This window comes from Puccinia triticina, chromosome 6A (genome assembly GCF_026914185.1).
Source record: "Puccinia triticina chromosome 6A, complete sequence".
Classification (NCBI taxonomy): Eukaryota; Fungi; Basidiomycota; class Pucciniomycetes; order Pucciniales; family Pucciniaceae; genus Puccinia; species Puccinia triticina.
The window spans coordinates 4999876-5143422 of NC_070563.1; the positions used below are offsets into that span (position 1 = coordinate 4999876).

General features: G+C 46.5%; 11 protein-coding genes across 11 annotated transcripts; 4 read left to right on the top strand and 7 right to left on the bottom strand.

Moving 5' to 3' along the window:
* Window positions 1–4619: 4619 nt before the first annotated feature.
* PtA15_6A593 (uncharacterized protein) lies at window positions 4620–5391 on the bottom strand (the record flags this gene model as incomplete). The annotated part of the gene is made up of 2 exons (XM_053170314.1): window positions 4620–4901; window positions 5350–5391. 2 exons carry the CDS (start codon window positions 5389–5391, stop codon window positions 4620–4622), a joined length of 324 nt encoding a protein of 107 aa, XP_053021518.1.
* A 4170-nt stretch (window positions 5392–9561) lies between these two features.
* On the bottom strand, window positions 9562–11524 carry PtA15_6A594 (uncharacterized protein; the record flags this gene model as incomplete). Its single annotated transcript, XM_053170315.1, has 7 exons — window positions 9562–9591; window positions 9684–9755; window positions 9820–10012; window positions 10070–10719; window positions 10787–11084; window positions 11194–11293; window positions 11437–11524. The coding sequence occupies 7 exons, from the start codon at window positions 11522–11524 to the stop codon at window positions 9562–9564; spliced, it is 1431 nt and encodes a 476-aa protein (XP_053021519.1).
* A 13483-nt stretch (window positions 11525–25007) lies between these two features.
* On the bottom strand, window positions 25008–42210 carry PtA15_6A595 (uncharacterized protein; the record flags this gene model as incomplete). Its single annotated transcript, XM_053170316.1, has 11 exons — window positions 25008–25116; window positions 25211–25551; window positions 25641–26060; window positions 26129–26254; window positions 26337–26533; window positions 26619–26629; window positions 26738–27203; window positions 27271–27367; window positions 27462–27524; window positions 41856–42025; window positions 42120–42210. 11 exons carry the CDS (start codon window positions 42208–42210, stop codon window positions 25008–25010), a joined length of 2091 nt encoding a protein of 696 aa, XP_053021520.1.
* Window positions 42211–46049: 3839 nt separating this feature from the next.
* On the top strand, window positions 46050–46547 carry PtA15_6A596 (uncharacterized protein; the record flags this gene model as incomplete). Its single annotated transcript, XM_053170317.1, has 1 exon — window positions 46050–46547. The coding sequence occupies one exon, from the start codon at window positions 46050–46052 to the stop codon at window positions 46545–46547; it is 498 nt and encodes a 165-aa protein (XP_053021521.1).
* A 6657-nt stretch (window positions 46548–53204) lies between these two features.
* Window positions 53205–63150, top strand: PtA15_6A597 (uncharacterized protein; the record flags this gene model as incomplete). Its single annotated transcript, XM_053170318.1, has 4 exons — window positions 53205–53580; window positions 62501–62596; window positions 62687–62788; window positions 62885–63150. 4 exons carry the CDS (start codon window positions 53205–53207, stop codon window positions 63148–63150), a joined length of 840 nt encoding a protein of 279 aa, XP_053021522.1.
* Window positions 63151–63545: 395 nt separating this feature from the next.
* PtA15_6A598 (uncharacterized protein) lies at window positions 63546–71770 on the bottom strand (the record flags this gene model as incomplete). The annotated part of the gene is made up of 14 exons (XM_053170319.1): window positions 63546–63554; window positions 63691–64007; window positions 64070–64597; window positions 65504–66154; window positions 66237–66406; window positions 66487–66557; window positions 66641–66691; window positions 67410–67526; window positions 67589–67670; window positions 67738–68216; window positions 68277–69063; window positions 69094–69217; window positions 69278–71164; window positions 71239–71770. 14 exons carry the CDS (start codon window positions 71768–71770, stop codon window positions 63546–63548), a joined length of 5805 nt encoding a protein of 1934 aa, XP_053021523.1.
* A 2545-nt stretch (window positions 71771–74315) lies between these two features.
* On the top strand, window positions 74316–89307 carry PtA15_6A599 (uncharacterized protein; the record flags this gene model as incomplete). The annotated part of the gene is made up of 12 exons (XM_053170320.1): window positions 74316–74466; window positions 74542–74754; window positions 74831–74884; window positions 74964–75032; window positions 75149–75253; window positions 75327–75434; window positions 75510–75608; window positions 75678–75791; window positions 75858–75971; window positions 87639–88220; window positions 88312–88707; window positions 88769–89307. 12 exons carry the CDS (start codon window positions 74316–74318, stop codon window positions 89305–89307), a joined length of 2544 nt encoding a protein of 847 aa, XP_053021524.1.
* Window positions 89308–106224: 16917 nt separating this feature from the next.
* On the bottom strand, window positions 106225–107583 carry PtA15_6A600 (uncharacterized protein; the record flags this gene model as incomplete). Its single annotated transcript, XM_053170323.1, has 7 exons — window positions 106225–106247; window positions 106328–106409; window positions 106517–106663; window positions 106721–106837; window positions 106898–107062; window positions 107128–107351; window positions 107409–107583. The coding sequence occupies 7 exons, from the start codon at window positions 107581–107583 to the stop codon at window positions 106225–106227; spliced, it is 933 nt and encodes a 310-aa protein (XP_053021525.1).
* A 6379-nt stretch (window positions 107584–113962) lies between these two features.
* Window positions 113963–114458, top strand: PtA15_6A601 (uncharacterized protein; the record flags this gene model as incomplete). Its single annotated transcript, XM_053170324.1, has 3 exons — window positions 113963–114053; window positions 114148–114317; window positions 114432–114458. 3 exons carry the CDS (start codon window positions 113963–113965, stop codon window positions 114456–114458), a joined length of 288 nt encoding a protein of 95 aa, XP_053021526.1.
* A 133-nt stretch (window positions 114459–114591) lies between these two features.
* Window positions 114592–117185, bottom strand: PtA15_6A602 (uncharacterized protein; the record flags this gene model as incomplete). Its single annotated transcript, XM_053170325.1, has 2 exons — window positions 114592–115170; window positions 117177–117185. The coding sequence occupies 2 exons, from the start codon at window positions 117183–117185 to the stop codon at window positions 114592–114594; spliced, it is 588 nt and encodes a 195-aa protein (XP_053021527.1).
* A 17859-nt stretch (window positions 117186–135044) lies between these two features.
* PtA15_6A603 (uncharacterized protein) lies at window positions 135045–135317 on the bottom strand (the record flags this gene model as incomplete). Its single annotated transcript, XM_053170326.1, has 1 exon — window positions 135045–135317. One exon carries the CDS (start codon window positions 135315–135317, stop codon window positions 135045–135047), a length of 273 nt encoding a protein of 90 aa, XP_053021528.1.
* Between the last annotated feature and the right edge of the window lie 8230 nt (window positions 135318–143547).

A 143547-nucleotide genomic window follows, 5' to 3' on the forward strand; every position in this document is an offset into this window, starting at 1 on the left:
TGCCAGAGGCACTATTCATAGTGCCAGAGGCACTATTCATAGTGCCAGAGGCACTATTCATAGTGCCAGAGGCACTATTCATAGTGCCAGAGGCACTATTCATAGTGCCAGAGGCACTATTCATAGTGCCAGAGGCACTATTCATAGTGCCAGAGGCACTATTCATAGTGCCAGAGTGCCAGGGAACTATTCACACCTGCCACTGTGAATAGTGCCTCGGCACTGTGAATTTTGAGTTTTGGCAAACCAATTCCTTGGTTCCAAACCAATGAAAAAAATGATCTCATCATTGGTTTGGGACCGTATAGCTCCCTGACCTGATCAGGGGGCCAGCCCCCCTTGTCAATGGTTTGGGACTGTATAGCTCCCAGAGCTGACTGTGCCAGCCTTCCCAGCCCCCTGAGCTAGACCACTACACCCAGCTCACCCAGCTCCCTGCACCCCACCACTCCAGCCAGCCCACCCAGCTCCCTGCACAAGACTTATACCCAGCTCACCCAGCTCCTTCCCCACATACCTAAGCCCAGCTCAACCAGCTCCCCAAAACCCACCAATATAGCCAGCTCCCAGCCCACCCAGCTCCTAGATTACAAAAAACCAGCTCACCCAGCTCCCCAAACCAGCCAATAAAGCCAGATTCCAGCTCTCCCAGCTCTCTGCACCACATACCTATCCAGCTCACCCAGCTCCCCAAAACACACCAATACAGCCAGCTACCAGCTTACCCAGCTCCTGCATTACACACAAAAACCCAGCTCACCCAGCTCCCCAAACACCAATACAGCCAGCTCCCAGCCCACCCAGCTCACCCAGCTCCTTCATTACACACAAACACCCAGCTCAACCAGCTCCCCAAAACACACCAATACAGCCAGCTCCCAGGTCACCCAGATCACCCAGCTCCCTGCACAAGACTCATACCCAGCTCACCCAGCTTCCCAAAAAACACCAATACAGCCAGCTCCCAGCTCACCCAGCTCCTGCATTACACACAAAAACCCAGATTACCCCACCCAGCTCCCCAAAAACCACCAATACAGCCAGATTCCAGCCCACCCAGCTCTCCGCACCAAATACCTACCCAGCTCACCCAGATCCTGCACTACACACCTAAAGCCAGCTCACCCAGCTCCCCAAACCCCACCACTACTGCCAGCTCACCCAGCTCCCTGCAACACACTCATACCCAGCTCATCCAGCTCCTTCACCCCACACATACCAAAATCTGCTCTGTGCAATTCAACATTTATGTACCTAAGCAACGTTTTCTGCCCTTGCTTCACAGACAAATCAGCAGATATAGATGTGGTTTTAGAAGATATCTGCTGGAACTGTTGTTGATAGCCACCAAAATGGCACTGCCTTCTGCTTCATGGCAAACATGGGCAAGCTACACTAACTGTAGGATTTGTGTGATGTAGTGTAGCACAATTCAGCTAACATGGAAGGTAGTGCTAGTGGAATTCTGCTGAATGAGCACTACAGCTACGCGCACAGCACACAGACAAGCACCCCCTAAGCTGAGCAACAGCCAATCTCAGAAGTTTTTAGGCACATTTTGCTGCTCAATTTGCTGTAACCTAGTGTGAAGCAGCTTATAGGTGTGCTATCACTACAGGAAAAAGGGTGGCTGTTCCCAGGGGTTAGCTAACAATTAGTATCCCTGTAGTGTAGTTTAGGGTTTGATGAGCAGCTTTCTTCCAAGAAAGATTTTGATTTTATTCTGAGCTCCCTACTGTGAGACATGCAGCTCCTGCCATTTTGCTTTCAGCCCTTCATATTTGCCCCTCCACCCAATCCTCAAGAGGTATAAACAAATCTAAGTTCACTAAAACCTGTAACTCATGGAACTTTGGTTCAAGGGTTTCCCCTCATCAAAACCAAAAAAACCATGAGTTTTAACTCAGTAGGGCTGGCGCGAATCCCGCTAACCAGTACCCTAAGCCCCCATTGCCTTTGACACTCCCCTGTGGCTTTAAAGTGCCTAGGTGGGGGAGCGTGGGGGAAAACCGTTGGTGAAAATGGAGGCCCTATTTATATTCTTTTCTACTGGAAGGTCTTCCTTCCAGTTGGTAGGGTTTACAGCCCTTTTGACAGGAAGGGATTCCCTTCCGGTCAAAGGGGCTCTACAGCCTCTTTGACTGGAAGGATTCCCTTCCGGTCAAAGGGGCTATACAGCCTCTTCGACTGGAAGGATTTCCTTCCGGTCGAAGGGGCTCTACAGCCTCTTTGACTGGAAGGACTCCCTACCAGTCAAAGAGTGTAGCCCCTTCGACCAGAAAGGAATCCTTCCAGTCAAAGAGGCTGTATAGCCCCTTTGACCGGAAGGTAATCCTTCCAGTCGAAGATGCTGCAGAGCTTCTTTGACTGGTAGGGAGTCCTTCCAGTCGAAGAGGCTGTAGAGCCCCTTCAACCGGAAGGGAATCCTTCCAGTCGAAGAGGCTGCAGAGCCCCTTGGACTGATAGGGAATCCTTCCAGTCAAAGAGGCTGTAGAGCCCCTTCGACCAGAAGGGAATCCTTCCAGTCGAAGAGGCTGTAGAGCCACTTTGACCGGAAGGGAATCCTTCCAGTCAAAGAGGCTGTAGAGCCCCTTCGACCGGAAAGGAATCCTTCCAGTCGAAGAGGCTGAAGAGCCCCTCCGACTGGTAGGGAATCCTTCCAGTCGAAGAGGCTGTAGAGCCCCTTTGACCGGAAGGGAATCCTTCCAGTCAAAGAGGCTGTAGAGCCCCTTTGACCGGAAGGGAATCCTTCCAGTCAAAGAGGCTGTAGAGCCCCTTTGACCGGAAGGGAATCCTTCCAGTCGAAGAGGCTGCAGAGCCCCTTGGACTGGTAGGGAATCCTTCCAGTCAAAGAGGCTGTAGAGCCCCTTCAACCGGAAGGGAATCCTTCCAGTTGAAGAGGCTGTAGAGCCCCTTTGACCGGAAGGGAATCCTTCCAGTCAAAGAAGCTGCAGAGCCCCTTCGACCGGAAGGGAATCCTTCCAGTCGAAGAGGCTGCAAAGCCCCTTCCACCGGAAGGGAATCCTTCCAGTCAAAGAGGCTGCAAAGCCCCTTCCACCGGAAGGGAATCCTTTCAGTCGAAGAGGTTGCAGAGCCCCTTCGACCAGAAGGGGATCCTTCCAGTCAAAGAGGCTGCAAAGCCCCTTCGACCGGAAGGGAATCCTTCCAGTCGAAGAGGCTGCAGAGCCCCTTTGACCGGAAGGGAATCCTTCCAGTCAAAGAGGCTGCAGACCCCCTTCAACCGGAAGGGATTCCTTCCAGTCAAAGAGGCTGCAGAGCCCCTTCGACTGGAAGGCAATCCTTCCAGTCGAAGGCTGCAGCAATGGTGAAAGGCTGCGCTGTGCTACAAAAAGCGCCCGTTTTAGCGCAGCGCAGCGGGCACCCACTACGTGCCCGACCCAAAAAGCTGTGGCGCAGCCATAAACCGCTGCGCTACGGCTAAATGTAGCTCACTTGCGCTATTCCCCAGGTGAAAAAGCGCAAGCGCAGCGGGAAAAGCTGCGCTTTTGAGCTAATATAGTGCAGCGCAGCTGAAAAAAGCTTTTTGGCGCTAAAGTTGCGCTGCATGCGCTTTTCTGCTGTGAAAGCGCAATAGCGCAGCAGCTCTGATTTGTTTTGAGGCGGCAGCATAGCCCACAGTCGAGGTCTTGGATATGATGGATCCCAAGACCTCTGCTGTGCGCTGCAAGAGTCTCCGGAGAGGGTGGCCGCTGGCTTTGCAAATACCCCTTGGCTCCTCCAATTCATACATCCCGCTGTGGTTTGATACCTCAAGCTCTACTTCCCTCCCCTTCCTCAGTCTGTCGCCCCCATCATTTGTTCTTTCAGAGTTTTTGCTTCTGAATTTTTTTAGTTATGGCTGCCAAAGACAAAGACCCCAGACAATCAACCCTCCAAACAATCCCGACCTCGCCAGTGATCAACATCAATCAAACCGCAGATAATCTTCCCGTATGCGCACCCCAATTACTTGCAACTGTCTTGCTTGTCCTGCGAGCTCTGCTTTGGTCAAAAAAACATTCTATGGCGCAGAAAAGGTGTGCTCATCAGGTCGGTCTATTCTTTTGGTCCAAACAATCAAGCACTGCATTAGCAGCCACATGGGGCTGTGAAACAATGTTATGTATACTTTTCCTCAACACTGATTCATTGTTTATTTCAAAATCATCTGATGTCCCCAAATGAAATGATTTCACTTATTGAATTATATTTCTTCAGTGGCTGTGAGGGAGACTTTGCAATAGTGTCTGAATTAAACCTGATCTTAATGCACAGTCTGAGGCAAGCAGCGGCGAAGCCGCCCTAAAAGTCTAGTATAAGGAATGTGGACTTGGTTAGTAGTGCAGATCCATCTGGTTCAGTCTGGGTAGATCCTGCCTACATTGCTGGCCTGCTGAGGCAAGCCTGGGACATGTATGTAACAGGTGTGTTACAACAAAACCCTGTGAATTGGTCAAGGTGCCACCGGCACCGGCACAGGCACCACCAATCACCCAACAATACCACCAAACCACAAATCACCCAACAATACCAAAAAACCTCACTCCACCAAAATTCAAACTCATACTCACTCCACAACATCCACAATGGTTTCAACTCGATCACATGAAGAAGAAGCACTAGCCACAGGAGATGGAATAAGTCAAAGAGGCAGAAGGTGCAGCGGACAAGGCAGCATACAAGGTACGGGACAAGGCAGCAGACAAGGCGGCAGCAGAGGCGGCGGAGGACGTGGTGGCGGACAAGGCGGTGGCAGAGGCGACGGAGGACGTGGCGGCGGATGAGGAGGTGGCAGAGGCGGCGGACAAGGCGGCAGTCAAGGCGGAGGACATTGCAGTGGACAAGTCACCGGCGATGAGGGTGGAGAACTGGGTAGGGGGAATGGAGGTGGCAGAGGAGCTCTGCAAAATGACCAACAATCCGAATCAGAGTAACCACAAAATCAAACTGGAAACCAAGAACAAGAATCTCACACTTTTGAATTGACGTTGGAAAATTACGAGAGCCAGTTAAGCAAGTGGAACAAGACTCAACTCCAAAAAGTTTTAGAAAAGCAGACCAGACCATCAAACCAAATCCCAACCAATGTACAAGAGGCGCTCCAGTTCCACAAAAGAAACTACATAAAGTTGAAGTTGATGCTTGCATGCATTGGCAACATCTCTGAAAAGACCATCAACTTGTTTTTGTAAGTTTAACTAGATTAATATCATTAACCAAATCCGCATCAACTGAAAAAGTTCATGTATGGCATTCCTAGGGGCGAAAATCAACCACCACAAAAGAAAAGCAACTGGAATCGATATGTTGCATTAAGCATGGACAGTGGGGAGATACCAGGTCCGTAACTCTTATGTGAAATTGTTTTACTATCAAATGATTGATGAACATTGGACTCCAGTGCCTCCCAGAGGATGCTCAGAATAGTTTGGATTTCTTGGGATAAAGAAATACAAACTGAGAGAGAGGAAGAGAAAGAGAAAGAAAGAGAAGATCAGGCCTAGACTTTAAGTCTTTATTAATTGATCTGGGCTATTCTCAACCTGGAAAAGTGGGATGCCAGCTGTGCAAGGCCAAGAAAGAGTGCAACAGCCTCCACTCACAACAAGGAAACGTTGGTGGGATTCAGAAGTAGGGTTAATACTCTGCTCTGGTTTTGTAGGTCTTAACCAGAGATAAACTTTTGATCTTTTAAGATTGGAAGAGTTGAAGAAAAGAAGAAACAATCAAGATCAACAGAGTTTCACTCTGGATAAGCAAGGTTCAGAGAAAGAGTTTACTTACTGTCAATATCCTAGGCGCCTGTGACGGTAGGTATACTGGGAGTGTGGTAATCTCTTTGGTGGTGATCCTGGGTTATCTGGGGTGTGGTTCTGGTGTGCTGAAATCTGTAGATCCTCCTCAGGCAAGGAGGATCCTGACTTCAAAAATTTTCACAGTTTGCTTATGTAATTACATATGTACATGTGGTTTGGCGCGCCTGGTAGCGCTGACACGTCACCACTGCGCATGCGCGCCACAACTCAAGAACTCAGGGAAGGAGTATAGTTACAAAGAATTGATAAGTTGTAACTAGGGTTAAAATTGCATGAGGAAACAGAAAATGAAGTCAAAACAATGATATCTCTTAAGATGAAAAAGATATGAAGTAATTTCATATGTAATAAGTAGAAAAGAGGCAGACTTTAGGTCAGCTGTGTTGACTCTAAGGCTGACAAGTATGAGGTGGACAACAATGGCATAGATGAAGTGGAAGACAACGACAACTATCAATTGGTTTCTGTTCTTACTCCGGATGAACAGTTGTTGTATAAACCTCTTTATGAGAATCTAGTCAACCATGAAAAGGTTGCAATGGTGTTGGATAAGCCTGCTGAAAACAGCACCAAAGTTGAAAGAAACGCGCTCAAACATGTTATGCGGATCAGTGCAGAGTTGATTAAAATTGTCTTCTTGGATTAATTGATCAAGATACTGACACAGGCTGTCAAAGCTGTTTACTCTTTCAAACCTTTACAACTTATTGTTCTATCTGTTGTCAGCCACCAGAAACCCAGGAATTGGCAGATTCTGCAAAGAGATATCAAACAATCAGTTTTGGCTTGGAGTTGCCAAAGACTATTGGGCTGCCAAGGAAACCTTTGAAGCATGTAGTCATGGAAGGGATATTCAAAGGATTGTACAAAGATGCTCGGTTCAACAATCTTCCAAATCCAATCCCTCAGCTAGGTCAGATCCTCCCCGCGCAAAAAAGGCAAAACATTCTGATGAATTACGATCACAACTTTGTGCCAAACTTAACAGTCTGCTTGGTGAGTAAACTTTCAAGTCTGCAGTTCCTCTCATTGAATAAATTTTCATGTTCTCTCTTTTATCCCACAGATGAAGCATTAGGCCAAAATAAAGTCAATTTCCCAAAGCAAAGAGACCCTATGGGGATTGTAACAAAGGATTGTCCAATCAGAAGATTCTACTCTGAGTGAGGAAATCTTGTTGGTGGGATTAGAATCCATGCACTCTGAATATAGAGAAAGATGGCTGAACGACATTGAGAGTGGAGCTTTCCAAATCATTCCTTGACTTGAGGAATAGTGGTCACTCTTGAAATATTATTTGATATACCACCAAAAATATTGTTGTTTTTTTTCTTCTAAAAGATCTATTTATTGTATCTTTCTTCACACAGAAGATCCAATTGCTCTATTTTTCTCATATTGGTTTCCTTGACTGGAAAGAAGTTACTCCAATTGTGAAGAGTAGATTGAAGATATGGACCAAAAATGTTGAACAAATTCTTAATTTTTCCACCCTATTGATTATATGGAGCTCAAATGTCAGATAACAAACAGTTGTTGCATTTTAGGAGATGAAAAGGTTTTATTGCAGAAAATTTTGGAATGCAGCTAACATAAAAATGTGACTACTTGTTGGATAATGAGTCGATTTCCCTTTGTTTTTTGTTGAGTTTAAACTCTTCTTTTAAAGAGTTGGAGACTTGCTCTGAAGAGTATTTTGGATAAACAGGAAGCCAGTACAAACTATCACTCAATATCTGTTGGTTGTAATGAGTTTCAGTTTGACTTCACTTAAATTGAATAAGTAATACCTGAAGTGACTTACATTATTACCTGCTTTATGTGCAGCACCACAAGCAATTGCCGATAATGAAGACAACCTACTCCACATGGCCAGAGAATATCACCTTGGTTCCTGGACATCTTTGGAAAAGTAAAATTGGGAAACCCCATGGAAAGGAATACAAAATGGACCATGGAACAAATAACCATGCAATCCTGAGTATGCCACCCCAAGGGATGGGAGAATAAATTCACCGCCTGGATGGTTTCCAAAAAAGAAGACGCTATCCATCAAGAGGGCATTGTTCACATCCCTATGGGTGTAAGGCTGCAAGTTTACTGAGATGGTTTGAGCTGGAGGAGGATATTCATGATCAAAAACAATACTTTTGATGGGCTTCTGAGAAACTTACAAGCTACAATTGGATTGTTTTCCTTTTCAATTGCTTCTTTGACTGCAGAAGAGCGATTTTTGGATAAAAATTCAATTGCACGCTCCGCAACTGAAGAAGATTCTCGGATGAAGGTTTTGTTGATCCAATATGAGACCTTTGAATAGAAGAATGTATTGTATCGGAGTTCAACAAGGCCTCAAAAAGCTGCACAGGTTTCAGACCTCATTGGTTCAGGAAGGTGTGGTTCTGGTTTGGATTTCCATGCTTCTCCATGACCCTGCAACATTTTGGTCTTGATTTGGTGAGTTGAACAGGGGATTTTCTTGTTGGCGGCTCCGGCAGAAAGTGGCTGGTGGGCGTAAGGGTGAGGTAAGTCCTTAGAAAGTATTTTTGTCTATGCAATTGACTCACACTACCCAATCCAAATCCATAGGCCTGAAACGAGCATGTTGAATCCTTGGCTTCTTTTGAAGAACGAACATCACCTTTTGGGTTCAATGATAGCGGAAAGGGTGATTGTGGCGCAGTGTTTCCATTTGGACCAACTCGGACAACAGCTTGTTCATTGATTTTGACCACATTGTCTGATACAAATTTATCCAAAGTTTTTCGGGCCCTGACCTGTAATAAGAAAACAAGCTTTAGATTCATCCTACTTATCTATTCAAAGTCATCAGTGTATTACATCAGGAGGCATGTGAGCGGTTTGTTGGGCAGAGGGGGGCTTTGGAGGAAGCCCAACTCCAACACAAATGCCACCTTTGTCAATCAGTACCACCATAGAATCTGTTGGCAATACCTCACACATTCCTTCCAGTTTGACTGAATACTCTAAGAAAGAATTGTATGTTGGAAATCGGAGGCAAAAGGGTTTTGGGGTGGCTGGGTCGGTTTTCAATTTTTCTTTGTATGCCTTGATACAAGCCTTGACCAATTTAGCTTCTTGAACAATTTGGCTCATCAGCATATTTTGAGGGGGGTTCAACTCAGTAAAAGCCCCCTCAATCATTTGGATGATCTTCCTGATGTGGTGTTTGGCATTGAATTCCTGCATCAGAAAGACTGCCAGTAGATCAAAATCGACATTCCTTTTGATGGCCCCAGCATGTTGTTTCTGCAGGAATTGAATTGCTTGCGAGTTAAGGCTGGCTGTGTTAGAATAATCGGAGCCACGTTCAAACAACACCAGGGTCTTGCTAGAATCTATCTGTATCCCATTCATATTGAAATCATTTTTAATTGTCAGCTGGGCCCCTCTAAAAGTGATGGAAATGTTTAAAAGTGTAGGGTTCAACACCGCCTTGCCTTTGCAGCAATTTGCCATTGAACCCACAATGTGCTGGTAGGTGAGGACTCGCACTTCATCCTAACAGCACACTGCACACTTGAAAACATCCACCAAATTACAACAAAGCCTTCTGTATAGCTGGAGAAATTCACTTACTGGAATTTAAATTCAATTTCTTGGCTGGCTTAGCCCACCAAAGACCAAAAAAAATAAACTATCAGAATTTGTGAATGGGAACTACAGTCAGTATATGCAATTATCAGGATAAGTACGCAGGGTTGGGTTTGGGTGAGGGCAAGATTCAGGGTGAGATGTTGATTGAAAAGCCGCCCTGAAGAACAGCCCACACCAAGATCAGCGGTTGGTTTTTTTGGTGAGAAAAAACTGCATAAGGGAACGGAAAAGGGACTGAAGTATACGTACTGGAGGGCTGGTGATCCATTGTAGCATGGGGTGCTGAGCGGTTTGGGGGGCGGTGTGGAGGAGAGCCTTGTGCTGACAATGGTGGAGTTGAAGATGAGGGTGGTCCAGGCCTATTGGGTGAGGATGGCAGGCCAACGAGCGTGTGCATGGGCAGGACAATGAGCGTGATGAGGTAGAGACGGATGATGATGAAGTCTTGGGCTTGCTTGGCCAAGTGCAGGCCAACGCGGAGGATGCCCAGGTAGGCCAAATGGGCATTCAAGAGTAGAGTGTCGTAGAACGAGAGCGCCTGGCTCAGCCCAACGATATGGTCTGTCTCGCCACCCCCTCTCTGGTCAGCTTCCCTTTTTCTGCGATCGTTGGTGGAAGGGGGCAAAAAAACAGACCTTGCAGTTTGCCCAGGTAGAGCCCAATCTCCATTGACCGGCCCTACGCCTCTCCCGCCCGAGCCCTCCCCCCCACCCGTTGGGCCAACAAAGCCATCGACACTCATGCGCTTCTGGAGGGCCTCAACGGTCTGGTGTTTCTGCGCAATGAGGTGGGCAAGGGAGACAACAAGTCTGTGGTTGGTCGTGATCCGATTCAGCATCCGAGCGCGCTCAATCATAGCTTCCGACTTCAGCTGCTCTGCTGCCCCCCCGCTCCCGCCGCCTGTCTCACTGCTGTTACTACCCCCACCTCCTCCCCCACCTTCCTTCACACGCCCTCGCTGCCCTCGCCGGTGTCTTTGCCTTTCCCCCACTCCTTGAGACTCCTGCATCTTCAGACCTAATGAGTCCGCCAGTAGGTACTCCTCCATCTTGTCTGTCTCCGCCTCGATCAACTCGAGCACCAGGAAAAAATCATCCACGATCGAGTCCATCAGTACGTACGTTATCCAATCTGTGTACATGTCCGTCTCTCTCAGAATCTCGGCAGTCATAAGAAGGGAGGGGGATTGCAACGTACACGGAGAGACGTGGCCGGTGTCGGTGCTGAAGCTATGTATTTGTTCCTTGACACGGTTGATGTGTTTGTGTAAGTTCTCAAAATGGAACTAGAAGAGGACAGGAATAGGATGAGACCCAATGGGCAAGAGGAGGAGTGTAGAAGAGAGACTCAACGGAGATGTCCCTGAAGACAACAAGATACATGTTGACCGCGCCGACGCCTACGCCGTCCAAGGTCTTATTGAGGCTGTGGTCCGCCGTTGTCTGGACGGTCCGGGCACGCGGGTTGGGGCGATGCTCTTGCAGGATGGGGTGAGGGGTGGGCGAGTTGAACTTGGGCCACTGGACGTTGAAGAGGGATGAGGGCAATGAACTGGATGTGGCTGATTCTTGAGTGCCGGGGGTGGAGAAGTGGAGGAGGGCGCCGGAGCAGAGGAGACCCTGGCCGCTCCAGACAAGCCACCAGATGGCGCTGATGTGTGGGAGCAGGAGGGATGCGGAAAGGGTGGTGGGGTTGTGGTGCTGGTGGTGGTGGTTGAGTTGGGGGGCGGCCTGGGCTTCCCGGTTGAGCAGTCGGAGACAATGACGACCCAGAGCCTGGCGAGGGCGCAGACAAGGAGATATCCAAGCAGGATGGCAAGGGGGGCCCATCAGAGCAGGCTGAAGTAGATGGAGCGGTAGCTGGAAAATAAGAACACACATAGCCGTATAAAAACAACATCAGAGGTATCCTATCCCAACCCATCGGATATGAGTGCGGCAGGCGGCTTACCAATAGACTGTTCCAGGAGTCAAGAAGCTGCTGAGCCGGAAGAAGATCTCACCATGTTTCCGCCGGCCAGAGTTTCTCCCAGCGCTTGCAACACCTGAGTGAAAATTGAAGACATTTTTTTCAAAGGGCATAGAGGGCATGCAGAATCCAGGCAAGGACACGACAGGAGATGTGGGATGAATGAAAAACTTACTGTTTGATTTACAATGGGTGGTTGCATTTGGAATTTGATACATATACCAATGGAATGTAGGATAACTTCGAACAACCTATGGAGTCTTGAGTCCGTGGTGTACTCAGGCACCCACCCTCACCCCAAATTTCACCCAAACTCTGGGAGCTGCTGGTGAAAAATTCCTCCAGCATCCATCTGGTTCCAAACTGGGCTGAGTGCAAATTGAACTCCATGTAACAGCAGTAATTCTGAGCAGAGGCTAAGGGTTTCTCTCAATAATCACTCATGATGTATTAAAATCCCTGAGAATGAATAGTAAGACTTAACTGAAGAAACCCATATTCTTACAGCAGATGGTTGGAAATATATAGGTTAAAATCCACCCCAGGCTAGATTATTGAGTTTTAATGGTCATTTGATATTTAATTGAGATAGACTGGGCCCAGCTGACCACATTTTCATAACTAGCTACCAATTGCCCTGTGGAGATCAGGGTTTCAAAAATAAAATTCAATAATATGCCATTGAAAAACTGTGGTGTCCTGGAGGTTCATTTTCCAGAAAACAAGAGTGCATTGAATTGAGAATGGAAAATTTATTGGTATGATAAACAAAATATAATCCAAGTTTATTGAATCCACACAATCGTGGAGCTCAAGATCATGGTTTTGGCCTATTTTTTTCTCAAAAAACTGTTGAATTTACTCCCCAAACACTTCCGAGAGCACCTTGGAATCACCCTCCAGCCCGTGCCGCAGCAACACGCAAAAAAGGGTGGGTCAAAATGAATTTCAAGGAGGGCCTAATCAAGTGATTAGGGCAGCTCCAGGGAGGGGGTAGGACGAAACCAGATCCCCTGGGGGGAAACACACCTCCTCCTCCCTCCTTAAATAGATGTTGGGTTGCCATAGCTGTTTGTCACCCGCGGCAACGCTGCAACAAATCCATTACAGGAATTTGTATTTTAGTGTATTGAACTCAAATGCATTCCCGATACCATGTATTGGTATTGTATTTGTCCTGCAATACAATACATTGTATTTTTGCAGATTTGTATTGGCTTTCCAATACATTTTTTTTTGGCTATCATGTATCAAGGGGGTCGATGCAATACAGATAAAATCCCAATACATTTGACATGTATACATGAGATCATCGGTTTTGGTAGTGGCTGGGCCGGGCCTGACAGTGAAAACCCCTGTCCAGCCCAGCCCATCCCCTCAACCACCTCATGCGGCATCTGGAAAGCAGTAGCCGGTAACCTCTCCACTCTCAATCACTGCGCTGGATGGCATTGCAACCTCCTCGACTCCAAATCACCCCACTGGCCGGCAGCCTCTCCAATTCCGAATCACTGCGCTGACCGGCAGCCTCTCCGACTTCAACTCACTCCACTTCGATATCCACGATGGCCTGTTCCTCATATTCTCCACCTTGCTCACAATCTTGTTCAAGCTGCAGTACTCTTCCCTCCCACTTCCCATCTTGTCAATCTTCCCGGGTTCCAACTTCTGTCAAGTCGCATGCAAGCTACATCTGTACAGGCAACAATAATCGCCAATCCCTCCGTCAAGATACCAAGAATACCAGCTCATTGACTCACCCTGTTTCAAAAAAAACTGCACCTCGAAAGAAGCAAAATGCATCAAAATCCAATCCCAGCAAGCGCCCACGGGTCGAAACTCCTCATTCGGAACGGAATGTCACCCCTGAACCAGATGAGGATGCTCGCTTGATGAACCTGCCTCAAGATTCAGACAAAGCAAATGCCAAGGTCATCACTCTCGCTCAAGCAAAAAAAACCCGAGGAGAAAATTCAAGTGATTTTGACAGTGTCAATTGGTACTTTCATCCTCCAGTGTATGATGACGGGCAAGTAAGTTATTTGGAAGCTATTTTATTCATAAACGGTATTAATCAAATTTTCCTTTGTTTATAGACCAAAGGCCCAAAGCTCCACTATAGATGCAAGTGGTGCTTGCGTACATACAAGAAGGGCGCTCATACTCAATCCAACCTTTACAAGCATTGGGACGGCGCTGTGGGACGCGCACCTTGCTTGAAGAGAAAGAATGCTATTGAGAACGGGGCCCGCTTACCGGTAACAACAAAACAAAAGGAAGCTAACCTCAAGAAGAAACAGGCATTAGACAACATTGTCAAGTCTTCAGCCTTTGAAAACCGAACTCTGAACCAGATTCTTGTAATTTGGCTCATGGACTCGGCACTTCCTTGGATACGTCTTGAGGATGCTCTTCTGGCGATATCCTTCAAATATGCTTGACCTGGTATCAGCCTTTTTTTGCGCACATGGGCAGCATTCAAAGCTCATAAGCTATACATGAACTTGCAGGATAAGGTCATCTCAAACCTTATTGTATGTTTTCTCTCATTCCAACTCACAAGTTCTAATTCTTATTAATTTTTGGCTAATTTTTGATTGGTATTTCTGCATTTTAGTCACTTAAATCAAAAATCACCTTAATCCACGACGTTTGGACTACAAAAGGTAACCATCACGCCTTTTTGGGGATCGCTGCTGCAAGATTGGGTGTTTCACATCTGCCACCTTAGCCTCAAGTACATATCTTGGACTCACAAGGGGAAGTACCTTGCTTTCCCTTTTGCAAATGTTATTACCAAGTCGTCACTCCACAAAAAGATAAGATAATTTCTTTAAACTGGTTTATTATTTGTAGTGATTCCTATCTAACCTACTTTGCACTTATTACATCCTAGCTCAGACAACAGACTTGGGTTCAAACAACCGCACATTAACTGCTGAAGTTGATTGCTTAATCACAAAGAAGACCGGGGTCAATCCGAACCTTAGCGCAAACCACATACAATGTGTGTGTCACAAGATTGCCCTAATTCTGAAAGCAGGTCTCAAGGCAATTGACACCAACCCTGAAGAACTAACAAAGTCCAAACGAAAAACACTTGGCTATGTTCCGATCCTTACCTCGATTGCTGAAGACTTGGGGGTTCAAGACACGTCAATTGCTGAAGACTTGGGGGTGCGAGACAATGACAATCGAACAAGCGACTTTGTTTCAGATGACAAGGACCTTGACGAGGAGGATGGAGAAAATTCTGAAGAAGAGGGGAATTCAAATCAACGTGGGAAAGACTCGGGTAGCCGCCAGACGATCTCAGATATCCTGATCAAGGTCGATTTTGTCATTCAGCGTATCACGTCCTCAGCTTCCAAACGTTTGGAGTTTGATGTATGGCACAGAAAGCTTGACGACACTGGGCCGAATCTCATTGCTGGTTATGGAATTCGTTAGAATGTCAAATGGCAGAGCAGAGATCGTGCTTACCGGGCTCGAAATGTTGTGAACAAGCTCATTGAGAATGAGAAGGACCAACAAGAACGGGACGGTGGGAAGAATTTCTTTCAAAATAATGTGATCGCACGCAAGGACTGGGATGTTGTGAAGCGTCTTAATGATATTCTGGGTTTCAGTATTTCACCTTTCTTTCCTTCTACTTCAATCTATTGTCTGACACATCCATTGTGCATTTCACATAGGAATTTTATTTCATCACCAAAAAAATGGAAGGCGACCATTCGTTGGCAGGCCTGTTACTAGTAGAATACTACTACATCAAGGAATTTCTCCAAAAACAAATCAAATCTAGTACGGGACAAGAATTCAAGGGTATGTTGGAGAAGATGATTGAAAAAACCAAAACTTATCTAGACAAGGCATTGTTCTGTGATGCAATACTGCTTGCCACAATCTTGAACCCATCCTATCAACATTCCATTTTCTGAATCTATTTCCCTTCTTGTCGTAGCTATGCCAAACGATTGATCTGACGGAAATTTGCTGAACAAAAGGCTGAACTTGCCATGGACAACCACTCAAGAGAAACCACTCCGCTACCCTCATCTCAACAACCAGCATCCAACAATTGCCGACCAATTGATGATATTGACTTATTCCCACAGCAATTCGAGTCTCTTATCACTGACGAATTAGCCATATACCTTGGCGGGAAGCATAAACTTCTTCCTTCGCAAGCTGGCCAGTCTCTTGAATGGTGGAAAGTAAGTGACATCCTCCCCATGATCTATATGTTTTGATTAGATTCTAATGTTGAAATTCCGATTTATTTTTATGCAGGAACACTGTGAGGACTTCCCCATTTTGGCTTCCTTGGCAAAGGATTACTTGGCTTGCTTGGCAACCTCAGCAAGTGTTGAACAATGCTTCTCAGCTGCCTCCAACATTTGCGGACGTGACCGAGGTAGCTTGGTACCCCAAACCATCGAGAGATCAGTGAGCTCTCATCAGTGGCTACAGCAAGGATTCCAGGCAGATGGCGACTTTGAAAATTCTCAGGAGGTCATCACACAAAGTTTTGCCAAATTGGAGGAGCACAAATCAAAAATTGTGGTTGCTTCAGGCTCCGCTTAGCTGGTGTTGCAGTTTTATCTTTCTTTTTATTTTCTTTGGTGTCCTGTACATTTGCTCATCCTTTCACAAACTCACCACCCATGTATGTATGCTAGAACACACGAATTAGCAAGAAATGCGCCTGAAGTCTGTTTTAAAAAAAATACAACCAATACTGTATTTGTATTGTATTGGATACCTGATACAATACAAATCTTTTTTGAATTTTGTATTGGGCAGACCAATACATTGTATCTGTATTGTATCTGTGCCCCAATACAATACAGATACATAAAAAATCATGTATCAAAGCCAGAATACACTGCACAATACGCGCCAACACAATAAATGTGACACTAAAGTACATGACACATTAGAAAACATGTAACAAAAAAAAATCCAATACACTGTATATGCAGATACAATACGTGTATTGGATTTGTTGCAGCATTGCCCGCGGCCACCGCCACCACCCACGCCTCACTGTTGATAACAATGGGCTCCCACGCAAACTATCTGGATCAAACTCGTCCGTCTTCGGACCCTTCCCCTCGCCTCGTTGGTTCACAACCAACGCCACGGCAATAGTACCACCAAGCGGTATTAGAGATGTCATCAGGTACCTCTTTGCGGGTACCTTGTGTTTGTGGGCGGGTAGCTGTTGGCGGCTAGCAGGTACCCACCGGCGGGTGCGGGTTTCTGGCCTGATGAGCTGCTACCCCAATACCCGTCTACCTTGCCAAGTGGAATCCCTCATGGCAAGCTGTATACAAACAACCCCTCGCCAAGAGGGATTCCACTCGGTGAGCTGGTATACATATACCAACTTGCCAAGATGGATCCTTCTTGGCGAGTGGGTATACTACACATACACCAGCTCGTTGCCAAGAGGGATTCCTCTTGACAGGCTGGTATGATACACCAGCTCGCCAAGATAGATTGCTCTTGGCAAGTGGGTACACGCACACCAGCTTGTTGCCAAGAGGGATTCCTCTCGACGGGCTGGTATGTATAATGTACACCAGGTTGCCAAGGTGACTTCCTCCCGGCAGGCTGGTGTGCGGACACCAGCTTGCCAAGGTGACTTCCTCCCGGCGGGCTGGTGTGCGGACACCAGCTTGCCAAGACTTCCTCTTGACTGGCTGGTATACATGCACCAGCTCGCTGTGAGGGCTTCCTCTTGGCTGGCTGGTATAAATACACCAGCTTGCCGAGAGGGCTTCCTCTCGGCTGGCTGGTATACATACACCAGCTTGCCGAGAGGGCTTCCTCTCGGCTGGCTGGTATACATACACCAGCTCGCCGAGAGGGCTTCCTCTCGGCTGGCTGGTATACATACATCAGCTCACCAAGAGGGCTTCCTCTTGGCTGGCTGGTATACATACACCAGCTTGCCGAGAGGGCTTCACTCCAGCTTGTCGAGAGGGCTTCACGCCAGCTCGTCGAGAGGGCTTCACGCCAGCTCGTCAAGAGGGCTTCCTCTTGGCTGGCTGGTATACATATACCAGTTCGCCAAGAGGGCTTCCTCTTGGCGGGCTGGAACACGTACACCAGCTTGCCAAGAGGGCTTCCTCTTGGCTGGCTGGTATACATACACCAGCTCGCCGAGAGGGCTTACTCTTGGCGGGCTGGAACACGTACACCAGCTCGCCAAGAGGGCTTTCTCTTGGCGGGCTGGAACACGTACACCAGCTTGCCAAGGGAGCTTCCTCTTGGCGGGGTGGTATACATACACTAACTGGCCAAGAAGGCTTCCTTGCTTACTTAGCCGCAAAAAATCTGCACACCCGCGGGTAGCCGGGTACCTGCTTCCTGCTCCTCAGAGGGGTGCCGGTGCGGGTGCAGGTGCTGAGGATTAGTGGTTTTTTTGGGAGTTACCCACACCTGTGGCGGGTACCCAGGTATCAAGTGACATCTTCATGCGGTATACCCAACGTAATGAGTTCATTCATGTGCAACTGAACTTGACAACACTTTTTTTTTTGATGTTTAGCTTGGTGCCAGCACTTATCCTTGCGATTAGGACTACAAATGCTTGGGGTATATTGCTGATCGCAAGAGTGTTTTCTTGATGATTGATTTCAGTCTAGCACGTTCCACCCCTTGATATGACAGCTTTTTTTTGTTAAATTTTGATGTTTGACAATCTAAATGGCCCATATCTCAGGACTGATAGGCAAACCAGTGGAAACCAACCCCATTGAGGAGTATGATGTGGTGATAAAGACAAACACAAAATGTCACAATGACCACGGTCAAGAATGATATGATTCTGAAAGGATAAAAATGAAACAATCAAGGATTGAATCTAGAAGGCGGTTTTTGCGGGCTGCCAGGGTAGGCCACACAATCACAAAATTGCGGCCATAGTGGTGGCTAAGCCAAGCTTTGTAGATTAAGCGCGCCTAGCTTTGTAGATTAAGCGCAAGCGGTGATCAAGAACTGCAAGCCTCTTCTGGCAGAATTGTTGAGCTTGGGCATAAATGGAAGCAAGGTCGAGAAGATCTGTGATCTATGTTGAGCCCACCCACTTGTTCAAAAAGGATCCTTCATTTTTTCCCCCAAAGAGACTCTCACTCTTGAGGTGATTCCTTTTTTTCCAGACTTGTTTACTATTAACAAAACAATTCCATTTCTGCTGACAACAAGCCCATGTACCAGGATAAGTCCAGCTATGAAGGCACCTCAGCAATCAACACATGTCTTAGGAGATGGGCAAGAAGGCCAACTTCATGCATTGTGTTGTCCAGAAGCTAGATTTTTGATGCTTTTGAGCAACCTTTTCTTGTCATCATCTCACTCCCCGAAGCCTTCAGGCCAAAAGCAGTCAAGTACTTCATCAACCATTCCAAGACAAGGCTGGTTTTCAACGCCTGCCACATCATTCATGAGCTGCACTACAAACATGTGACCTTGTCCATTAAGGTCATCATCTCCGCCAAAAGCACAGGAACTCCAGCCTGTTGAGCCCAAGACTGTCTTTGCTGGGGACCAGCCCCAGCGCCTGAAGTGATTGGACTAACAGCTTGGCATCAGCATCCAAGAAATTGAAGCAAGGATGTTGGACGCAGCACTTTCTTTGGGACAAAAAGTTACACATGTGTACTGAAATCAACACCCTTTCACCAAAGCTTGAAGTTGTTCCCATCCTACAGCTCACATTCTTTCAAGTCCAGCCTCACTGAATTCATTTGGCTGCACCTCTGGGACGCTTGGGATGCTCAAAGGGTTTGCATGAATCAATCAAACCATGGCTCTTGTGTGGTTGGGCAACTGACCTGGCTCAGGTTGGACAAAAGGGCACAACATTGTGTTCTTCTCTAAACTCAGTGGCTACTGTGTCTCAGCCAACCAAACTATATATTTTATTGCAGCTTAGCTATGTTTTGAACTGCACTGATCCTCTGGTTAGTGAATTCTTCCTTTCTTTTCCCCCTCCCCCCCACTTCCCCACATTATTTTATTTGTGACTACTTTGACCTGCCAATTTTAGTTTATTTTTTCTGATGCTGGAGATTAGTTTTTTTTTTTTGCTGCAATGTCATGCATCCTGAGGGAAGAAGAAAAATCAAAATGAGGCCTGTCCTGATTGGGTGTTGTTTTTCTTTTTGTGAGTTTTCTCAGATGTTTCAAACTGTGGTGAATTTTGAATGAGTCCCCTTGAATCTTTTGAACTGACTTATTTGTGATCCATACTTTAAATAAGAAGAAAGCAAAGTTTGATTTTCTTAAACTTATGGGTCTTTGTCAAGTTCCCCCAGGCTGTTCTGCAAAACATGCAATGGTTGTACAATGCCCTATCAAGTGTTTAGGGTGGTGCTAAAGATTTTCCACCAGACCTCTGGCTATAAAAAATTAATAGGAACCTGTAAATACCTGGTAAAATTTCTTTTTTGAAAGGTTTTCCTCCACTGAAAAGTGGGAGAACTCCTATGGAAAAATTTTCAAGTTTGAATTTGAGCTTGGTGGCCTCTTGCTGTGATGGGGTTTGCAGCGGCAAAGCCGCCTTGACCTCTAGTACTTCTATAATCCAAAGTTATTATTGTGTAAAAAGTGCAGTAATTTTCCAACTTCTGGTTATTGTTTCAAGTTCACTTGAGAGGAGGTAAAACCTCAAAAACCAAATGTGTCACTCCAACAGTTTGGATTCTGTTGGGTAAAAAGCTATATTTGACTATATCTGTTTTCCCTGATATCACTGTTACATCCACAAGGTTATTATCATCAATCTATGATTGGGGAAAAATCAAAAATCAAAAATGAATGGAGAAAATGAGGCATAGTTAAATTATATTTAAATGGCATCTGAAGTAATCAGATTCATATGCCAATCATGTTGTTGCTTCTTAAGTAAGACTGAGCACCTAAAAATTTAATATTATAATTATACAGAGATGTGTGATTTTATTATAAATGGAACTCCTATTATAACTTTTGAAAAAAATTGATTCAGAATGAATATCAGCAGAAGAGAAGAAAAACACCAATATCCAAAATTTAAAATTGTTGATGCAAGATACATGGAATCTTTTAGATAAATACAAAAAGCCAAGAGGCATGCTATTGAGAACAGCCTGTCTTTGCCAGTTGAATCTTATATTTACACAAAAGCCAGCTAGCCAGGGGGGCATACACCAGTTGACATAAATTTGTAAAATTTAATTTGATTTGGCTAGGTCTCACGATACAGTGTTGGTTTCAGATTTCAAAGTTTCTTGGTTACACCATTCAACGGTTTCAACTCAACCAATCAACTGTTTCAACTACAAGTCACTCCACTACCAATTTTCAGACAAAATCAAAATGAGGGGATTTGAAGGTGAGGGTGGAAAGAAGTCTTGGAGGCCAAAAAAACCAAGAACGGAGAAAGGGAATCAATACATTCAGGAATCGGAATGTGGCAGCCAGAGCTTCATACAATCTGCACCGCCACACATCAGACCATCAAACCCTTGTGGAGAAACTATAACTCCTCACAATACTGGTCCAGAGCCAGGCATTGATTTTGATCCCAATGGTGAAAATCTTGATTTACCCGGAACTGACCAAGTTGATCCGCAGGTGCGGGGGCTTCTGCAATACCTCACAAGCAAAAACTACAAACAACGGGAAATATTGGAAGAAAAAAACTGGGAGGAGGTATACACTCAAATGTTCACCTGGTTCTACCAGTGTTCTGCAAAAACAAACTCATGGGGGAATCTTGAAAACTGGGATTGCGACTGGAAGCCTGGATGCCAGTGTAGTGAAAATCAAAGTCGGCCAATAGTTTTGGTTGATGTTTTAAGTTCTGCTACCAGTCTATTTTAATCTTTTAAATAATTGCAAAACTGAGTGAAATTTTCCCTCTTTAGCTTGAAAGCAGTCTGAAGTCAACTTCTGTCAATGCCAGCCAGATCAAGTTTGACTCATCCAAATGAGCTATATAGGTGGATCCCCCAAGTTCCCAAGGACAGCCTTTTCAATAAGGTTGTTACAATTCCACCATATAATCTGGAAGCATAGTGCAGTTGCTATGTTACCCTTCTCTAAAGCACTGGACGAGTTTTTGGATGCAAACAATCCACTCATTTTGATTCCAAAAAGGAATGTAGATGATTCTGAATTCTCAGTTTGTGTAAGTTTGATTTTATCTCCTTTTAATTGAACTGTGATTGACCACCCAATTTCAACAGACTCGTCAATGGAGAAGAACACTTTATTCTGCTGTAGATGCCTTTTGCGAAATGCTAAGGAGGGAAAAACTGATATCCGAAAAGCTTTTGGTTATGAGATCAATGGACAAGATGGCCAATCGTTGTCCAGCGTGTTATGGGCCTCATGTCCCAAAGAAATGAAACAAGCCAGATTACATAGTATGTATGGATGGCAATTTCCAGCACAGACGTCATAAAGCAGCAAGTTTGGAAATACCTGGAACTATAAATACACCTAGCCTCTTTATAAACCCGGACAAAGTATCTGAAATGGAAAACTACATGAACATGACTAGTCGGAGAGTTACGGATACTGGAAAATCTGTAGGAAAAAACATTCTATGCTCTAAACATGGTATTGCTTGAAAACTCACATTTCCATTTTAGGATCCATGTACTCAGAGCCACACTGCTGCAGAGGACGTGAGGACCGGCGGAACCTGGAAGGAGTGTGACAAAACTGGTCTCTTTGGAATGGCCTGTCGACATGATCAAATGATCTGAATCATTAACATTGTTCAGAGTGGAGAAAAGTTTGTCTTTTGCTTGCTTTGAGACCTTAATCATTTCTGTTAAAGTCGCTCAGCCTGATTCTTCTTGAATCCGACCAATGTAAACTAAATTTAGGGCTTATTTCCCAATGACTATGATCAATAATCTCATAAAAAGTACCAAAGAAGAAGGGGTCAGTCGGAAGAAATTGGCTCTTCTATATGATATTGGATGTCATATTGAAAAGGGTATTGTCCAAGTAAGGAAGTTATATTCAGCCATTGGTAGCTCACTGGATGATTGAAATAATTTTATTTGTCTTTTCTAGGGGAACCAATTTCTGGAAGAACTCCATTCCAATCTCTTTAAGCTCGGAACAAGTGTATTCCATGCCTATGTACATGAGTGGTCTTGCCAGCTTCGATACAATCCAAGGCGAAACAAAAGTTGGGGAATGTCCGATGGTGAAGGGTTAGAAAGAAGATGGTCTTCTGCATCACCTTTGATCGGCCCCCTCCGCTACTCATCAAAATCTCACAGACTTGTGGCACTCAATATTCAATTCAAACATCACAATGAGATTGGAAAAACTTATTCATGTGAGAAATCCACAATATCTTGTTGAATTCAACATCTGTATGTTAATCAAGTAAATCAGTCCGCTTTCTGTTTGAGCGAGCCAAAAACATTTTCATCATTATGAAAAACTCGGAGGCTGCTTTGAAAAATATACAGGAAAAAACTGGTTATGAACTGACCTATTTCAAGGAACAGTGGGATCGGCAAAGGCAAATCCAGCTGTCAGCAATTGAGACTGATACCAAGAAGGAGATGAGAGAACAAGTAGAAGCTCTTGTCAAACTTGGGGACAAACTCTGGGAGACCCAGTCAGTTAAAATTATCATTTTTGATCTATTTGGTTGGTATCAGTCATTAAATCTGAATTGTTTTGATGTTCTAAAAACCCAGTCAAGATATGCTTCAACTTTGCCAGACCCGGAGAAGAACTCGAACAGAGGCACAGTTGCAGCAATTAGAGCAACTTCCTGATACATTGATACTTCTGGAAAGTGAGATAGAACGTATTATTGATCAACTTGGATCAGATAATTTTCGGAATTTAGCAGGCGGGTCCGGTTAGTAATTAAAAAACGTTGAACAAAATCAAACTAAGGTTACTCAAAATTATGCATCTGATCTAGAACCGCAAACCAAGGCGTTGATCAAGCTTAAAATAAGCAAGTCAAAGCTTTACAAAGCAAAATTTGGTGTCATTGAAATCCAAAGGAAGTGGGATCAAAGGGGATCTGGTAGGTTTTGAATTATAAAGCATTTCTATGTAGCTGATAATGATTAAATTTTCAAAATTTAGGAACTCGAGCCCAAGCAAGATTTAAGAAGTTGATGAGTGCCAAGATGTCTCTTCTCAGGAAGAAACTGCTTGCATATGATCACCGGGCTGATCATTACAACTCTATATTCTCCCCTGAAATCAAGTTAGAGACCCCAACATTTGACGAGGTCAAAGCTTTTGAGATCAAAAATCCTTTTTGGAATCTAGGTTCACTAAACCATCCTTCAGAGCCATGGGCGGTGAATTTGAATACTATAAATGGAATCCGTGCATACCTTCAGGTCACTCATTGTCAGGACGAGCTGCGTCAAATAGCAAGAGAGGCTAGACAAGGTCTGAAATGGTCTGTTGAAAAATCAAGGAAACTCAACAATATAGGTACAATGCTACAAAATAGTGGGTCATGTAATTAATAAGGTGACCTTTACCCCAATACTGAAATTTCATGGGATGTTTCTTTTGTTGAGGTGGCACAGACAATGAGGAGCTTTCAGAGGGCCCACTTCATTTGCAAGAAATATGTTCAGAATACAGATTCCCTGTTACTTTACTCCAATTGATTTTTGGCAACCTGGCCAAATCTCACTGTTGTCTTTGGATGTCTTGGAATTGTCACTGCTTAGCCCTGCTGAGATGAAGTTGCCCCTTTATTGAAGCTCCAGACGATTCTGAACAAACTCTCAAGGAGGAGTGGGATTTATTGATAATGAACTCTCAGGAAATATGGAGAAAACTCATTGGGGGCAAATTGATCATGATGGAATTAGAAAACCCGGAAGAACAAGAAGAAGAGGATGTTCTGGAGGATGAAGCATAACAATTCCATGAAAATTTATTCGAACTTGACCAATCAGAGAATTTGTAGTGACTTATGCCCATCTCTCAATGATTCAAAAATAAATACATATAGCATTAGTTCTTTTTAGTGAGTTTTCTGCGCAACATTGGGCAAAGCTTGCAGCGCGGCTGTTCTTCCAAAGCTCTTTGATCTCAAGAGTGAAAAGGCGTTTGGGAGTAGCTGCCAATGAGCCAAGGGTAATCTCGCTGATCTTGTCTGCGCCCACCACTAATTTTTTCTCCAAGTTTGGATGCGGGGCGTTTTGTGACAAAGGGATCTTGTTGTTGACAATGGTTACTTTGAATTCATCCAAAATTTCCAACATGAAGGCCAAAATTTGTTTCAAGAGGCGCTGAACTGAAGCTTCATTTCCAGTCTACAAAGAAAAAAAGAAAAAATTACATTGGTGTGGTGCTGACAATAAGCTTGTTCAAGTGTGAAAAACAATTACTTTGAGCAAGGTCTTGAGGGCAAAGGTGGCAGGAAACACCTCTATTATCATCATTTATCAATCTTTTTATATCAAGGTTGCAGGTTTGAACCGGTTGGGGATGAGTTAAGGCTAAATTGGCCAGCGTTCTGATAGCGCAAAACTTGAGCGCGCCTTTGGGAGAAGATAAGAACAACTGAAGGACGGCCACTGGCTGGTACAATTCTGCTTAAGTCATGTTTTGCATCTCGCAGAATGCCTGAGCAGCTTTGTAGTTGACCATATCAGATTTATGCCTCAAAAAACCTTCCAGAAATTCGTGCATCTGTTTGTGTAGACTGGTTTGATCACATGGAGGACAAAAAAAAACGCGGAGGGAGATGAGTAAGATCTACTGAAATAATTGGGGAATGGATAGAAATGAGTACAAACTTTGGGTCTTTGTCCATAATTTTACTAGCGAATCGAATCAACATGCAGAGGGCAAAAGGACTTCTCAGAGTGTTACTGTTTCCCCTGCCCACCTGTTGGATGAGCTTTGAGACTGCCATTTGATCCTGTTGTCTGATAGCATACAGAAGCCCCAAGGCGTGATACTGGGTGATGTAGCTCGAGCTAGCAACAGCTTGATAACCGGACTGAGTTTGGCTACCACCACCACCAAAGCTACTCAAATAGCTTGAAGCGCTTGCGGGGATAAAGCCAATACCACCACCAGATCCTTTGGCGTTGAGAGACTCCTGAGCCTTGTTTGCCCATTGTTTGATGACATCCTTGACGATTGGGAACAGGTGATATGAAGAAAGTGCTCAATGTTCTGCATGCAGAGAGCGCAGATCAAGCAGGGAAGGAGGGCCCAGACGCCAAGCCAGTTGAGGATGCGCTGGACGTTGACGTAGGCCTTGTTTAATTTGGTGTGCTTGTTGCCTTGGCACGTGAGTGCAAAGCGCAAGTCGCTGACGATCTTGGGGATGTTGCCCTGCTCTGAGGCCGGCAGACGTTTGGATAGCGCCGTCTCCAGCCGCAAGGTCCAGATCAAGCCCGCAAGACTCAATCCCACCGCCCCGCCAATCTGGGTGATTGTCAGGAAGACCGCCGTTGAGATGCCTACATCTTGGTGCGCAACCACCGCTTGCACTCCCAGCTGGGAGGCTAGCGTTGTGAAGCCGCCCCCAAAGCCCCCAATGACTTGCGAAATCACAATCTCTATCATCGGATTGTCCAGCTTGCAGCTTCGGACCATCAGCAGTGTCCCCACTGCATGCAATAATATCCCGAAAACCTTCAACAGTCACCTGGGTTAGAAAGCTGTGATCAGACATCAAGATCAGCTAGCTAAGATGGACTCACCAGCCAGATCTTGTATTGCCGCGTCCATTTGACAAGCAATCCGCAGATGATGGCCGAGACACAGGACATGAAAAGGTAGGACAGCTCGACGTACTGTGCGTCCCCAGCAGACAGGAACCTGGCCACCTAAGAAGAATCACAGCTCAGCGGCCAAACCCTTCTTCAGCGGTAAATGTTTCAAACATGTGAGCATAGGGGGGAATCGTACCTGCAGAAATCTGGTGAAGTAGCTCTCATACATAAATTGATAAATAAAGTGCCAGAAGCACACTGCCAAACCCAAGAGGACCGTGCAGTGTTCAACTAGTCGTGGAGGGATAACCGGGAACTTGGCAAACTTGTTCTTGTAGATTCCAAAACAAACCAAAACAATGACCCCAACAATGAAGAACAAACATCTTGTGACTGGAATTGGCAAGATTTGACGTCAAGTTAGTTGCTTCAGATCTAGGGTGAGCTACCACGTTAGGGGATGAGAAGACAGACGGACCAGTGAACCAGCTGACGCCGGGTTCTTTCATCAACCAAGTGAGCGGTAACAGGAGCAGGCCAAAGCCCAGAGTCAACAAGACGAGCCCGACAGAGCCAAGTTATTCCCAGGCCTCTGACCAGAGACTAGTAGATGAAGAGCGGGAGTTGTAGAGGATCGTGTTGGGGGAGTTAGGGGGACTCCAAAGGCCCCCGGGTTGGTCCTCCTGGTCAAGGTCGGAAGTGGGCAGGGCAATCCTTCGGGCAGGCGGGCGGGCTTCACTTTTGAGCTTGCGCCACTCCATCCACAAGACAAGCATGAGCCAGCTGGCGCAGAGCAGGACCGCAAGCCCAAAGACGAGGTAGATTGTCCGGTAGCCAAAGGCGCCCTTGGAAAGGAACCAGGAGCCAACGACGGGCCCAATCCAGGTCGTGAATATCCACGGCAAGGTGATTGTCCAGGTCAGCAATGCCCACGAGGTCAGCGAGGATGTGTTGGCTACAATTATCATATGTGATAGCTGCAGGCCTTGCGAGCCTAGGGCCGCTGCTGTTTGGCCAATCCCGTGCTGGATCACCCCCTTGGATGAGGCCGTGAGGATGGCGCCTGTGGAGTGAGCTCTGATCAGTGACCCATAAAAAAGTGGATCTGGAAGTCGCCAATATGCACTCGCCTATTAGGTAGATCATAATTGCCACTAGGAAGCCCTCAGCCCAACCAAAGACATCCATAATCTTGCTCATAGGCGGCTTCCCAACAGCAAAAGCTATCTGGAAAAGTGATAGATACCCAACAAAAAAAAACCACGGCAGTGGTATGTCAGACTCAATACTCCATCACATGTGTTGGGAGATGGAAGTGCACATGGGTCATGATTCCTACAGTTGCAAGCGAGCTGTGGTGGCCGAAAAGGCTCAGGAAGTACGGCTCAACATGAGCGGCAGCAAGTTGTTTTCAGTGGAGGTGATTGTTGAAAGAATATACATCCTGGATTGCGGCGGGAGAGGATCAGATAAAGTCAGTACACTAGCATCCACACGTTTGGTGAGGAGTTGGGCATCCCGGGATTTTTATCATGGCCCCTACAACAACAACCCATGGGGGTGTATGTGCATATATCCGGCGCAGAGTACATGTGTCTGCTGTGATGGTCAAGAGGGGATTTCTGGAGCTCAGAGCAAGGGCGGCTAATTATGGCCCCTGATGGCCGGGCCGCACATGAAGGGAAGCAGAGGAGGGATTGAGTGCGAGACGGCTTACGCAATGTAGATCAACCGGACGCCCCAGCAAATGGAGTGGGCGCGGCGCCGCTCAATGATGGCCTCCATCTTGAGGACGCCGAACTGCTTGGGACTCCTTTTATTGGCCGGGTCTGTGTGAGGATGGACATGGTCTAGTGGATGGCCGTTGTCGTCCAGGCCGGCGTACTCAAGCCGCTGCTGGCCCGCCCGGCGTCTCGAGCCGCCCTGCTTGCGGCCAGCCGTCTCCCGTCGCTTGTCATTGTCTTTGCCCTAGTACATGGTGCGACTTGCTGGGGCTGGCTTGGTGCTGGTTTTCATTGGGTTTGGGATCTTGGGTTTGTTTTGGGTGGTGGTTGGGGACGGCGGCTCAGGAGGGAAGATGCTTGGTGATGGCAAGGGATTGTTTCAAGGGTCGTGCAGATTAGATCAGGGGAAGGCTGGCGGGTCGTGACGGGTTTTTATTGGCAGACAGTCCCGGGAGTTGCTGGTTCTATGTGAATGCTGTGCAATCCCAAATATGGCTGAATATTACCTAGCCGGCCAAGATCACACTGGCTCCGGGACTCCAACAAACCCAGGCCCAGCTCCAAAACCTTGTTGATTTTGGGTTCCACTCCCTTTGTTTCACGGGACCGCCGCCCCGCCAAGCAAGCCTCTCCCAGGCTCCGGGAGTGTTTCATACGGTTCTTGCACTAGAGTCTAGACTGGACTGGACTGGACTGGAACAGAGCCCTAGTTTATAAAATTGAAAGAGGGTGTAATAATGTCTCTCTCATGATTCATATTTTGTTTTATAGTAGCTTCATATGTAAGAGTTTAGTAATAATATCTCTTTCATATGTACTATTTTTGTTATATTTTTTATCTTGTATGTTATGGTGGCTCTGCTATAGTAGCCAGCTTGCAAGCTGGGTGAGCTGAATATGTGTGAGGTGCTAGGTGCTGGGGGAGCTGGGTGTGTGTGGTTTGCATGGAGCTGGGGGAGCTGGGAGCTGGGTGAGCTGGGGGTGTGTGGGGGGGCTGGGAGCTGGGTGAGCTGGGTATGTAGAGAGCTGGGTGAGCTGGGTATTTGGGTGGTATGGAAGCTGGGGGAGCTGGGTATGTGTGGCGTGAGGGGAGCTGGGGGAGCTGGCTGGAGTGGTGGGGTTGGGTGAGCTTGTCAGCCTACGTGATGCCAAGGACAATATCCCTCTAGCTACACGTGGTGCAAAGCAAGAGATTAGAGTTGTAAAACTCTAAGACAAAGTTATAAGGGTTAATTCCAACATAATTGTTGGGAATTAAGGCGTAAGAATAAAGCAATTTGGGCCAATTTGGGCCAATTTGACGTAACAAAATGAATATAATTAATTTTAAGAGGGGCCAGATAAATCAGGGGTGTTTAATCCCTCTAGAATGAAGAACTGGGGCCTGTAAACAGGGGTGTTTCAAATCCCAGAAAGAAATAGCGGAGAATCTCAAGAGAAGGGGCTTAAACTTACTAGTATAAGACCCTAGGGGCACTTGAGGTTCTTCAGGCGTGAAGTTGGGCAGTTGAAGGCGCTCAGAAGAGGTAATCTTGAGGGCAGAGTGGTAACTGGACAGCTTCAGGGCGGAATTTGGGGCTAAAGATCACAAAAGTAGGTATTTTACCTGGCAAATCACAGGCTAATGAGGCTGTTGAAGGCGGGTAAAATTCTAGTAGATAATTTAAAGCTGGGAATCTCCTTTTGGGCGGAGAAAGGGCCCTTTTTATAGCCTAGGCAGGCCTCCAGGGGCGCTCAGGGGACAAGGGGACACTTGTGGGCGCATTCTGAGGCATTTTGGTTGCGCTAGAAGGCGCTGTGGGTTGTGGAACCTTGGGGCTTGGATACAAGGGTTGCCAAGAGTCTTTTACAGAGGTTCTGCGTGTTTTTACACAAGCCTTACACGTCATGGGGGCTGGTTTGGGGGTTCTGTGACGCTCATTTCCGTGGAAATGTGCCACAGAAGGTACTAGAACTGTCTTCTGTGCACTTGTACACGTGCAAGCAGTGCTTCATACGTGTTCTGGAGGCTCTTATTGAGTGCTGCAGTTCATTTGACCCCTTCTACATATTTACTACAGTTGTAATTTATACGTAGTGAGGCTTGGGAGAAACTGGGGCGCTTTCTAGTGTCTCCTGTGCACGTTGCAAGAGCCTCTTTCCATCTAGAATGTTTTTATATTGGATGACGTGGTAATTACATCTTGTTTGGTGATTAATTACATGTGTACAAGTCATATAACACATGTAATATTGCTATTGGGGCGTATTCTGGCCCATTCTTTGAGCGCTTTGGTTGCGGGCTATTTTATGCATTATGCATATGTGTACACTAGGAGCGCGGGCTTGAGCTCTAGGCAACAGAGCACGCGGGCTTGGGTGCGCCACGCAACAAATAAAGCCATCTTTTAAACTATACACAACACCTCAGTTACGTCAGTGAAAATGGGTGTAAATATATGTACTTATATATATATGTGCATACAAGTGCATCCACGCGGGGCGTGATGCACTTGCGCAAACTTTGAAGTTAGTTTACACAAGGAAGGGATAATAATTTAGGGTACTTCTAAGTGAGGTACCGTAGGTTATTTTACCCGTAGAATAAGAATCTTCTATAATATTTCACATATTAATTACATAAAGCTGAGTAATTAATTATTTATATATGTATTTTAGTGTTTCTGCGTAGTTTTACATATATAGAAGAGTAATAATGTCTCTTTCATATGTAACACTACTTTTTATGGTTTTATTTGTATTATTTCTATGTCACGGTGGCTCTGCAATAGTTGCCAGCTGACAGAGCTGGGGGTGTGTGGGGTGCGGGGAGCTGGGTGAGCTGGGGGTGTGTGGGGTGAGTGAGGGGAGCTGGCTGAGCTGGGTATTTCTGGGGTTTGGGAGCTGGGTGAGCTGCAGGAGGTGTGTGGGGTGAGGGGAGCTGGCAGAGCTGGGTATGTGGGTTGTGCAGGGAGCTGGGGGAGCTGGGTATGTGTGGGGTGAGGGGAGCTGGCAGAGCTGGGTATGTGTGGGGTGCGGGGAGCTGGGTGAGCTGGGTATGTGCGTTATGCAGGGAGCTGGGGGAGCTGGGGGTGTGGGGGTGAGTGAGGGGAGCTGGCTGAGCTGGGTATTTCCGGGGTTTGGGAGCTGGCTGAGCTGGGTATTTCCGGGGTTTGGGAGCTGGGTGAGCTGCAGGAGGTGTGTGGGGTGAGGAGAGCTGGGTGAGCTGGGTATTTGGGTGGCATGGGAGCTGGGGGAGCTGGGTAAGTGTGGGGTGAGGGGAGGTGGGGGAGCTGGGTATGTGTGGGGTGAGGGGAGCTGGCAGAGCTGGGTATGTGTGGGGTGCGGGGAGCTGGATGAGCTGGGTATGTGGGTTGCGCAGGGAGCTGGGTGAGCTGGGGTTGTGTGGGGTGAGGGGATCTGGATGAGCTGATGATTCTTTGGATTGATCTGCTGAACTCTCCTGAGACTGGGGAGAGGTGGCCCCTTCAGCTCAGGGACCTACACGGTCCCAAACCATGGACATGGGGAGCTGGCCCCCTCAGCTCAGGGAGCTATACAGTCCCAAACCAATGATGAGATCATTTATTATTTGGTTTGGGACCAAAGAATTGGAGTGTCACAGGTGTGAATTTCACACCTGGCACTATGAATAGTGCCTCTGGCACTGTGAATAGTGCCCTGGCACTGTGAATAGTGCCTCTGGCACTATGAATAGTGCCTCTGGCACTGTGAATAGTGCCTCTGGCACTATGAATAGTGCCTCTGGCACTGTGAATAGTGCCTCTGGCACTATGAATAGTGCCTCTGGCACTGTGAATAGTGCCTCTGGCACTATGAATAGTGCCTCTGGCACTGTGAATAGTGCCTCTGGCACTATGAATAGTGCCTCTGGCACTGTGAATAGTGCCTCTGGCACTATGAATAGTGCCTCTGGCACTATGAATAGTGCCTCTGGCACTATGAATAGTGCCTCTGGCACTGTGAATAGTGCCTCTGGCACTATGAATAGTGCCTCTGGCACTATGAATAGTGCCTCTGGCACTATGAATAGTGCCTCTGGCACTGTGAATAGTGCCTCTGGCACTATGAATAGTGCCTCTGGCACTGTGAATAGTGCCTCTGGCACTGTGAATAGTGCCTCTGGCACTGTGAATAGTGCCTCTGGCACTGTTAATAGTGCCCTGGCACTGTGAATAGTGCCTCTGGCACTGTTAATAGTGCCTTGGCACTGTGAATAGTCCCTCTGGCACTGTTAATAGTCACCTGGCAAGGTGAAAAGTGCCTTTGGCACTGTGAATAGTGCCCTGGCACGGTGAATAGTGCCTCTGGCACTGTGAATAGCACCCTGGCACGGTGAATAGTGCCTCTGGCACTGTGAATAGTGCCTCTGGAACTGTGAATAGTGCCCTGGCACGGTGAATAGTGCCTCTGGCACTGTGAATAGTGCCCTGGCACGGTGAATAGTGCCTCTGGCACTGTTAATCACCAGGGGAAAAAGAGTGGCACTCTCTAGAGAGCCACAGGCCGTAAATTTATCATTCAAATGGTTTGAAGTCAGTTCAATGTCAGTGCACAACTTTTGTTTGATTGTTTTTATAACTCATTGGAAACTATTGCATGTAAGTATGATGAATTGATGTGTTGAGTAGTTTGAACTCACAATTCACTCCTCATGAATTGTTGTTCAAATGACGTAGCCTATCTTACTCACAAGTCTAGATTTCATAATTCATCATCTTTCCTATTGTGATTTGGCAGAACATGACAATGACTGATTGATGTTCAATTCACTCTCCATAAACATTGAATTTTTTCTGCCAACTGAGAGCATCTGTGATAAATAAATTCAGAAGGGTACGTTGTGTGTGTAGGCTGTCTGGTGATCACTCATTCAAGCCATTTTGGGATGAAGTGTATATAAAGTTGTATGAAGGATTAAATTCATGATAGTCTCTTATCTTCTTTTTTCTGGTGTGGTTGGCTTTTTCCAACAATTTTGAGGCAAATTCTATATTTAGTTTGAGGCATAGGAACTAGCCTATTGGGAAGTACAGCTCCTGCCAACAATTTTCATGCACTGGTTTTTTGAGGAGAGTAAGAACTCCTCTTGAAGACCTGTCTGTACCGGCTGGAGTTGTGACTCCCCTTGATGACTGGTACAGGTGGTCATCAAGGGAAGTAACAACTCCTCCTGATGACTGGTCTGTACCAGTCTTTGGGATGAGTTGTTAACTCCCCTCCATGACCTGTACAGGTGGTCATTGAAGGGAGACTTGGAGTGACTCCTCCTCCTGATGCCTGGTTTGTACCGGTCATCAGGGGTAATGTAACTCCCCTTGATGACCAGTACTGACCGGCCATTGAGGGGAAGGTTACACCTCCCAATGACTGATCCAGCTGGTCATCAAGGAGTTTTGAATCCCTTCAATGGTCACCTGTACCGGTCATCAAGGTGGTTACACCTCCTCTTGATGACCGGTCTTGGCTGGTCATCGTCTACCCTTCCAGTTCCTCTCAATGAATGGTACAGACCGGTCATCAAGGCAAGGTGTAGCCCTTCTTGACAACCAGCCTGTGCTGGTCATTGGAGGGAGTAACAACTCCTCCAAAGGGCTGGTACACACCAGTCATCAGGAGGAGTTGTGAATCCTCTCAATGACCTCCTTTGCTAGTAATTGAGGGGAGTTACAACTCACCCTGACAAACGGTACAGTTGGTCATTGAGAGGAGTTGTTACTTCGCTCAATGGCCAGTGCAGGAGTTCATCAAGGGGAGCTACAACTTTTCCCAATGGCCACTCATCAAGATGAGTTGTAACTCCCTTTGATGAACTCCTGTGCTGGTCATTGGGGAGCTACACATCTTCTCAATGAGCATTGGGTGCCGGACATTGAGGGGAGTGATAGCTGTTCTCAATGAATGTTCTGCACCGGTCATTGAGGGGAGGAACACCTCCTCTCAATGACCAACTGTACCGCTTGTCAGGATGAGTTCTAACTCCCCTCAATGAACGGTACGGACCAGTCATTAAGAGGAGCTGTCACTTCCCTTGATTTCTGGAACCAAAACGTTCATTGAGGGGTGCTAGTCTCTTGATGACTAGCACCTGCACCGGCCATTTGATTACTGTTACAGCTGGTCACCAAGATTTTTCATTCCCCTCAATGACCGGCCGTGATTGATACAATGCCATGTCGACTCTGATTTTTGGCGGAGCATCAGGGTGTACACCAGTTTTCAGCGGACCATGTTTGTGTCCACCCTAACGTTCGGCCAAACATCACGGTGGACATGTCACACAAGTGAAAGGGAAGTGATTCCCCTTAGCAGCCCTTGAAAGCAAACTCACCAGGCTGTGTTACCCCAGCACTTGTTCCCAGTAACAAGCAGACTGAGCACAGTGCCCTCCAAGCCCCGGGCTAACCTGGAATATGTTTAAACAGTTGGTAGCAGATGTAGCACCTGTGTGAGCATGGGGCAGAGGGGCTGGTGAGAGAGCAAGGACTCAAGAGAGAATATTACTTGTTCTTGCCCCAGGGCCCACAGCCACAAGTTTCCACCACCATACTTCACCAATCAACCTGGCTCCAGGCAGAATTCACCATGGAGCCAGCCTCAACAACCTGGGAGGTCTTGAGATGCCATTAAAGAGAAATTATTAAATACATATTGGGATCTATGAAGTTCAATTCAACCTCCCTGGAATTCTAATGGATGCACTGGTCCAAATTGCAGTCTACTGCGGCACTTATCTGGCTATATTTTGGGATCTTACCTCATGGGATCCGGCAGAAGAATGAAGGTTGTCCCATCCGCAATTTGTGACAGTAGCCCATGACACAAGCCCAGAGCCTACTAATCCTTCAAATACAGTTCAAGTTGATTTGCACTGGAGTTGTGAATTGGCCAAGGTGAAAATCTGTTTTTTCACCATATTTAATTATAGATAAGATCAGCTTTAGTTGAACATCACATCAATGTTGATTTAAGCTTGAGTTACACATGCTTCAACAGTTGACATCAGTCTGGGTTACTCAAAAAACATACAGTCTGGCACTCTCTAGAGAGTTCCACACTTTCTCCCCTGGTGAATAGTGCCCTGGAACTGTGAATAGTGCCTCTGGCACTGTGAATAGTGCCTCTGGCACTGTGAATAGTGCGTCTGGCACTGTGAATAGTGCCTCTGGCACTGTTAATAGTGCCCTGGCAGTGCCTCTGGCACTGTTAATAGTGCCCTGGCAGTGCCTCTGGAACTGTTAATAGTGCCCTGGCACTGTGAGTAGTGCCTCTGGCACTGTTAATAGTGCCCTGGCACTGTGAATAGTGCCTCTGGCACTGTTAATAGTGCCCTGGCACTGTGAATAGTGCCTCTGGCACTGTTAATAGTGCCCTGGCACTGTGAATAGTGCCTCTGGCACTGTTAATAGTGCCCTGGCACTGTGAATAGTGCCTCTGGCACTGTTAATAGTGCCCTGGCACTGTGAATAGTGCCTCTGGCACTGTTAATAGTGCCCTGGCACTGTGAATAGTGCCTCTGGCACTGTTAATAGTGCCCTGGCACTGTGATTGAATTTCCTGACGAAGAACAGCTTGGTGTACCTCAGCGATTAACTGAACACTGCTCAAGCAACCAAATCAGACAAGTTTTTCAAGTTAAAATCAAGCAACATGAAGTTTTGGAGCAAGGAAGTTTTGTTGTGGCAAGTCCATTATTTTCTGCATTGAAATCCTTTTAATTCATCCTTCCAGATCCCAAAACACGGCTGAGAATTGATTGTTGGATCTGTTGAATCATTATGGGAATTTCACTCAAGCGCAAGGTCAAAGTTTGACATCCTTATTAATCACTTTGAACTCAAGGGAATCAATGAGCATTATTCAATGCGGGTTTTTCTTGGAAAAAGACTAAGCAGTACTGTAACGCAAGGGTGAGTTTTTGGAATTTTTAATTCAGATTTTTTATCGAAATAATAAATAAAATAAATAACTGTATGACTTGTTTTTCAGGATTTTCAAGCTTGCATCAACATTCAGCATAATTGCAACAGAGAAAACTGCCCAATCAAGAATATCCGACCGGCACAAATTGAGCGCCAAGAAACAGAAATCATGACCGCCCAAGTTGAACAAACCAACAACAGACACTTTGTGATCAACACTGCTTTGCTCCATGACCCGTTTTCACATCATCAAGTTTCTCAGACAAACCTACCACATATTTCTAACCAAGATACGGTTAAATGTTTGTTAGATGGCTTAAAGAATTGGGGTGTACATAAATTTGAATTTGATAAGAACAATTCAGGGGGAGAAGATGAAATTAATGTTGATGATGTTATTTAGCTTCAACAAATGTGATATTGTTCTTACTGTTTTTCCTCTGAGTTATCATTTTGGTCAGAAATTGTGTCAAAAATGGTCATATGGTGTACTGTGCATTTGTGGTAGAGGCTTGGCCAGTTTCTGGTTGCTTTCTCTGCAAAATCAAAAGATAAAATAAAACAGAATAATTAAGTTTAAAAAATTAATGAATGGGTGGGGGGACTGATGGCTGCTTTTTTCCAAATGGCAAGCCAGTTACGCCATGCTTTGTATCATCTTAAGTATTTCAAAAGAACTGCCTGAATCTATCCTTTCAAATGATCCAATTTGTACCAATTTTCATTGAAGATTGTGGTTTGTACAGCGCTTTCTGTCTAGCATTCTGTTCTAACGGCAGCGCGCGCACCCAATAAGTCACTTGAACAAATTTGAAACCCTGAGACGGACACCTTCCCCTCAGATTTATTGCATGATTATTAGCTCAAAATAGATACCTGGATTTCTTCTTTTGATTGGTCCTGGTTCCAGAGAGTTTGGGTGAGAATAGCAGCTTCTATATTTTTTTCTTTCTTGCTTCGTCTGCCGGACACCTTCTCATAAACTTTATTGCATCATTATTGGCTCAATTAAATCACCTGGATCTCTGCTTTTGATTGATCTTGGTTTCAAATGATTATATTTCTGAGCGTGGATTTTATAGCAGTTTCCATCGTGCCTTCTCCTATGGCGGGGCGCGCGCCCCCAATGGGAGCTTGACCAAACTTCAAACCCTGCAATCAACACCGTTCCCTCAGCTTCATCACAGTCTTGTGCACTCAAATGAAGCGCCTGCATAGAATCTTTCAATTGATCCAATTTGTAGCGAATTCTATTGATGGGTGCGGATTCTAGAGCCGCTTCCGTACAGCCTTCTTTTCCGGACACTCAACCTAGAGTATCCGGTGGGCAGCTTTGTTTGGCGTCCATCCTGGAGTGCCCAATTGTTGGTGCGCATATCTGCACAAAAAGCGTCCATCGGACACTCCTGATGGAGAGTGTCCAATAGATGCTATGTTTTTGGCGGCCAAGTGATGCTCCGGGGCAAAAGCAACACTTGGACGCTTTTTGGAAAGAGTCCAAGTGATGATGTTGCTGCGGAAGCGTCCATCAGATGCTCTGGGAGCATCCTCTGGACGCTTCGAGGGCAAAAGCGTCCATCAAATGGGGCCGTTTCCCAGAAACCCGCCCCGTGGTGTACCTTGATCTGTTCTGAACCGGTCACCTTGAAGAATGTATGCCCTTCGCGATAACCGGTTCAGAACTGGTCATCAAGAAAGTGTACCCTCCTGGACAACCAGTTCAGAACCGGTTGTCATACAGAGTGTACACTCCTCAAAACGACCGGGTCTGAGCCGTTCATCTAGGTACATACACTCTATGATGACCAGTTCTGAGCCGGTAGGCGCAAATGTTTTCCCCTCATTGATGAACGGTTCTGGACTGATGAGACAATTGCATCCACCAGGGATTGCATTGGTTACTGATTGCATCCACCGGGGATTGCATCGGTCTCCGCAGCCAAGGTTACCTCGCCAAACGGCAAGGTTGAGTCAAGCAAGGCCTATGAGGGATGACTACCGGCCAATTCAAAATTGACAAATCCGATATCAAGTCAGCCATTGCATGGCAGGCATCCAATGTAAAATCACCCAATGCCAATGCAAATTCGGGTGGGCTTTGCATTGGCCGGGGGAGTGGTTGACCCCACATCAACCAAGAATGTTATTGGTTGAGCCCTTGGCAATGTTACATTGCCAAGACCCACATTAAATAGGCCCAGTGCGATGCAACATTGGGCGCGCGCAATGTTGCATTGGCTGGATGTTGTATTGGATGTTTCAACTGATGTAACATCAGATGAAAATGTCCGATGCAAGCACGGATAGCGCTGTCTGACACAACTGCATTGGCAGTGAAAGATTAGTTTTTCACTAACCTATTGCTGTGCTTTTTTCTTACCACAGCTGGTCTGTCCTCAAACAAACGCGCTGTGAAATGCGGAGAACTGTGGCGCCAGCTGAGCCAGGCTGAGAAGGATCAATGGAAGGATCAAGATTACCTTGACTTGATTTCTGCTTGTGCTGACATGGGGGAGAATCAACCAGACGCCAAAATCGGTGATATACCTACTTCAGACAAACCTACTGCCGCCCACAGGTCAATGCCACAAGATTGCTTCAGTCTCAAAACTTGGCTCCGCAAAGTCAAACAAGAGGTGTGTACACATCTCTGAGGGTTGGCTCTACCCAGCATGCAATCACTGAACCTCTATTCTACTCATTCCCAGCTGCAAAGCCTGAGTACCGCGCGCCAGGTTGAGGGTTATGTTGTCCTTGCCTCGCATGATGCCTTACGGCCTGTCCTTTTGACCAGAGGTAGTCTTATGGCAGAGGAGTTTCTTGACATCCTAGCTCTCGACACCAATCAGTGCAACTCGTTCTTCAAGTTTGTTACCGGGAAGCAGGCAGTCAAGGAAGTCTGAGGAAGGTTCCCCGCACCGCTTAACAGAAGAAAGAGACCTCATGGAATTGATGGAGATTCGCCTGCATGCGCTTATGACCAAGGTAAATCTCTTTTGATCTTGTTGAGTCCTCAAATAGGTAGATTCTGATCTCTTGATCCCTTTCAGGAAGCAAGAAAGCCAATGGCAATAAGGTGCGCAATTTGCTGGGAGAAGCGTTGAGTAAGTTACCCCATGCTTGCTGAATAGCTTAATAAATATCCCTCCTGACCGCCTCCTGTTCATCACAGGCAAGGCTACCCATGGTACTTGGCAGAATGGTTGGCCCGGTACCAATACAGCCCCCAGGCTGTGCAAGCTCGGTGTAACACTCTCTATTTGTGAGAACAATCAGAACATCACTGCTGATGAGTTTTGCGCGCAACCCTCCAACATGTTAATCGGAACAACCCAGCGGATAATAATGGCTTTTGCTAAGGGTTGGTTCAAATTGACAGGCCCCCCCAAGCCCAACACTTCTTTGGGAGGTGTAAGTACCATTGGACACAACCCTGATGAAGAGACTCGGCTAACTAAGAGCCTCCCCAAGCAAGCTCAACTAAATAAGAATCTTCCTGTTGGCAAGGCCAATTACGTTGGACCGCCTGGCATAATCCAAAAACAAATCTGTACTCGCAAGAAACGGAAAGCAGCAAGTGTGACTTCTTCCAAAGAGGAAGCTGAGTTCAGCTCATCCGGTGAATCTCTGGCGTCTTCCAGAAGTACAGTCATCCCTTCTGCTAAGTTAAGTTCTTCCGCTTGTTGCAGAGTTTGCATCAGGGACTCTAGTGGTTCTGAGACTGATATCGCTGCCTTAGCATGAAATTTGTGCCTTGAATCTTACCTGCTTCGTAGCCTCCTTCTACATTTCTAGCACTACATACCCTGCGTACCCTACTCAATATCCTTTTTGATCTACACCCGCAGTACTTGACCACATTGCACCGCCAAAACTTAGTTCTACAACAGAAATTTGTCTGCTGTTACCACAAAGCATTCCATCTGATGTTACTGTTTATCCCTCTGGCTCTAGTCTGCTCTAACTACATTTGTTGTGCTTGATGATGAACTTGTTACCAAGGCTCTTCAATCATTTATACTGTGTTCCTCTTAGTTGATCCCTCTGCCTCAAAACAGAGAATTGAATAAATCTCACTGCCAGCATATTTGGCTGGGTTGAGTGCATCCCCGCTTAACTGGGTTGCCCTCAACCCTTTTAAAATTGGTTGCATTTCACCCGATGCATTATGCATCCAAGGCAAACTCGGCCAACACTTGCCCGATGAATTGCTCATCCAAGTTGAAGTTGCCCTGGGAAGGCCCAAGGTAGTCTCGGGAGGACTCCCCACCAATGAAAATGTTCAATCGGTGGTGGTCAGGGCCAGCTTTCCTCGCATGGTGTTCACCGAGGAAATAACACTTGGTTGAATCCCTAGCCAAGCATTTATATCCTCGGTCAAAGCCAACCGATCAAAATTTAGCTTGGCTAGTAGCCCACCGAGGAAAATAAAAATCGGCAGGCTGCACACCGATGAAATTGATATCATCGGTTGGCTCAGCCCGATGAAATGGAGAGTTGACTCCAGCCTTAGCAGGAACGAGCTCGAAATCCCAGTTTGAGCTCTCCGGCTCGGAAAAGCTGACCTCGCTCCGGCTCGGAAAAGCTGTCCTGGGAGCTGCCAGTTCTGCGCCAGTTCTGCGGCTAGAGAAGCTCTCCAAGTTTTGGAGTTCTTTGGCTTGGTGGCAGGTCTCAGGCTCAGAAAAGCTGCCAGTTGACGCTGGCAGATCTCCGGTTTGGAAAAGCTGCCAGTTCTCCGGAAAAACCTGCCAGCTCCCAGTTTCTGCTACACGCTGCTGCACATTGGAAAAGCTGACCTCGGAGCTGCCAGTTCTGCGGCTAGAGAAGCTCTCAAAGTTTTGGAGTTCTTCGGCTTGGAGAAGCTAGCAGGTCTCAGGCTCAGAAAAGCTGCCAGTTGACGCTGGCAGATCTCCGGTTTGGAAAAGCAGCCAGTTCTCCGGAAAAACCTGCCAGCTCCCAGTTTCTGCTACAGGCTGCTGCGCATTGGAAAAGCTGCCCTCGGAGCTGCCAGTTCTGCGGCTAGAGAAGCTCTCCAAGTTTTGGAGTTCTTCGGCTTGGTCTCAGGCTCAGAAAAGCTGCCAGTTGAAGCTGGCAGATCTCCGGCTCGGAAAAGCAACCAGTTCTCCGGAAAACCCTAAAACCTGCCCTCGGAGCTGCCAGTTCTGTGGCTAGAGAAGCTCTCCGAGTTTTGGAGTTCTTTGGCTTGGAGAAGCTAGCAGGTCTCAGGCTCAGAAAAGCTGCCAGTTGATCTCCGATTTTTGGAGTTCTTTGGCTTGGAGAAGCTAGCAGGTGAAAAGCTGCCAGATGAAGCTGGCAGATCTCCGGCTCGGAAAAGCAGCCAGTTCTCCGGCTTGGAGACTGCCAGCTCTCTGGCTCGGAAAAGCAGCCAGTTCTCCGGCTTGGAGACTGCCAGCTCTCTGGCTCGGAAAAGCAGCCAGTTCTGCGGCTTGGAGACTGCCAGCTCTCTGGCTCGGAAAAGCAGCCAGTTCTCCGGCTTGGAGCCCCCCGGCTCGGAAAAGCTGCAAGTTCTCCGGCTCGGAGAAGCTGCCAGGTCTCCGGCTGGGACAAGCTGCCAGGTCTCCGGCTTGGAAAAGCTACAAGGTCTCCGGCTGGGAAAAGCTGCCAGGTCTCCGCCTTGGAAAAGCTACAAGGTCTCCAGCTCGGAAAAGCTGCCAGGTGTCCGGCTCGGAAAAGCTACAAGGTCTCCGGCTTGGAAAAGCTGCCAGTTCTCCAGGTCGGAGAAACTGCCAGTTATCTGGCTTGGGAGCATGTGTTGTATTTCTTCTCACTTGTAAGGATAACTACGCAGTTAAGTGTGCGTGAGGAGCCATGGAGTACTCTGAGGTAAGTGTTATGAAGCTGGATCAGTCGGAAGAATGTGGTTTGAGGTAAGTCAGAGTAGATTGTTGGTTTGAGTGCTGACAGAACTTAAATTGTTACTTTTGTCAGGAAGATCTGATAGTTCCAGGATGAAGATGTCAACCAAGACGCACAAGCCATTTGCGTAAGAATATTCATGAGTACCCGGGGTTGTAGACAGCAGATAAAGAATTGCTTTCCAGCGCTGACGAAGCCCCGCATGTCAAGCAGCTCAATCTCTTGGAGGTCCTGTCCCAGCTGGACGATCTCGGGCTCGGCCTCGAAGACCAAGCTAGCCTTCTCGCTGATTAGGAGTTCCGCTGCGTCCTTGTTGGCCGAGAGGGCATTAGGGAGGTGCAAGAGGGACTCATTAAGGTCATCTGTTGAGTCACACAAAAAGAAGAATCAAGTTGTTTGTACCGTTTCATTTGAAAGACGTTTCCGGGCAGAAAAGAGTGTGTGTGTGATACTGACAGCTTGGAACAAATTGACGGATGGCTTTGTTGGGCTTGGAGTCGAGGATGGTGGCCAGTTGGCCCAGGAGACAGTTGAGATGGAGGGCCATGGACTTCTTGCTTGCCGCCTTGCTTGACAGTCGGTTCGCGAAATACTCCGAGCTCGGCAGGGCGCCAGCGAAGACGCATTAGAGCAGTCTGACGCGCAGGTCGAGTGCTAGTGTGGCATGCTGCCTGTGGAGTGGAGGGTTGGTTGTTGCCATATTCCTGATATTCCTGGAGTGGTGGTCTTTGTTGTGGGTTGCGGTGAGGAGTTCTGGGTGGGCCGGGCTGTTCTGACTGGCGGCGATTCGGAGCAGGACGAGATGAGATACCAACGGCGGATCCCCCCACTCAAGCAACTATCCTCCTTCCCCGGGGGAGGATGACTCAGGCTCTCCTCTGAGACAAGTCTTCATATCAATCAACTGCCTCCCTGTTCTCCCATTCCAAAGAGGGTTCACTCTCTCTTTGCCGGGTGGGGCCATACTATGTATCGGTGGCCCGGTGAGCCCACCCAAATTATGACCGAGGTGTTATCATGCAAGCTGCTTGATAGATTATTTACTTCCACTTCCTCAATCTCATCACACCATCCCAAACGACCGGGATCTCAGGAGAGGCTTCTCCAACTCAGAGGACTGTTAGGTAGCGTATTCCGAGCCCAAAATTGATAACTGGTACATATGCGGTACAGCCCCCAGTTCCCAAGAGAAGCCAAAAACCAGTTTGAGCGCTTGTCTTTTTTTCTTGTTTTCCTGAAAATGTTGCCGATGTGCAATTCCTTTGCTGGAACATCATAGGTATGGGGCTCCACTTTTTCCATGGGATTGACAATCAAGAGCTATCAAAAGAGAAAGAATGCACACAATCCGATCTGTATAGCTGTCAGACAGAAATCTTCGTGTGCTACCACTCGAAACAACTTCATCAGGATTGATTGGAAATGTACACATGCTAGCTGGCATATCATCTGGACCTCTTTGTCGGCGTAATTGAATGTCCACGAAAATTTCCTTTGGGACCAGGTTCCAATTAAAAAGATGTATGCAATGGCTTTGAGAGCAATTTTAACTCTGAACAAAAACCCTTTTTACATATAATTGGCACAAAACATTGATCAGCTTTTCTTGATCATTGGGACAATCAAAATTGATTGCTAACAGCCTATATCCGTCTCGTTCTTCTCAGGCAATTCATTTTTCATGACCACACCGAGATTGGAGCAGTTTTTGGGCGTTTTATTTGAGCAGAGGGGAATCGAGCTAGTACCATTTGGGATCGTATCAAGGTTGCATCTACCATTGTCAAAACGTCGGAATGCAAATTTATCGACTGATTCACCTGCAACAGGTATCTGGTCAGCCCAAAGTAAAGGTATCATTTCAAGTTTGGTACTTCTTACCATCAAGCTTGTGTGCAGGGCAATGCGGCTGGCAGTGCGCATGGATTTTTCTGTTCAGCGTATGGCTTTTGATTCGATGATAGCTAAGACGGCAGTGTTCGTCACATGGTTTCTTGTTGTACTTTGTATTGTTGCAAGTGGGTAGATGCGGACAAGCATAGAAGGTTGTCATCTTGAAGAGACGATGCGAAGAGGGGCTGGAAATAGTCTTGGAAAGTGAGCAGGGGCTGGAAAATTTCTTGCCGGGTGAGCTACAGAGGGATTGGAAGTAGTCTTGCCTAGTGAGCTATCAAACAGCTTGCAGCACCCGGATGCCTTTTGATACCTTTATACGCTTGTGCGCCTGATACATAGAGGACCCTGGAAACCCCCTATAAATGGGGGGTAATGTAAAATCCAGAATTTTGCCAAAATTCATACATTTTTTGACTTGATTCATACACGTTTCATGCCTACACTCAGGGGATTTTCCAGTTTTTCATACATTCTTAATGCCTACCATTGCTGCCGAGGTGGGGGGGGGGGGGGGGGGGGGGGGGTGGCGTAAAAGAATAAAATCTTGGGGGCACCAAGCTGAGGGACCAAAAGTAAGGGCCTGTGCTTCAATTTTGCAAAATTTCCACTTTTCTTGTCCTCTATGCAAAAAAAGAAAACAATAGGAGGGTTCAATTGTTGAAATTCTTCACTTTTGGGCTCAAGAATGCCTTCTGGTGATTTTCAGCTTGAGTTTTAAGAAGTATTGAGGGAAATAAAATTGGTAGAATTCAAGGGTGCTGCTGAGGGGGGGAAGGTCCTTTTCTGGTGAACTCTCAAGAATTTCATACATCTTAGTTACTACCCTCCTTTACCCAGGAAAAAATTCATACACTTGAAGTGCTTACCATTGAGGCCCAAAAAGCCCATTCATACTGTTTTTGTGCCTACCATTTTGGGTTTTTGCCAAAAAATTCATACATTTTCATTACCCCCATTTATAGGGGGTTTCCAGGGTCCTATACATAGTCAGTGACCATTGGACTCAGCACGTGTCAGCACTGCAGTGGCTCAGGCAACCGCCATAGCTATGTACATAGGCCACCTATTGTCAGTTATTTGTCTTATGTATGTAAGCTCCGGAAACCACTGATGTTCGACTTCTAATGCTCCGTTCTTCTTATAATCTCCATGACGCTTTTCATGCAGTCCCACTGCCAATTGGCCCAGGCGGCATGGGGCTACTAGCTCGGTGACAATGATGGGTTGCAATGGTCAGCCTTTTACGTTTAGCTTATGTATATCACCCACAGTCTATGATATGTATGCAGCTTTGTGGTCTATGATACGTATGCAATTTTGTGTTGAAGTAAAGGCCTTGTCTTGAAAAACCCTTAGTCTTGAAAAATATGAAATGAGGTGAGACAAAGCAGACACTACATGTTTAATTAGGAATTCTCCAAAAATTTCTTTATTTCTTCCGCAAGCTTCCACATGCTACATCTTTTTTTTCTTCATGCCCAAAGGCAACATCAGTGCCAATATTGATTTGGTGAGTACTGTTATGAGCTTCGCAGACTACTAGTAAAACAAATCTGAAGGGCTGTCTGAATGTAGCCTTCTCGACATGCGGATGCATCTTCAGCAAGCTTGGACTCTGAATTAGATCCTGCATCAAGGAGAAATATGCTACAATTGGGTGATCTCCCGGGACTCGTACGAAGGCTTTTGGCACCCAATGAAAGTCAACATCTCTATCAGCAAACACCAAAGGTGAGCCGCTGCATATTCAAACTCTAAATGGTCAAGATGAAAAGCTAACACAGCATCCACCAAAGTCCCGGACAAAGTCACAGAGGACCAGACCACTCAAACCAATCCTTCTCAAAGAGAAACGGACAGAGACGGTGAGAGTTAGCATTCCCCACCGGCAACAGAAACTACAGGCTTATGTGAAATGTATAATTGCTTTAGGCAACGTCGCATCACTCCTCCGCCGTTTTGCCAAGAGTTAGGGCCCAATTATAAACCAGTTTTGGGATAATTTTGGGATTGTTTTCAAATAAGTTTGAAAGATTGTTTTGCTTACTTTTTCGGAATTGAAAATCTCAAAACAACCCAAACCACCTCGGGGAGGTGGTTTGGGGAAATTTGGATTACCAATACTGTTTTGATAGCAATTACAGCTCAGCAGGCCCGCCATAACACATAAACTTGAGTAACATGTGTATGGCACATAATCATATGTAACGTCTGCCCAGCTGCCCAACCGACATTTTGGTCCCCCTTCCCCCCCGCCAAAGAAAAACCACCGCAATGAATCCTCACGAGGCTCCAATGACGACGCACCACGCATCCCTCCGGACTACTACCGACCCCAGCAGGTTTACCAGGAAAATGAAGATGGATCCTGGCCAGTCGCGTCGGATACCCTTCCCCCGCCTCCCCCCCCCAACATTACCCTTGGCCTCAGTATCATCAGCCAGGCCCTAAGCGCAGTTGATCCCAAGCCACCAACCTCAGTACCCGCCAATGCGACGACCTGCCCAGTCTCAAGCCAATCCCCTGGGAGCCATTGGCCCCGGTCAACTCGGACGCTCCTCGGACATCATCGCCTACGGCACACGCACAGGCACTGTATGTCTCGCAAGTATCCACTGGCAACAGGCCTCAGGCTCCTCGTGCTGCTCCACATCCTCATCGGAGACCGCCGAGGACAAAAGCCGCCCGGGTCTGGCCGTCACGCCCTTGGCCACTTGGAAACGGACCTCCGCAGCCATCTCTTTGCTCGCCTTCGTGGACAACTATCAGGCCCTGCTTGTCGCCACGCCAACGGCCTCCCCTATCTCGTCTCTGTCGCTGCCCAGCCTTGGCTCCTCTGCGAACTCGCTGGCTACAATTGCAAACCCCTCGCATCCATCCAATCCTCTTCTCTCCGCAGCTTGGAAGGATAGAAATGTCTTCATTTGGAATTGGCCCCCTCAATCTTCCTCTCTTCCCAATCCATTACCATCTAAAATCACGACATAACTGCTAAATCTACTCCTTCATGTACCTGTATACTACTACCTCCTGAACCATTATTGATACCAAAAAGAAGTGTCGGTATCTGAGCAGAAAAGGGGTTGTAGGCCTCTAGGCTACACGATTATCATTGGCCCCCTCCCGGTCCCCAGACCCGTTTGACCTTGCCTCTCAGCAGAACCGCACAGCGCACAGCTCTAGAGGCGCAATTGTAGGAGCAGTATTATGGGCCGGATCGACCACCCACAAAAAACTGTCCCCCAGTTGTCTCTTGTTATCTGATGGTGCCTGAAATCCAATTTGAAGACATTTAAGAAACTTTTAGTGCGCACAGGCTGTCCTCGAAATTTGCCCGACCATCAGATGGAAACTATCATCATCATGTTGCTTTTGGCAGAATAGATCATAAGGGTTCTTGTTTGAAAACCAGGAAAACACCGTCTTGAGTATATACCAAGCTTATCAAGTCTGGGATTACTCCAAGACAACAAAATTGTACACCCAGTATATAAAGATAGGGGAGAATGGCATATCTCTTGCATGGGTCCCTCTGGGAGGGTGGCCTGTTAACTCTTTTGTAAGCAAACTTGGTGCACCGGTGTGAGAACTCCTTTGGGACGGGTGGCAGTTCTGCGAGGGGGAAATATCAGTTATAATATTTCAAAGATGTAAGAAGCTATTACAACTGTTACGGGTGGTTTGAAAGACCTGCCCCTCTATGATACTACACAAGAGCTATCACAACAAATTTATTTATTGTTGTGGCAAAACTAATGATAGAGAAAACTATGTGCAGCAGTCTCTTATCAGACCTAGATCAAACTTGAATTCAGCGGAAAGTGGATTTTGTATGGGAAATGGAGTTAGAGTGGTTTTACAGCAGCCTTGAGTCAGATAATGGAAATGAGTCTTTAACATAAGATATGTTTTATATGGTTTTATATGTTTGTGATATGAAAGGTGGAGATAAACTGATACAAAACTTGTGAGAGAACTGATGTCATATGTGAACTATTCAAAGTGTCTTTGCCCTCTTCCTTAACCTTCAGTTAAGAGCACAATGGGTTAAGATCACTCTGACTTGTTAAGAGCACAAGTGGGTGATGCTTGCTACTTGACTACTTAGAACTACTCTGAGGCATGAAAGATGTTGATGGGCAACTTGATTGAGATCACACTACTGGATTTTATGTGGATGTGACTAGTAACTCTGAGTGAGATGTGTGTTCTGGTTAGGATTGCCTGAGTGGCATGCCGAAAACTGAGGAGGGAAAATCTCCTCCTTTTATAGTAAAATGTGAGGGATTTTTGCTGGTGGGGATCCTTGTGAGGGATTTTTGCTGGTGTGACCACCACACAGGTGTCCATGTGGTGATGGTATCCACGTGGTTGTGGTGGTGGTGTCCATATGGTACCCACGTGGTTGTGGTTGTGGTGTCCATGTGGTGTCCACGTGGTGGTGTCCATGGCGCCTACACAATTATGGAGGTGTCCACAGGTGGAGCCATGCTGTGGTACGTGGGTGGAGACAAACAACAACCCTGGAGGTGTCCACAGTTGGAACCATGCTGTGGTGCGTGGGTGGAGCCAAACAACAATCATTGAGTTGTCCACAGGTGAAACCATGCCATGGGAAGAGCCAAACCACGCCACTACATACACTACAAATATGTCCTTGAGTCTAATTCTATAATATGTACTATCAAAATATCTCTACAGTATGTAATTATGCTTATGAACACAGTATAATACTAGTAACTTTTGACTGAGTGCAGCTAGCCTAGTGGTTCCAGTGAGTGACTAGGGGTTATATGACCTGTAGAATCCAATTATGCAATAATACATCTAGAAATATGTCTCCTTCTCAATAGTAAACTGTGACTTTATGTGATTTGATACTTGAAACACATTTGGCACACCACACCGGTTCAGACAAAAATTGACCCCCCGGGATAGAGACCCTGCGGGTAGTAAGCCTTAATGAGGGGCTTGGTCAAGCTTGTTTGGAAAGCTCCCTCCGGGCCGCAGCCTCCTCGGGAGTTGAGTTGATAGAAGGAGGAATCATTCTGTGGTTGGAGGTAGGACGTTGTTGGTGGTAGGACGTTGGAGGTTGGTCAGGAAAACGGCGCAACCTTTGGTAGTGTGAGGCTCACGTTCAGTTGCGCCGGAAATTCATCCAGCATGGTGGTGGGTTTATAATTTACACTTGGTTTGAAACAGGTTGGAAACTGTTTTGACCCCTGTATCTGCACCACCAAGATAACTTTTTTTGATTTCAAACTTATTTGAAAACAATCCCAAAATTATCCCAAAACTGGTTTATAATTGGGCCCTTAAACTACTGGGTCTTAAAGATCAAAAGCGCATCAACAGTAAGGACTTCGTGCGCTGAGTAGCAGAGAATTAAGGACATACACACCCGGATGAATCGGGCAAAGCTGCGGCGCCATGAGGACGCCAGGGCCGTACAGGCGCCCAGTGGGTGTTACATGACACCATCTTGACCCGGAGTCCAGCTTGGCGTCACTGTGATAGGGGGTGGGGCGCCTAAGGCCAGGTGGCGTCAGGACCCACCCCAGTTTGCTGTATGCCAATCTGGGCGCCTGCCGGTCGTCCGTCCCGCAGGCCAACCTGTTGGGATGGTCGGGCAGGCGTTCATCACCTGCGCAGCCGTGGCGCCACCAGGGGGCGCCACCGGGTCGGCCGGGTCAGGTAGGCGGCACGCAAGGTCCACATCAGGGGGCCGCCCCCACACGGCCTGGGTGGCAACCCACTGAGGCGTCTGGCCCCACCGCGCGGGCGAGGCGGTCTCTTGGCGACCTGATGACACTGGCCATTGACCTGAGCATGCCCGCCGTTTCAGTCCGGCAACCGCTTACAGGCTATGAGACCGTATGAGACCGTACTTGGGACAAAACATCCCCTGCGGTGCAGCTCCCTTGGCAGGGACCTGGCCTCGACATATTGGGGTGTTGCAGTACACCTCAATTCCTTGGAGAGAACCGGAGCGCAGCAAGGTCACGTGGTCCATGGATGAGACGTGGAGCGACAGATCTTGCGTTGCGTCGCGGCCCCCTAGGCCCCAGAGGCACCAAGCCTCGGAGACGAGGACTAGGGGCCCAAGCCTCAGCCCATGTTTCTGACAACAGGCGAGACGGTGTTTGTAAGGGTTCTATGAACCCTCACTGGTGACAACGACAAAATGGCACGGGAGCAAGGCGAAAGAGCCTTTGGAGTTCTAGTTCCAAACGTGGGGCTATAATTTCAAAGACTAGTCGAGAGAGATTAGATCTCTCTTGGCTAGATACAATCATGAGAAGGGGAGAAAAGGGAAAAAGGAAACAGGGGCTCACCTAGTCGAGAGAGATTAGATCTCTGCTCAACTAGGGAAGCGTGGGCTCGAGTCCAAGTACTCGAGTCCGCGGGGGGTTTGGGGTTAGGTGATCCCATAGCCCCTCGTGTGAAGTCCCAGTGTCGAGGGGGGCTTCACAGTCTCCCCTCCTATAAAAAAAGGGGAGCGATCGGGGAGACGAGTGCGAATGGCAAGGGTGGAGTGAGCGGAAAAGAATCGGGGAAGAGCGCAGCTGTTACTCTTGTGTCCTCGGTAGAACGGAGGCTGTTGTTGATTTGATGGTGTGTCGTAGGTAACCGTGTTTTTGTAGGTGACCATCTCGAATTCGGATGGTGTGTTGATTCGTGGGGGGGGAGGCAGATTGGGGGTTGGGAAAATAGGACAAAGCAGGACGGTGGGGAAGGATGAATGTAATGGAATGGTGATCGGGGGATTCCCGTTGGTCGGTAGACAAAAGGTCGGAGATTGGGGACGACGGTATGAATGGGGTCGCTTACAACCTGTAACAGGGGGTCCGCGTAAGCGTCTTCCTGCGTGAAAGGAATGTAGAGAGCAAGGGGGGATTGATTTCTGGTAGGTTGCGGCGTACTTATTGTCTCCCTCTGTTGCGGCGGGATTGTCCAGAAAGTCCAGAAGGTCCTCCTGGTACGTTGATCGGGAGGCATCGCTCGATTGGATTCCAGCAAGGGAGATTGTTTCTTTCACTATCAGGGGTTCTTCGCTATCGGAGGGTACCGAGTCTTCATTATCTCGTTCAATAAAGACCAATGGGTCATCTCCATACTGTAGAGCTTCGGCTTCCATCTGGCCCTCAATCATTGCAATAGCGGATAAACCAGCTTCATCGAATGCTGGCGCCTTGTTGGATACTGCAGCTACACCTGCTGGATGGCCTGTTGCTTTGCCTGCGGTCGGGGCTGAAGGTCCTTGGGCTGTCTTCCAAGCTCGGGGTGCGATATAGTTACTAGGTTTTGGGGGGGTTACGAAGGAAGGGGGAATAAAGATTCGACGCTCTTGAGGGCCTGGGCAGGCTCCGGCTGGGTTTCCGCAGTGTCCTTTGCAGAAATGACATTTCCCGATCGAGTCGAGGTACAAGAAAAGGCGCCATAAGTAGGCTTCCGGTTCCAGGCGGGCCACTGTGTTGGGACCCGGGCTATTCGAGCTTCGGCTGGCGGTGGGTCTTGTACGGGGTAAGGTGGCATAGAATCCGTTAGTGCGGCTTTCAAAGTCGCTGTAGCTGAAGTTTGCGACCGAGAGTAGTTGAAAGTCCTTGACTTTGGTCTTGAGCGCGTGGGGTAATCCAAACATAACAAATTCAGCGAGATCGAAGTCAGAGATAGAGGCCTTCTCGAAGTTCACTAGGCTTTGGAGAGTGCGTGCGCGTCCCGAGAACTCCATGAATGATTCTGTGTTTGCCATTTCGAGGTGTTGAATTGCTTGACGAAGTTCTGTGCGCCAGTCCTCCGGTAGACAGAATTTGAATAGGCAGGCTTGAAATTCATCCCACGACTTGCCGTTGAATGTGGAAGATACGTTCGAATAATAGGACAATAGGTTCGTCTCTGAGATCAAGGCGCCGAGTATCAATCGTTTGTTGTCTGGGTGGGTGACATTGCGAGTAGAGTAGAAGATTGTAACTCCTTGCATCCAAGTGAGGAAAGGTTCAACTTCCTGGAAAGGGCCCTTGAACTGTGGCCCATCTGAGGTTCGAAAACGCGTGAGATCAATGCGACCATCTGTACGCATGCTTGAATGTTGTGTCGGCTCCTGTCTGTTGGCGCTGTTCACGGCTATCTCTTCCAAAAGGGCAAGCTTCTCGGCGTCTAGCCGGCGTTGTTCAACCATCCTTTCAATGTCCAGTCTGCGCTGCTCGTCCATGGCGGCAATCCGGTCTGCATCAAGGCGGCGGAGCTCCACAAACCGTTTGTTGTCCAATCGCCGTTGCTCCTTGATGGCGGCGATCCGTTCGGCATCACGGCGACGCTGCTCATCAGCTTGCGTTTGGGCTTGTTCGGCTTGGAGTTGGGCTGCTTGGAATTGCACTGCCGTGTTCTTCTGAATGGTCAAGAGTGTTTTGAAGCAGTCGGTGATGCTCATTTCACCCTTGGCCTCCTGGTTTGATGAGGTCGAGGGACCAGGTAGGTTTGATTCTTCCGAGTGTTTCATGGTGCTGGGATCGGTCAGGGCGGTCTGTCGAGGAAAGATGTCAGGTAACCTCGGGTCCGCCTGTGGGGCGACTATAGGTAGGCTAGCGTTGTGAGAAGGTGGCGGCGAGCACGGGAGGGGAACGGAGATTGGGTTTGCTGCAGTCAGCGCAGCGTCAAGGCGAGCCCTGCGGCGAGCTGCTTGGAGGATTTCCTTGGGGTCAGTAATGGGCAAGAGGGGTTCGTTGTTTGTGTTACGGGTTGTCATGGGCTTGTTTGGCCACCGAGATAGGAGCAAGAATTTGTTCCAGGGAAGTGCGATGAGTTGGAACGATTCGATGGTCACAATTGACCGGTTGCGAAAACAAGGGGTCACAATTGACCGGCGAGATTCGATGGTCACGATTGACCGGTTGCGAGAACAAGGGGTCACGATTGACCGGCGAGAAACGATTCTGAGGGGGATCCGACTGATCCTGGCTGTTTGCAACGAGAAAAAAAAAGTGTAAGGGTTCTATGAACCCTCACTGGTGACAACGACAAAATGGCACGGGAGCGAGGCAAAAGAGCCTTTGGAGTTCTAGTTCCAAACGTGGGGCTATAATTTCAAAGACTAGTTGAGAGAGATTAGATCTCTCTTGGCTAGATACAATCATGAGAAGGGGAGAAAAGGGAAAAAGGAAACAGGGGCTCACCTAGTCAAGAGAGATTAGATCTCTGCTCAACTAGGGAAGCGTGGGCTCGAGTCCAAGTACTCGAGTCCGCGGGGGGTTTGGGGTTAGGTGATCCCATAGCCCCTCGTGTGAAGTCCCAGTGTCGAGGGGGGCTTCACAGTGTTTTAGGTGGCTTCGGGGCTTCAGAACCAAGCCACCCCCCAACGCCTCAGTAGTTGTAGCTACAGACGGCTAGGACACCCAAGAGGCGTGGAGACACAGCGACGGACCAAGATCTGGGCCCGAATGGGCTAGCCAGCGCACCATAAAAGGCAGAAGCCTTTGGGCACCCGCTCAGCCCCCAGGCACTCTGGTCATTTGTCTACTACCCACTACGTTCTAGTCAGCTTCATAACCTCGACATCATCCTTTTTCCTTTTTCAACGTCCTTTTTCCGACCTTTTTCTTTTTGCACATCTAATTACTTCATTAGACAACAAAACCCCGGAACACGATGACAGACCGACTCTCCGCTTTATCAAACGCTGTGAAAGCCGCTAGCGGGATTCCAGTGGAACCCAACCCAGCAAGCAAAGACTCTACTGTCGAGGGCATGCTAACAACCCAAACGACCAAGGGGAAAGGCTCAGGCTCCCAGGAGCAAGCCAAAACTCAACGGCAAAGCCAAGAGAACCCCAATGTACCCCAGCCATCCAGCAAAGGGAAAACAACCAAAAAATCCGCCCCTCAGACCAGAAGCGCGACAAAGATTGTTGTCGCGAGAGGATCGGCGGAAGGCCTCTCGACCTCAGGGGACAAGGACAAAGGGCAACCCCCCACGGCCGCAGGCAAAGTGCCAAGCACCCTAGCGCTTCTGGGAGACAAAACCAGTAAGCACCTCAATACTAAATACAGCATTGGGGACTACATCACATCTGACATGCCCCCAAACCGCTAAAGTCCCGGAACCCCCAACAGGTCAAAGACAACAGTTCACCGGGAACTTGATCTCGGTGACTGACCGAGCCACCATCATGGCCAAAGCCATGGCAGCCACAAACACCGGCGAAGCGGCCAAGGCCAAGATGCTCTGGGACGTATACCTCTCAATGGCACGAGCGCTACCAGAAGCACCAAACAATCAACCGGCCACATCCGCCAAACGTCCTAGGGAAGACTCCCCCGAGATCCTAGACCTATCAATGGATGACGATGAGCCTCAGGTGATCGGAGGACAAGGCCACGTGGTTAGCAAGAATGATCTTGTCTTTGGTAAGCAACCAAAGAACACACCACGCATACCAAAACCAAAACTCACAACGGCTTTTTCACGATTTACAGCCAGCCAAGAAGTGAATACGCACCGCGATGTGGGCTTCACACCCTACTTTGACAAGAAAATCAAGGAGCTGAGGGGCCCGCTGCCCCTCACCATATTCAATAAGCAATGGCAAGACCGGGCAATCGCGCACTACGCTGAGAAGCGTCCCAAATCCAAAGACAACACGTCAGAAAGCCGACTTCGATACACAGGGTACCCGTACCCTAGTGAATGGACGCAGTCGTTCAGCCAATGGACGACCAACCACCAAGGCTTCCACCAAACACTTCGCGACTTGTAAAACTTCCACACGTTCGCTGGCTGAGTCCTAAAACACAAGAGCCATTGCGACCGCATCATGGCAAAGAACGGCTTCATGGCAGCACTCCGATATGACGTCAATGTCCAATCAACGGTTTTCTCTTACCGAGTCTTAGTGAATGGGAAGCCGGCCGTTGCCGACATCTCTGTTTTCCGGAAAAACATCTTTGAAGATGTCTACGGAGATGCCCAAAACTTCGGAGAGATAGGGATGACGGACAACCCCTATGCCGCCAATGGACAACGAGCGGACTGGGATCCTCTGACCGGCCAACCCAAACAGCTTTCGGGCGGCAGAGGTAACGCCAACAACAACCACAAGAACGGCTACAACCGTCCCTCTGAGGACAACGACCAACCGGGCCCAAGCGGTTTGAAGCCACAAAAGAAAGGAGGCTACCTGGGGAAGAACTTCAATCCAAAGTATAACGAGCAAAATAAGGGGAACGGGGGCAACGGAGAACCTAAGGCACCAGAGGCTACGCCGTAAGCCTCCCAAACTTGACTTGTCTTTCTTTCCCCCCTGTCAAACCCCAACCCAACCTTGACCATTCATGGTTTGCTCTTCACAAATAAACAGGAAATAACGTCAGCCTCTGGAATTTTTAAGCTCATGTTTTCACTGTTTCCTCTCCAAAAAATTTTTTGTTGTGGTCTGCAATTGTACATAGCCAAAGTTACAAGACAACACAGAAATCCAATTCTACATTCTCAAACGCAATAGCTACTGTCCAAGTTTCTGATGATTGGCCTGTGAGAATATCGTGCGAGATGGATATTCCCAAGTGGGAAGAAGCGCTGAACAAGGCGGGCCTGATACCGGAGTATCAAGATGTAATCGAAGGGTTCCGCAACGGCTTCCCGCAAGGCATTCCCCAACACATGTGCAAAAACCTACCGCACTTCACCCCCCCAAACCACGCCTCAGCGCTGCTAGCACGTGATAAGATCAAAGAATTGATCAGGAAGGAAGTGGCGGCAAAACGTATGTTCGGCCCTTTCACACACAATGAAGTCCACAAACATTTCCCCTTTTTCAGGTCAAACCCTCTGGGTGCCGTCATCAACGGCAATGGGTCTCTAAGACCAATAAACGACCTCTCTTTCCCCAGGGACAACCCAGAGATACCCTTGGTAAACTTGTTTGTCAACGCGGACAACTTCCCTACGACATGGGATGACTTCGCAGTGGTGGCGAAATTCTTTCGCGGGAGACAAGAACCCTGCCTACTCGCCCTGTTCGATTGGGAAAAGGCATATCGCCAGATACCAACAGCAGCAGATCAGTGGCCATACCTCCTAGTCCAAGACTTCGAAAACAAACTGTATGTGGACACCCGCATCACCTTTGGAGGAGTAGCGGGCTGCGGTTTGTTTGGCCAACCCGCCGACGCTTGGAAAGAACTAATGTCCAAGGAGTTTGAGCTCATCAAAGTCTTCTGATGGGTCAACAACAACCTTTTTGTCAAGGAAATCAATACCAACGTAGATATGACGCATATTGTCAAGAGATCCGAAGAACTCGGGGTCAAGACCAACATTGAGAAGAACACCAATTTCAAAGCTGAACAAAAATTCATCGGATTTGTCTGGAACGGCGTAGACAAAACCGTTCGCCTCCCCCCAGGGAAACTGCAAGAACGGATCACGCAGATCAGAGAATTCCAGATCGAGGGAAGGAAATACCACTATAACCAACTTGAAGTCCTTGCTGGAAGGCTCAACCACGTATCTTGCATACTCCCCCAACTCAGATGTTATCTTTGCGGACTGTAGGGTTGGCTGAAGGGTTGGCAAAACCACAAAGCCGCACGGAAAGTAACAAAAACCGTCAAAGCCGACCTCAAGCAATGGATGATAACGCTGTGTACATTCAAAGAGACAAGGCTAATCCCCAGCGTAGACCCCACCGACATTGGATGGATCGGAGATGCCTCAACTAGATTTGGGGTAGGAGTACTCATAGACAAACACTGGGCTCGGTTTCAGTTAACGCAAGGCTGGGAAGGAGAACAGAAACCCCGAAGAAACATTGCATGGGTAGAAACTGTTGCGATTCGGATCGGTTTGACTATGTTAGAGAAACTCGGTGTCCAAGCCGGGAATAACCTGATTGTCTGGACAGACAACACCACCGCTGAACTCGCCATTAAAAACCGCAAGTCAAATGATTTCTGGGTGAACGAGGAGTGGAAAAAGATCCAGGCCCTCCTTGTCAAGCTCCAAATAGACCTAACAGCAAAAAGGGTGACCTCTAAGGAGAACAAAGCAGACACATTGTCCAGAGGTGACAGCTCCGGACTCCAACAGTCCCACCTGCTGCCAATTTTACTACCACTAGATCTAGATCCCCTGTTTCTACAAATTTAAAAGATTTACAATTTTGAAACCACAACCTAACCAAACCAAGCTCACGAGACTCAGATCTCAGAGGGAAGAGGAATCTAGACAATTAACCCCAGTTTTTGTTTCTAAAACCAAGGGTCAAACAGCTTTCAAAGAGAATAACACAACGCTCGGCATGACCAGCAGCGGAGTGGGATTGTGTGCAAGGGCTCCTGCCCAGGCCAGAGAGATTTGGGTCTAGCACGGATCCCCCTCCACGCGTGCTCTTTTCTTTTCTTCTGCTCAGGGGGTTTTTTCCCTCCTCTTGAGCCCCCAAGACGCAAAGTAAACTCTTACGCACTCTTGGGGCTCGGGGGACACAAGGTGAAAACTCCCCCCCGACCCACACGCGGCCGTCTTGGGATACCGGTATTGGTATCCAGGACGGCCTAGGACAGTGGTTTAGAGAGTCATCTCGGCACACACATGTCTGAACACGTAAGAAGAAAGAAAAACTATGCATGTCCAAGGTCAAAGACACTTGGCAAGCAACCACCCGGTCCAAACGGGAACGCGCACACAGGCACGCCTATGTGCGCGCCCAAAGTGAGACGGAGGCTCCCGGAGCCTCCTGTCACTACCGTAACCCCTCACTCCCGACAGGTACCAGAAGGGACCCGTCGCGGCAGTGCAAGGAATGGATCGATTCTCTTTCATTGACCACTCCCGCCCTAAAGAACCTGCAACTGTATTTCACGGAATTCAAAACCAGAAACTACAAAACATGATGATGAGAAATAGGCAATAGAAGGAAGAAGTGACAACAAGATAAAGAATAACCAACCCTGATTTGATAAAGATATATATGGGAATAATGGACAACCTGAGAGTAGTGGACAATAAGAGGACAAGACTAAGATAGAAATGAGGTTAGTTGGGATTATGAGGAGAGGATCAATGAGGATGGGAACAAACCAAGTGAAGAGAGAATCTGATCGGGAAGACAAGAAGGGAAGCGAGGTGATACGCGTATGAGAAGGATAGCTAATTAATTGAAGAGATGATCAGTGAGAATCGAGGAGATGTTCTGAGTTGCTTCGGTGCCTTCTCACCAAGTTGGATACTTGAAGAGTTGAGCGCCGTCGAAAGATATTGGCGATTGAGCAGGAAGCGCCGTCTTGAGTTAAATTGGCGAGAACAGATTTCAAATCTTGCTGAAGCTGATTGAGTCTGAGAGATCGAAGAAAATTTGAGCTTCAATGATGAAAAGGTCCCGAATGAGTGAGAGAGATGGAAGAGGGGTTCAACCGGTTAGGTTTGTCTTGATGAGATCAAGTGTCTTGATGTTTTGGACTTTTTCCTCACACGATGCGCTACCGCGTGTGCAGCGCGAGTTTCAACACGCCCTCCATCCTTCACCTCCACAACCTTCCCCAAACACGCAACTGAATATGAACCCCGACAAAGACTTCACCTACCCTGACAACGTCTGCCGCTGCAAGCTCTGTCCCCTGGCAAGGGGGACGAAGCATTGGAGTTGCCATATCCGTGGATCTCAGGTCGAATCAAAGGCCGTCAATCAAAGTCACGTCCGCGGCCTTGGGTGGGGAAAATGGACTTGGTGCCCGCATCAGACACACCGATCTCATGGGCCGGGCCTCCTCGGGCCAGACGCCGCATTCACGGGCGGGGTCACCCGGCCCGACTCGGTTGGGGGGCGTGGCCCAAGTTCATTTGGCCCGCAGCCGCACCCGAATTAGGGCCACGTGCGCAGCTATTGACGCAGCCTCAACAGCCACTTAGGGTACCGCCCCTCGGGGCCCCAACCCTTAAGTAGAGACTATAGAGCCCCCAGCATGGCGAATAGTAGGAGACCAGTTCCCACGCCACCCCAACCATTGGAACCCACCGGACCTTGCCGTCACCTGCCGTCACCACCACCCCATCCCCTTGGCTCCCTCCTTCAGCCCCAGCCCTACTTGTTGTTTGCGCCCATGATTTCTACGCCAAACCCGACCGGGCGTTGGCCCGGGACCCCCAGCGACAACAGTAAGTTCCTCCGAGCTACCACAACCCCCCCCCCCCAGCACCCTTATTTTGCCAGCCCTGGACCATTGCTGACATAGTTGACGATGATCGCCCTGCCCAGCGCGCCCGCGGCGAGGCAACCCCCCCCCCCCCCTCCCACACGAGCCTGGTTTAACACTTTTGCCCACTTCAACCAAGCAAGGGCCAACCAGGGGGACAACCTGCCAGACTTAGCACCCCAGCCGGTAGTTCTGACTCCGACACAGTAGATGTACACCAATCTCGGTGTCACACCTATCCAAGCAGAGCTAGCGGCCAGAATTGAGATGGTGCGTCATCGTCTGTCCCCCTCATGCCCCCGCCCCCATCACCCAAAGGGCCGCCACTTACACCTGACCGCCAATGCCGTTAATGGCCTGAGCCCCCTGTTCCATTGGACCTTGTTCCCTACAACCCCCCCACTGCAAGTTGTTCTCCATGTTATCCTCCCTACCTACACAATCTTATCCAAGTTGTTCCCTATGTTATCCTCCCTACGTACCCCATCTTAGCCCAGAAATGAAATGTATGGCCCAATGCCCATACTCTCGGGCCCCCAGCGGGCCCGTTTCCACCTCGATATCCCTCTCTGCTGGCTCAGTATTGGATTAAGATCTGCCCCCCCCCCCTTCTCCTGCAATGTCTTATTGGACCCCAGGCAAGGAGGGACCCTCGGTGTTGTGATTGCGCCGCCTGAGAGATACATAGTTGCCCCAACCTCATGGCCCCATGGATTTGGTGGCCGCAGGCGTTGCTGTGCGCCCCACGCTACCCATGTTGACCACCATGAAGGCCTAGCGTTGGCCACCCGGCGTTGCTCCTTACGCCCTCAATGATGGCCTAGCCACGCCCGCGCGGCGTAGCGGCGCTCGATCAGAAAGATGCCACGATGGCGGCATCCGACCGGCCACCTGGGCTTCCCAGGGGACGGCTCAGGTAGTCATACCCTGACAACACGCCGAGGGACCGCATGCCGCCCATACGGGCGTCGTTAGGAGGGCCAAACCCCTCGCCTAGCGCCCGCCATCGCCCGCGCCAACCTGACCTGCTTCCCCGGTATGTCAAGTTGACGCCCCCCCCGGCCTAGGCGTCATGTGGTCGATTCAGGTTGGCGCCAACCAGAACGAACGTATGGCGTGGGGCCTGTATGTCAATTTAATATCCTGGGGAGCCATGCCCAGCTGGCGTTCCCCCCTTGCGGGGCGCAGGTGGCGCCCCTGGCTGCGTTAAGTGGGCGCCCCGATGGTCCGGGTGTGTACAACTAAAGAGCAAAACAATGTTTCTTTGACTGACGCAGGTCAATCATCTAGATTATTGTTTCGCTCCGTTGTTCATTTCTATTCTCATCATCTTCAGAGAGCGGCCCAAACTCCTGCTCTTAGGTAAATCACCCCAGCTCTTAATAGTTTTGTCTCTCCTTAAAAGTTGTTTCCCACAAGCTAGAGTCTAACATCAAGAAATACAAATCTTAGTCTCTTGAAATCTTTCAGAACCGCAGGACAGCAGCTTTTTGTGCAGACACGTTCAACAAAGCGGTTCAGGCTTATGACAAAATGTCTTTCTTTCGTTCCGATTACGACTTCAACAATATTGGCCTCAGAAGAGTTGATATTCTGATCAAAAAAAATCTTGACTACCGTTGTAGGACTCCAGAGATGGATGGGTAATTGAAGTTCCTTTGAGGGGGAAATAAATTGTATGAATAGTTTGAAAGGCTATTACAATCTACGGGTGGTTTGAAAGACCTGCCCCACTAATAGTACTATGCAAATAACCAAGAGTCTTGTAATCAATATTTAAAAAAATGTGGCAGATTCCAAGATAGCTCTTACTTTTATATAGTAATCTCTATCAGACCTAAATACCTAATTCAATGTGTTTTTAGACCGGTTATAACTAAGGATAACGTGGTTTGTTATGGTGAAGTTCCTCTACTGTTGTTGATGTTATAATTTGTACTACTACTTCTACTTCTACTACTACTACTAATATGCTAATAAGGAGAATGGGTTGTTGGTTGGTTGGTTGGTTGGTTGGTTGTTGGTTGTTTGTTGGTTTGTTGTTGGTTGGTTGGTTGGTTGTTGATTCAACTACTGTACTAACACTCTACTGACTGACTGACTCTACGGTACTCAAGACTACTACTGCTAAACTACCATATGTGACCAATCCTCTATAGGTTGATGGTGAAAAGAGAAATTATCACTTTTTTGGTGACCAGATATCCCAATAGGGATATCTTGTAAAAAATTTGGGACATTTGGGATATTTGGTAAATTTTGACTTTTTTTTTTTTTTTTTTTTTTGGGTGGGCATCAGCTTGAGAAGCTGTCATCTATATACATACACCATGAGGAGTGTAGGATAGCTAATAAAGATTTAAATATTTACATGTATTCATCTTATCAGTGGATCCTGCTTAAACCAAGAATTCCAAGCAATCAGGACTGTTGTTTGTCTTTTCATGATTGAAGGGTACAGATAATGGTTTATTGTACATGCTCTGCATGATTGATACAAGGAGAAAAATACTCGTGTAGAGCCATGGTTAATGCTCAGCATGATTGATACAAAGAGCTTGAAGGGTCGGACCGGTAGGAGGATAATGCGATGAGGGGCGGGCTCAATAGTGTGTATGGAGAGGATATGGGGCGTGTTGGGGGTTGTTCCGTAGTGCTGAGGATGAGAGTGTGCTGAACGAAGCGCAGCATTTTTAAGGAGGGGACGACAGGGGGATATGTTTCTTGTTGGTAAGGGGACAATCTACTTGAGCAAGGGCTGAGCTTTGGAGGTTGGTGTCTGATCTTCCTGGGGCACTGAAGGCTCTGATGTAAAAAAAATGGCCCCGACGGGTAATATTTAGTGGACACGCAAACTGATGGAGAGCCGAATGGCAGAAAGGTTGTACGGAGGAGACGCCAAAGGTGTCTATTAGAATACCTCCGCTGAAGGTGAATGCACGTATACAGACAATCGTCCACACGGTCGTAGAGACAGAACCTAAGAATTAACAATACCAAAGCCAAGGAGAGTTAGATGATCAGTCAAAGGAACCAGGAAAGAAAAAAGCAAAAGGGAGACGGAGGAGAGGTTACCATAAGGTGCGGAAGGAAAGCTGAGGCATAAGGTGCGGAAGGAAAGCTGAGGATCCAGACGATCGGCACCCGGAACCAGTCTTGAGGTAGGAAGAAGACCGGCGAGCGACGGTACCATGAGATGAGTACAAACTGGAACCGCTAGTGAATGTCCACAAGAGACTGGAGAAGAGCGCGGCGAATTGGATCTTGGCTGAAGAAACCTTTTTTATCTGCCGAGACCATCCGGATATCCAAGCAAGAGTCAACAAGTAAAAAAAAAAAAAACAGAAATTCTACATGATGGTTGGGCATCGGCGGAGGAGGCGCTTTCCGTCCGGAGTTTCCTGATCTGGCCGTCGTTGAGCAGAGACGTGGCGCCACCATACGGTCAAACACTAATGCAGAATATTGAAGAATTGTACAGTATGTAGAATGCCGCAATTAGCAACTCAGCTCACTTCATATTATGTATTTAAATATGTACATATCCACCTTATCGGTGTCCTGGTGGCCCCCAAGAGCCCCCAAGGCTCATCATCTTTCACCAAAAATTGCATTACATAACCTCATTTACGGATATGTCTATGATAATAAAATTCAAGGCGGATCGCGAAATCTACTTATTAGGCCCGTTGGCTCTGCTCAATCACGATATAATTAGCCGGCACTTAACTCGCAACGTTGTTGCTTCGATTATAGATCAGCTTCCGGAATTCTTCCACTCTGTAGCAACTGAGACCGAAATCTTGAGGAACAAAAGACAAATCTGCCATGCCCTTTGCATCTGCGACAATGGTATGTTTTCTTTCTCGGACTATCAAATATTCAAAACAACATACCCAAAGCCAACAATATAAACTTCCTTAATGTCATACCGCATGAAAGGCGCCGTGAACAACGCAAAACTTTGGTTAACCGAATTGGAAAAAAGTTATTTGATGGAATTGGTCGACCAAGCATTGAGCAATCTGGGTGTGAAGATAACAGGTGTGTGTTGTTTAGCCGATTTCTCTCTTGATCCTTGATTGGCGTACATGGGGCTGATTTTGTTGCATCTCACCACCTAATCTTTTCATGACACAGATCATGTCACAGGATCCAAGGGCAACAAAGGTGTCTTATTAAGTCAACGCGAGCATGACGGAATCATTCAAAAACTAAGAAATCCCAATATCCCTCTGTCGGTTGGTCAAGACCTGGTAGTGCGAGGGTGCATTGAATTGGTCTCCCTCCTGCATGGTGAATCCAGTCACAAGCTCGAGTTTGGTTTTTATCAAGGCCCAAGTGGGTTGTTTGTTGCCAAGGACCAAATTTCAAAAATTCACATAAGATCTTGGCTTGAGTTGTAATAAGAATAATCACCAGCTATTAATCTACAGCGCTTCTTATTTGTAACGGAGATTTGAGCCTTCCTTTTCTCCAATTAAGATTAAACATAAAAAAAGAAAAACACATTGATCAATCACAATTGCAATGCCAAAGAAAAAGAAAGACATACATCATCGGTCAAGACAAACTAGCGCAATGTATTCTTCAGTAGTTTTTTCTGGAAAATTTTTAGGCTTGTATTTAGTCCAGGCACAATGCGCCAAAATTTCATTTGAGTGGATTATGTGACTACGTGTCTTGTCTATTTTTTGCAATGTAAGGCCCATTTCATAGTTTTCGAATTGTGTATAAGCTTGTCCAACCGATGACGGGACAGGAATTAAAGGCTTTATAGCTAGCCAGGTGTTGGTGAAAGTTACTTTATCTGACCGAGAGATACGCCAGTGTTGGAAAATAAGCTTGATGATCCCAAATTTAGCACGGGTGTTTGACTTCAGAGCAACAACACAATTATTTTCACTCGTATTAACGGAGCAGAACACAATATTCTTGTCCCTTACAACGTTTGGAATCTTCAAAACCTTTAATGTCAAGGGATCAAGCTTCTGTCGTGATTTGGATTTGCTCAATTGGTCTGAGGCAAGCCACGTTTGATCGCCAAGGGGGAATAACTCATTGATCCGGGCTATAAGTTCCTCAAAGAGGCGCGTGTCCAGATTGATCCAATTTTTGGTAACTGTTTCAGGAGTGCAACGAATAGGGTTGTAGAGCGACTTAACTTTGCGAACCAACTCCGCAGGGAGACTGGGGCTGTCTAGGAGAGCTCTGAGGTTCCCAATCCGATAGAAATTTGTTAAGCAAGTGATCTTGATTTGTCCTGTAAAGATGGACAATATCAGTACAAATATGTATTTTAAGTGTGTGATCAGTTTGATTTACCAACTGAATTATTTGTGGTGGTCTTCAATACAGTACCCATCAGACGCTCCATAGAAAAAGACCACCATGCATGGGCAGGTCCGTATTTTTCGAGGCAATCGGAGAGATGGAAAGCCATGTGATGATTTGGAGCCACAGGCGATTCTGGAAAAAGAACCGAGCTGCTTTTCATGTATTCTTGAAGGTGGTTGCGGTATTTAGCAATCTTTTCCTTGTTCATTGTTTGTTTAAGCGCAAGATTGACGAGTGAAACCAGGTGTGCAAAATTATGGAGTAACAATTGGTTAGCCGGATCACCGTCTTCCCATAACACTGGCAGGACAAGTGGCAGTTGGATTGCAAACAGATTTCGCCATTCGTCTGCCTTCAGGCTTCCAAAAGAAGCCTTACCAAGGGCTGGAATCGCTCGACCAATCCAGCTTGGTATGTGAAGTTTCTTCAGCTGTCGATTAATGCTTGATAAGGCGTCTTTATCAAGAATAATTTTGCCGTTAGAGCGAGGGATCCAATTGCCATCCCAGCCTTTCCCTAGCACGAAGTCAGCGTCACTCGAGTCAGTGTTAGTCCCAAATAACATTTGACCAAAGGGTAATCTCTCTTCAGACTGGTCAGGAGAGGGGCTCGTTGGTCTAGGTTCAGGATTGCTTGAGTTCAATGAATCTTTAAGGAGCTCGTGAAGCTCGCAAGATGAGACTGGTGGTGGTTCTTCTTTGTCTTGAACATCGGACATCAGCCAGAACCTTTGACAATGCCACTTCAAGATTCCTAACAAGAGGTTGTGCATTGCATCCACAACGTGATATTCCAGAATTTTCCAATAAGAAAGCTCGAGTAGAACAGAATAGCGAACACCATGTTCTGAAAGAATTTTTTTTTTTACTCGGGCATTTTCCGCTAGACGAGATTGATTTGCCCAGTATCGATCATGGTCGGCAAGATTTTGTAATGGCCAAGATTTTGAGTCGAAATTCTTGATCTCCTTCTTGTCAATGAGGCAGTAAGAGCACATTAGTCGGGCATTGTGACCAGCAAACCCAAGGCCACGGCGAAGAGCAGGTAGATCGGCAAAAAAAGGCAGTAATGCTGCACGTATCAGTCGGCCTTCAGAGTGTTGATGGGTTTTTGATAGATAAGTGCCAGTATTCCAGAGGTGCTTAAGCTGTTCAACCAATGGTCTAAGAATCCAGTTGGTTTGTTCAAGCAAGGGTTCTTTGGGGCCAGGTGCGATCCCAACGAGGAAGATGTTTTTGGGTAGATAGCGGAGAGCGACAGGTAAACTCAGGCAAACCATTATGATAAAAGTGACCAAAACATGTTTCCCAGATTGACGACTACCAAAAGGATTGATGCCATCGAGGAACATCGCAAACGTTAAGTTACCCAAATGTGACGTGAATTGCTGGCCGTCAGGACCAAGGAGTTCCCGCCAGGCACGTGATTCTTGGATATCGGATATTTCCGCGGTGTTGTTGAACGGCGAGCAGGACTTTTTGGCAGTCTCTTCTAAGATATCTTCAATACCAGCCCGGGAAAACAATCGGGCCAACCAACTGTCAAGTTTGTGAAATGCAAAGCAACGGATTGGCTGGCAAACTCCTCGGCGTTCGTGAAATAGATCAGCACCGCAGACTTGACGATCATCTTCGTCCACGTTGGATGACGGTTGACTTTGTGTATCTTCATCGTCTTTGAACTGATCTTTAAATTTGTTAGTGTGTTGAGAGGGATGCCGGAATTCACTGTGAACACATTTTTCGGGGGCCGTTAGAATGGGATACATCGCAAAGCATCGGGGACAACAGACTAAGAAACTGAGATCTGGATCAATTGCTAGATGCCGAATCACTGTGGTGGGATCTTTGGGAAACGAGTCAAGTGTTCTTTGTTCAGAATAGTTGAGGCCGCGCGGTTGAGATGATTCGTCCAAGCCATGAGTGCTAACGATCTCTATCAGATGACGGTTGAGTTTTAATAGATAAGCCAATGCAACGAGAGAAATCTGCTGGGTCACATAAAAGAGACTTGTTTTCAAGTTTATAAGTAACGTCGCTGGATTCTTGTTGATGAAATCAATGTGAAATAGGGCTTCAAAGAAAACATAATAATTATTATAAAATTTCTAAGTATTGATTGGCTGCTAATGAGGGGCTAATCAGGGCCGGCTTACTGCAATCAAAATATCTGGGCAGATTTTCCATGTGGGTCACATTCGGTTTGCTGTCTGAGTCTTCACCGTTCAACTCCTGCGCGTTACGACTAAGGGCAAGGGTGGCGAACGGTTCCACTAGAACATCGTCATTGACAACCTCTGGTTGAGGAGTTTGGCTTTTTGCTGCACTAGGTTGATGAGGAGCGCCTAGACAAAACATGATAAGTCTAATCAAACTGAGGATCATAAAAGCAGCACAATTACTTACGAGTTGTTGTTGTTGATACCATACGCCTGTTTCGTTCCTCCCACAAGAGATGTGCTTTTCGAGTTGCGCAACTAACATGTTGACCAGGTTTGATGACACCATTATCGGAATGAGTTTGATCTGAGCATCCCTGACTGATACAGGTGCAAAGTACCTTCGAATGACTGGGCATGCTGGTGAGATGGAAGGCCGCCTGTGAGGATATCTACATAAATCAAATGAAAGAGTGCTGGGTTAGGAGAGGCGGTGCAGACATAGTTTCGCGGTTTTACCTTTGTAAAGAAACATGTAACACAACAATAATCAACATTTCAAAGGTGCGCGTCACCATCCTTGTTTAGCACGGGGCGGAAGTTTTCCAAAAAAATGTGACCGCAGTGACCCGTTGGTAAATTCAAATGAAAACAAATCACCATTCTATGTAAGTACATATCTGAGTCACCTGTGATTCATTTCAAACTGAGTACAATTTTTTATCATTTCTAAGAAATATTTAAATTCAAGCGTATTGGACAATGAAATGTATAGCCGAGGTATGTACTTAAAAACAGTTTAACTTGACAAGTAACAAGCCTTGTATCAGATTGTAATCAATGTAATATTTTCTCAATTAAATCAACATAGTAGCCAAGCGGAGGTCCGTCAATTTTGCTGTTAAGTTCTTGCAGTTTGTAGGTTGATAGTGTTAGTAGCCATGATTCATCGTAAAAGATGTTTGGGAGGCCTTCTTTGTGAGGCATGCTGCTGATCTTAGGGTTCTGGGGACGTTGTCGTACTCGTGGCGGCGGAGAATTGGATTTTTGGGTGGCATACTCAATCCGGCGGGCCCTCAATCAATCCAAGCCAACCATAATGCGTTTGACATGTTGGCTTCGCCAAGGTAGTTTGTGAAAGACAGCCTGCATTGGTAATCCCCGGCGCACAAGAGATGGATCTGCCTCATCGTCCGTCTCGTCATCGCTGCAACATTGTTCGATGATTGGAACCAATCCAATTAAAGATGGATGCAACAATACCTCCTCCAGACGCCATTGTTTTAACTGTCAAGCAAAAAGGTAAGCTTGAGATACAAATGACACGGTTTATTATCAAGAAAACTTACTGTTGCAAGGCGGGTGTTTTTTTGCTTTCTCTTTTGGCGTGCAGCCAATTCCTCGGGTGAAAATTCCTTCCTTTCACGGTACCTGCATCAATTTTGGTTGATGTTAAAGATCTGCAAGTTTGTTTCAAAGGATGGAAAAGGGTACTAACGTTCTCATGAGCTGGCACTGGATGTGTATTCTGAAGTATTCTTTGATTTTGGCTTCATCACAAAGCTCCTCAGTCAATGGGTCATATTCTCCACTTCTGACCACTTGCATAAAAGTGTTCCTAGCTAAATCCCAAAGAAACCGATTCACAGAACTACTTATTGCTTTTGAAAGATCTGGCCAGAAAGATTTCACGCCTGCTCTGCGCATTGCACGCCATATAATACTGAGGGCTTGCGGGCTTGCTCTAGAATGCCCGGGCCCATCACGGTAGGGGAAGCAGGGGTCAAAATCTTCGTCCGTATCCATGGCGGAAGAATCGGGAATGGGGTCGGGTTCCCCATCTGATTCTTCATCTGAAGAATCTGCAAGGCTTTGTCTAATCCACGCGCGGCGCTCTTCTGCAGTGGCAGGAGGGGGAAAATCACCTGTCTCGGCACAGCGTCCAAACATCGTGGCACAATGTTGCCGCACATATTCCTAGTGAGATAGCAGTCAGTTGGATGTTATGATTGAGCTTAAATTCTGGGCCAAACTTACTTGAATTTCACAATTTTGTGCCCCCCCTTGTGAACGGGTAGTTGGGGTATCAACGTCCATATTATCAGATATAGGTTGAGACCGAGAACGTCCAGAAACACGGGTTGCAGGGTTTCTTGATGAAGGTGGGGCCTGAGTGTTAGCACCACCTTCAAGAGGCAAGGCTGCAATAGTACTGTTAAGGCTGGTGAAGCCTTTGGCAATTGTTCTCATTGCATTCAGCGACGCGGTTCCTATTTGGATTGAAGTCTGCGCAAGCGAGTGGAGTGAAGAAACAATAGATTCAAGATTGGGCTGAGTGGGCTGAGAGCTAGCAACTTGTTTGTCATCCCTGTGCGACATCAAGACATCCGAGGCCCAGCTAGAAACTTGGTCGGGGAAGGGGTTGGGTCTGGAAGCCAAAACTGTCTCTCGGGCGGGCTCGGGTCCGGAAGCAGAAATTGGGTTTTGGGCGGGCTCGGGTCTGGAAGCAGAAACTGGGTGTCGGACGGGCTCGGGTCTGGGACAAGCAACTGGGGTTCCGATGGACTCGGCTCTGGATGTAGGAACTGGGTCTTTGATGGGCTTGGGTCTGGAAGCAGAGATGACAGAAGTTGATTGTGCTAGCTCGGTAGGTTGAGCTGCGGTAGGATTGAGTGGTTGTATGGGAATTGTGCCGCAATTATCCATGTCAATCAAAGGGATATCTTCGGTAGTTTCATTGAGTGGGAGACCAGCAGCCGTCGATTGCGCTTCTACAGATGGCTGGTTTCCAACGGCAGTAAGAGAAGCTTGGGCAGGTTGTCGCCTGAGGTGGTATCAAGGAGAATTGCACTGCTTTTCGGCGTAGAGGAGTTTGTACTTTGCAAGCAATACCGTCTTAGAGTCCACAGACTTGTATTCAACGCCATTCTCTTTCAGTTTGGGTCTAATCTGCGCTGCTGTTATCTTACCTTCCGGATCTAGCACAGGCAAGAGTTATCAGTCATATTATCAGATTCAGGGCAGTTTAGTGTGCTTACCAGGCCAATCAGAAATATCGTCCGTGTCGCTATCAGCTGTGTCTGGACGAGTGTCAGTTGCGGCGGCGCTATTGGAATTGCAGGCAGGAGCAGGTGGTAGAGAGGCTGGTATAGCTGCGGGGGGAGGTGCATTTGTGGTGGGATGTACAATTGCGGCGGGAGATACATCTACACCTCGAGATACAGGCCGTCTGTCATCATCATGATCCGAGTCTTCAATGATCAGGCGTTTCTTGGTTCTATTGCCAATTTTCACAGGTGGAGGTGTCATGTTTCGCGGGTTAGCCGTCGTGGAGAGTGTTGTGCCTTGGGGGAGCGCGACGGATGGCGTTTTCAAATGATTTGTTTCCAGTGATTGGTTTGGAGCGGGGGTGGAAGGCGCTGAGTCTCTCGAGGATGGTTCCATTAAGAGCTGGCTCGCTGATGATGGCTCAATAGAAACGTTGAGAGTTTTGTTGGATTCAGAAGACTGCGGTACAGGCTCAGCAGCTGTGGCGACTGGGATGACAGGGTTTTCTGGTGATGGTAAAGGTGCACCTACTCCCTGAGCAGCCACTTCAACCGTTAGCAATTGGTTGGGCAAAGCCGAGTCCAATAATTCAGACGTGCTACCGGGGGCGGAAAAAATGCTATCAGTCGAACTAGGTGGAAGGTATTCCAAAGAAGATTGAGGCAATTGGTCGAATCCAGGCGATGATGGATCAGTTAAAACTGGAACTGTATCGTGAGTAGGTATATTGTTTCTGGGATCTTGTGGCTGAACAAAGTATGAAGCAGCTTGTTTGGTCTCTACGACGGAATCTTCAGCAAACGAAGGAATATGCAAGATACCAGCGGGAGTGTCATTTTCGGGATCTACCGTATTGTGAATAGGTAAGTTATTTCTTGGATCTTGTGGTCCAACGGATATTAAAGCAGCTTGGGCGGTCTCTGCGAGGGAATCTTCGGCAAACAAAGGAGGCAAGATACCAGCCGGAGTGTCCGCGGGAGACAATGTATCGGGATCTGGTGGCTGAATGGTATCTGAAGCAAGTTGTACGGTCTCAACGGAATCTTTGTCTGGCGAAGGAGGCAAGATCCCAGATGAAGTGTTGTTTTCGGGACCTTGTGCGGATACTGAAGCAGCTTGGTTGGTCTCTGCGACGGAATCTTTGGCAGACGAAGGAAGCAAGATACCAGCGGGAGTGTCCGAGTCCAATAATTCAGACGTGCTATTGGGGGCGGAAAAAATGCTATCAGTCGAACTAGGTGGAAGGTATTCCAAAGAAGATTGAGACAATTGGTTGAATCCAGGCAATGATGGATCAGTTAAAACTGGAACTGTATCGTGAGTAGGTATATTGTTTCTGGGATCTTGTGGCCGAACAAAGTATGAAGCAGCTTGTTTGGTCTCTACGACGGAATCTTCAGCAGACAAAGGAATATGCAAGATACCAGCGGGAGTGTCGTTTTCGGGATCTACCGTATCGTGAATAGGTAAGTTGTTTCTTGGATCTTGTGGTCCAACGGATATTGAAGCAGCTTGGTTGGTCTCTGCGATGAAATCTTTGGCAAATGAAGTAGGCAAGATACCAGCCGGAGTGTTGTTTTCGGGATCTTGTGACCAAACGAAAACTGAATCAAGTTGTACGGTCTCTGAGACGGGAGGTTTGTCAGACAAAGGGTATTTCTCGGGGACCTCTTCAACTAACGCGGGAGACAATATACCGGTGGAGGTGTTGTTTGTGGGGGCTTGAGGGAGAAGAGATATTCGTGCGCGAGCAATGTCACCTTGATCAGTAGGTTTTGGGATGGTGATCGACTGGTCGAGAAACTCAATAGTGGAACTGAGGGGCTGTGTACTGGTGAGGGAAGCCAAGTCGGGGTTATTTAAATCTTGAGGACCATCTGATTGCAAAAGTAACAACACAAAGGATTAGACTAATGAAGCCAACCAACGTTTCAAATAGCTATTTACGTACACAGAATCAGTGCTGAGGATGTTGAAGAAGCTTCTTTTGTGCCTTGTTGGCCATGTTCAGATACGGGGTTGCTGAGCGGAGTCTTTTCTTTGTCCAAGGGAATGTTGAAGTTGGAATCTTTGCTAAGTAAAAATAGCGGCTCTTGTCCCAATAGGTCAAGTCCGAAATCAGATAAAGGAATCATTTCTAAAAGGGGGTTGAGTTGCGCGTGCGACTCAGCCTTTGAGATGTCGCCGTTTTTGTTGTAGTCTATCAAAGGAAAGCTGCCGATGGAGTCCGATAAGTCAATCAAAGGCACAGATACCAAAGTTTGCGGATTCCCAATGCTGGTTGGGTGATTTTCTTGAATTGCGGCAGGCTTAAGTTTTGATCGTCGCTTCCTGATCCACTTCGGTCGTTGTTGTACTGGAACGGCCTTTGCAACGCTAGGTCGTTTGATACTGTAATCTTTATCCTTCATTATCACACCAGTTGACATATTGAGAATCAGCGTCGGTTTGAGGTCGAGAGACGAAATACACAAAACATACATGGCAGATGGTGTGGGGGTTATTTCCGTCAATTGTGTGTTTTTCTGCTTTGGCCGGTGCCTCACTGCAAAGTACCGCACTCGCTTCCGCGTGAGCCCTTGCAATCCTGGTCGAGCGCCTGACTGGTGGCCCGGGCGTATTAACAGCTGGTTTCTTGGCTCGCTTCTTGGTGAACCTTTGAGCGCGCACAAACAGTGGTTTACTGTTATCCTTCTCAACACAACGTCGCTTCCGAGCAGTCCATTTTTCAATCACCGCGCCCCGCTCTTCAGAAAAGTTTGTAGTGTCAGGCGAATGCAAAAAAAAAACTTGATTGATTATGCTTACTTGACTTGTTTTTGCTAGTGCTTGGTTGTTTTGAATCCTGTTTGTGTCCTTGAACCCGTGTCTTCAGGCAGTTGTACAGTTGCTCCAGGACAGTGCGTCAAACGCTTGCTTTGTATTCAATACTGTTTTCCGCAAGGATGTGCTTGAGACCAGGTACGTTCAGATCCAATGCGGCTGTTTCAATCTATTTGTGAGCCCAGAATCCCCAAGAATTGCGAAATTTTTATAAATTATCTTACCTGGCCATTCAAATTGTTGTTCTGGCGGGCAAGTGCGGTCGGCCAAGTGTTGGTGGTAAAGGTTGACAAGACGCGGGCGAGTGCAGTTGACGGGAAATGGCACTTGGTTAAGTTTGAGATAATGTCTCAACTGTGTCACTGTGAAGATGGATGGATCTACACGCGTTGAATACATGTAGATACAGAAGTGTTTAATTCACACGGAAAGTTGGTAAATTCAATATTCATAACTTTTATGCAATGGGCGGGGCATTTGAAATTCGACGTTATCAACTGTTGATTCACACTTACCGCTTGGCCAGCTTTTGGTGTTCTGTCTGCGCGGGTCACAAATGGTGCTTGGGTCCATTGTTGGCTAGCTGAATTCACAAATCTGGAAATTTCAACTACCGGTGATTTGTGGAACCTGGGGAACAGCTGAAGAACGTAAATTATGTAGGCTTAGCTTTATTCGCGGTTATGCAGCAGCTCACATGTGCAAGTCAAGTGCAGGAGGATGACGGGAAGAATTTGGACGTGTTTGTGCAGCGGGCTTTCACCGCTACATGTACATATCCATATCATGTAGATTCAGATTAATATGTCACCGATGTGTACTATTTCATACAGTGTACTATTTCGTAAATATTTCCCTCCTCTTGGTGTTCCCAGCACCTTGCACCAAGATGGTGAGGTCCAACCCGGCCAGCCTGATGGAAGTGCTGGCAGCCGGAAGTATAGCAAAAGAGAGCAAATTATGTACCCCCGCCACAGGCGTTGGACGCCGATTAACAGATGTATTTAACATTGATGTATGCATGTACGACGCTTGTTCCGCTGCATACATGTATTTACATAAATATTTATGTATTGACATGCAGGAAGCATGTCGGCGGTCGCGGGCCAGCACGGGCCCTGGGTCACTATGCAAATGTATACATTGTATATGGATACGCAATGTTTTTCATTCAATGAATGTTTTTGTGATATCTACTGGAACTGTGATAAATCCTTGCCTAATGCCGGCATCAGAGTACAGTCTGACTTGAACTCATCCGGTCGGTGGTCGATTTGAAACGCTTCCAAAGGGCCCAATACGGATGGATCCCTTGACATGAAGAGTAAGCCTCGTTTCTTCTAGTCTATCTCATATGTACTTACATATGTATTATGTACTGACTTGTCTTGTTGCAATTCGCGTCAATATTCAAGATGGCAACCAGACCAGGATTGCAAGTGCGGGCCCCTATCTATACACAGACGTGCCGGCTGTAATCCAATCACCGAAGCGCTTCGAACGGAAAGGGCTCAATACAAATCGGGATCTGTATAACTGCTTGACAAGACAAGTAAGCCCACAATTCTTCTAGTCAATCTGATACACGTATACACCACACCGGATCCATCGACTTTGTTCTAATTTGCGTTGATCTTCAAGGTGGCAGCCAAACCAGATCAGCAAAAGCCAATATCCATACAGACGTGCATACACAAAGGGAATAGAATCATCGTTTGGAAACCGAAAGAAAAGAGATCTGAATTGCTAAAAGGTGAGTCCTCTTATCCTCCTTGACGTTTGCAGTGCATCAATGTAGCATCTTTATATGCCCATTTAATCACGTACACTTCTTTCTGGAATGTTCGCACGGATTTGGTCTGTAACCTGGCCTTTGAAGATGACAAGCTATGTACAACATACATAGCAGCCCGATGAATTGACCGAAGCAAAGATCGTGGGTTGACCTCACCAACACCGCGATATCTATACACTCATCACAAGTGGTATGTCCGTCTGGTCGACACTTTTGGTAACCAAACAAATCATTGCTTTGAAGTGCAGCTCCGAACCATCCATATAATGCGGCTACTCCCCTCCGTGCCGGCCAGAAAAACTAGCAAAAGCGTTGAATTCCTTAAGTACTTTGCATCCATCAACTCAAACTCTTCATCCACATCCCCACAGGTATCTGCACAACCCGCGCAATCCCTCCATCTTTTCGCTATGAATGCCCAAATCTTCAACCCAAACGCATCTCATGTCACCAAGGCGGATTTGATAGATTTTCTCTATAGATCTGACCCTCACGTGTTTCTCCCAACGTCAATCACGAAGGATGGACTTATTGCACTGGTGCAAGAGCGACTTAACTTAAGTTTGTGCCATCATGCGTCCATGTCCAGTATCTCCCCTCGCCAGATGTCTAATCAAGTTTTTGCTGTATCTGTAGCTCGTTTGACCCCACCCGCAGGTCGTGGTATGCGACACCGTGGCAACCCTCCTGACCCACCCGCGCCAGTTACTGTACGCGCGACTCGCCGCAGGTCAGTCCCCGGCAACCCCACTGTGGTTACCAGCTTGCCCAGAGCACCACGCAGATCAACTCCCGCGGTGGGTACTGTTGTGGTGAATCCCATAGAGAGAGATACGGCCAACCAGCGAGGTGATTTTCCGATAGATTTTTTTGTACACTTGGCTGTCCTTGTTGAACATTATTCCCGCTTTTTCGGATTTGCTAGCTCCTGCGGAAAGCCTGATGACTTCTGCGGCGGGTCCTACGGTCAATGATGAAGGTACTTAACTACTTTTTATATACGCGTTTGCCAGTCATTATCTGACATCATTAACTTTTTTTTTTTGGCACCTATGTAGGTGCCGTCAAAAACGTTGTCACCCCCGTGGCGGGTACTCCTGTTGAAGTACACACGGCTGATGATCAAGGTAATTGATTTCATGAACTATTTTCTTTGCGCGTTTGAATAACCTCCTCTAACGGTCTGGCCCTTGGTTGCCGTCCCTAGGACCCGTCTAAAACCCCATCGCGAGCACGGAATTAGCCAGTGCTACGTCGCCTGCCAGATGCCCCTCTGTGGAAAGCTCTATCCCCAGGCCCAGGACTCCAACATTTGCTGAAGTTGTCCAAAAACCCCGAAACGGTTTAGGTAGGTAAATCTACATTGCTACCAACTATCACCTACAAGCTCACCCGTAAGCTGACATTCTAAAAATCCGCAGGACCAATTGCGTCAAATTCTGACACTTTGCAGATTTCTAACGATGTTCAGCTTCAAGCAGGTAGTACTTTGAGCAAGCAAACTGATGTCAAAGGAAAGAATTCTGAACGTAGGTCAAAACTCCCAATTTATACTCTAAACCGTAAGCTCCCATCAGCTGACATGATGCGTAAATTTCTATAAGCCCTCCCTCCCAAGGCTGGTGCTTCAAAGATTGTTGCTGTCAAGTTCGCCCCGGATAGCACTCCGGCCGTGATTAATGCCAGAGGCAAGAAATCTAAACGTAAGCCAAACCTGCCCAACCGAGTGTTACTATTGCACGGATTGCTTGCTGACAAGATGCAATTCATAGAACTACCTCCCCCAAAGGCTGGTACTTCAAACGTTGTTCTGGTCAATGAGTTTAAGCTTGCCGTGGAAAGCACTCCGGCTGCGAGGCTCCATGTCAAAGTCAAGAAATCCAAACGTAAGTCCAACCTGCCGAACGGTACATTTCACATATTTCTCGCTGACATTATATTACAACTTGTAGAAGCACCTCCCCCTAAGGCCGGAACTCCAGTGGCTGTTCCTGCCGAGGATTTTGAGCTCACAGCGAATAGCACTCCGGTTGCAAGGGTTGATGTTGTAGGCAAGAAATCCAAACGTAAGTCAAACCTTCCAAACTGACTGTGACAGCCACAAAAATGTCTCATAACTATGGTTGATTATCTCGATAGGGGCTGCTGTACTCCAAAAAGCTCCCACGATCATGGACTTTAGTTGTAGAACCGCTGTAAGACTCAAAAGTGGTTGTGAAACCCTTTTGCTGAATGGAGAAGGGGATGAAGGAGTTGCAAGCTCTGCCCTTCTATACTACCAGCTACAAGACCCACCAAGCTCAGCTTGGCAAGCTTTAATTAGGTGATAGGAGTGAATGCTCAAGATGAGTTTATTCGATACACTTTATAAAGATTTGTTATTGATATATAAGGGTTGTTATGAGTATAGTTGTAAGTGTTGAGAGTACAAGGTGGTGAGTGAATCACTGATGAGTAATAAACTGAGGAGCTACAAATGAGGGGGAGAGAGCCCCTTATATAGACAAATGTGAGGGATTTTAGCTCCAGGGCAGCCCCAGTGAGGGATTTTAGCTGGCCTGCGCTGTGTACAATTTATGCGAGGGGTGCATGCATGATGCAGGGAACAATGGCATGTGATGCAATAAAACCAAACAAAAGTGGAGGTGAAAGTTCTAGAATGCGGAGAACAATGGCACAGACTGCAGTGGCAGTGCTGGATGATGTCATGCAGCTAGAAAACAAAGGCAAAATAATATATGCAGTGGAGATACCATGGAGTAGGGAAAGGTGGCTTGAGGTGCGTGACAGGGGTCAACAGGGTGCTACAGGTTGTCCGGAGGGTCTAACTTCCAGTGCAGTGGGGCTACAGTTACACTTTCAGTGGAGACTAGGGGGTAATTTGGCCGTAGATTCCATTTCTGGGGTCCATATGGTTGGACCATGAGGCATTCTATGACTAATTACGCAAATGAGAGAAAAACTTTTGATTTTTCCCATTTTGTATACCACATTCTCCCCCAACTTATTGTCTGTCCCCAGACAATTCGCCGTGAAAAAGTGCCCCGTTTAGATTTTTGAAAGCTTGAAAGTTGAGTTTGCACAGCTGTCATTCCAGAATTCTCAAATATTGGCTTTCTTTTGTCGCTGGAGTACCATGGAGTGAAGTTTGCACAAAAATTGGATTTTGTGATTTTTCAGGTGCTTCGTGAGCTGGAAAATTTTTCATGTCTGGGAGTCAAAGTGCTGCGCGCAGTCCGCAGCTGCGCAGTTGCGCAGCGCCGCAGCATGTGACTTCGTGTTGCCGTTGTACGTAGTTGCCGCGCTAGAGCTCCAGAGTGCGCGCGCTTGAAGCCGCGAGCCCGGATCAACGAGTATTGATTGGGGACCCGTACGCTGTTCCTGAGTAAACGGGCCATGGGCCCGGGTGCTCTGTGTTGATCGCGCCCGCCCGTTCTGTTGTCGAGTAGTGATCGGGGGCGCGCGCTACCCGTCCAGTCTGTCTGATCCCCCTGTCTGCGATGCCGGCCGATTGTGTTTGGCTCCAACCATACCTGAGGTCCGACTCGGATCATAGATAATCCTCCCGACACATAGTTCGTTGCCCACAATTCATCAAGCTGTCTTCGCCTCCACCACCGCTAGCCTCAGGAACAAATTCAAGCTCGCTTCTGCAGTCTCGAGCTGCATGGGACCAAACTTCGCGACCTTCCGGCGTCTTCTCAATCCAAACGACCTCCAAACAACTCACAAGCCAACTTCGCCGACCACCTCCTCCATCTCCCGGGGCGGATTCCTTTGAGGCGCACTCAGTGCCTCAGAGCCAATCCGTCGATTTCGCCGCCTCCTGCCGCCGTCACCAGCCTTCAGGATTGAACTCGAGCTTGCTTCTGCGGCCTTGAGCTGCAGGAATTCGATCCCCGCTTTGTTCTTCCGGACAGCCAAAGCTGAGCCCATAAGGTATGTAATGTTATTTGTTTATATTAAGTTTATATTGCTTCAGCTGCATTGTCTTCCAGCTGAAGCCCTTTCATCCTTTACTCAGTACGTTATGCTCCGGTTGGGATGTCCGGGTCATGACCGGCTTCATGACGGGTGCGTTTGGTTATATTACCTCGGCCATCGCCCGCCGAGCCGTGATCAAAGGATCCAAATAATGAGGCAGGGCCCTCAAGCCTTTGTTGTCGCCAGGCAGCCAGGTAAGTCGTCTACTCGCATCCTGATTCCTGGTGATGTCCGGCCATACGGGCAAGGCTGATAGGCTCTCTGAAGGGTATAAAACAAGCCTTCTCTCCGTTGATTCAAGTTTCCTCCCCATCATCTCCTCAGCGTCCAACCACCCTTTTGGATTAGTTCCTTCAATCCCCATTGACCCTGTTATGACTACCTCCTCTAGCCAACCTTCACACCCTTATTATTTACGTCCTCGTGTGAGTTCTGCTGCAAAACAGGTGCGTCCTCCCTTCTTCAGATTCAACTTTCATCCTTGCTAACGATGCTCTCTTCTGTAGATGAATTCCTCGGTCCTTGATACCATGGGTTTTGATCAAAACCTCTTAAACCACCACCCTCTTGGGCAGCCATTCCCCAAGGTAGGTTTTCTTTCCCTGTATCTCTGATGTTTTATTATTTCAAGGGAACCTGATCGTTGTGTTCGCCAGACGCCTTGTGCTGATGCGCCTGCTGAGCCGCCAACCCATTCTTCACTTGATCACATGAACTGGACCCAGGACCAGCGTGACTATCTCTCAAACTCGCTGATGATGTCTGACATCTGTCTTGAGTCCCCGGTGGCTCTTCGACCATTCATTGTTGGCGATGCAACCATGCAGACTTTAGAGACGGTAAGGTATTTTCTTTAGTCATCTTTGCCCATACTGCCATCTGACCCTATCTTGTGTAGTTCTTGGGTTCTAATAACAGTGATTGGGCCCCTCCGAACGTCCAAACTCTCCTTGGCTTGACTTCCTCTGCAGCTGAGGTCGCAGCCCCGGCAATCCCTCCCGGTTTGGTTGGGCTTTACCCCCGATTCAGAACTCCAACACCGTATCCAACTTCTAGCCCAACTGAGGGTATTAATCCTGTTGCCGGATCGCCGGTCTACTGCCCTCGAACCCCAGATCGCTTGCCTAACCCTGACTCGCCCATCTTCCATCCAAGAGCCCCTGACAGTTCCCCAGCGCCGGTAAGTTACTCTTTTGATTCTTTTCTCAGCGCAGAACTGTGCTGATGCCCATTGAGTTGTATATCTACATAGGTCTTATCGTCCAACCAAGTTGCTCTTGAAGACTCCTGGACACCGCCACCCGCTTGGACAGTTCGTCCTCGCGGCCTTCCATTGCAGCCCAAAACTCAGCAGGCTATCGAGGTGGATGAGTTGGCTTCTACTGAGAACGAGCCGGCCCATCCCAGATCCGAAATCGATGAACTTTCTGACCACAATAATGAACCCATTGAGGGCTTCCCGCGCATCCCTTCGCCGTCTGTTCGCGGTGATTATGGTATAACGGAATTTCCCTTCCTTCGCCCTCATCAAATCGAAGCGCTTCTTACCCGCCGACACGGTATTGTCCCAACGACTCCCGCCATGGTTGAACCAGCTATCCTTTTTCATTTCTATGTCGGAATGGTCGAGGACTTTGTTGCGTTCTCTAACCGCAACCCTTCTCCGAATGGATTCGACCACATGGAACGTATCGACCTTTTTCAGGCCTGGGCCCATCAATATCTGACCACTGACCATCTTGTTTGTCAAGCCAATTGACCAAAAGTGAGTTTCTATCTTTCTTTTTTTTTTTTATGCATTATTATTTTTATACTAATTATTTTTGCTTTGCTTTTTTTTTTTAGTCGCCTATGCTGCGTGTTTCCTGGGGTAAAATCGTCACAAAACCAAAAAAATCAATAGATAATAGAAAAAAATAAAGAAAACTTATATGAGGTAAAACTAAAAAATGTATTATTCTTTTCTTTTTATCTCTTGTACAGTAGGCTAGTCTCTTTTTATCTTTTGATTATTAGCCTGAAATATATATACCAACACCCCTCCCCCAACTTAAACAGGTTGTCCTCAACCTTGCTTGAGAAGTGAGTTTTTAATGTTCTGAATGACTTCAACATAGAGAAAATGTGTTGTTCAAGAATAACCCAAAGAGAAAAATTCCAATTTTAAATATAATACTTTTGCTAGGGAGAAAAACATTCTCAAATTGAATGTTGTTTTCTCCCCCAACTTGGAGATGGGCACCAATTCAGATTGTTGTCCAGTTCTTCATCAGAATCTTCATGCAAATTTTCACCAGTGTCGTCCTCATCCAACAAATCAGGTTGATCTGGATCCTCGTCTTGTTGGATCTCTTCAAGTTCACGTCCACGTGGGTAAAAGCGTTTGATATGAGAAGCTGCGTAAGCCCTTTTAAGTTCCACACCATCCAATTCCTCCAAGATATACGACCCCTTTGGTAGTTGTTTAGTGATTCTAAAAGGACCATTCCATCGGTTAAGAAAAAGCTTTCCCCATTGGTCCTCCAAGCTTTTATTGTAAATTAAAACTAGTTCGCCAGGATCAAGAGGGTTTCGGAGTCTTGCTGCCATTTTTCGGTCCCAGTACCGAACAGAGGATTCTCTAGCTTTCATTAGTTTCTCGTGAGCTATTTCCAGAATTTCGTCCCTCCTTTCTAATTGCTTTGTTCGAGCTTCTAACAGCTGTTCTGTAGTTTTGATTTCCGTCCAATCAATTCCTAGATAGGTGTCCATTTCTAGATCCACAGGTAGCACCGCTTTTTGTCCAAAAACAAGTTCAAATGGTGAGTAACCTGTTGTACGTTTTGTCGAAATCCTGTCTGAAAAAAGCACTAGAGGTAGATATTCTCTCCATTTTCCTCCAGACTCGCCGCACATCTTGATCAATGTGTCTTTAATTGGCCGGTGTCCTCTTTCTATCATGCCGTTGGCCTCCGGATAATAAGGTGTAGGCGGTTTGAAAGTTGCACCAATCTTTTCCACAGCTTTGATAAATTCATTTTTGAATTCGGGTCCATTGTCCGCCGTAACCGTCTTGATTACCCCATACCGATAAACCCATTCCTCCAAGAGAAATTTTCCAATTGTTGCCGCTGTGAGTTTGACCAAAGGAGCTGCCTCTACCCATCCTGATAAGTCATCTCGAGCCACAAGTAAATATTTATATCTTCCAGCCTTGATGTGGCAGACATCCAACGCTACTCGTCCGAATAAAGTGTTTTCACCAGTTGGGTTTCGAATTTCCCTAGGTACCAGTGGGTCCCTTTTTTGACATGGTTCACAGCTTTTTACCCATAAGCGAACCTTTTTCTTCAGACTTGGCCACCAAAATCGGCAGACTAGGCGTTGGTATGTTTCTTCAAGTCCTCGATGACCGAGTTCCTCGTGAACCTTCCGTAAGAGCTTACTTTGATACGAGATGTTAGAAATTACTAGTTGCGCCATTGGAGAGTGCCGGCGCATCAGTCGTCCATCCTGAATAAAATAATTTGCTGATTTTTGTTTGAGTTTCTGAAATTCTTCAGGATCCAATCCTTGTGGTTTACGCAGGGTTTGTAAATAGTCCTTGAGATCTTTCCAAAATCCAGATGATTCCCATTCTAGAATACTTGTGGACATTGAGCATGTTCTAAATCGGGAGCAGACTTTAATCAGTGGTTCCTCTTCATCAAAGTCGTCTGAATCGTTATAAAACTCGTCCTCGTCATCGCTTATAGGTCTTCTCGACAATGCATCTGGTAAAGTAAATGTCTTCCCTGGCTTATGTACCATATCAAATGAGAATAGCTGAATGAAAGCCACCCATCTGGTCATAGGTGCATTGGGAAGCGAAGGAGAGTTGATCATTTGGATTAGGGATTGAGCATCGACTTGTAACTCAAAGTGTTGACCCCAAAGAAGTGTCTGTAATTTCTTGAGGATCCTAGCTACGCCACAGAGCTCTAACTTTGGCTGGGAATATTTCGATTCCACCGGTGAGAAGACAACTGATTCGTAGAGAACTGGTCGAATAAGTCCTGTTTGTAGTTCTTGCTGAGAAAGTACTCCTCCTGCCGCGATGAAGCTGGAATCCACGGCTAAGATAATAAGTCCGGCATCTTCAGAATAGTCAAGGCTTTTCAAGGTGATGTCTTCTCCAATGATCTTTTTGAGAAGGTTGAAAGCTTGATCACAGTCCTTGTCCCAGGCCCATTCGACATCCTTTCGTGTGAGTTTCCTGAGAGGTGCAGCAATCTCTGACAGATTTTTAATAAAAATTCTGACATAGGTTACTATTCCCATGAAGCCTCGGAGTTCTGTGACATTATTTGGAGTAGGCCAGGTTGAGATTTTGTTTTTCTTCTGGGATGACACACGCCTTCCTTCTCTGCAAACCACATGTCCAACAATGTCCAAAGCCGGTACAAAACACGCAAACTTCTTTCCTGAGATGGTAAGTCCTGCTTCTTCAATCCGAAATAAAACTCTTTCAAGAGTTTGAGCGTAATCCCAAATAAACCGCCGAATTCCCGGATTTTCTTCTAGTGCCTCGTTGTTGTATGTTGAAACAGGTCCTTTTATACCGCCATTGTCAATAAATACGCCTACGTGTTCCAGTATCTCGTCCTGGAGGATCCACATCATTTGAGCTTGGTAAACCGCCACAGAATTTTTTGCTCCTTGGGGAAGTCTTGTAAGTTGGAATCTTCCTAGTGGTGTATCAAATGTGGTTAAGGGTCTTGATTCTGGGGCCAATTCTCTTTCGTCGTAGCCGCCCATGATGTCGCCTAGTCCGTAACAGGCGCGTCCTGCAAAGGATTCCACAAATTCTTCTGTTGCAGGAGGTAGCCCAGCATCCTTGATGGTAACCTTGTTCATTTCTTGTAAGTCATGAACTATTCTTAGTTTTCCATCATGCTTTAGGACACAGAAAACTGGACTAGAATAGCTGGATGTTGATTGTTCGTAAAGTTTGTTTCGTATACGTTCCCGTACTTGTTCCACATATTCGTCCTTAATTGCCGCAGGTATTGGAATTGGCTTCTTCTGCCAAGGTTGGTGATCCACTACTGGTATAATATAAGGCAAACCGTAGGAATGCTTCAAAAGCCCTCTTTCTTCTGGGGTGAATGCTATAGCCTTCTCTCGAATTATAATTAAGTGCTTGAAGAGCTTCAATTCTTCTTCCCAAAGCCATCCTTCCGGTCCAAAATTGACTACCTTTAGGCGTTCTTCTGTAATCCTGGCGGTGGGTTTGAATTCTGGAGGATTTGGTGTGAGTGGTGTCTTGTACGGATCTCGTGAGAGTGGTGGTCGTTGAAGAGGCGGGTTTAGCGTTTGCGGAATAGGTTCATTAATGGGCCAAATTTTCTTTGCTACTGGTTTGTATTTGGTCATACACCATAGACTTCCATCCTTCCAACTTTGACATAACTTTGCTTGAAATGCCAAGCCCAAACCCTTTTCGAATAGCTTCCCAACTCTATTGTTGGTAGGTTGGTGTGAAGCTAACAATTTTACACTATTGATAGACGGAATACATTTGAGAAACTTGGTTGATTCAGCTGTCCCATTAGTCCTTGTTAGTCCCGGTTTGATGGATAGAATCTTCAAGAAATATTTTATAGTTTGTTTTTGTAGTTTCTCCAATAAGTACAGAAAGGATGTTTCGAGCCAGTCTAAAAAACCCAGTGTTCGAGACATAGCCTGCTCAACCAGCTGTAGCAAGCTATTCCCTAAGTGAACACCGGTGATCATAAAAAAGATTGAGTAGGTTTCTTTGAAAACATCCGATGTTCTTCACCTCCTTCTCCTGTAGACCCGTGTTCAGTGGCTGGCATAAGTATGTTTGTGCTCAGATCCTTCCGATTATTCCAGCCTTTCCCTTGTCCAATTCTAGCCAAGGGTACAGAAACTCTTCTGCCTTTTGATCCTTGGAAAGAGAGTGTCTTGCTGGTTTCGTGGTATTCCAATGTACATTCGTAGTCAAAAAGAAATGGTCTTCCAAGAATGCATTCTTGTGCTTTAGGTGAAACAAATAGGTGAGCAGGTCCGGAGAATCGACCAATTGCTAACGAGCAGTTTTCCGCCACACCATTTATGTCACATCTAGCACCGCCAACTCCTTTCATGGGTATGTCTACTGAAACCAATTCCAAATCCAAGTCTTCTGCAACTGATCGGGGTATGACATTTACCATAGATCCGGAATCAACCATGAAGTCTACTTTTGCTCCCCCCACTTCGGCAGTTACATATCCCAGAGCACAACTATAATAACACGGGTCTGAGATATCTTCGTCTTTCTGGGGTGTAGTCATTGCAGCTGAAACTTTGGTGGATTCCGTAGCAATGTAGGTAGCACTGTTTTTACCCGGAAGGCGTCCTTGAAGTTTGGCAATGACTTGTTCCGTGTATGATGGTGAAATAGCCGTAAGCTGGGCAAAAGTTGTCGGAATTTTTACTTGGTCTAAATCTTGTAGTAGTGATTCCTCCGGAGAATTTTTCTTGATACTGATAGGTGCCCTTTCTCGACTCCATATTTTCTCTGGTGCCTTTCTAGGATTTTCCTGTTGAATTTCTGCTAATTCGTCCTCCGCATCAATGTCCATGCCGTCTTTTTCTGGTTCTTGGATCCTCACGCTACGCCGACCTTTCTGAGCTTCAGATCTTGTAATTGCATGAGTTCTCAGATAGTTTTCTGCACCAAGTTGAGGTGGTTCCCATTCGACAGTCTGAGCTGAGCTTTGCATCATGGGAGTGCTTCCGTTATTTTGTCTTGATTCAGCTAAGTTTCTAATCGCATCTTGCATGGCGGGATCTGCCGAAGCACTTGCCACTACTGAACGGATTGGCCGAGATGGGTTCCAAGGAATGTGTTGTCCATTCGGTAAGTACCACTCTTTCCCCTCTCTCTTCACCAATCCTTGACTCTTGTCTTCAATGAATTCTGGGCATTGTCCGGTAGAGTGCCCTTCCCGTTTACAATAGTAGCAGATTGTAGATTCATATAGTGGGGTGGATGGTCTTGGCGCTTCGCGAGAAAATTCTTGTCTCTCCACTGGTCCCTTTCAATAAACTGGTGCCGTGTTTTTAAGCTGCTGCTTAAGCGATGCCAACTCCTGTTGGACTTCATTTAACTTCTGTTCTACTGCTTTGTCATTTGGGGTTTCTTGTAACATTTGTTCTCGCCGTTTCCCGTCACCTTTCCTAGCCTCTAGATTTTTCTGCATAGCTTGATTTGACTCGGAAAAGCTTGAGAAATTGACATAGCCTTTGTTAATTCGGATTTCAGTTTCTGCCGCTGCCACAAGGTCATCCCATTTAGGTGCCTTATTGCTTCCATCCTTGGCTTTTGGAAGTTGTCCCTTGTTGACTAGAGTCCGTTTGATGCTTCTTTGACTTTCATTTGAAAAGGCACTTAGGAATAGCAGGGCCGTGTCCTCCTCCTTGCTAATGTGATCATTTTTAATAAGGTACTTGAGAATTGAGGTGAACTTCTCAAGATAGGTCTTGTAGTCTCGATAATTTGTGACTCCGTTCTTGGCTTGCTGTTTTGCCACTTTGATTAAATCATCGGTGGTGTACATAATAGTATTATCTAATTCGCCCCATGTTTTGACCATTTCTTTCCGTAATTTTTTCCAGTCGCAGTCATCGTATCCGTCCATCTCCTCGAGTTCGCTCTTGAGTTCCTCTGTCCGCACAAATCGTCCAATCTGAAGCGCCTTATCGTAATCCGTTGCTTGGAAAGCGTTGGCCGTTCTTTCGAAACGCTTTAAGAACTTCATGAATTGGTTGCCATCATAGAAGAGTCCAGGCTCTTTAATAATGACTGGTTTGACTTGGTGGAACTGTGGGGGTTGGTAGTACTGTGGATAAAAAGCTTGTGGATGCTGAATGGGTGGTTGTTGAACCGGTGGGGGTGGAATTGGCTGTTGTTGTTGTTGAAACTGAGGTTGATACATAGTTTCTCAAATATTTTCCGTGTTGTGAATTCCGTACCCCGATATAGGTTGATGTGGAGTATTGTTACGTTGCGGTAAGTTTGTGTTTTGAGGAGTTTCATCCGAATCTGATAATTCATCTCTGTATTGGTCTCTGAGTTGAAGGTCAATTCCCTTTCCTTTGTCTTTTCTGGGTGGTGCAGGTGGGTTTGTTGTATCCGGATTCCAATTCAAGGCTGAAGTTCCGGCCGCAGGTCTGTTCCTAAAAGGGGTTGATGGAGGAGCAAATCCATTCTCCAAATCTGGTGCGCTAAACGGTAAACTCATTTTGTTCTTGTTGAATCCTAGTTTTGTAATATCACAATCTTTTGCTAACGGTTACTGTGCTCTGAAAAAGAAACAATAATATCTGGTCTCTGGTCTCTTTACCAGGGCTAATTGGGGCTTTTTCTTTAATAATTGATATAAATAACTTTACCGTACTGGGAGTGTTCTTCAAACAGTATCCTAATTATCTGAATGCTTTGGTACAACAACCGTCTTTCAGTATATAATTGGCTATTTCCTTCGAGTGGACTCCAGAGTTTTCTTCTAGCAGTATCTGATTATCCAGATCCTTTGGTACGACACACCGTCTTCCAGTATATAATCAGCCGCTTTCTTCAAAATTCTCCTTTCAGGTCTGGTGGTTACACGTTCTCTTCAGAGGCTTGTAATCCGTTTTAGTATTCAACTGGTTTTCCAACAGAATAAGTGAATATGCCGTGGAGTTTGTAGATTTTGTTGAAGAATTTGATCCTTTCGCCGCTAGAAGTAGGTATCCTTCAACGTTATTCCAAGTTGTTGAAATCGGTAATCTGGTGTTGATCGAACAAATTTATCCTAATCACGTTGGGGACTCCCTTGTAAGACTCAAAAGTGGTTGTGAAACCCTTTTGCTGAATGGAGAAGGGGATGAAGGAGTTGCAAGCTCTGCCCTTCTATACTACCAGCTACAAGACCCACCAAGCTCAGCTTGGCAAGCTTTAATTAGGTGATAGGAGTGAATGCTCAAGATGAGTTTATTCGATACACTTTATAAAGATTTGTTATTGATATATAAGGGTTGTTATGAGTATAGTTGTAAGTGTTGAGAGTACAAGGTGGTGAGTGAATCACTGATGAGTAATAAACTGAGGAGCTACAAATGAGGGGGAGAGAGCCCCTTATATAGACAAATGTGAGGGATTTTAGCTCCAGGGCAGCCCCAGTGAGGGATTTTAGCTGGCCTGCGCTGTGTACAATTTATGCGAGGGGTGCATGCATGATGCAAGGAACAATGGCATGTGATGCAATAAAACCAAACAAAAGTGGAGGTGAAAGTTCTAGAATGCGGAGAACAATGGCACAGACTGCAGTGGCAGTGCTGGATGATGTCATGCAGCTAGAAAACAAAGGCAAAATAATATATGCAGTGGAGATACCATGGAGTAGGGAAAGGTGGCTTGAGGTGCGTGACAGGGGTCAACAGGGTGCTACAGGTTGTCCGGAGGGTCTAACTTCCAGTGCAGTGGGGCTACAGTTACACTTTCAGTGGAGACTAGGGGGTAATTTGGCCGTAGATTCCATTTCTGGGGTCCATATGGTTGTACCATGAGGCATTCTATGACTAATTACGCAAATGAGAGAAAAACTTTTGATTTTTCCCATTTTGTATACCACACTGCCCACTTCAGAAATCCTCAAGGTATGTATAAACATGTATTCATCATCCAAATACGCGAGTAATACTAAGAGAGAAATCAAATCGAAATCTGTTGAAAACAGATGAAACAGATGATGAGAGATGTGTTATCAGTTGCACTCCTCTCGCAACTAGCTCAAATCGACATGACGACAAGGTGACACGTGCTCCGGAAGCTGAACCAGGCATTTGCCCCATCCGAAAACTCAAAACTAAGCGCCCACCTGCTGTTGTCACGGAAAACAATGACAGTTCTGATGAAGAAATCAAGACAATCGCGGACGATTGTCCAACCATCAAAGTCCCTCGCTCCGCTACCGCTGACCCAGGCCCGGCTCCAAAGCTCAAGACTATGCGCCAATCTCCTGACAAAGACAACCAGAAAAGCGCACAGAAACCTTGCCCCATCCTAACCTCCCATCCCCTCGCCATTGACCCTCCTCGCGCTGGCATCAAGACTGTCAAATTCCAGGTGCTTCCCTCAGCTGTCAAGCGAACAGACGTCGATAGGGCAATTAGTCGCTTAAACGTGGGAAGAAAATGGTCCGTCTTGGACCCAGTTGATCCCACGGTCAAACCTACCATATCACGACTCAATGTGGGTGGCGAATGGCGTTATCTTGAACACGGTCAGGCGGGGATAGTTTCAGTGGCGAACATTCCCAGTGAGTCATTTAATTATGTACTTCTGTGAGAATACAGATGGTAGGCTTACTGGTGATGTGTATAACGCCGATATAATTTCTGCATATTCAGCAAACCCAAAATCCGCGGCTGCAATGGGCAGTCCTCATTACTGGGACCCAAAGGACGACACCAGGCACAATACTTTTCAGCCTCATCATCTACTCGACTCATCCCCCAATCTTGTTGCTGGATTGCCCGAGCCCATTTCAGCCAATCCTATTCCCAAAAGTACTACCCCCGACCTCCTATTAGATTTTACTGAAGGGCTGACTCAATGGAGTCTGATCGATGGTTCCGAAACCTTGACCAAATGCAACAAGCTATTCATTCCACTTACACCAGCCGCAGAGCAACACGACTCAGTAGAAACTCATACTGAGTGTGAGGTGCCCGGGTCGTTTCCATCTGATCCATCGATCTCTTCAAATGAAATCATAAGCTACCCCCCAACTAAATCATCATCAGGTAAGTTTGACTTAATTTCCTTGTACCTGTCAATTTTTGAACGTTCTGTCCTTTATAGCAGAAGTGATGACGGCCAGCAACCATTTCTCGGAGTTTGTGCAAGATGCACTGCTCAAGCTTCGACAAATCCCCAATTCGATTAAACCATCCTTTCTTCAACAACCCTTGGATACACCGGCCGAGCTCAAAGCCTCCATCACTAAGCCGGTGTGCAGCACTTCTGTAGTCAATAATCAATCCCAGCCCTCCTCGCCAAGAACATTAAGCAAATCTAGCCAACAGCTTCTGACCCCCAAATCCCCAATAAGTGTTTATTGCGAATTACCTGACGTCGCTAGCAAGTCTCCCAGTTTCAAAACCGAATCAATCATACCGGGCGAGACAATCACTCTTAAGAGCGAAGAAGTTGAATTGACTCTATCTAGCATGAAAGAACCGGAGATCTCAGACATCAAGATCGATTCCGATCACGCTCAGCTGGCCCCCCAAGTACTACCACGCCTCCAGCTTATCCCTAACCCTGAACCCCCCCTGACTTTCAACTCTGCCATTGACGTGTCTCTAACTGATGCCATCCATGAGGCTCTCGAGGAGAGTTAAGTGTACGTTAAATTTTATTGAAGCTTTTGAGATGTAGAAAAAGCGACTTATTCTTTTCAAACTTGCATTGTTGCCGCATATCGTCCTTTCGACCGGTAAGATAAATTATCATACTGTTCATTCATTAAATCTGGTCTCCAATAGCCTTTTTCTACTGCCTTGCTCAACAGGAATGTCCATTCTTTTTTTCTCAATCATGAAGAGTAGCGCTGTATGGCCCTTTTTAAAGCTCCCTGGCTTCAGTAGATCATGATAGCCACCGTTGATTTGAGCCAGTTTTTGATAGAACCATCAATCCTGCTTTTGCTGAGCATAGCCTAACTCATGTTGCTGATCATACTGATTGAAATGTCATGTACAGTTTGTCTTGACCCCACGCTCTTTGTTGATTTTCATAGGGTCAATTGCCATACTTACAATATTGTTCTTCATAACCATGTAAAAATCAAATCTGGTCAGTCTGCCCCAATGAGTTGGCAGGCAGGTGCCCCTTGTGGGATGTGCAATCTTTGAGACATAGAATGTGGGGCCCTCCTCCATAGCCAACTTGACACCAGCCCCTTCCTCCGAGGAGGCGCGGAGGAGAGTACCCCTTTGGGACGCGGGATTGGTCCCAAACCTCCACTTGAGAGCCTTAGTTAAGCTTGCATCCAAAGAGGCTTTGTCAAGTGTAGATTGCTTTCAATTCAAGACTACAGCTTTATTTACTATGTACAGTGGTATTATTTTGGGGCTACAGCTTTGCAAACTGATGCCCACCCAGAAAAAAAAAAAAAAAAAAAAAAATCAAAATTTACCAAATATCCCAAATGTCCCAAATTTTTTACAAGATATCCCTATTGGGATATCTGGTCACCAAAAAAGTGTATGGGGGGGAGAAGAGCTTCTTTTATATTGAAGAGTGAGGGATTTTAGCTCCAGGGGAATGTGTTTGAGGGAATTTAGCTGCAGGGGATCTCAGTTGCACAGCATATGTACACCTGTACTGCACAGCCACCCAAACAATGAGGGAATTATGCTGCAGTGACACTATTTGTACACCTTATCTGCCTGCATATATTGCGCTGCCTGATGTCATGCGTTGCTATGTACCCAAGCCACCTTCCATATCCTTCAGAATATGTTGCTATGTAACCAAGCCACCTTCCATGCACGCTGCACCCAACTAGAATACTCCTCCTTTCCACGATTTGGGGGTCAAAGCCTCTCTCTGGTCCTCCTTCCTTCCTCCTCCCTCGTCCTCGTATCCACGTTGTGTATTCTTCTGTCCAATCCGCCGCGGTGACCAAAGGGTGTATGTATGTAAATGTTGTAACTGTTGTGTAAGATTATCTCCTCCTCTTGCAATGGGTTCCACCTGTATGTAACTGTACTACCCCAATACCTTTGCAGATGTCCTTTTGGCATTGCAACAGGCACAGCACACCACATCCCCCCCCCAACTTAATGCTGTCCGCAGCATTCCTGTTGAAATGCCAAAAGACCTGCACCGCCACTTGAATCTGAATCCAATAATAACATCCATGTTTGTTGTGATCCAATCCTTACTGAGTCCGTATGTACACGCCAAATGGTTAATCGCTGTTCTATATTGCAACCCCAATCCAGAATCCACCCCATAAGATACCAACCACGTCCAAGTCCAAGGTTCCGCAATGCCCTCTGCATATCCACGCCGTATTATGCTTCCTCTATATCCGCATTCGTCCAAAGAAAAAGCTAGTTGATATACTCCTGCCAGGCTTGTTAAAAATCCCTATTGTAAATAAAGTTCTGGAAATCCTTTTATCCTTTACCCTTTGACAAAGTCCCCTTATTATTCTTCAAAAAAACCAATCCATTCACTTCTTGTTTATGAGTCCTGCCGGTCCTGGGAGATCCATGCTTCTTGCTGGTTGAATATAGTCCATTGATGACTGTTCCGCGTCTTCTACTTCTTCAGTTTGTATCTTCTCATTTGAATTATGTCTGTTGTACTGTAATTTCTGAAATTCTTCAATTAAGATATGCTACTTCTTCATCTCTTCTTGAGTTTTTTTTCATTGTTTAAATTGGCCCACCCTATTCCCCCAGCTAAACAAAGGAAACTGTTTGCCTACCATATGCTGTCCAATTGATGTATGTTAGAAAAAAAACTTTCTTTGATGATAATCTTGAGAATTTATGTAAGCCTTGATCTAGTTGTCCGCATGCCATAGTTCTTCTTGAATTCTTGTATGTGATTCTGCCACGCGCTGATTTTGATTGTCCTGTTCATTGAAATTTTGATTCTCATTCTGAGGAGTTAAAATTTGAGTATAATCATAGCAGTTTTATCTCTTGCTGAGGAGATATAAAGGCTGTTGATATCCGTGTTCTGCTTGTCTGAAACTGAATGTTTTGCGCGCGCTGCTGCGCGCCATTGCTGTGCGTCCTGATTTATCCGCCGCTATGTATTTGCGCCCTGTGCGGTGTTGAAGATTAAGATCCACTCGCTCCGATCGCGGAATACAGTAATTGTAGTCTCCAAACGCGGTGCAAGGCTAAGTCCGATGCCCCGCACTCCAAATCCCGTGCTTGTACTCCGTCCACCATGTACACAATATGTAAATATGTATGTTTGCCTGAAATACCTTGCCAATTGCAGTCCTTAAAAACTAATGTCCCTGCCAACATTAATGAAGCTTTCCAGTCGCGTAGTTTCAATTTTCGCGGGTGATCACCCCTTCATCCCTATTCAAGTGAGTTATTCCACTTCCCTCTTCTACTTTGCTGTTGAAGTTGGCCCCTTTTTGAATATTGCAAGCTCCCTGTTTTGAACCTCCTAGTCTTTATCGTCTGCCTGTCCTACCAATCAATCACAAAAATGAATAAATAAAACCACTGCTAATTCGTCGCCCTTGCTGTTGTTAATTTCCGTTGTCGTTGCCGTCTCCCTGTGGCGATGCCTGATTCCTTTCAACTTGCCCGCGCTGCCTTTGTTAGTTCCTCCCATTGCGACATCATTTGAAGAGAGAAATAGAAAAAAACCGGTAGCCGCTGCCGCCCTCGCCGATCCGCTGATCCAATGAGTTGATGCTTGTTGATTTTGATTACCCAAGTGAGCTTCAGTTTCTTTTCTTTTCGTTTACTATTGCTTGCTTTTTCGTTGTATTTTGTTTGAGGACTGATTCTTGCTTCTTCTCTTGTCATTTGAATTAGTCCTTGCCACCCTTCCTTTTGATGGGGTTGATAAACTCGAGGAGCCACTACCGCAGATTCACCTGAGCTAATGATGCCTGTGGTTATAGTCATTCCATCACCGACCTCCATTCGCTGCTATAGGCCTGTACAGAAGAATAGTGACCTCTATTTCCTCCTGATCTTCTCGCCTCCAACGCTGATAACTGAAGGAAAAAAGAACTGGATAACTCTGATGAAGCTGTTGTCCGACGGCGATCAATCCACTACCCATCCTAGTATTCCCAATCTGAAAATCAGACAAATCTTCTAGCGGCGGCTTCGCTTTGCTTCCTCATTCAAGGCTACCTCCCAAGCTGGGATATTATATCCTCCCTCCTGTGATTGCTTCTTCTGCTATACAAAAAAAACAACCGCCGGCTACCTCCACTATCTTTGACGATGATCCTCCCCCCATTTTTCCAAATCTCCTGTCCTACACCAAGCTTCCCTATTCTTGCTGACTCTTGGTGATACACTTCCACAACTGACTCCAGCTTTATTTATTTATTTATTTTTCTGTTTCTGTTTTTTTTCTTTTTGTTTTGTTTTAATTATTGACCCTTTCTTCCCACCTCTTTATTCTTGTTTTGTTTTCCTTGTTTTTTTTTTTTTTTAAATGCCTATCCTTTGAGATTCCACCTGAAATTGACTTGCCCACAAAAAAATGATGAAATATGAGTGAGAGTAAAAGAAAAACCTGGACCCTAAAAGAGCAAACATAAAAAAAATCCATCAGTAGAGCAAGGGTTCTTTTTTTTTTTCTTTTTTTTTTTTTCTATACCTACATAGCCACACATAGTGTGCCTCTTTTTTTCAAAGAAATGCTGAATACTCCCAGTCTTTCCAGAATGTCCGATATTCCCAGCCTAATTGATTTTGCTCGTCTTTCAGAGCCCATTGGAAGGTAGTCCAATCAAGCTTCCCAAAGGTGAGGACCATTTTTGACACCACACTAGCTAGGAATTCCTCCTCTTCTATATCTCTTTCTCCAACTTCCTCCCACCTTTTCTCCTCTTTGACCAAGTCTTTTCCTTTTTCAGTGCCTAAATATAAGCCCAACCGCTGATCCTTCTGAATCCACCAATCTTCCGGCCAGATCGTATCATTATTTATGTATCCGAGTGTACCACCCCAGTCCAAGAGCTTCATGAATCCTATCCGACCTGCCGTATACCCTGGAAGTTCCGCCCACAATTCTTCAGCCAGCAAGCCATAATTCTTGGGGTATTTAATCAGAAATTCCGCAACTGGCCATCCTTGGTCAACATAATCCGTGTTCACCGCCACACTCATACACCAGCTGTACCCAATTTCCGCTGGTCCTGAATTGTCCAACTTGGTCCATTCGTCATTCCAACCATCTATTGGTATCTGTCTTGCAGGTGTGTTCCAGCCATCTTTGTCCGGCCAAGGTGTGATTTTATCCTGGAAAGAAATGTCCGTATAAATTTCACATTTATCTGTTTTCTGAATCTCCTTGTCAGAGGTAACTAATGCTGAAACTGATCCAAATTCTAAATTTTGATTTCTTCCATTTTTAGCTAGATTCTTGTTTGCCAAATAGCCCCCCGCGTCCGTTCCGTTGTTACTGTCCAAAGTCGTGCCGTCGTCATCCGTCCACTCGCCACTGTCAGTTACGTCCTGGTTTAAAACCTCCTCCTTACCTGCTGAAGCGCCCAAGGTATCCCCGTAGTTTCCCGTATGTATGCTAAAACATCAATCCGCAATTCTCCGTGGTGGCGCCATTTCCCATCCTGGAACCTTTGGAGAGCAAATTGGTATACATAATTGTTTGCCGTCCCCAAGCTTGTAGCTCAGAATTTCTCCTCGTGATTTTGATAACTCCAAACGAACCTTATGATCGGCCAAAAATGGCCTACCCAAGACGGTGTAGACTTTTCCGCGAGCTATGAAGAAATTTGCTGCTTTCTTGTCCTCTTCATCAATGCAAAATTGAATACCTTCCGCTAATCCTATGATTGGAGTTTAATGTCCGCCTATTCCCGTGATGTTCATGCTGATTTCCCTGGTAGTTAACTGCAATTTGATTGACAAGGTTTCCGGCATAATGTTCATCTCCGCTCCCGTGTCAACTAACGCTTTAACCTTTTGTCCTCCAATCCAGATATCAACAAATCCTAATGGGCACGCATACGTTAATGAAGGCCTGACAGTATCCTTGAAGTTGAAATTTTGATGTTTGTTTATCACGAAATCTTCATGGTTGCACCTTCCCAAGTTCTGACTCCAGGCCGCCGGTTTACTCTCTTCGTCCGCCAGGTTCTGTAATTCCTGTAAAAACTTAGGCGCAATGAGGAGAAGCTCTTCCAAGGTGAGTGTGAAGCTCTGTTTCAGTATCTTCTTTTTCAATCCCCCCCCCAACTTTGGTTTTGTTGACCGTTTTAACTTCCATTTCCCTAGCTAACTCGTCTTCCTTGCTTTTCTCAGGTTCCTTGGATTTACTGCTTGTTGGCTGCGGTATTTCTCCAGTTTCGCTCTTGTTGTCCGATTCACCTTCTACCCAAGCTCCAGGATAACTTGATTGCCTTTTTCTTCCCTCCGCCGGCTTTTTATTGGCTTCCTGATTTGCTGGTGGTGCTTTGCTACTTTTCTCTGCCGGTTTCCCTGCTTCTGGGTTAGGTTGTGATTGCGGCGGTGATTTATCCTTTTCTTTGTTGCCAATACGCTGGGATCTTCTCAACCCAAAACCAATCAAGTTTTCCTCATCGTCTTCGCCGTAGTGTACCGTTGGTGGACTCCAAGCTTCCCATCGATTTGTCGATATCATGGTTGCCGTTGGTTCTTGTCGAGGTTCCATTTCGCCATCTCCAACCGCCATATTCACCTGCTTTTCTGCTTCCTTGACATTCAATTCAGCCCTCTCCGCATACCGCCTAACCAGTTCTTGAATCGAATCACCAGTATCTGATGGGATCATTTCTCTATTTGGATAATAATAATTTGGGCCAGACTTGAAAACCCTCCTATTAGTAATATCCTCATTAAGATGCTTACAGAACATTACTGTATGTTCCAGTTCCTTACAATAATAACATTGAATCTGCGGTCGTGGAAATGGTGGTCCTCCTGGTCCTGGCGGTCTATATCCTGAGCTTGGCGGTCTTGGTGGTGATAAGTGAGGTGGAAATGGTCTAGAATTTGGATTGATGTTCAGATTGGTATTCAAATTGGTACGTAATTTCTTTATTTCCTCTTCCAGTAATTTGACCTTGTCTGTGGAAGCATCATCCCTGGTTTTGACTTGAACTTCCTTCTTGATTTCTGGATCCTTGCTTATACTCTTTCCTTTTACAGCTCCTACATCCAGATCCAGTACCAATAATGAAGCCTCCACATATTCCTTCAACTGTTCCAGCTTAGGTACCAACGCCTTCCCGTCCTTGGTTTTCCGTAACTCCTTTTTATGCGCCAGATCCCGTGCCACGTCCCGTCGTATTTCCATTGAAATTGCTTTCCAAAGTGGTTCCCCACTCTCCGCGTTCAAATCCTCGTATCCCATCTTCTTCAAGTACGCCAGTATCTCTTCAAGTTCGCCAACAAATTTCCAATAATCCTCTTTTGTCTGAATTCCGCCCTTACTGACGTGTCGGTCAACCAATGTTGGTATTGAATCCTTGTTAAATCTTCTCCGCGGAGTAGCCCGTCCCCATTTACGAATAAGCTCCGTTTTCAGTAACTCCCAGTCCCAATTCTCATGGCTTTCCATGTTCTTGATGCATTCACTAATCTTCTGATCCCTGATAAGAAATGGTAGCTGTAATGCCACATCTTGCCCACCCGCCTTTTGTACTGATGCTATCTTCTCCACTTGTTGGATGAATAACTCCACTTCAGTACCATCAAAGTGTAAGTTCATTTTCTTTGTATCTAAGACCACACCTTTTTCTTCATCCTGTAACTTGATTTCGGCTCGTGATCTGAACTGACTTGAATTTGGTGTTGATCCAGGTGTTTCCCCCAAGCTATCCGTGATTCCTTGAATGGTTGTGTCCCAGCCAACTGTTCTTCCTGTGAATGGTGTTGATGTTGCAAATCAAGGCGATGGTCCTTGTTGAACTGGAGTTTCAGGTATTGGTACGTCTTGTGGTGATTTCTTCTGTCCTAATAGTGTGGCCATCATCTCCCTCATTTCCTTCATTGCATCCTTTATTTCTGAAATCTCCGCTTGCTGTTGTTGAATTATTGCTGACTGATCTTTGATTGGTGGATCCATGATGACTACTGAACTTGAGTTGTCTTGTGTTCCTTTATTCCAGATGTTTGGGAAATGCTTCTGAAAGACCTTGCTGATCAGTTCTCTTTCCCGCAGCCGTCGTTCCTCGAAAGTCCTCTCCTTGTCACTCAAAATCCTATCCTCGCCGTCCACAATCCTATCCTCGCCGTCCGCAATCCTATCCTCGCCGTCCGCAATCCTATCCTCGCCGTTCGTAATCCTATCCTCGCCGTTCGCACTTTGATTCACACCTGGTATGTTTTCCACGATTGGTTGAAGTTATAGTTGTTTGAAAAAAAAATTGATTGAGTTGATGATATTGATGAAGGTTTCGGCCACTGTTGGGACACCAGATGTAGGACTCCAGAGATGGATGGGTAATTGAAGTTCCTTTGAGGGGGAAATAAATTGTATGAATAGGTTGAAAGGCTATTACAATCTACGGGTGGTTTGAAAGACCTGCCCCTCTAATAGTACTATGCAAATAACCAAGAGTCTTGTAATCAATATTTAAAAAAATGTGGCAGATTCCAAGATAGCTCTTACTTTTATATAGTAATCTCTATCAGACCTAAATATCTAATTCAATGTGTTTTTAGACCGGTTATAACTAAGGATAACGTGGTTTGTTATGGTGAAGTTCCTCTACTGTTGTTGATGTTATAATTTGTACTACTACTTCTACTACTACTACTACTACTAATATGCTAATAAGGAGAATGGGTTGTTGGTTGGTTGGTTGGTTGGTTGGTTGTTGGTTGTTTGTTGGTTTGTTGTTGGTTGGTTGGTTGGTTGTTGATTCAACTACTGTACTAACACTCTACTGACTGACTGACTCTACTGTACTCAAGACTACTACTGCTAAACTACCATATGTGACCAGACCTCTATAGGTTGATGGTGAAAAGAGAAATTATGGGGGGGAGAAGAGCTTCTTTTATATTGAAGAGTGAGGGATTTTAGCTCCAGGGGAATGTGTTTGAGGGAATTTAGCTGCAGGGGATCTCAGTTGCACAGCATATGTACACCTGTACTGCACAGCCACCCAAACAATGAGGGAATTATGCTGCAGTGACACTATTCGTACACCTTATCTGCCTGCATATATTGCGCTGCCTGATGTCATGCGTTGCTATGTACCCAAGCCACCTTCCATATCCTTCAGAATATGTTGCTATGTAACCAAGCCACCTTCCATGCACGCTGCACCCAACTAGAATACTCCTCCTTTCCACGATTTGGGGGTCAAAGCCTCTCTCTGGTCCTCCTTCCTTCCTCCTCCCTTGTCTTCGTATCCACGTCGTGTATTCTTCTGTCCAATCCGCCGCGGTGACCAAAGGGTGTATGTATGTAAATGTTGTAACTGTTGTGTAAGATTATCTCCTCCTCTTGCAATGAGTTCCACCTGTATGTAACTGTACTACCCCAATACCTTTGCAGATGTCCTTTTGGCATTGCAACAGGCACAGCACACCACACCGTATCACGGAAATGACTAAAGAGTTCAAATGCGCATCAAAGGGGAAGGCACACTTGGCTGATAGTTCCGGAGATTCTTCGGAAGATGGAAAGCTAAGGGCAAAGAAGCTGCGAGAAGCTGATGAGCAGCAAGATCAAAGAACTGCAAGGCGTGTAGCTGTAAGAGTCTCAAACCTGCGTTTGTTTTGTTTTTTCAGATGATCATCATTAATCAGTTTTATTTTTCAGTTGAGGCAGATGCGACATTCGACGGACCTCGTGTCAGAAACCAAAATAGATGTGCACTATGGGAATTGAACCCATGACTCCAAACTTCATGAGTGTTGCTTTAACCACTAAGCTAAGTGCCACTGCGGGCATCTTGCTGTTGCTGCGGCCCGCAGGGACATCATGACGCTGCATATCAGAATGCAGCGTCAGCTGCAGCGACATCTGGCCGGCTGATTTGCCTTTGGACAGCCGGCCACCAATACATACAACCTCTCGATGACCGGTCCTTGTGCCGGCCATCGAGAGGATTACACACTCCTCTCACTCTCATGGACCAGTCATTGGAAGGAGTCCACACTCATCTTGATGCCAGCACACACCGGCGTCAAGAGGAGTACAGACACCTCTTGATGGCCGGCACAACGACTGGTCACCGAGAGGAGTACGCACTCCTCTCAATGGCTGGCCCAAGGCCCGGTCATCGGGAGGAGTACATACACACTTCCCTCGATGGACGGCACAGACCGGGCATCGAGGTGCATGTACTCCTCTCGACGCCGGCCTGTGTTGGCATTGAGAGGAGTGTGGACTCCTCCTCCCAATGACCAGTCGTTATGCTGGTCATCGAGAGGAGTGTGGACTCCTCCTCCCAATGACCAGTCGTTATGCTGGTCATCGAGAGGAGTGTGGACAACTCTCAACGGCCGGCACAAGGACTCCTCCTGATGGCCGGTCCTTGGGCCAGCCATTGAGAGGAGTGCATACTCCTCTCGGTGACTGGTCGTTGTGCCGGCCATCGAGAGGTGCGTTGTGTGTACATACCCCGGTGGCCAGCTGATGGACAGCCGGCCAAGTGTCGCTGCAATACTTGTTGCGCGGGGTTCAAATCCCCACTGAATCGTCAGATGTTGCTGCGGTCCGCAGCAACATCGAGATGCCGGCAGTGTGCGCTGATGCATGCTGGGCTCATTTAGTCTAGACATTATCCGCCGTTATGCTTGTATGTAATCCTGGGATGAAAAGTCTTATTGACATTGCTTATCACTATATCAGGACCATCAAGTCTAACTAAGAGTGGGTGTCAGAATGCTTAGAGCAGGAATGGAATATAACACCTTGCATTTCCTGAACTTGTGAAGTATTTGTCTCTCTTTGAGAACAAATGTCTCTGTTCTTCAGATGAATCTCCGGATGATATCAACGAACCCACCAGAGTCAGACACGCACCTGTTTGGCGAAGTAAGCGCGCCACCGCATCATGTGAAGAAATAGACAAGAAGACAGCACAGCTTCGCAATCAGATGCCAAAAAGAGTCGGCTAAAAGCCAGAAAAGCGCATCAGTTTAGGTGCTCGGGCCCCGCCAGGAGGATTGCTAGCATCGCCATGCCATCTTCCGGTAGATTGCTATGATGAGGTTTGGTTGGCCTCTCTATCTGCGGGCGCAAAAAAGGAACTGGAAATCAAACCAAGACCAATCTTTGATTGACATGCTCTGATTTCGAAAAAAGAGCAAAAGCCACTTCCTGACCAGAGCAAAAGCTGTTCCCTAATTTCTTTAAATACTTAGGTGGGTTTGGCTTCGAATTTTCCAAACAATAAATGAAAGAGTACACCACGGGCGCACCAGAACGTCTGGGGACGGGGAAACCACGCCGTCCCAGGACAGGGCCACCCCCGCAACAATATACGGCCCATACACAGGCCCTGTGCCAGGTCTCGCGGCGGCACCATGCAGCCGTCTCGAGACCCCACAAGAATTTGGACGGTCTTAATTCCACGTCACCAGACGGGAGCAGCCAACGTGAGCCCGTCCGCTTCAGCACGCCCACCAAACAGGGCACTCCCCACCGACGGCCATATCCCAGAAGTACATTGAGCCTACGTCGCGCAAGCCATTGCACGGCACAGGCACGGCATCCTGCTGCACAAACCGCAACGCGCCGTGTAGAGCAAGTACACATTTCCCACATCATGGGATTACTCAGTAATTATGTAATGACAGTTGTATTTGGTATTGCGTACGCATTGGGGGAAAAAAGAAATATACACATGCCCAACACACACTACGCCAAATGAAACATTCACAGTAAGGGAAACTACGTAGGAGAAACAAAGAAAAAAAAAACTATCTACAAATGTGTACAAATTTGGGGGAAATGGGCACCCATCAAGAACAACTTTTGAATGTCATGCTCGATGGGATCCGGTGCTGGACGTTGGCAAAGGTCGGGTTGCGTTTTCTTCTGCAATGATTGCCATCTTGGCCATCACCTCGAGCTTGGTGGGGGGCCGGATATTCTCCACGTCAAGCCAAGAGAAGAATTGGTCTCCGAATGAGCTTGAATCCAGCTCAAGTATGAGCTTGAATCCAGCTCAAGTATGAGCTTAAAAAAACTGTATGCAGATAGTCGTGGTTCAGTAGCAATACAAGCGCATGAGCCATTGCGTGCGCCAAAGGTCACTCACGCTTGCCTGTAAGAACTGCACCGTCCTTGGAGGTCCTGTAGTTGCTTGTCAATTAAAGCCCACTGCTAATTAATATCCCCCAGCACCCGACGGGCATAGTGAGAAATCGTCTGAATCCTCAGATAAGTATAAGATGCTGTATGGGTTTGGCAAATGGGAAACTGGACGAAACAGTCACGTCGCGTCAGCTATCGGCACTGGCGATCCCGTCTCCAATCTTGGTGTGATTGCATGAAGATAAAAAGGAAAAAACCGCTACTAACCTGGACAAAACAGTCCTGTCGCGTCAGCTATTGGCACTGGCGATCCCGTCTCCAATCTCGGTGAGGAAAAGAGATTGGAGGCGGGCGCGGGAACGTCCAGGCTAAATAGTAACTACCCAACCTAACCGGGTGAATCCCCCGGAGTATCACCCGTTAGGTTTAGACTAAGTACATGAAACTATGTTTTTGTAATCTTGTTTTCTTGAATCTTCCGCCTACACTCCAACACCCCCCCCCCCTCAAGATTGCAAAAACTACCCCAATATTCCCAGCTGTCCCAGTGCGCTAACCATTTTCGTCGGACCTAATCTTTTTGTCATAACATCCGCCCGCTGATTGAGAGTGCTGGTCCAAGTAACTTTGATTTTGTTTTCCCTAATGAGATCATTCACAAAATAAAACGCCCGTCTGAGGTACTTGGTCTTCTTTTTTGAGGTATTGTCAGTAGCTATCAAAATGGCCGCCTCATTGTCGCAGTGCATCAACAGTTGAGGTTTGGCATCCATTTCTTCAAAGATGTTCAGGAGGTGCGCCAATTGTTGTGCGCCTTCTGAAAGAGCCAGGTATTCCGCCGCGCAAGTAGACATCGCCACCACCGTCTGCCTCTTCGAGCCCCATGCGATGCTGTCTCCGTCATGGGTGAGCAGGTATCCTGTTGTCAACCGTTCATGCTCTCCCCCCCAGTTTGCATCCGTCCACAGATCCAATCCGCCTGATCCCGCCTTGAACACAAGTCCCGCTGTCGTTGTCCTTCCCAAGTAGCCAATCAACCAGTCCAACGCTTTCCAATGAGTCTCTGAAGGGGCCGAACAAAACCGCGCCAAAAGATTTACCGCGTAAGACAAATCAGGCCTTGTTCCACACGCCAGATACATTCGTGATCCTATCGTCGAGCGGAATTCAGTCTGATCTATAGGTTCACCCGCATATGTCTCAAGATCTCTCTCCAGCAGAGGGCAATTATGATTAAAGACGGAGTGGCGGTAAGTTTCAACTATCTGGTTCGCCATGATTGATTGATTCAGCTTGAGGTGTGGACCATCCCAAACAAAGTCTATGCCGACCAGACGCTGTACGTTTTCGGACCATTTGATTTCCAGCTGAGCTTCCATTCCACGTCTCAAATCCCCGAGGAGTGACTTGTCCGAAGATAACGCAAACCCATTGTCCACATGCAACTAAATGATGATGAAGTTGCCACAGCGGCAAAATAAATAGAGAGAAGGTTCTATCTCACTTGCTTCAAAACCAAGATCCAGAACAGTCTTTTGAAAGAATTTCCACCAGCAGCGCGCAGCTTGCTTGGTTCCATATAAAGCTTTCTTCAGACGCATTACTTTTCCTTTGAGCAATGGGTTGATTTCGATTGGCAGTTGAATGTAGACTTCCTCTTCAATGGGACTGTAAAGGTAAGCCAAACTCACATTGAAAGTTGCTGTCGAGAACCCATGGGATATTGCTATAGAGATGAGAAGGCGAAGGGTATTAAGGGACGCCGTTGGAGCATACGTTTCATTGTAATCTAGGCCTAGCTGTTGATTAAAGCCCTTTGCGACATACCGCGCTCTGTATTTGTTGACTGATCCATCCGGCTTCCTCTTGATGGAGAACACCCAACAAGCTCCCAGAGCTTTACAACCTTTCGGAGCCACCGTTGGGATCCAAACTTCCAGCTGACCAAATTTTGGCATCTTGTATTCAGCTGCTTCACGCCATAAGTGAGCATCCGGTCCAGCAAGCGCTTGTTTGATGGTCTTCGGAAGGTTGTGTTCTTCCGCAGTCAATAGAAGCCCCATTTGACAATGTTCTTCCTCAGCGATCTCCGATGTCTTCTCCTCACCAAGTTTCAACATTATTTGTTTCAGGATCATATCCACTTGGGAGTCGTTTGTTGTTTCCGGCGTTGCTAAGAGATCATCTGCTGTCTTGGTGGTGACTTTCTCTACTGGAAGCTTCTGAAAGTCTGGGAACTTCACCGAAGTGGAGTGAACCATACGATGTTCACCGTGTACCCAGAACAGCCAACCTGCGCCAGATGCCGGGTATCCAAGGAGTTGCCCCTCACGCGCCCGTTCATCTAGTTTCATCCGCTTCTCCTTTGGTATATGGATGATTCCTCTAGCTCCAAACGGGTAGAGTGTCTCCGGGATTGGTTTCACTTTGTAGAGAATTTCCAAGGGAGTCTTGTTGCCGGTGCGGGTGTTCGGAAGCCAGTTGTGGAGGTGAGCAGCTGTTGAGTATGCAAAGCTCCACCACTTGCTTGACAATTCACTCGAGTGCAGCATAGTGCGCGCCATGTCGCCAAGCGTCCGGTTCACCCGTTTGGCTTCTCCATTTTGGGAAGGAGAGTACGGAGTGACCGGCGCAAGAGTCGTCCCTATGGCTTCCAGACAAGGCTTCAGGCTCTTGGTATATTTGAGGGCATTGTCACAGCAAAGATACGTCGGCGCCTTTCCCAGAGCTGTCTTCAGATGCTTGATCCAGGTCATAATCTTGTCGGGCACATCACTCCTGTTTGCCATGGGAGCACAAAACGTATATGTACTTGCGTGATCTCGAAGCGTTACAAGATATCGACAACCATTGATGTTCAGGTTGAGAGGTCCGATAACATCTGAGACACAGAAGTCTAGCGGATTGTTGCGTGGAATTTGAGTTTCCATTCCTAGCGCTTTCTTGTCCATACTCTTAGATTTCGCGCATTGCTCGCAGAAGAAAGGCTTCCAGGTTATCTTCTTGTTGGGATATTTTACGCGCAGGAAGTTCTTAACCACAGGGTCGGACACATGGCCAAGGCGAACATGCCAGAGATAGGAGTCGAAAGAGGGAGCCTCGGAGACTTTCTTTGCTTGCAAAAAAGCACTCGTCTTGAGTGACCAACAGTAGTTATGGAAGACTGTATCATATCTACTATTACAAGGATCAATAAGAGTCGCCTGAGTACCATCATAGACTAGCTTCCACTCATAAGCGAGGAGGCGGCCCGTGGATAAGATGATACCGTCGACGCCCGGACAGTGGTAAACGTTCTCAATCTTCAGAGGACCCTTTGGTGTTGGGATCGTAACGCTGCCGATTTCAGAAACAGTTACGTTAGCGTTGGAGACGGCCAAGTAAAACGTACGCGGGCTGGTCAGCTTCCTGTCAACTTTGAAGAGGGAGGAGTCGCCACTCACGTGAGCTGACGCCCCCGAATCAAGCAAAACACCATCAGTGACCTCGGGAATGTTCACTTGTCGGAGACGATTACCAGAGCTTTCAGGACGGTTGCTAGAGCTTTCAGGACGAGGTGGGGGTTGATACTTCGAGTCCTTGCCGTTGAAATCAGCATCTGGGGGACTGATCTTTCCGGTAGCCACATCGCGCCAGAAGTGGATACAGTCGGGGTACCAGTGCCCGTCATCACCGCAGTAGATGCAGTGGACGCCGTGCTTTTGGAGAAGAGACTCTGACTGCCCTTTTCCTTTAAACTGGACAGCCTTGTCTATCAACAATTGGGTTTGTCCTCGGGCCTGCGGTTGATTATTGCAACGTTGAGGCGCCACATACCTCGGCTGGTTCTGCATGGCGTGGATGCGGTCCAAATCCATAGCCATTGGGTCGGGTGCTGACGATCCTAAGAGAGATTGAGGGCCATTCACTTTGTTGCGGAGTTTTTTGGCGGCGAATTGTAGGATAGTCAACACGTCATCAAATGGCGGAGCGTCCTTCTCATTCAGCTGTTGGCTGACGGTGAACTCGAAGGCCATTGGGTCTACACCTACCGGGGGCTTGAAGTACGCTTGAAGCAAGATGCCAAGCGCCTCATCCCACGTGAGCTTGAGTTGACCTAACTCTGACTTGAGCCGAGCCCACACAGAGAGGGTCGAGTCGGTGGCAGGCGCAGAATCATTTAGGAGAGAAACGACTTCTCCTAAGAGTTCCATCTTTCTTCGCCAATCGGATCGCGAGCACTTTGACTTTAGGAGTTCGAATACCTCCTTCGGATTCAAGAGTTTTGAGGAATCAACAATATCGCCAAGGGTATCAACAATCGTGTTGCGAATGAGGCTTGTCACAGTCAAGGCTTCATCGACCATGAGATCATTGAAGTTCTCCGGCTTATCCGTGAATGCCTCTTGCCAAACAAGGACATGTCGAATGGTTCTGTCGAGGGCTGCTTCCCAGACCGGGAAGTTGGTGCCTTTGTAGACAAGGATTGGTTTTCGGGGGTTGAGCTGGTTGTGAACTTTGATCGGGTCCTTGACAAAGTTTTCCATGATCATTTCTTGGCGAGTGCGAGGGCGATGGGGGGCAGCGGGTTGGAACAATTGAGCTTGACTCTGGTTGATCTTCAGAGTCGCTATCTCTTGACGGAGGTCATCAAAGAGTTTTTGGGCCTCGGCTGGTGTCAGATCTTGTTCCATTGCTGCTTCCATTAAATGGTTTGATGAAGTGGGTGAGGGTGGTGCGGAGGGAACGGTGAAGTATGTAGAAGTGGATGCTTGGGGTTGGTTTAGGATTTTCGATTTCTTCTTCTCTTTTCTTATTCTTTTGATCTTGATCAATCTTCTTCAATCTATCTTTCTTCTTCTCGATCCAATTCATCAAACAACCGGGTCTGGATTCGGGTTATCAACACAGTGCGCAGAGAGCAGGCTTTTAACCTATAAGATGCCGTATGGGTTTGGCAAATGGGAAACTGGACGAAACAGTCCCGTCGCGTCAGCTATCGGCACTGGCAATCCCGTCTCCAATCTCGGTGTGATTGCATGAAGATAAAAAGGAAAAAACCGCTACTAACCTGGACGAAACAGTCCCTTCGCGTCAGCTATCGGCACTGGCGATCCCGTCTCCAATCTCGGTGAGGAAAAGAGATTGGAGGCGGGCGCGGGAACATCCAGGCTAAATAGTAACTACCCAACCTAACCGGGTGAATCCCCCGGAGTATCACCCGTTAGGTTTAGACTAAGTACATGAAACTATGTTTTTGTAATCTTGTTTTCTTGAATCTTCCGCCTACACTCCAACAATAAGCAATGCGCGCCCTGACCCGAGTGTTGGTGTGAAGGTCTCCCTCGGAGTTAGGCAACATCCAAGATTGCATCTGTAGTATCAAAACAAGCAATCAGTTAGGACAGGTTAGGACATGCCCGCTTTTTTTGCCCGGTTGACAGTAGCCTCAACTTACATCAATAATCAAGTTGGTCAAGGTGGGAACTGGGTGTGTCAACGGTTGGCCCAAAGGGCTGTGAACCATGCTCAGCAACTGGAAAATGCCACAACAAGTGAGCCCCCAACAATTGCTACACACGCGACGCACGGAAACTACTTACCCGCATTGCACCGCGCTCGTGTTTCAACCTATCACGCAACTCGGAATTGACGCATTGCACCGCGCTCGTGTTTCAACCTATCACGCAACTCGGAATTGACGCTCGCTACTGCTGCCGGGTCTCTATCCATATACCCGGCGGGCAGGTAATCTTGTTTAAACTTGTTTGATTGCATTCTGACATGATCCTGAATAAGAGGATGTCAGTTCAGCGTCCATTGCGCAATTATCAGCCCGTTTCGCACCTGCACCTGCTCCAGTAGACTGCGTCCCGCTGGCGGTCCACCTTGAATTGGGTCACATGAGTACACCTCCAAAAAAGGATCCATAGGGATTTCCTTTGCACGGTTCTGGACAAAGGCCTACAGAAAGAAAGTCAACTGTTGACAGCACATCAAACTCGAAGAGGCAGGAAGACCCACCCAAAGGTGACGTGAATAGGAAAACAACCGCGCCTGTACAGACAATGAGGCCGCCGTCGGAGTTGCCAAAAGGGCCATGTCCCGGGAGTGAATGAGCGACTCAACTGACTGTCTCACAGATAGAATTGAATACAGCAAAATGGCATATTGTCGCGGTCTGGGGATCTAAAGGTACGCAAAAGGTCAGATGGGTTGTTTCTTGAATGCAGATAGGTTACTAGAGAATGAACCTGAATCAGTTCCTTGGCAAACTCAGTGTATGGTGCACGCAGGTCATATGTGCGGCCCATGTTATCGGTGAAATTCTCACTGAGGTGCTCCTCATCTACTTCAAATGGTACTATTGACGGAGGCCAAGGTCGGCTAACACCCCCGCGCAGGCCCCCATAGTTTGTGGTGGTTCCAACTGGTCGCCTTACAGGGCTGTCCTGTGCATGGCCTGGCGGCAAATGAGCTATACAATGGAGTTAATGACGAAAACTTGAGCAACTATTCTGGAATTTGGACTCACCAGGCCTTGCAGGCCCATCGGCCAATCCTTGAGTCCGATCAGGATTTGCTTGCAAACCTCGCAGAGGCGGCGCATAGGGGGCACCACGACTAGCCCGGTGTCTTCGCGCATTAGAATGATTCAATGCTGAGCGAGAAGACAAACGTGATTCCGCACGGCTGGCCTGTTGAGGCATTTGGCGTGAGTTTTCCCTTCATCGTTAGACTGGCTGGATGAGGACATCTTGCAGGTGGTGTTTGAATGAGGATGATTGAAGTATTTACGTTGAAAGGGAAGAAATGTGCTTGTTGCGCAGCGGTGAAATTGGAAGGGTCTGGTGGGCAGAACTCCCACACAAGCAGATGCCTTTATACACTGGCTGCGTGATGATCACCACCCCGCTGCAGTCACCAGATTAGTGGCTGGGGTGTGATAGCTGAGCACATCATCCACGCCGGCAATTGGAACCTCCGATCAGGCTGATGCACTGGGCAGAAGCCCAGCATTTAAGTTCACTGATTTCGAACTACCATCAAACTGGATGGGTTCATCCGTTTAGGATGCCTGCGAGCCTCGGTCTTTATGATTTACGCGACGCTGCCCCTCAGGTGCTGCCCCTAATGGGTCTTCCAATGGGTAATTCCATTCCACGAGTTTATTTCTCTGTTTCCATCCACCCCATGTACCGCGCCTCTACGCGACGCTGCCCCAAATGGGTCTCCCAATGGGTAACTCCATTCCACAAAGAAATTGGTGTGGTATGTTTGCTGGTTTGCAAAATCCACCGCGCCTCCACAGGAGGCCCATTTGACAATCAGTTTGTGGTTGATAGTGAGAACGCCACCTTTGGCAGCTTTGGGGAAGATCGGTCTGAGTCTCAGTGATTCACCCCAACCCAAGTCACAATTCCACTACGATTCCGGAAATGGTGCGACATTCAAGAGCCCGGATTGAACACAAAGTGGATGAGAGTTAGTCTGCAGCATCTGCTAGATGAGCCGGTGAAGTGAAAGTTGTTCTGTTTCTTTTGTTTGCGCTAGGCATATTTTACCAACGCCCTGGCGAGCAGGGTGATAAATGGTTCTGTCACCTATGCGGTGGAGGAGGGCGAGGGTCCAAGAAGGCTAACCTGCGTAAACACAAAAAGACCCCTGCTCACCTGGAAGCTTTGAGAAATCGCGACCAACCAAACCTGCAAAGCGGGCCATCAACCCCCCTTCCCCAAACAGACAATATGATATGGATACCCGCTCACAATCAATCTCCCAACGGTGCCGAGTCAGTCAGCACCAGTGCCAGTGATCACTTGCATAAGGATTTGGCATTCATAGATGAGGACAGTGCTTTTGGAGGTTATGTTTCAGATAAAGACTCCAATTACTCTTTGCCTTCTTCACATTCAGGTGAAAGTGTTGGTTGGGACAGGCTTATCCCTGGCAACCACCCCAAAATTCCCTGCGAACTGCCCGTGGCCAATAACCTCCAAGGTCAAGATAATGCTGGAAATTCTCAATCAAGTACCCAAAGCTGGGACTGGTGGCCCTTCAAGTCAAAGGAGGTGGGTCACATATTAAATTCAAGGAAGGCTAATCCTTAGTTTTCATTGCGTGTTGAACTTCTTGTATGTGTTGTTATCAGTACATGATTGGCTCTATGGTCATTGGCCACACAAGGACCATCATCTCGCGTCTCTTGTACAATCACATCCGAATGATGTTCAACCTGGCCGGAACGGAGCTCCCATATTGGTCAACAGTCAGAAGAGTCAAGAAAAATATTCAAAAATTAGTTGGCCTGGAGGTTTTAGGCCACCGATCAGTCTTTGGCACACCGGTGCACACATTGAGTCTCAGATGTCTACTTTCCCTGGAGCTTTCTAACCCAATTGTTGAACCCCACATACAATATTACCCAGAGTTCACCAACGGTTGCCACATCTTCAAGTTATCTCAATCAGCGAAGTGGCTGAAGGAGCTGGGCCCGGACACACGTGCCCAAATGGTCCGTCACATGGGCCATGATTATTACCTGCACGAGCTGGTCCAGCTTCAGTCGGACCTCATAGTTGTCCCCCAATTTTTTTATGAATTTGAAGGCGAACTATATGCCTGCTGTGTCACCCCAACAATCAATATCGATGAGGAACGTGGGGGACTGAAGTTCATCATTCCCAAAGACCTTTCATTCACTGCACCGCAGATGAAAAGTATCAAAGTGGCTGATTTCTATGTCGAATATCCTCTAATGGAGTCACCTGATGGCACCCTTATTTCCACACTCTGTGACAACAGGATTTATGGTGGGCGCATAGAACTTTCAGTGTTTCAAGCCCCTATCAGCCTATCGGGGAGCTTTACTCATATTTCTTCCGCATATATTCAGAGATCAAGGAGTGCAATGACACGCGGGTCAGGACAATGCCAAACCCTTGGCGCGCTAAAGCCGGCAATCGGGTGATACGACACCTTCCGATCTCGCTCTACTCCAACAACACCTCCGGCAATCTATCTAAGAGTGGAACAAACATATCTCGTATTATTTTAACCTCGCCCGGCTACCCCCAAAGCTGACCAATCAGCATTTTCACTGTCACTTCCTGTGCACATCCAACAGTGCAGGTACTTTGGAGCTTGCCGAGGGGATAGTAGATGACATAATGTGAGTCATGATTTTTGTTTGATTGTATGTTCCGACCAGAGGACTATGAATTGAGCCAACCCCTACACTTTCACAGGGAGCTCATTGAGCATGGATGCCCAGCGTATGATTCTGGGTTAGGCAAAGAGGTCCTCGTTACAACGAGTTTACTTTGTTTCCTTGCGGACACACCGATGCATGCCGAGATAACAAGCACAGTCATGCCCAACAACGCGCGCAACCCATGTCGTGCGCGTGATTTAGGGGTAAAAAGGGCGGCCCAGAAGAGATCAATGGCCTACTTGCAGTTTTTTCTGCAAGTTAGCGCCAATGGGGTATGGGTGTGTCCTACCCACTTGATGTGATGCGTCTGACTGGGAGGTATCTTTGCTGATGGGGGTCTTTTTTCAGATTAAGAATGGGATACAATCATGGGTATCAATCATAGCCAACTGCTATCAATTGTGGGAGGTATTGAAAGGGCTCAGGACCAAAACTCTGGTCACCAAGCTTGGAGGCGAGCTGGGCATCAAGGATTCTATAAACAAACAAATATATTTGCATGTGTATGACATCCGAGCCAAGGGAGCTAATGCCACCGCGGCAAACCGGTCGTTCACGGAGCGGATTGAAAATTTGGATGAGACCAATCAGCCGCGTCTTTTCAACTCATTCTTTCGAGTCCCGGGTGAGTTTTGGGAGTTGTAAATCATGGTTGTCTGATTGGCCACTGAAGTGACTCCCGATAATCCCTTGCCAGATTTCAATGGGTGCACTGACACCCCGGTGGAGGTATTACATGTGTTTCTTCTTGGTGTCGTGAAGTATTTGGTCCTCGATCTTATGGGACATATGAAGCCAACACAGTTAGCAATAATTGAGGGCCGGTATCGTGCGTTCAATACTGCTAGTTTGAACATTCCATCCCTCTCGCCGTACTACATGGCAAAACACTCTTCCAACTACGTCGGAAAGGAGTTCAAAGTAGTCCTCCAGAGTGCACCGTTTGTCTTGTTTGAGTTCATGGGGGAGGATGATTGACTGGCATGGATAGCTCTAGTTCAACTGGCCCCATTGGTTTTCCAAACCCACATAGAGGACATGGACGCCTACCTCACTCTCCTTCGATTTCATATTCAGAAGTTCCTGTTTTACCTGTTCAAGATTACTGGGCAATGGGTAAACAAGCCCAAGTTTCATATGCTTCTACACCTGCCTGACTCAATCAAACGGTTTGGGCCTGCCCCCTTGTTTGCAACTGAGATCTTCGAGAGTTTCAACGCGGTGTTGAGGAAGGCGTCAATTCACTCCAACCGCCAGAGTCCTGGCAAGGACATAGCGACCACGTTTGCAAATTCAAAAGCTCTGCGCCACCTGGTTTGTGGTGGGTGGTTTAATGATCCTCGGTCATGTAAGGGGTACATAACAGCTGCTCCCAGGGTCAGTCAGCTGTTTGAAAATGATGTCTTAATCCAAAGAACTATGGACTATAATCACGCCTGCCACATGGACAACAGCAATAATTTCCCCCAACCAGTCAATTCTAAAGTACTGGCGGCGGAGAACGCTTTGGTCCCAAGGGGATTACAGGACCACCTTGCGGGCTGGCAGCTGATTCAGCTGAGCGCAATCAGATGGAACTCTCATCGGATGCTCAACCAGGGTTCCTTTGTTTTGGTGAGTGAAATATAATTTCTTCATCTTTAGTGTGAGTTTCTGGATTTTGATTGGGTAACCCACAACTTCTGCAGGTGCGGTCAGCAGATGCAAAGGCCCAACACAATTTTGGGCGCATAGACCACGTGTGGGAGGCGAAGAAGAGGGCGCGATTTACATTTTGGATCTGCTACACCAATTTTGAAAGGGGGGGAATAAATTCTTATTACCAAATGCGCGGCATTGTGAGGAGCGGGCCACAAAAATTTGTGCGTGTGAGGGTGAGTCTTAGCAATTTATTTGTGGGAGGAAGTGAAACTGATGTGTCCATCTATGTCAAGGAGGTGGTGTCTACCCTCAATGTGCAGCACGACTGTCACACTGGAGGGTGTGAGGTGTCAGCCACCGGGCGTGTTTGTGTCGAGCGGCAGGAATCCGAAGAAAACCACACCACTGTGGTACACAAAGATGCAAATTTTTTTGTGGTCAATTCTGGCGAGTTGCCCAGGAATCAGGAACTCGTGAGCTGGGTGGATCTGCCGAGTGGGGAGGAAGACATCCAAGATGTCATGCCAGGGTTGGAGGATGGGCTTGCGACCTGGGTCCGGGCCGGAGGAGCGCTTGACGACGAGGACGAAGATTTTGATTCCAGTGTGGGTCCCACGGACTCGGAAAGTGGTTGATTACTTGGTTTTTGTACTTTTCAATATGCTTTTCAATAATACATTACAACGTATATAGTACTATAGAACTACACTGGTTGCGGGGGGACCCTAATACGCGTTGTGCCGGTCCTCTTGCCCGGTGCAGCACGGGGCTTGGCGTGGTGGATGGTGTGGGGGCGCTTTCTGGGAAAACCGTTGGGAGGTGGTGAAATTGCCGGCTTGGCAACGGCAAATTATTCTGGACGGGGCTTTGGGGTGTGTTGTGTGGAAGACTGGCATTGCCCCGTCGCAGGACGCCAATATTATTTCCGGGCTAATTGGGACCAATTATGGTGTTCAAAGTTCAATTTGCATAAATCATAAATTCATAAAAAAATTCTGCATAAATCATTTTGGCTGCAGTTTTCCGGTTTATGAATTTATGAAACAAGTTTAACTTTGAGATCCCCCCCATCCTGCATAAATCCCATAGATCCCATGCCCCGTAAGTCGGAACGGAAGAAAATGTCGGAGGGCATGGAGATGATGCTCATTGCATCACTCTGGAAGATGAAGATGGCTCCTCGACTATTCAAGACTACGCAAACCAACCCAACTCATCACCTCATCTTCAACCTTCTGATCGCCGTGGTCCTCCAGATGAAGAAACTGATACCGTAGCTGCGGCCCGTCGATGTCAACATTCGGCCTGGGGCCGTTTGACGGCAAACTTGGAAATTTATGCGCCCGTGGTGTAGAAAATACACGAAACACACACAGAAAAAATACAAAGCCAATTGCCACTGTCCTTCCTTAGCCCAGTTTCTTCATCTGATTCTTCACCATTTCTTTCAATGCTTTCCATTTGTGTTCATATAAAATGTGCAGTTGTGTCTGTTGAAACTGCAATATTCTCTGAGGTGAAGCTCAAAGAACTTGAGTTTGGCAGGTCAAAGCCAGTTCTCCAAGCTCAAAGTTGGAAAATTGGCAGCTTTTCCGAGCCTAGACCTGGCAACTTCTCCGAGCCGGAGAACGCGCAGCTTTTCCGAGTCGGAGACCTGACAACTTCTCTGAGCCAGAGAACTGATCATAGATTGTTCTGAGCCGGAGACCTGCCAGCTTCTCCAAGTCGGATAACTCTCAAAATCGGAGAGGTGGAAGCTTCTCCGAGCCGCAGAACTAGCAGTTTCTATGAGCTGGAAAACTTGCAGCTTTTCCGAGCCGGAGACCTGGCAGTTTCTCCGAGCCGGAGAACTGGCAGCTTCTGCAAGCCAAAGATCTGCCAGCTTCAACTGGCAGCTTTTCTGAGCCTGAGACCTGCTAGCTTCTCCAAGCCAAAGAACTCCAAAACTTGGAGAGCTTCTCTAGCCGCAGAAATGGCAGCTCCAAGGGCAGCTTTTCCAATGCGGAGCAGCCTGTAGCAGAAACTGGGAGCTGGCAGGTTTTTACGGAGAACTGGCAGCTTTTCCAAACCGGAGATTTGCCAGCGTCAACTGGCAGCTTTTCTGAGCCTGAGACCTGCCTCCAAGCCAAAGAACTCCAAAACTAGGAGAGCTTCTCTAGCCGCAGAACTGGCAGCTCCAAGGACAGCTTTTCCAAGCCGGAGCAAGGTCAGCTTTTCCGAGCCGGAGCGAGGTCATGGCCCTCCGTCTCGACTGTCTCCTGGGCCAACTGGCCACCATCCTTGACTCCAAGCCCAACAAAGCCATCCGTCAATTCGTTCCAAGCTGTCAGTATCACACACACACTCTTTTTTGCCCGGAAACGTCTTTCAAATGAAACGGTACAAACAACTTGATTCTTCTTTTTGTGTGACTCAACAGATGACCTTAATGAGCCCCTCTTGCACCTCCTCAATCCCCTCTCGGCCAACAAGGACGCAGCGGAACTCCTAATCAGCGAGAAGGCTAGCTTGGTCTTCGAGGCCGAGCCCGAGATTGTCCAGCTGGGACAGGACCTCCAAGAGATTGAGCTGCTTGACACGCGGGGCTTCGTCAGCGCTGGAAAGCAATTCTTTATCTGCTGTTTACAACCCCGGGTACTCATGAATATTTTTACACAAATGACTTGTGCGTCTTGGTTGACATCTTCATCCTGGAACTATCAGATCTTCCTGACAAAAGTAACAATTTAAGTTCTGTCAGCACTCAAACCAACAATCTACTCTAACTTACCTCAAACCACATTCTTCCGACTGATCCAGCTTCATAACACTTACCTCAGAGTACTCCATGGCTCCTCACGCACACTTATCTGCGTAGTTATCCTTACAAGTGAGAAGAAATACAACACATGCTCCCAAGCCAGATAACTGGCAGTTTCTCCAAGCTGGAGAACTGGCAGCTTTTCCAAGCCGGAGACCTTGTAGCTTTTCCGAGCCGGACACCTGGCAGCTTTTCCGAGCTGGAGACCTTGTAGCTTTTCCGAGCCGGAGACCTGGCAGCTTTTCCCAGCCGGAGACCTTGTAGCTTTTCCGAGCCGGAGACCTGGCAGCTTTTCCCAGCCGGAGACCTGGCAGCTTCTCCGAGCCGGAGAACTTGCAGCTTTTCCGAGCCGGGGGGCTCCAAGCCGGAGAACTGGCTGCTTCTCCGAGCCAGAGAGCTGGCAGTCTCCAAGCCGGAGAACTGGCTGCTTTTCCGAGCCAGAGAGCTGGCAGTCTCCAAGCCGGGGAACTGGCTGCTTTTCCGAGCCAGAGAGCTGGCAGTCTCCAAGCCGGAGAACTGGCTGCTTTTCCGAGCCAGAGAGCTGGCAGTCTCCAAGCCAGAGAACTGGCTGCTTTTCCGCGCCGGAGATCTGTCAGCTTCATCTGGCAGCTTTTCACCTGCTAGCTTCTCCAAGCCAAAGAACTCCAAAAATCGGAGATCAACTGGCAGCTTTTCTGAGCCTGAGACCTGCTAGCTTCTCCAAGCCAAAGAACTCCAAAACTTGGAGAGCTTCTCTAGCCGGAGAGCTTCTCTAGCCGGAGAACTGGCAGCTCCAAGGGCAGGTTTTAGGGTTTTCCGGAGAACTGGTTGCTTTTCCGAGCCGGAGATCTGCCAGCTTCAACTTGCAGCTTTTCTGAGCCTGAGACCAAGCCAAAGAACTCCAAAACTTGGAGAGCTTCTCTAGCCGCAGAACTGGCAGCTCCGAGGGCAGCTTTTCCAATGCGCAGCAGCCTGTAGCAGAAACTGGGAGCTGGCAGGTTTTTCCGGAGAACTGGCTGCTTTTCCAAACCGGAGATTTGCCAGCGTCAACTGGCAGCTTTTCTGAGCCTGAGACCTGCTAGCTTCTCCAAGCCAAAGAACTCCAAAACTTGGAGAGCTTCTCTAGCCGCAGAACTGGCAGCTCCGAGGTCAGCTTTTCCAATGCGCAGCAGTGTGTAGCAGAAACTGGGAGCTGGCAGGTTTTTCCGGAGAACTGGCAGCTTTTCCAAACCGGAGATCTGCCAGCGTCAACTGGCAGCTTTTCTGAGCCTGAGACCTGCCACCAAGCCAAAGAACTCCAAAACTCGGAGAGCTTCTCTAGCCGCAGAACTGTTGCAGAACTGGCAGCTCCTAGGACAGCTTTTCCGAGCCGGAGCGAGGTCAGCTTTTCCGAGCCGGAGCAAGGTCAGCTTTTCCGAGCCGGAGAGCTCAAACTGGGATTTCAAGCTCGTTCCTGCTGAGGCTGGAGTCAACTCTCTATTTCATCGGGCTGAGCCAACCGATGATATCAATTTCATCGGTGTGCAGCCTGCCAATTTTCATTTTCCTCGGTGGGCTACTAGCCGAGCTAAATTTTGATTGGTTGGCTTTGACCAAGGATATAAATGCTCGGCTAGGGATTCAACCAAGTGTTATTTCCTCGGTGAACACCATGCAAGGAAAGCTGGCCCTGACCACCACCAATTGAACATTTTCATTGGTGGGGAGTCCTCCGGAGACTACCTCGGGCCTTCCCAGGGCAACTTCAACTCGGATGAGCAATTCATTGGGCAAGTGTTGGCCTAGTTTGCCTCGGATGCATAATGCATCGGGTGAAATGCAACCAATTTTAAAAGGGTTGAGGGCAACCCAGTTAAGCGGGGATGCACTCAACCCAGCCAAATATGCTGGCAGTGTCTGCTCCATTGGTACTCTTTAACCAATCAAAATATCAGCTCAAATGTGTAAAATTCATTGGAATCATTGACAAATCCATTTCAAATTGGGTAGGAGGAGGTAGCTGATAAGCTACAAATGTGTGTGGTGTCAGGTTGGGTAATGATGAGAGGATAGGTGATGGTTTGGGTGAGACAGCAAGAGTAATGAAGATGATGCATTGGAAAACCACAATATTTGAAAGCTTGAATTGAGGAGGGGATGAGGGCAGAGGCAAGAATTGCATTGAATTGCAAACAACCTGAAGGTGATGACAAACAAGGAAGTGTTATCCTTTGGGTGTATCACCAATTCATGAGTTTGGGTGGGTAGGGGTTATGATCAGAGTTGCCAACTATCTGAGGGGTGATGACAATCAAATAAGTGTTACGTTGTGGGTGTATCATCAGTTTGGGTGGGCGGGTGTTATGATCGAAGTTGCCGACAATCTGGGGTGATGACAATCAAGGAAGTGTTACGTTGTGGGTGTATCATGAGTTTGGGTGGGCGGGTGTTATGACCAGAGGGCTGGGTGATGTGACTCCAATGGCCAAAGTGATGTCTGGTTATGTAGCGTGCCAGTGTTTAATGGGGGGAAGCCGGGCTAGTGTACTTGGGCGGGTTCCGGGGGGAAAAGTGAGTGAGGACTTCAAAATTTTTGGCCGCTTTGCGGCCCTAGAAATTGGAGATTTTCTGAGGTTCCTGGCCATTCCATGTTTTTTAATTTTGGCAGGAGAGGGTTGGTCTGGGGGTACTTGTGGCATTGTCTATGCATGTCTATAGTATGGGGTATAGAGGGTGACACAGGTGGTGAGACCAAACAAACTGACAACATGTGGAAATATGGATTTAGAAATAAAGACATATTTTGATATAACACTCCCCCCCTCAGCAACCAAAAACCAAAAAAGGAAAATAACAGAAACAATGACAAGAATTAATTAACTTAGAACAAGAAATTGGGGTAGAATAGAAAATGAGAAAGAAACAATGAGAAAAAGAAGAGACAAGGGAGAAAGTGAATGGGAATGGTGGGATTGAGTACTGAAAAATCACCACAGAGATGGGAAACTGTGTGAAATAAGGTGTTAATGGTTAGCGTCCGTAGAACCAATCATCCGGGATTATTGTGTGGGACTCATGGAGGGAGACAAACAGATGCGGGGGGCGCATGTTCATCACCGCAAGCGCATACTGTCCTCCCTGTACTTGCCATCATTGTGGATTGCCCACGCAATCCTACTCCTGCCAGAAACTCAGACACCTTTTGCCACCCGAGAGCCTTGGTGAAGATATTGGCTAGCTGATCATTTGTCGAGATCCATTCAAGGCGGACTTTCTTGGTGTAGAGGAGTTCGTTGATGATGTGGAATTCAGCGTTGATGTGCCAATGTTCCTTTCTGATGCGGCAATCTGAGCTGGTTTGGACGGCAGCTTTGTTGTCACAGAGTACGAGTGGGGGTGGCAGCGCAAAAAAAAATGAGATAGAGTGGCCGAGATAGTGCAAGCATCTTTAGAGGCAAAAGATAGCGCCATGTATTTGGCCTGACACGTAGAACGTGCCACACATGTCTGTCGTTTGGATGACCAGGAAACCGGCGTGCCCCAAACCGTAGAGATGAAACCATGTACGGACCGGGAAGCCTTGCCTCCCCAGTTTGCGTCAGCGTAGGTAACAACATTGTCAGAGAAAGGCTTGGAGGCCACTATTGGTAGCGCCAGCTTGGCACTGTAACAAATATAGGAGATCAGATGGTCAAGCGCTGCCCAGTGAGAAGAATTGGGGGCCATAGAAAACCGTGCTAAGAAATTTACGGCAAATACCAAGCTTAAGCAGCCTCTCTGCGGGTGTTGCAGGGGGAACACTCTTGTAGAGAGGCTTATGCGCAAAGTCGGGTTGCGGGGCTGGCAGCATTGCCAAATTAGTCAAATTACCTCTTTAAAATAGATCTCAAAAAATCAACGCCCTCAGTTGACAATTACAATACATAGAATGTTTCTTTGTCTTGATGCACATCTTTTGTGCTATGTAGCTTTTTTGTAGGTTGACAACCTGATTCTCTATTGAAAAAAGAAAACTGCCTCATAATCCTCTTTTTTTCCATTGCAATGTCCAATTGGAATTTGTGCCATCGGACCGTGGAAGTATGAAAGCCATACCTCTTTTCACATGAGGGCCCAGGACTTTCTGTAAGTCTCTCGGTAAGCTCTCCTTGGCGCGGTCTTGCAGAGTTGTTGGTCACAATCCATGAGGGGGAACTCAGAACATCAACAACAGACAGCCACTGCCAACATGCCGAGAGTACCAATCAAATTAATGAAGGGGGCATCATCAAGCTCTCCATTGAGTTCTTCATTGAGTTCTCCCTCAAGATCATCAAGTGCAACTCCAATGTCCCCTAAAAGTCTAGTCAAGAAACTGTTCAAAAATCAAGCTGTCCAATGTGGTGATTTATATAGGCAAGCACGTAGAATGTCCACGCAGGGATAGCGCGGGCGGGAATGCACAAAGCCGCTCAGGCAGAGTGCATTCTGGTGACATAAGCACTGAGGATGAGGTCAGGAAAGCACACTAAGAAAGCTTACGGAAATTCACGCGCGGAATGGAATGCATGGATTGCGGATTGCGGATTGCGGATTTTGGATCGGAGCGGAAAAGACAGGGCTGGACTGCGGCGGGACTACACACGTGGACTGGTAGCAGCGGCGCGTCAGCGGGTGATTCAGTTCTGGACATTATCCTATTATTGAATTCTTAGGAAATTACTCATCATTGTGCTTACAACTACGGGCGTACTAGAGGGATTTGGATCTTATCTTTACTTTGAGATTTACTTGCGGATTCTTGTGCTTACAAAGTGCAGAGCTTTAGTCACTTGCGGATTATTATGCTATAGATCAGGCTCAGTAGGGGAGCGCTGAAGGCTAGCAGAAAGTAGCACTGCGGAGCCAAGTTACCGACAATCACACAGCCCAGACATCAATATTCTTGAAGGAGGCGGTTAGCGGACATTCTTCACCAACCAATTACCAGCTTACATTCTCACACCGAGACAGCAGGATCAAGTTGATTGGCTGCGCACCACACGTGCAGAACTTTTGGGGTTGGGTAGGGCATGTGATGAGATGGACTTACCGGGCGGGAACCAGATCCCAATGAATTGAGCAATTTCCGTCGGACCGAGATCAATTGCTGTCGCCAATGAGGTGAGCGGGTCCTGTTGAGCGAACCAGATCCCAATGAATTGAGCAAGTTCTGTTCCGTCTGGCCAAGATTAGCCGTTGTTGCCAATGGAGCGGGTTCTGTCAGGCCGAGATTGATCACTTGATTCTTGGTATGTAGACCTTGCCTACAGGACTGTATTTTACTGATCAAGGGTGATCGGAAAAAAAGAGGAAAAGGTACAGGAAAATTAAGTTAAGATTTCATTACAGATCATGGGTTTGGAGAAGAGAGATCTCTGAGACCCGGAGTTTTCAAAAAAATATATAAGATACTTATAAGCTCAGAATTGAAAATCTGAACAGACTAGAATGACAGCAAGATCAAGGCCATCATCCAAGGCGAAAAAAAATTAAGGTTTTTGGAGTTTGCAAGGTGTAGTGCCAAAGGAGTGTGCTCTACACCAAACTGGATTTCTGCTGTCACACCACGAAACTGTGATTGCGCGCAAGTACCTCTACCGGGTTGCACACACCGCCTCGCGCCCCTCTGCCATGCTGGGTACAAGGGACTTGTGGCAAGTTTGGGCAAATATTATGTTGGGTTGGGAGCCCATTGCAAGATAAATGAGGCAGCCAATTGTGGACAGATAGTCAATGTCCATTGATTCGTTGGACGGGTTGGATTCCAGATCAGTTGAAGAAATAGGAGTGCGGGTGCATATGGTGGAAAGCTGAAAATTGGTGATTTTGTCGACCAGCATGGGCTGATCAATGGCGAAACCCCCGGAAACTTCTTGCACGCAAAGACCAACAATGCTTGAAAGAGATATGTCCCATTTGAGGTCGAGAACTGAAGATAATCGGGACTTGAGCGTCTCCAAAAGGGGTTTTGAGCTTGCCATGAAAAGGCCATCATCAATGTGAACCCACAGGAAAGCCATGTCACTCCCTGAGCGGTACACATAGGTTGACTGATCTTCCATGGTCAGAAAGAAACCGATTTTTACAAGTTGCGTCTTCAAGTGGAGCCACCAACAACGAGCGGCTTGGCATGTTCCGTATAGTGCCTTGCGGAGCTTGAGGACGCAGCCAGGTCTTGCCGAAACACCTGGTGGAGGTTGGATGAAAACATCATGGTCAATGTTGCTGTGTAAAAATGCGCTCTTGACATCAAAAGAAGCTTCCAGCCATCCCAAACGGGATGCCATTGCTAGGAGAATCCTGAGTGTTGGGAATGTTGGAGTAGGAGTGAATGTCTTGCCGAAGTTGTGGCCGTGAATTTGCTTGAAACCCTGAGCTACAATGCGCGCCTTGAATTTTGATATCTTGCCTTCCTGGGTCCGTTTTAATGCAAAAACCCATCTGCATGTGAGTATGTCCCTTGCCTCAGACTTGGAAACCTCCTCCCAGACTCGGAGATTGACCATCATACCAACTTCTGCGTCTATCACAGCTTTCCATTTGGCTCGAAGAGTTGAGTTGATTTCTTGATGATACGTGTAAGGCGTGCCAGAGAGAAAAGGGGACTCAGAGACCACTGATTCCAAACACGCATCCTGGAAATCGAGCTTGCTTAGCTGACTGGAATCTCCAAGACAGTTGACACGGATAGAGTTGAGGATGGCATTTACCAATCCAGAATTGGCATATTGCGAGGGTAAGTTGTCCTCATGAAAAATGACCGAGGCGCCACGCTCAAGCTTTTTGGAATTTGGGTTCCAGAGCAGCCAGCCGTGCAAGTCATCTAGTACGCCTACATGGATCAGAGCCGTCAACCTCGCGACAAACTGCTTTGGGTAATTGATATCGTGGAGATAAGCTTGACAACCAAAAACACAAACCTTGTCCAACAAGGGCTGCTTTCCCATAGAAAGCTTGTAGGGAGACTTCTCGGCTCCAGTGTGAACCACGCAATTGAAAATGTAAGCAGCCTGTTTCATTGCCAGGAACCATAGAGAATTTGGTAACTTAGTGTGAATGATGAAAGTTTGCGCCATGTCCAGGAGAGTGCGATTGGTCCGCTCAACACTGCCATTCTGGTGATGTTCATAGGGGACGCTCAATTTGTGGCCAAGTCATGCTCCTTGAGAAACTTGTTAAATTTGATCGAAGTCAATTCTCCCGCTGTGGTATGCTTTATGGTTACCCATCTAGCCCATTTCAAAATTTTCCATTTTCTCACATGTACACTCACAAATCAACCAATACGGCGACACCATTGGATTCTACGGCCAAAACCACACAGGACACCATGGACAACACACCTTATGCCCCTCTGGATCAGAAGATACAACCCCTTCAAGACACCATCAGCCAGTTTTCACGCACACAAGCACCATACTCAGGTCATGTAATCCGTTACATGAACCACCCTTACCCAGGACCATGTAATCCGTTACATGGTCCACTCTGACACTTGTCTACCCTTTACATATGCTTTACCTCATCAGCTGCACTCATTACATTGTCTTATGCACGTGTTATGCACGTGTTATGCACGTGTCATGCAGTGTCATGCAGTGTCATGCACACTAGATGCAGGCTTATGCAGGCTTATGCAGACTAGTGTAATAGGGGCTGCAGTTCATGCAGGTGTCAAGCTAGCAAAAACCCCTCATGCAGCTTGCACATGACATCAGTTGACAGCTCAGGCTAGCTAAATTCCCTTGTATGACATCATTTGACAGCAGGTGACAGACAGGGGCAGTACAGATGATCAGATGACCCAATGACATCATACGTCAATGACATCATAGGACAAACTCAAACCTCTCACCTCCCCTTTCTCACCAGCTAAATTCCCTCATCTTTACATCATGTGACCTGTCAATCGGGCTAAATTCCCTCATCTAGGCTGTACCACCAGCCAAAATCCCTCATTTGACAGCTCAGGGCAGCTAAAATCCCTCATTCCCTGGTTCCCCTGGAGCTAAAATCTCTCACCCTTCTCTATTTAAGGAGGCTCTTCTCCCCCCAGTTGTAATTTCTCTCAGCAAACTACTTGCACTCAGCTTACTCCATAACAGTACAACACTTGCTCACTCTACAGTATTAGCCCCCACTATATTGTGATTTAACCCTTATTACATAACAATTACATACATACAACAACACTATTACATTGCTCAATCATCATCAACCCCTCTGTCAGGGTGTTCCACAACCTCTTTGCGGCAACACACGGACCATATCAACTCACGACTCACTCACTGCAAAAAAAACTTGGTCAACTGCTTGCAGTTGACATGCAGGATACTCAAGCCAAGCTACCATTGTAACTCCACCTGAATGCACAAGTGCCTTTGTTGGCACAGTCACTGTGCAAGGTGCACAGTGACTGTGCATTGAAGCTTTGGTTGAGTCAAACCTTGGGTAAGGCTGGTGTAACACCACAAGCTTCCTCAGAGTTACCACATGTCAACTGCTCACAGTTGACACAGTTTTTTTTGCAGTGACTCAGCACCGGTTACATCACCCATATCCCTTAAGCCACTTGTTTGACATAGGCTATCTTTTGATACACCTCCACTATCACTACATAAACCTTCCAATCGTAGATTGGGGGGCTTGTTTTAGTGTCTAGTGACCCAGGAAAGGCAGAGGTAACCTCATTCATCCCTTTCCGCACTCAGCAAAAGGTTCTCAGGAACACTTTTGAGCTTTACACCGCATTGTTGGATTAGATAGTCTTCACACAATGAGGGGTTAGCCGGTTGAAATCAAGGACCCAATCAGATGCCGCCTTGCCTGCCGCAGCCTTGCTTTTCAGGCCAACAACTGAAGTCATCCGGGAAAAAATGTGGTGTAATACCAAACTGTATGTGCTCCCATCAAGGGCCTCAGGAAATGGACCAACAAGATCAATGGCAATAATACTGCTGGGGGCATCAGCAACCTCACGCAAAGGGGACTGGACAGGGGTATGAGTGCTTTTTGCGAGAGAACAGGAATGACATTTTGACTTTGGGAGAGACAATTTTTTCAAAGGGATCCCATGTACACATTGCTGATTTATTGTTTGGTTGAAAAAACGGACGGCGATATGGCCTAGCCGATCATGCCAAAGGTTGGATGCAGACAGAGAAGATAGCTGAGGAGAGAAATAACAGGACCTCAGGGAAGCCAAGGAGGTTGAGGAAGGAAGAAAACATTGGTAGTGACTCATGTATGTATAGAAAGGAGTATCTTGTTGATTTAGAATGAAAAAACCGCTGTCGAAGTTGATATGGCCGTCCCATTTGTCGAAATACCCAATTGATATTACTGTCCCACAAATTTTTGGCACAAGCAACACGTCCTTTAAGTGCAGGTCCCCAAAACAAGTCGGGGCAACGGCGTCGCCAATACCGTCTACAGAAATGCGGTCTTGAGAGGCGACGCGCAACCGCAGATTGGTAAAAAAGGATGCATGGGATGTTACATGATGGGTGGCCACAGTGTTGCAAAGAGGATCGTCAGGGTTCTTGGGAGGAGCTGAGATAGACGCCAGTTCCGCAGACTTAGACACAAGCCAACCCAATAGAACGCTTGACTTGTTCAGCCGCCATGACGGGTTCTTCTTTCTTGGATCCTCCAGCGGCAGAAGACGTTTCTTGACTCGAGGGCAGTCGGGAGTCCAGTGTCCCCATTCCCAGCAGAAATGGCATGGAAACTTGCCCCGTGAGATATTGCGTTGCCCAATTGTCTGGGGGCGGAGTGGTTGAGTTGTAGGGGTCATGACTTTGTTGAGACTGTTGTTGAGACAAGCCGCGAGATCCACAAAAACCTCCTTGACCGCGGCCACCACAATGTGGCCCGGAGTGAGAACCGCAAACATGATTTGACAAGGTGGCCATTGCCGATGCTGTCCCCAAAACCAAAGCCGACTGATGCTGCCAAGTCGCCATGTGCAAGATTTCCTCCGAGGTGACAATGTGATCCGGTTTGATTGCAATCTGGGAATTGACGGAATCAGCCATGGTCTGCTGGTATTGATGCGCGACAGAATGGAAGGAGACAGCTAGACACTTATCTACTGTCAAACCCCCCAGTCTCTCATCCAGATCAATCCAGCTCCGCTTCAGAGCCTCATATCTGGACAATAGTGAATCCGATGCATCTGGGGCCTGTGAGATGTCGGACCATTGACTCAGGATGAGAGACCAGGAAGTACCTGCAAAACGCCCTTTCAAAGATTGGTAGGCCCCATATGCAGTCAACCTGTTGAGGGAGGAGTGCAGTGCCTGGTTGATTGAATGTTGAAGAAGGGCCAGGACTTTATTGGACGTTGCTGGATCGGTTGCCGATGAGTCGGTGTCAAAAAACTTGACGTTCTGAGTGATGCCTCTGACAGTGTTGATAACCGCTGCCGGCCATAACGGGAAATTTGTCCCGTCCAAAGTGAGCTGAGGAGAGATTTGTTGCCCAAGTTGGTGCCATCGAAGCTGATTGGAGACCAAAGAGTTTGAGGCGGTGGCCATTGTCTGATTGTTGTTGGAAAGATTTTGGATGAGAAGCACCTTCAGAAGATTGTCATTGATCCCAGATAGACCCGTCTTCTCCAATTCTCAAGCAATGATCGTATCTAAAGATTCTGGAGGCTGGGGATCACCGGCAATCTGGTTTGAGTTCTTGGCAGGGAACTGGTTGGAGATTGTGTGGTCGGCAGAAGATGAGGGGAAAGGAACATTGGACTGTTTGCCTGACATGGTATTGTACAATGCGGAAGAGAGCAAGGAGTCGGCTGATACAAAAGGCGTTGAGTCAAAAGACTCTTCAGGAATGGAATTGAGAGTTTGATGGGGTGGGGTAACTCTAGCGGAGAAATCCGGATGAATAAGGTCAGGCAAGTCGGATCGTGTGTTAACCATAAATATCCTCTTTGATGAGCCACAGAAGGGTGGATGATTTGACAGAGGGGGAAAGATGGGAGTGTTGAAAATATATATATATATATATATATATATATACGTTCCATGGAAGGGTGGAAGTAGATGAGGGATAAGGGATGTTTCACGGAAGGGTGAAAGAAAGATCCACAAGCTTGTCCACAGAAGGGTGGAACTTCTAAAACTGAAGGATATCCCGCTGGTCACAGCGCGGGCTCATAACCTGTAGAGCTGTGAATCCTAATATCTGAGGAGGATGAAGAAAACTCCCCCAAGGGAAATATATTTCAAAGAAAGAGTAGACTATATATATGATTTGTAAATACATGATGAGAAACCAAACACATAATAAGCTATGGATATAGAAAATATGTGAGACCAAACAAACTGACAACATGTGAAAATATGGATTTAGAAATAAAGACATATTTTGATATAACACAACGGACCAGGGCAGTCAAACCAGGGCCCCGGACAAAGGTGGGCCAGCTACGCTAACCGTAGCGTTAGCGTGGCGTAGCGTAGCGGAATTCTGCTAAATTTTAGCGTAGCGTTAGCAGAATTGCGCCTTCTCTGCGCTAATGCTACAGGCAAAGGTTGCGCAGCTGATTTAGCTGTTAGCGTAGGGTTAGCGCAGATGCGCGCAATTGCGCTAATGCTACACACACAGGGCGCGAAAAAGCACGTGCTATGGTGCGCCACAGTGCTTTTAGCTGAAAAAAAGGCCTTTTTTTCCGCTAAAAGCGCTGTAGCGCAGCGTAGCGTAGCGTAGTGACTGTAGCCGCGCGCTAACACTAACAAACAATTGGCGCGCTGTTAGCGCCACTGAAACGTAGTGCAGCGTAGCGGCGCTAACAGCGCGCTAACGCTACTCAAAATGGGCAGGCGCTTTTTGCCGCTACGCTAAAGCTAAGTGGCCCTGTAGCGTAGCGGTCCACCCTTCCCCCGGAGAGCCCCTACCAAGCCGCCTCATGTAACACATATTTGGGGGACATTTTTTTTCAGAATGCTCCTCATGTAAATCACTGGATAGGTATCTAATTGGTTTATTCTTCCAAGATGTTCCTCATGTAGTTGGTATATTTTGGGCTTGCCTGGAAAGAAAAACCAACCATGTAGGTCTTGGGTTCAATTCCCAGCCAAAAAAAGGCTTTTGCTTATCTAATTTTGCCCCGTTGGGGCTTTCTCCCAAAAAATCCTCCTCATGTACTACGTATCCAAACTGGGTTCAATTGGGAAAAACCCAATTTCCCCGTGTATCCAAAACCTAAAATCAGCAAAAATTACATGAGGCGGCTTGGTGGGGGCTTTCCAGGGTCCTGTCAAACCCAGGATCATACGGTGGACTTGACCTGCCAAAATCGAGCCACCACGTGCAAAAACAAAAAACCAAAATCTCAACCTGTATTACAGGCAAGCTGCCTGTAAGCCTCCCCAATCAAGAATTCTGAAACATGTCACTGGATTGGGAGTACATACACAACAGCCAATTGAGTTAGTGCGCAATATTGTGTTGCACCTACCAGCAACAATTGAGGGCCAATATCTGTAATAATTTTTTTCTGACTAAAACCGTGCCTCCAATGCCCCACCCCGGATGACTGAAACAAACCCCCAAGTCCCACCGGGCGAGTTGACACAACCTTGCGCCGGCAGTTCTGTACCTCAACATACCTCAAGATTCAGCGGCCCTGTTGCCGGAGGGAGAAGCATGACAATTTTTTCCGGCAGGAAATGCCCCCAACAGCCTGGACCATACCTCAAGCTTCACCGGTGTTGTTCATCTGGCATTTGTACCTTGCTGACTTGCCAGGAGGCTCCTTGGCAAAGTTGGTACTCTACTGGTTGGTACCAAGTGTACCCACTTGGCTTGGATGATTCTTGCTTATCAAGTATATGCAACCTCCACTCACATGTGGATTTTCTAGGGAGGATGCCCACAAATTAGCAAAACTCCGCCTGCCAACAGGTGACTGATCCAATGAAGCTTGGAGCCTGCGCGCCCAGCCAAATCCAAAAAATACTATCCACCAATGGCTGGGCACACACTTGGCGCCAAGTACTTTGGCACTGACATCCCACACAGGCAGGTACAAGTGTTGCGCTTTTCAGCCTGGCAACAGGACCGGTGAAGATTGAGGCACACTCCAGCCCGCTCGGAGAATTCCCTGCCCAGTGAGCCAGTACAAATCTTTGTCAGGAATTTGGTTTGCTTCACCATTCCCATTTCCTGAGTGAGTGCAAAGAACTCCCTCCTGAAAGCTTGCTTAGCAGGAAACTTCCCCGTTGAGGGGGTGTAGCTCAAGCTCCATCGGACCCATCACCTGTTTGAGGGAAAACTTCAATAATTAGTCCCTCCTCCGCTCAGTGGGAAGTGTTCAGGAGTGTAGTTAGCTTAGAAATTATTGCAAAGCACCACCTCTCATTCAGAGCACCAAAATGCTGCAGGATACTTGGGTGGCTGGCAGACAGTTGGTCCAACTTTACTCTATCCCTTGACTGGAATGACAACTAGTCCTCAACCAGGGATCCTCCTAGTCATTTACTGTGATGGCACCTAGCTTTTATGGTTCTCTTTGCTCCATGGATGACTCCAACTGGACAACAAGATATTTCACCCTAATCAGGACATACTACAACAACAGGAAACTGTCTATGGGCCTTAGACAGTTTCCTGTGGCTGTAGCTGATTTACGAGGTGGTGACTGCCTTGATCACCCTCATCTAAGCAACTGCAAGGATGTGACAGGTTTTCATATTCAAATTTCAAGCAGAATCTGCCACCTTTCTTTTTTGCTTAAGTAGACATATTTGTTCCTGTAACCGTTTCAAAAATAAATTGCACCGGTTCAGTTGACAGGAAGTGCGCTGAGAATCACATCTACCAATACCAAGTTTCTATTCACTTGATTTAGAAAAGAAATTAAACCAGCATTGCTAAGCCAAACTGCCTTGTCAACTGGGTAAGCCAAGGAACCTTGCATCACAATGAAAACGTAACTTCTCAGGATGTAAGTACACTTATAATGATGACTCTTGCTTTAAAAATGAGATAGATTTGTGTCACACAAACCACTTTCATCTTCCCAGTTGCATTTCACTTTTGGACCAACCATCAGCAAGTATCTTAACATCTTCCCAATTGCATTTTCATTCACACCGACTGTCACCAAAGAAATTTTTCCCTTTCCAGTTGCATTTCCCATTCATACCAAATATCACCAAACCTCTTTGCAGTTGCATTTTCCATTCATACCAAATATTGCCAAACCTCTTCTCAGTTCCATTTTACATTCATACCAACTACCACTTCCCAGTTAAATTTTCCATTCATACCAACTATCACCAATCCTCTTTTTACCATGCCTGTCTGCCAAAAGTGCAAATTATGGACTGAAGCTGAACTTTTGCTTGACACTTGCACATCATGTGTCAGTTCATTTATGCAAAATGCTCAGAAGAATATGAATCAAAATCCAACAGGACATCAAAATTGGCATAGCAGTATTTCCCCACCTCCTGCAAGAACCAATCACAGGTCCACGGTGATTCCATCTGTTGTGGTGTTCCATATGTGTGACAATGCCAAAAGCCCATTGCAGGTGTATTATAGTAGAGGGAGTGTGTAATACGGTGCGGGGGAAGAAGGGAAGAAGGAGCAAGATGGGAGGAGAGGCCTTGACCCCCAACATTGGGGATGGGACAGGTTAGACAGTGGATGCAGAGTGTGTGGAAGAGGATGGAAGGTGGCTTGGTTGCATAGCAACACATGACATCATGCAGCACAGTACATGCATGAAAGTGCTGTGTAGCTCAAGCGCCTCATGCAGCATATATCCCTCATTGTTTGTACGGATAGTATAGCATATGCAGGTAGATAAGCTGTACAGGAAGTGTCTCCCGTAGCATAAATCCCTCATTGTTTGTACATGTAGCACAGCATATGCAGGCAGATAAGCTGTACAGGAAGTGTCTACTGCAGCATAAATCCCTCATTGTTTGTACATGGAGCACATCATATGCAGGTAGATAAGATGTACAGGAGGTGTCTCCTGCAGCATAAGTCACTCATTGTTTGTAAGGCAGTGCAGCACACCCATGCAGATGCTGTGTAGCTGAGTGTCTCCTGCAGCATAAACCCCTTGTTGTTTGTACATGCAGCGCAGTACATGCATGAGAGGCTGTGTAGTTGAGATCCCCTGAAGCAATAATCCCTCATGAGGAGCTTCCCTGGAGCAAAAATCCCTCACCCTTCAATATATAAGGAGGCCCTTTCCCCCCTTATCAGACTTTTCCCCATCAGCCTACAGAGGTTTGGTCACAAGTGGTTAGTTAGTTTAGTTAGCATCAGCCTACAGAGGTTTGGTCACATATGGTAGTTTATTCAGCAGTGCTGTTATTAGCGGTATTAGTGGTTAGTACAAGTAGCGTAGAAGTTTAGTAGCAGTATTAGTGTTTTGGCAGTAGTAGAACCAAGCATAACACAACAACAAGTTTGCGTTGAACAGCATATTAGTAATGTGTAGTACAAGTATAACAAAGTAAGTATATTGCCTGCAAGCAAAGAAGTTATAACAGATTTGCTAGCCTGTTGAATCAAGTGATCTAGGTCTGATAGAGATTACTATATGAAAGTAAGATCTATCTTGGAATCAGCCATATCTTTATAACTATTGATTACAAGACTCTTAGATATTTGCATAGTATTATTAGAGGGGCAGGTCTTTCAAACCACCCGTAAGTTGTAATAGCCTTTCAACCTATTAAGAAATTTATTTCCCCCTCAGCGGATATTTCACCAAATTATATTTAGTGTCCCACACGAGTCCTACACCGTACCAACCAATCAACTCTTGTTGGCACAAAGAAGTGCCTCAATATTGTTGATTTTGGATCATGCTGGTGCAAAAGCATACAGCCAACAACTGGTTGAGAATCCCAGCTAGGAAAAGGAAAGGATCCCCCAAAGTCAACCAAATTAGATAGCAAGGTTATTGAGTGTGCATGAATGCTATATGAAGATGGGTTCTTGCACAACAAAAAAGGTCTCTTCTGATGAAAGCAACTAGTCAACCTGCAAGATCCCAATCTCTATGAAAAACTTTCATCTCAGCTCTGGCATGTTTTTTCATCAGAAATTTTGGAAAAAACTGAAATTCAAACACTCCCAACTTCACCAGGGAATTATATATCCCTCAGCCAGGGAAAAGCAAGAATACCAAACCCAGAAACCCTTGCAGCAATCATCAATCAGACTGTTCCAAGAAAGAAAATGAACTTAGACCTCATGTATCACCACCCACAAGAAACCAACACCCCCATGGTCAATCCCACCAGAATTTCAACCCAGGTTGTCACAATAGCAAGCAAATCCAAAGGGAGCTCAAAGATTGCAAGCATGTGGGCTCTTGGTGGCAAGGCAGCTACTCAACCAGCCCGGGGTAGTAGAGGTTTATCAACACACGTGGCTTGTCTCAGCAAACCAGTACATAGTTCAACAAGCGTACTTGACGGCTGATGGATTGAGGGGAATGGTTTATTCTTCTATGCTGGACTTCCACTGGCTCTAGTTCCAAACAGTGAATACCTTTCATTATCAAACAGCATCAAGGCTATTACTTATCCAATCATCTACCAAGTCAATTTGAATCATACCGTTGGAAAGGGACATAGTATGCGGATTGCCTATGTTGCCCAAGTTAAGACACCAATGGACAATGGAATGGAGGTTATCAACCATTGGGTGGCAAAAGTTCGATTTAATGATGCATCCCCATCTATACCAAAACATGCCACCGATACTCCCATGTATGAAGGGTTTCAGCACATCTTGGATGCTTTCAAACGTGCCATCAATGTTTGTGAGCACTTAAGTCTGGTGTTCCTTGAAATGGCTTAGAGAATAAAGGTATGTGGTATCCACTTTGACCTTTTCTTTATTTTTCCGCACTCTTACCTGTTATTTCAGCTTGTCTGGTATGCTGTGATTGCTACAGGGGAAATTCACAAACCAACAGATGTTTAATTTTTGGAAGCTGTGCTCAAAGGACCTTATGTCAAGTATTCAAGCAATATAAATTTTTTGATAAATCCAGACCAAGAAGGCATGGATCCTCATTTATGGTATTTGATGAATGCTTTCACTCACTGGTCATACAATAACTCCGGTGGAAAGCAAATAGTTCTGTGATTTGCAAGGTGCTGGTCCCACAGTAACTGATCCCCAAATTGTTGACCTAGATTCTGAGTGAGTTTCTCTCTTGTAATTTTTTTACTTCCAAATACTTATGTTACATTAACTTAACAGGTGTTGACAGCTCTGTTTATGAAGCTTAGGGCAAAAACCTGTCAAAATTAAAGGTTTTGGGCCCTAGCACTATAACTGTGCTGATATAAACACTGGTAATTTAAATTACCAAGCTTGTTACGTGGCAAATATGGCCACTACAAGGGTTTAAACTCTCTGTAACAGAGGAAGGATTAATTATGTAATTATTAATTACAGGGAATTAATTTGGCGTAAAAGTAGGTGGTAAGCGCTTAAACTGATTGGCTGCTTGACAGAGGCGGAGGTCTTACGGCAACTACTTATAAGGATAAATCTTTAAATATGCTAATAAGGGATTTTTGATGATTTAAAGGGTTAAATCCAGTGGATTTTACGTGCTGGGGATGGTTTATAAGGAAAAGGGGCTACAATAGTAGCAGGGGAGAATATTCACGGCAAACTTACAGTTTATGGGCGGTGAATGGTCTGGGGGATCTTTTCCTGAGGGCCAAATAGGCCTCTATTTATAGAGGGGACTTCAGTGGGCGTAAACACTGAGTCCTTTTCTCCCTATGGGAGTATCCAGGGGTGTAGCTGTGAAAAGGGCTTGGCTGTGGGTAATTTAATTGTATTGTAATAGACTAATTACCCTGACTCTGTCACATGACATGTTTATAACCAATTGTCATGTGAAAGAGCTTCAGTAGAAGTCTACATAATACTTTCACGGGGTATTTTTACACAAGTAATATTACTCATTAATGTACAACAGCTTAATTTTATGTACATTGTTTGTTTTACTAAATTTATGTATGTAATACTATTTTTGGGCGCTTTCTGGGGCCAATTCTTATTTATACAATTAGTACATGAAGGAATAGGAATAAGGGGGTACTTCAAGTGGGTGACCCCCCTTAACTTATGATGAGGAATCTGATTCTGCAATAATAATTTAATAATTATTATTATTTACTAAATTATTGCAGTCTTTTGGATACTTGATGTATCTCTAAGGCTGACAGGTGTTGGGCAGATGGAAACAATAGCCACAAAGGCAGGTTGCCACACAGGAAATCCAGTGTGTGAAGCTCTTGGACTCAATTGTCAGCCTGCGTGATGCCAGGGACAATAATCCTTTTAGCTACACGAGCTGCAAAGTGAAATAATAGAATTTTAAGGACTCTAGGGATGATATCCAAGGCTTTTGGAGAGGTTGTGTGGCGTAAAAAATAGAGAAAAGTAGTTTAATTATATTAATAAAATTAAAATAATTAAAATAAGAGGGGCCTGCAAGCAGGGGTGGTTTAGATCCCTCTTAGGTATTGTGCAAAGGCAGAAGATTTAGGTACCTGTTAGTACTGGGGCCTGCAAGCAGAGGTGGTTTAGATCCCAGCAAGAATAAAGCGGAGAATCTCAACAGAAAGGGGTTAAACTTACTAGAATTAAGCCCTTAGAGTCTTGAGGTTCTTCAGGGGAGAATCTGAGCAGATTCAGACAAAGGAATGAAGCTAAAGTCAGCAACTATGGATCTTACCAGGCAGAGAACAAGTGTTGAGCACGTGTTGGAAGCGGGTAATAATCAAAGTAGGTGTAATAGCATGAGGAAGGGTCTTTGGAGCGCACAAAGGGCCCTTTAAATAGCCATGAAAGCCCTCTGGGGGCGCTCAGAGAGCCATATAGCTGCTGGCCAACTTGTGGGCGTAATTCTGGCTCAATTTGGTGGTTGGCCAACTTGTGGGCGTGCTTCTAGACCAATTTGGCAACGCTACAGGAGGACTATTCCCTTTTGGGGCGTGCAAATGGCTGCAAAAGTAATGTTTGGCCATATCAGGATTAGTCTAAAACACTTCTAACTAGTAGGGGCTGTCACGTGTGTCCTATCTTCTAGATTGGGCCACTTATGATGCTTCTGTATCATAATTAGTCTGAAACACATAGTAATTGTTTCAGATTAATTTACAGGTTACATAATGGTAATTACTGTTTGGGACATGTAGGCTGTCACGTGTGGCCAATTGTTCTGCTTTGGTCTACATAATGACATAACATGTACCAATTGGTTGGTACTTCTTATCTTTGTGCATCAAGGATGTTTTCATTACATCATTACATATGTAATGGAACATTCTAGGTGCTCATGGGACTCAGAAGGTGTCATATCTTCATAGTATGGCGTGATTACAGCCTTTTGGGTGTCTGTGACGCTTACAAGCATATGTCCATGAGCATATAAGCATAAGCGCTACCTTATCCGTGATAACTGGGTACATTTTTCATGTGTAATTTACACAGGGAAGGAGTAAGAGTTTAGGGTATGTTTCAGTGGGATACCCTAGTTTATTTTAGGTGTAGATTAGGAATCTAAAGTAATATTCTACAATTTACATATGTAAGAGTGCGTAATAATGTCTCTTTCATAGGTAATATTTATACTTTTTTATAGTGTTACATATGTAGGAGATTAGTAATAATGTCTCTAAAATATGTAACATTTGTTATTATTTTTCTGTGATATTATTTCACGGTGGCTCTGACATAGTAGCCAGCTGACATCAATGAAGTTGTTGACCTGAAGTGGAAGAAACCAGTGCAAGCTCCACCTGGTCCAAAGTCACTTGCAAATCTTCTATCCACCCAGAATTGGCTTCCGTCTCCAGGCTTTAACCACTTCCCTACAAACCAAAACAATCATGTCCTCCATCAGAGCACAAGCAAACATTGATCCATTTGCACAAGGCTTTATTTGATTCCCTTTCTATCACTTCTTCATGTAAATCCTTTTTTTCTACAATTGCACATAGTTTTTTCTTCATCACTCCAAGAATGAAATTTATGTAATTGCTCTGTATATATAAAGCAGAAATAATCATGCATAAGAGATGATTTTGAAAAGCAGAGAGAAAGATTTGGATGACAAAAGAGACACAGTACAAAATCTACTGTTTAGATGATTTGCTATCCAGAGCCTTAGCAAGATACTTTTGATGATCACCTATGGAGCTGCCTGTGTGCGTACCTCATTGGTATTTATGACAAGCATTCAGAAGATTAAGGTTGATTTGTAATGACAGTGCCAAGCGAGTAAACTCCGGATCTTCTTCATGTGGAGGCGTGCAATGTTTGTAATGCTTTGCCCTCCAGATCATTCTGAAAATCCCCGTAGTCCTGTAAAAATCAATCCCACTTTGTTGATTGGGGAAAACACAAGGGCCAGACTTGATCTTGTAGCCATTGGAAGGACTTGCCAACTCACCAGTGTTTTTGAAGATGGGAACAAATAGGGCAAAGGAAAAGTCAGACATGTCTTTCGTGTCTTCATGAGGTTAATTGTAAAAACTGTCCATGTATAAGATGTGAGGAGAACCGGCCAATTTTGTGGTACTGTCCGTGAAACCCAGATCGGCAAAATTGGGAATGCCGTTCTTCTGCATGATTTTGACATTGTTCTTGAATGGGATGCTCCCCATTTTCTTGAACATGTTGCCCAAGATTGTCGCAACCCAAGTAGACGCAGAGAAAACCTTATTGTAAATTTCAGGATCTGCATTAACGGCAGCCTGCTTGATGTATTGTCCATGTATTTTGGCTTTTACCATTGCCTTACGCCAGCCCAGAGCCCACATCCAACCACCCCAACACCAATATTTGATGTTGTTGACAAACTAGGTAGAGCTTTGGAGGTATTATAGGTTATGAGCCCAGCCCATTGAGCAGAGGTCAGATACAAAGACTTTGACAAAGCACAAGTGACAAATTTGCTTTTACCCTGGCGGAACAAACCAAACTCCCTGGCAACTTTGGTCTTTACTCTCCCAAAGCCACACCTGTTCCCCCAGAAGAATTAACAACCAGTGCATCTACCAAACAAGACATAAAACCCATAGTTGAATCTCAAACATCATCACTGTCCTCCGAAGATTCCAACTCAACTTTTCTTCCCAAAGATCTCGTACCTACCATCATGGCTAAAAAGTCTTCTCTATCAGGCAGTTCTGCTCCCTCAAGCATCAAACTCTGCACTGAGAAACTCAATCATCTTGACTTCATGACGTGGTGTTACAACATTTGATGCTCTCCAGGATTCATGGGCTTGGATAAATTTCTAAAGACCCACACTTCTGCTCTCATTGCTTGTTCCGACTATCAAAATAAGTTAGAAAAAGTCACCAATTACATTCAACTTCATCTTTCTCAATCAGAAGCTGTGCGCTTTGTTCCCAATCTGGATGTTTATGATCCAGTTGCTCTTTGGGATGCTATTTGAGAACATTATGCTGAAAGTTCAATCAAAAATTCTGCCAATCTCATGGATAAACTACACAACTTTTCTTTTCCTGAAGACTCCATGGCCAAAAATATTGACGAATTTCAAACCACCTTTCAACTTATGATTGAAGTTAGTGCCAAGGACTTTGACATAAAAGTCTTGAATTAGTTTGGATTTTCTTTGTTCACAAACGACTTCCTCAATCTTACAACACCTTTTGAGCTTTCCAATTCTCAAGCATGAAGAAGTTCAATGGTGTTTGACCAGTCATCATGATGTCTCAATTCTTGACCAACTTGGAAACAGAACTCCACTGTCAATGTGGCTCTTCCGTTCAAGCCTCTGCAGCTGCAACAGCTTTGGCTGTATTGTTGCAAAATTGTGGTTCATTCAAAAGCAACAACTCTGCCTATCCTGGATCCACTCAAAAAGGAAAAAATCTTTTTGGCCTACTTGTTGTTCAGGAGTTCATAATCCGGATACTTCTCATATGGAAGAAGATTGTCACCAATTGCATCCGGATAAAGCCGTAGCCTACCATCAGGCCGCTATTGATTGAGTCCATTCAAGCACAAATCAAATAGAGCTCTTCTTAGCGTCAACTCAGGTGTATCCAATGCTATCTTCCTTGACAGTGGTGAATCAGGTCATTATCTTAAATATCAAGAATATTTCACTTCTTTCACTTTGATCTTGTCTTTGGTCTCCAGCGCCAATGGCTCTGCCATTCCAATAATTGGCATTGGATCCGCCACCATACATACATCAACGGGATTAATACACATCTCCAAAGTGTTCTTTCACCAGGGGAGATTTTGATGCACTCTCCAGAGAGTGCCATACTGTACCCTTTTTCCGTAACTGTGCTGGATGCCTTTGATGAAAGTAGTGTAAGAATTAATGAAAAATTCTGGAACTAATCCACATATGATCTGAAACTGATTCTGGATTCATGCATAAACCATCCAGAAGTCATGCAGAAGTCAACTGGAAAACAACTGGAATGCGGTTGAAACCACCAAGACACAATGGCCACAATCAATGCATAATTCAATTTGAACTGTTTGTCAATTGAGATGAATTATTGGCGTTAAATTCACTTTATTTATATGTGCATGAAGTTGGTCATTGTTTTCACTTTGCTAATGTAACTGTCATGTGCGCGTGTGTAAGTTTGTTACAAATTGCAGGTTGGGCCTCCCGCAGATCAACAACATGTACACCCCTCTTAGAATGATGTGAAAGGCCCATCTGAATTGGCATATTTCCCTAAAGAAGGCCGGTATATTCTAGAATTGAGCCAAAAAAGAATGAAAGTAGGGTGAAAATATGAGTCAAGTCAAGCTTTAAGGTGTGTGGTCCCAGATTTTAGATAGACGTCCTGGCTTCTTAACACGTATAACCTTGTGAGTTGTTTTTGTGTTTGTTTGTTTTCCAATGTCTCCATGCACATGCATGTGAGTTTTTTTCCACTTTGCCAATGTCACCTTTGTGTACGCGCGTACATTAGGGTGACAGATCACTGGAGGGGCCTTTCACAGCTACATTACAAGTAAAAACTGGTCAGAAAGCCATGAAAGCCCCCGCAAGTCACATTGACGTTGTTTGGAACCCCTTTGACATAGAGAAATTGATCAACAGAAATTCACCATAAATGAGTAATAATTGGGCATTGATTAACTATGATTTCATCAAAGATTGTAATTAAGTTATCCTTAGAAAATTAAATGGTTCTATACAACATTGCACAAGGTCCTGTGATAATTCCACATCACTTCTGAAACACTGTCCATTGACTTCTGAAGAATTTATCAATCATTTCCTAATCCACATCTGGCTCACATCAGACCCAGAAAAACATAAAATTAGACTTTGGCACTCTCTGGAGAGTGCATCAAAGTCTCCCTTGGTGTTTGTTCCTGAACTTTCAAACTCGCTTATTCCAAAATCCTTCTACATAAGACAAGGTTATTCTATCTTGTCCACCTCAAACGGCTCTGGTTTTGAATGTTGCAAGAATGATCATGTACTTTGTCGAGGATCTACCACGGACAACGTTCTTTTAATAAGCATGAATACCTTGAAAGCATTGGCAACAACTTCAACTCCGACTTGTTCTTCAATTGATCTCCATTGTGCGCTTGGACATCCAAGTCTTCCATACCTAAAAAAGGCTTTTCCAAATGTCACATTTGAGTCATTTGACTGCGCTGTCTGCAATGTGTCAAAAATGCATTGGACTCCCTTCTCTGGATCGTTTCCTTTGGTTTCTAAAAATCTTGACTGCATCCACATGGATCTTTGAGGACCAATGACCCCGCCTTCTCAAGGGGGTAACCTTTATTTTCTGAAGATTGTGGATGGATTCAGCAAATATAGATTCATATTTCCAATGTGTTGTAAGTCTGATACCTTTGATATCTTTGTGGGGTTTTTTAATCAAGCTTAAACCTCCACTGACATGGGGGTGAATTTGTTAACTTGCGTTTTCATCAACTTTACAAAGAACGTGGAATTCAGCATCTGACTTTGGCCCCATACACTCCCCAGCAAAATGTGTTCTCCAAATGGGGCAACCGCACAACAATTGAGAAAGCCAGGAACTTACTCGCCACATCAGGAATCTCTCTCTTGTGGTGGGGCAAAGCTGTTTCTACTGCTGTTTTCCTTGAAAATCAATCCCCCAATAGTTCACTCAAATTCAACTCACCTTATGAATTCTGGCACGGCACCGCTCCTGATCAGAACATAGCACATCGAATTGAATCAATTCAAGTATTCATATTTGAATTCGATTTGAGTCAAATAATGCCTGGGCAAATTTAAGCTCGAATATTCGAATAAATTCAAATAATGGCTCAAAGGGGCGTGTAGAGGGCCAATGCAAGCTTTCCTGGGGCCCAGAGGCCCCAGATGAGTTTGAAATGGCCCAACAGTGGGCCAGCTACGCTAACCATAGCTGTTAGCGTAGCGTAGCTCAGCACAAATGCACTATTTTTTAGTGTAGCGTTAGCGCAAAGCTATTTTAGCTTTTAGCGTAACGTTAGCACAGATAAGCGCAATTGCGCTAACGCTAAGCAGGCAGGAGGCAAAAGAGCGCGCGCTCAGCTGCGTCCGCCACTATCAAAAGTGTGTCTGCCATTATGAAAAGTGCATCTGCCACTATCAAAATTGCGTCCACCACTATCAAAAGTGTGTCCGGCACTCTGAATAGTGCGTCCGCCATTATGAGATTTGACTCCGGCAATATTGTAAGTGTCTTTGGCACCATGATATTTTTGAATCATGACCTCCTCAAAAATGTATGGGCCAGAAATGAGCCAAAAGAAGTCAAAAACACAAAAAATGTAATTCTTTGGTGTTTTTAATGTATTTTGGAGTTTTTTCTGACGAATATCTCCGAATACTTGAATATTTGAAGAATCAGTATTTGACGGGCCCAAAAAACGTGTTGAATACCACCGTGCTATGGTCTGCTCCTGATCTCTCAAAATTAGTTCCCTTTGGTTTTTGAGCGGTAGTCTATTTGGAGAAATTCACTCGGGCTTCTAAATTTTCTCCTTCCGGGGTGGAAGCAATCTTTTTAGGTTATCACAAGCATCACCGCACATGCAAGTTGTGGGTGTCATCTAAACTCCAAGATTGTTTTCTCTCATCATGTGAAATTATCCCCTGCCTGTTTTCCACTTCTGACTTCCTCCTCCTGCAGCACTCTTCCAGGTGATCTTTTTGATTTTGGCATTGAATTACCACCCACTCAAGACATTGAGCCAACATCTTTTCAATCATCTACCAATGAACAACCTATTGCATCAACCTTGCCTCTTCCCAAACCTGTTTCTGAACAACATTAATCATCTGATGTTCCAGAGACATCTTCTTCCCAATCCCTTCTGCCGACTTCACCTCTTTTCAAACACGTTTCTGGACAAGATCAACCTCCTGATGTTCCAGATGTTGAAATTACTCAGGTGAAAAGAATTGTGTGTTGTGGGATTTGAACCCACGACCTTCTACGTTCATGAAAGCTGCTCTCATACCACTGAGCTAAACACACAGATGGTCTTACTCGTAATATTTGGATATTAGATCATATAGCTTGGGCCCTCAAATGGAGCTTGAAGCATATATTCCAACACCAGAAACATCTTCCTCCCAATCCAATCCGCCAATCTTACTGTTGGATTTTCATCACTTTCTTCTGCCTACTGATCCCAGTGTCACTCTGCATCCTCCTTGTTTGTCAACCACATGCTCTCCTTTTAGCTCATGTCATGTTATTCTATCTCCTCAGCTTGTGACCTCGATCCCTGACCTGATGTTTTGCTTAGCTTTCATGATCTACTGTGTGCGTTATGTGCGTGCGTGCTTGGTTTGTGATAGTATGAATGTCACCTGTTTCATTTTCCCAAGTTCCATCACCTTCCATCACCTTCTATTATTTTTCTTTGCATATTCATTGTGTTCCAAACCACAAGCCTGCCCTGTGTATTTAGCCTATATCTGCCATAGCCTAGTTCAGCGCAATCAACTTCATTGGTTCTTCCTTCAATCTTTCCGCGCCTCTTATCCGAGCCAATCCAGTGATCTTTCTCCCCCTCATTGTCCCCTCTCAAGCCCAAAGGCTCATCTTTGTGCGTTATTTGTGCTGCAGTCTTCTGTTGAAATCCCTTCGTGATTAACAGTCAAAATTTGCTCCAACCTTTCATCCTCAACCCTATCTCATCATGTCATCCGATTACATTGTTTGTGAGACCAAGATTCTCCTCACCAACGAGAACTACCCTCTTTGGCTCCTTCTGATCGAGGCTAAGCTCCATAAGTTGAAATATCTCAATGTCGTGGTCCCCGATCCCAAAAAAGACAAGGACAATTGCAAACTTTACATCAAGTACAATGAAGATGCATACGCTGAGATTGTTCAACTCCTCAGCCAAGAAGTCCTAGCCTATGTCAGCTCCTCTTTACCTGAAGCCAACAAGTTCAACGGAAACAAGCTATGGACGCTCCTCAAGTCCAAATACGCCGGCGATGATCTCACCGCAAAGACTACCCCTCTCAAGCAATCCCTAGTGGAAATGAAGCCAACAGATGTTTCCTATCTTCATATATACAAGCAATTATGAACAAAATGCATGCAATTAGATGAAACCCATTGAAGGTACTATTCCTGCCTGCATAAGTGGTCTCTGATCATGTCCCTACACGCCCATGTTGAGTTAATGTGGGGCTGAGGGCCCGCTTCCTCTGCTGGGCCAATAATTCCACCCAATTGTGGCCCCAAGGTTAAGTTCTTTGGCGGTGCGTACATCCCAGTCTTGAAGGTAGAGGGAGCCGCGGCGATTGAGCAGATTGTGCAATATTATACAGGCAATCATGTTGTCCCGCACGCAAATGGGCCATGCGGCTTGAGCAGTCAAGAGGATGCAGAAACATAGAACCATGCGGTGATCAGTCTGCAGATTAGGCTCAGATGAAAACAGCTAGAAAAAATCCCAAGATACACACCCCACCAACCAATGCCTCAGGACCTGGAGGACCGCCTTGGTAAATCTCCGAGGCCTCTTCCCCAATGTTGAATATGTACCCTATGTTCACATAAGGAGCCCCATGGCCAAGCCAGTAGAGACCTACAGCCACTTGGGCTTCCACACTGAGTGGGTCCGGGGATCATGCTGCAATTTGGAGTGTAGCTCATCTGAGAGCCATTGGAAGTCTTGGTCTATAGTATTGGATCTGGTGTATTGGAGGAGGAACAGTGATTTAGGAAAGTCAGTATGGTGGGGAAGGGAAGGGGGGAAAGGCAAAAGAAAAATCTCTGACAATGGCACCGTTGTTTTCTGCGGGTTTGATTGCTGGTCAGTTTCAAATCTGGTTATGAGTTTTTGGCTGGGATTTAGCACCCGCGGTGGAGATGCTCTTAGGGATTTGGATCAGCGCTGAGCAGTCCTCCCTGTGCGGGAGGGGGTGCTGCTTATGTAAGTCTGGCTTCAAAGCAGGAAGGGCCCAATGCCAGGGGTCATGGCTTGTACCCAAAAATGAGGAAAATGCAGTCTTCAAATTTTGTTGATTTCCTCTTTTGCAAGTGCTTTCTAATTAAACCATTGAGAGAGGGGACTTACAAATCAATCTAAAGAATCTAAAAGAAGAAAAATGCCCACCAGGGATCACTTGCTCTCAGAGCCTTCCATGTTCCCCAAGTTCTCAAATTTTGTCCCACGGCTGACTTCCAAGGCAGGTATGACCAAAAATGGCCAAGGCAGTCCCACTCAGCCAACATGTTCCTCCTGGTTGCATGTGACTGGCCGCCTTGGTAAATTGTTACTTGATCTTCACCAATGAAGATTCTGATGTAACTTTATTGGCCACTGCCTTGGTCAAGGCGTACTGGCCTTGGTGGCTTGTCCTAGAGATGGCACTTGGCACCCGGCGGCGGGTACCTGTCACACTTCAGCACATAATTTTAGGCGCTTGCATGCGCCCATGGCGGGGGCCAGGGGTTCCATTTTAGTAAATATACATACAGGGAGCTGCACATGCGCAATGGGTACCTGCAAGCACATATAATTATGTGCTGAAGTGTGGCGGGTACCCGCCGGCAGGTGCCAAGTGCTGTCTCTGGCTTGTCTCATGGTTTCTCATGATGCCCTTGGTCCTTTGTGACTGCCTTTCTTGCTCCGCTTGGAAAACACAGCAAGCAGGTATGCAACTCCCCCTGCTGTAATTTCCTTTTAAAGTCACATCATGTCATTACCTACCCCCATTTCTCTCTTACAAATTCTTCATTTGACCAGTTTTCTACCCAACATCAAAATACCTATGAATTTGACCCAATTATCTGAATCATGGCAAATGTTATTGTAGATCTGCATCACCCTGAACACAAATGACAAATTAAAGTTTTCTGGGCAATTTGTATCTGGATCCACTGTAAGCCAAACACATACCAACACTTGCACACTTAACCAATTCTAATTGATTTTTTGGTTAATTTCTTAGGCTGTAGGTTGGTCATGTACTGACAATATCACCAGCATTCTCTCTACCAAAAGCTCTGCCATTTCTTCTGGGTTATGGTTTCAGGGCCGTACTATGTTCCCAGTCAACCTTTGAACTGCTGACAACACGGAACCAGGGCTGATTGTTGGTCAAGTATATGAAATAGAAGGGGATATTACTGGTTCAAACATCTTTCAGGTCCCAAACTTCACTTTTAATGCTGGCAAGGAAAAGAGTCTAAGCTCAAGCATACTTTTGAATGCAAGTAAGAGAATCAAAATCAATGGATTGGGTACCATAAGGTCTACGCAGAGTAACATTGGTAACAACATCACCAAACCACTTGTTGAAGCCATTGTTGACCATAGAGATGAGTTAAGAATCTTCAAGTTCTTTGTGGTTTTTTATTGACTAAGCTGACAATATTTCAAAGCGCTCTTGGTGGTGTTATTTCAGTTTGTTGTTTGCTAGGCTGGAGGTATTGTGAAGTTGACTCAACAATGCAGCTCTTTGAGGGAAGCCACATACTATATAAAGGCATGCTTGATGGCTATGATGTC